Source organism: Plectropomus leopardus, chromosome 2 (genome assembly GCF_026936395.1).
Source record: "Plectropomus leopardus strain MGB_pleo_1.0 chromosome 2, ASM2693639v1, whole genome shotgun sequence".
Lineage (NCBI taxonomy): Eukaryota > Metazoa > Chordata > Actinopteri > Perciformes > Serranidae > Plectropomus > Plectropomus leopardus.
In genome coordinates this window covers 10494087-10607086 of record NC_142177.1, presented here as the reverse complement: position 1 = coordinate 10607086, position 113000 = coordinate 10494087, and the positions used below count along the sequence as shown (strand labels likewise).

At 38.9% G+C, this 113000-nt stretch overlaps 6 protein-coding genes across 13 annotated transcripts; 3 read left to right on the top strand and 3 right to left on the bottom strand.

Annotated features, from left to right (window-relative positions):
• Positions 1 to 18797: 18797 nt before the first annotated feature.
• Positions 18798 to 57763, bottom strand: gdf11 (growth differentiation factor 11). 5 transcript variants are annotated; one of them, XM_088084596.1, is made up of 6 exons: positions 56257 to 57763; positions 55526 to 55801; positions 53638 to 53787; positions 50728 to 51252; positions 30355 to 30728; positions 18798 to 22769 (listed from the first exon to the last, which is right to left on the bottom strand). In XM_088084596.1, the coding sequence occupies exons 4-6, from the start codon at positions 51140 to 51142 to the stop codon at positions 22389 to 22391; spliced, it is 1170 nt and encodes a 389-aa protein (XP_087940722.1). In that variant the 5' UTR covers positions 51143 to 51252; positions 53638 to 53787; positions 55526 to 55801; positions 56257 to 57763; the 3' UTR covers positions 18798 to 22388. The 5 variants fall into 5 exon arrangements, with proteins under 5 accessions (XP_087940722.1, XP_087940729.1, XP_042356315.1 ...); XM_088084603.1 differs by having other exon boundaries at positions 55526 to 55693; XM_042500381.2 differs by lacking the exon at positions 55526 to 55801.
• On the top strand, positions 55848 to 63735 carry LOC121953360 (uncharacterized). Its single transcript, XM_042500412.2, has 6 exons — positions 55848 to 55984; positions 56280 to 56354; positions 58472 to 58510; positions 58762 to 58923; positions 59091 to 59174; positions 60191 to 63735. The coding sequence occupies exons 1-6, from the start codon at positions 55886 to 55888 to the stop codon at positions 60701 to 60703; spliced, it is 972 nt and encodes a 323-aa protein (XP_042356346.1). The 5' UTR covers positions 55848 to 55885; the 3' UTR covers positions 60704 to 63735.
• A 3380-nt stretch (positions 63736 to 67115) lies between these two features.
• Positions 67116 to 77525, bottom strand: avil (advillin). Of its 2 annotated transcripts, none has more exons than XM_042500357.2 (20): positions 77398 to 77525; positions 77125 to 77219; positions 76822 to 76896; positions 76463 to 76659; positions 76275 to 76383; positions 76086 to 76196; positions 74021 to 74226; positions 73856 to 73934; positions 73515 to 73613; positions 73189 to 73342; positions 72977 to 73077; positions 71795 to 71932; positions 71376 to 71534; positions 71111 to 71290; positions 70512 to 70669; positions 69004 to 69148; positions 68655 to 68843; positions 68511 to 68579; positions 67931 to 68041; positions 67116 to 67521 (listed from the first exon to the last, which is right to left on the bottom strand). In XM_042500357.2, the coding sequence occupies exons 1-20, from the start codon at positions 77450 to 77452 to the stop codon at positions 67408 to 67410; spliced, it is 2544 nt and encodes an 847-aa protein (XP_042356291.1). In that variant the 5' UTR covers positions 77453 to 77525; the 3' UTR covers positions 67116 to 67407. The 2 variants fall into 2 exon arrangements, with proteins under 2 accessions (XP_042356291.1, XP_087940711.1); XM_088084585.1 differs by having other exon boundaries at positions 77125 to 77255; positions 77398 to 77447.
• Positions 77526 to 82737: 5212 nt separating this feature from the next.
• On the top strand, positions 82738 to 87797 carry olfml3b (olfactomedin-like 3b). The gene is made up of 3 exons (XM_088084590.1): positions 82738 to 82968; positions 84361 to 84646; positions 85621 to 87797. The coding sequence occupies exons 1-3, from the start codon at positions 82870 to 82872 to the stop codon at positions 86403 to 86405; spliced, it is 1170 nt and encodes a 389-aa protein (XP_087940716.1). The 5' UTR covers positions 82738 to 82869; the 3' UTR covers positions 86406 to 87797.
• A 1095-nt stretch (positions 87798 to 88892) lies between these two features.
• cdk2 (cyclin dependent kinase 2) lies at positions 88893 to 93355 on the bottom strand. Its single transcript, XM_042500344.2, has 7 exons — positions 92839 to 93355; positions 91112 to 91189; positions 90881 to 91001; positions 90597 to 90767; positions 90367 to 90468; positions 90034 to 90237; positions 88893 to 89869 (listed from the first exon to the last, which is right to left on the bottom strand). Exons 1-7 carry the CDS (start codon positions 92952 to 92954, stop codon positions 89765 to 89767), a joined length of 897 nt encoding a protein of 298 aa, XP_042356278.1. The 5' UTR covers positions 92955 to 93355; the 3' UTR covers positions 88893 to 89764.
• A 6675-nt stretch (positions 93356 to 100030) lies between these two features.
• Positions 100031 to 107783, top strand: pmela (premelanosome protein a). Of its 3 annotated transcripts, none has more exons than XM_088084578.1 (12): positions 100031 to 100181; positions 101237 to 101332; positions 101433 to 101579; positions 102010 to 102144; positions 103660 to 103821; positions 103933 to 104217; positions 104325 to 105296; positions 105380 to 105532; positions 105657 to 105759; positions 106054 to 106259; positions 106347 to 106437; positions 107169 to 107783. In XM_088084578.1, the coding sequence occupies exons 1-12, from the start codon at positions 100124 to 100126 to the stop codon at positions 107320 to 107322; spliced, it is 2562 nt and encodes an 853-aa protein (XP_087940704.1). In that variant the 5' UTR covers positions 100031 to 100123; the 3' UTR covers positions 107323 to 107783. The 3 variants fall into 3 exon arrangements, with proteins under 3 accessions (XP_087940704.1, XP_087940703.1, XP_087940700.1); XM_088084577.1 differs by having other exon boundaries at positions 105377 to 105532; XM_088084574.1 differs by having other exon boundaries at positions 105368 to 105532.
• The last annotated feature ends 5217 nt before the right edge of the window (positions 107784 to 113000 follow it).

Here is a 113000-nt window from a genome sequence, read left to right as displayed (position 1 = left end):
TCAAAGACAGTCCAACAGTATTTCTGAACTTGAACAACTCTACTAAATAAAAAAAAAATAAAATTGAATGCTAAAACTTAAATTTTGTGATGTCATCAAAAACAGTCTGGAAATGCTCCGTAAACAATGAATTTGGAAAGATATCCTTGATGAACTGAGAGGTTGTTTATACCAAGCAGCAACCACCAGAGCTGAAAAATGAACCCAATGTGGAAGTGCCACAACATGCAGTTGTTCGTCTGTCCACTTGAGGCTGGCTCCAGAAAAAGTCCTCCTCCATAGCTCCAGTCTCTCATCCCAATACAGTCATATCTGGATCCAATAAACCAAGATGGCGACTCAAGGCTTAAAAATGATGATGATGGGTGATGTCGCAGTAGCTACATCCATTATTTATTCACTCTATGATTTATAGCTTGGTTTTAACATGCTTTTCAGTGATCCAAACATAACTGGACAACCGGTACACATGACATTCACATGTGTCCTGTATCATGCGTCTCCAGCTTACCACCTGTGTTGAGATTTGATTTCGCCCTCTAAATAAGCTTGAAATAACTGCTGACAGGCGCCATGGTAGATATGACCAACTCTGTGTTTTTGGTTGTACTCACTTGATGATCCAGGGTTCTTCAGGTGCTGATTAATTTGTGGGATGTATGGAGAGCTTCTTGATGAGGCTAAACTAAACAAGAAAAAATCCTAAACAAACATCCCCCCTATAATAAACAGGCCTTTAGAAAAATAAAGTTCAAATCAATAGGAAGATGAACAAATTTATCAAACTATAAAACTAAGAATTACTAAACACACTGCAGTTAAAGACTCCTGAAGTCCTCTTTGTGTCCTCCCTGCTCGACTAATTTAGCACACCTGCCTTTAATGAGAGGATCTTAAAAAGCCAGGTCTGGTGATGCATTTAATTGATTAAAAGAAATCATACAAACTGTAGGTCCACAAAATCAGGCTCCCAATCACTGTCTATGAAGCAGCTTCAGAACTAATTGCTGACTTCACAAGTTTGAAAATTATGTCTCTGGTTTCTGGCTCTGAGAAAGAGTAGTGCTACTTCACAAATACTGAGTAAACCATGGAAATAACAATAATAATAAGGTGTTTTTCCCCTTCAAATACGATATTATTTCCCAAGACAGACTGTGTGCGTGTGTGTTGCTTTTTTCACATATATTTGCTGACTAGAACGGTCACATATGCCTCATAAATATAGAAGAGAACCTTATATTGGTGTGCATGATCTACCACAGAAAGTGTATTAGATGTGTGTGACCAGTAGGGGTCAGGTGAGATTTACTTGTGTTTTATATGTGGCAACCTCTGGCCTGCCTGCCTGGAACAAATGTCAATGATCCTCTGCAAAAGAAAATGTTTGCTTCGCTGTGAATTTCCTTCTCTTTCGTGAAAACATGCTTCTTGTTCAAGCCATGGAGGACCAGGCAGAAATTCATGAATATTTTCTCCACCTGTCCATTCATTCGCTATCCAAACTACAGCTTTTGAGCAGCTTTATAGCCAGTAACTCACTACATACTACATACACTTAAATGTGCAGCCTCTTTTTACTGACAGTTCTTACAGCACCTTACTTTAGTACCACATACAGTTTTTTTTTTTTTAACAGTGAAGCTGCAGTATTTGAAAAGTGGCCTCAATGATGTGTTATTTTGTTAATCTCTCATGACTGCTTGGATTTCCTTAAATTCATCATGACAAGTTTGTACCAAGGGAAAGACACATTATTATTACATTATTTTATTTTTAAGGGTCCATGTACTATTTCAAAAATACACTTCATCATTTGATTTTTTTGTACCAGAGTTAGTGAAGCCAATTATTATGGCAGGTCACATCACAACAGCAGAGCAGCACCAAACAAACAGAACAGGACACTAAGATTTATAACTATCACCTAGAGTCCATGTCAAATGTAATTTTCAGCAACATCTAATTGCTATTGACCCCATTAGAGCTAAAAACTAAGGAGTTTTTATGAAACAACCTAGATGTGAACTGTTCTGTCCTTGTATTTACTCACTTTCATCAGTAGGTTTCTTGATTTGAACTGGTTTGTTTAAATGTCCACTTTATTTCTGCCTTTTTGTGGAGGCCACTCTCAGACTGTCTCAGCAATGTAGTATTGTGTAAAGGAAGTGTTATTGTGGCCAGTTATCAGATAGCATACTGCTTTCTGCTGTGCACAGTCAATCATTTGCCTACCTAATATAGTCATTTTGCTTCTGCAGTCAGTGGCACCGCCAAGAGGTGGCCAGAGGGGGCCAGAGGGGGCCACCCTGATAAAACCACTGGCTCAACCCTCAGTAAAATAATGAAAAATAGTTGAGGGCCTCTGTGTGATAAAATGTGATTAATCCCACATTGGGGAAATTAACACGTTACAGCAGCTCAAGAGTCAGAGGCAAAACAAAAATGCAAGAAAAAGTGATTTGAGTGCTGAAAAGGATCAAATAATACAAAATACAAACTTCTACCAATGCAAATTTGTTTTGTTCTAAAAATACTTAATAAAAAAATTAAAAAGTTCACAATGTTACTTATGTTACTTAAGTAAAAGTACATAAGTACATAAAGCATCAAAGGTAAAAGTACTCAAAATGCAGAATGGCTCCTTTAGTTACTTATATTTTTTTTAAAGAATATTGTAGTAGTCTTTATTTCTAAGCACTATAGAATACATGAAAGAGCATTTTAATGTCGTAGTTTATCAATGTGGAGCCGATTTTGGACACTTTGTATACTGGTGGAACACTATAACACCATGTAGGACGTCATTTCAACATTTGATATTTTATTTTACATTTTATACTATGTGTCAGATAAATGGAGTGGATCAAAAAGCACAATATTTACCACTGAGATGTAATTTAGTTGAAGTATATAGTAGCATAAAATAGCGTAGAAGTCCCACGAACTGGTATTTAGGTACAGCACCTGAATAGATCAGTTACTTTCCACTAATGCAAATTTATGATTTATGATTTTGTCACAAAATTTGTGGTTTGACTGTCAACCAACTGCCAGGTAGCTAAAACCCAAAGAGGACAAAGTCTGCAAAAATATGTTTCATGCACAACAGACATACTGTAGCTTAAATATCTTGCTTGCTGAGGCAGCATATGATGTTAGTGATAATATGATATACCGAAAACGCAGCTAAGCACGTACTGCAGAAAACCACGGAAACCAAGATGAAGTGACCTGAAAATGCTACACTGCGCAAATACTGCACTGGTGTCACTGTGGATGGTATGCTTCAATCTCAAGCTCATAGAAGATTCACCCTGAAAGATAACAGACAGGACACAGAAGGCCTTGGTCATTGTTACAGAGGAGGAAACTGTCATTACAGCTGCCTCCTCAACACAGAATAGACCTCGGGAGAAATGAACTCCGTGGTCCAGCTTGCTGCTATTGTGCTGCGGCCCGGAGGAGTGAGGTTGGAGGACAGGCCACATCTTACAAGAGGCCGGAGAACGCTTCATTGTTCCGCCGGAGAGTTTCAGTTAAGAAAGCACGGCGAATGAATGACCTCCTTACAGGATCCCTGCTCCACTTTCTAGCATTATTCAAACACTCCTTTTGCATTGTAGTGCCAAGGTGATATGTGGATATACTCATCACGGCAGAAAATCCAGCATTGTTCGGTTTGACGTTGTTCTCCCTCACGCTCAGCTGTACCTTTTTCCTTTAAAAAGTTTTAATTATTTCTTCTGCATTCTTGCTGCTCTGTCAGTGGAACGCTACATTCCTCTCCTCGAATAAGTGCTGTCTCACTCCAATTGAGCAGAGTAAATGTGAGAGCCAGTGAATGGAGCAGCCTCAATGGGAGAAAATAAACAATTGCATTGGTCCATGAGTGCAGCGGGGGAGAGCGGATGAGAGGAAGGGAGAAAGGCCTCCCTAACGTGCTAAGATTCCCATGGATACTTAGTCCTTTTTCTGTTGAGAGGAGGATCTCGTAAAGTACTTCAACAGTGGATGATTTCTCTTTTCCTTTTACCCTGTTTTTATTTGAGGAGAGAAAGGGTGGTATGCGTCAGGGTGATTGTTAGACTAGGGGGGGTCACACGCACACACGTGCGCACTCGTATACACACACACACACACACACACCATACACACACACACACGTACAATTTGCTCCTCACTTGTCGAGTGCTACGTTTCAGAAAAGGAGTCCATTGTTTGAGTGTGAAAGGTTCTTGTTTTAGCTGTTTAACTAAATCAAAAGTTCCTTTGACACAAAAGATTGCACAGCCTCTGTGCTCCATGTGTCATTTTAAGTGACGAGGGGTTTTGGACTGTCTCCCCTTGTTAAATAACTTCACAATTTTAACCCACTTTCCTTATTTACATACAAACCACGTGAGGCAATAAATCTGAGTAACACCTGAAAGAATGAAGATGAATTGGTCACAGTCACAGTTTGAACATATAAAAAAATGCATTCCAAATGCATTACATTTTAATATTTTGCTTCCCCATTGCATCTCTGCTTGCAGTGCAATGCACAAAGAGCTAGTATAACATCTGCCAACTACACTAAATTACGTAGTGCCACAGCTAAAAAACAAACCATATGATTGGCATAAGCTTCACCATGTTGTTATAGTGCTGAAAAAAAGTTGAGGTCAGCTCAACTTTCATTTGTAGTGCATAATGCCTGCAGCAGCGATAAATGTAGGGCATCAGTTTGTAGCATCATCATCACCAGCTTCTGTTGAAAATGAAGTGTAGCCTGTTGCTGTGTAGCAAGTAGTGTGAACACAGAGTAGTTGGTTATTACTGGTCGCTCATGTCTTACTTCATGGTTCTTCCTAGGGTGTTGCTAAGTGGTTGCTATGACGGAATTGTGCGTGAATGCAAGACCTCAGCTTTTAGTGTGTATGTGTTGTTAACATTATTGAATTATTGAGTTTCAAAGCAGCTAAAAGCTTTCACTTAAGTCCTGAATGCTCCAGGGGCAGGTTTAGCTCATAACCAAATGTTGTTGGCTAAAGAGTATGATTTATAATTTCTCAGATTTTTACATTGCAAAAGCAGCATTTATGGTCAACTACAGTGATATCAAGTGAAATTTACAAAATTAAGGATTTCAAGCTCATGGTGAAAAAGTGTTTAATCTTTTGCAGACGTTTTTACATTTTGACTGCAAAATACATATCACACCATGATGGTGAAAATTATGGGTCCTGGTTATAGTGTGACATCATGACTGAGTCAGTTTACTGAAAAGGATTTTTTTGAAAAGTCATCCAGCAACTGTGTAACTTTATGTTTCACGGGATTTGGAGGATTTTTTCAATTTATTTGTCATTCTTCATATTTAAGGTACATATAATAAACAAGATGAACATTCCCATTTGTTTTGATATGATGTTTCTATATTGTCTTCTCCCACTAAATATTTTCTACTGAGGCTCCTTTACAAATTGGCCTTAAACATGTTGACAGGGCACCGCTTTTGTTCTTGTGCACAGACTGCTTTCTTTGTGTAAGCATTATAATTCTAATGCTAGATACCACATTTAGGTATGATTTTCAATGTTAAATGTCACATAATTGTATTCCAAGACAGGATGCTACTCTGCAACATTTTCTCATCTGTGAAAACCCTTTGAACACAGCAAGTTAATCACTGCAAAACTGCAAGCATGCTTGAAATGCACAATGTGTCGTTTGATCTGCTTGTTTTTAGGACATTAGCTTCTGAAGCTGTGGTTCAAAGGCGGTAAGAGGTTATGGGGATGGCAAAGAAACTAGTGGCACTCTGAGCAAGACAGGCAGCAGACATCAGTTCTTTTTTTTATGATGGAGTCGGAGAAACAATTAATTCTTTAGTTTTCCATATAATTTAAGATGGTTTTACCCTGTGTTTTCATTCCTATATTCCTGAGTTTCTGTTTTGAATCTGATGTATTATTTGCAAAATGACCTACAGAAGCTTTCAGTCAAAATGAGTCTCCCTGCTGCAGGTTATCTGTCAGAGCATTTAGTAAACACACGGCTTAACTACTCAGAGAGGAGTCATGTTTCATCTGCTGTCAAGAACTTAATGAGCAGCTTGGAGAGGAGACGGGAGAGGCCTGTTGGCCCTGTGGCTGGATCAGGTTTGCGCTGAGGGAGACTGTGATAGCTAAATCATTAAGTAGGAAAGTCATTATTGCTGAGGCACTGCTGGCAGCTGGTGGCAGGAGTGTGAAAAACCACAAAACAGAAGCTCATACATGGGAGAAGTTGTCCAGCATATATTAAAAATGTGGAAAATAAATGTAAATCTTTTTTTTTTCAAGCTGCAAATTTGTTATACAGCTTGCAGGACAATTTAGCAGTAACATTGCCCTTAGAGTTTTTTTTTTTTTTTTTTTTTAATTAAAAAAGTCAGTTTCCCCCAAAATCAAAAATAAATATTTTTTCTCTAGATGGAGTGCCATTTATTATTGTTGTTTGTTTGTTTGTTTGTGGATCCCCATTAGTTTCTGTTATAAACAGTAGCTACTCTTCCTGGGCTCTCTATTGTTGTCATTTACAATATTTCATGTACAAGATTACACAAATACACATAACATAGCATTCATATTCACAGTTTGACAAACACATTGCAGCACCAATACAACACACAACAATCAACACAGACTCAACGGCTGTCTAATACAGCAGCTCTAAAAAATATCTCTCTCCTCAATAGCTGATCAAAATAAAATACCTAGAAACCATCAGCTGAATCACAAGAAGAAAATTAGATTAATAGCTCGAAGTCGATTTCATATCTTCAAGACCATCAAAAAGTATATATCACATACAGTGTTCTACACTTTTCCTTTTGTGAATAAATACAATCTTAACTTTTTTTGTGAAACCATATTGTATTACTTTTAGAAATCAATAAACTTGGCAATGAATTCCATGCCACCATTGCTCCATAACACACTGTCCTCTGTATTAAGCCCCTACAAAAAAACCTACAAGAAAAACATTTGAAAAGCTGTTAAATGATGAATTTCTCAAATTGCAATTAATTGCTGGATTTCATTAGTTAATTGCAACTAATCAATCTTTTCAGTTCTATTACTTTGCATTTCAAAACAGTCTTGAAGATTATATTGAGAAGGTGAAGCAATTCTTACCAGATTGTCTTGATTAGGAATCAAATGACGGCATTTGCACTTTTCAGGAATTCCAGCTTAGTGTCTTTCTCTGATTCATATATATCCTGTATGAGTGAAACTATTGTTCACCGCGATGGTAGGGCATATGACTGGTTACAGCATGCCAACCCTTGGACGTCATTAAGATCCGAGTCTTCCACAGTGTTGACTAGCAGTGCTGTAGTTAACTTCTTAGTTTCATCCACAGGTCTGTGGAGACTGACACTCTCCAAATATTGGCAATACAGTTGTCTGCTGATAATCAGTGTGATTAGCTGCACCTGTGTGCTCAGCTCAAAGGTGGTAGCAATTACAAGAGTGTTTAGGGACCCAATATGCAGAAATCCAACAGGCAAAAATAACATTTATTCACATTTATACTGCATGAAAAAACAGCATGTTTTCGCCCAATAGTGCGTGGGACTTGCAGAAAGTGGGCATGTCTGTAAAGGGGAGACTCGTACCATAGAACCGACGACATGTTTGATGCCTCTGCATTCCTTAGTTCTTCTTTTTATTTTGTTTTGGGGTCCCTTGGGGACAGGGACGTGTTGCAGGCCTCTTAAAGGATGAAGCCTGACAATGATACTGATGTCATTACAGGTATTTGGGTATTTCACCCTAACGCATTTTGATAATAGAGTAATTTTAGCCTCTGTTTGTTTTTTTGTGCTTTTTGTGTGTGTGTGTGTGTGTGTGTGTGTTTTGGGGGGGGGGTTGATTCATTAGCGATTAGTGACAGGTACCATTAGACAATTAGACATATGCTCACATAAATCAAACATAACACTTAAGTTTTAACCATTAAAGTCTAAAACATTGTTAACTGAATTCTTATTGTGTGCTGTGTATCACTCAAAAAACACAACATTCAATAGTGTAATAAATGCTAGACTGGCTTAATTATCATCACAATTACCCACTTAAATCTGGACACAAATGAGGCACGAGAGACCTTTGCTTTGCTTCATCGACATTATGGGTGCTGGGTCGTAACATCTTACAGTTTTATTACTTTTCATTAACACTTTGCATGAACTCCAGTTTATGACCCTGAGCTTCATTAGAGACATGTTATACATTCAATAATAAACATGATCTTTATCTTCTATTTTATGTTGTGAACATACATTTTCTTAATGTTTTATGTTGCAGAGATGAAACAGTGTCTGAATATGTTAAACTGACAGTCAAGCGTGTAGGTTTTGTTTCAACATTGGGGGACACACACATGCGTTTGGGAGTCCTCTGCAAAAAAAAAGAAAAAAAAAGAATTAATTTCCTGAATTCTGGTGAATTGTTATGCAACATTTTATGCCTTCTCTGCACCATTTTAAATTAAGGGGAGTGTGTTCCCACATCCCCCCTGAAATCTACCTATGCTGACACTATGTTGCCATTCCTAGATGAGCATCAGTGTGCATGATGTATTTTGACACTATAGCAAAACACCAAGAAGATGGTTGATTAAGTAATAAATAGTGACATCCTCATTTTGCATGATAAAGACAATGAGATCATGGGCATTTAGAGATGCTGAAGACCAGACCAGTCAGTTGATGGGTATACTGGTCTTACTGGACTGCCTTTGTCTCCCAGGGGAAAGTTTTTGAGGCAGATGGCCACCTCAGTGGGCAGAGTTTAGTGTCAGCTGACAGTAAATGATCTTCTCAGCAAGGGGCCACCGTGTTACAGCTTGTCCTTGTAAAGTGAAGAACAAGGTTGTACGTAACTGTAGCAAAGGATGTGGACAACACCTTTGAATATTGATCTACAAAGTGTGCTGGGATTGGTTGTTGACATTGATCCTTCCTCATTTGAATCAGGAAGAGCATCTGCTGCCGCCAGGCCAAGTCGATTATAGGCAGGAGATGATCTCGTCTCGGGGTGATCCCGGGACGGTGGGAGTCTCAGCTGTGGTCACACTGACAGAGCTGATCTCCAGGGGATGAGGAGCGAGCAGGTTCAATCATCATCTCATGTGTGTTTTGAGGAGTGTGACCATGATTATAACTGTTTTACCTGTTACATGGTGTGTAGGGTATGATCAGGCTATGAGTAAGCAATCTGCCCGTCTCACAGTGCTTTGACTCAGCAGGGCAGGTCATACAGATTTCATTCTCAGGTTCGTTATTAGCTGTGAGGACCTGTTCACATTAGGAGTGTTTTGGGTCAGTAGGTCAGAGGAAAGGCTTACCAACACCTGGGGGACACAGAGTTCATCGCTCTGAGAGCCATTAAGAGCAGAAGGCTGGAGCCCTGACCAATGACAGGCAGGCGTATCACGTCTAGCTGCAATAAGAGGTCATCAGCGAGAACATGCCCGTGTGTGTGTGTGTGTGTGTGTGTGTGTAAGGTGTTTAGAGGTACGACTGTGTACAAATGTGATTGTTCAGGGAGTCAGAGGGAGAGGCACATCATGCAAAGCACAAACAAGGAAGTACTGTTGATTTTTATATATTTATATATTTGAAAAAAAAGAAGAAAGAAAAAAGGGCGGATTCAGAGTTGGGGTTGATGAATGTGTTGATGGTGGCATTTTGATAGGGGTAATTTTGACCTGACAGGGCCCAGGCTCTCTCATGAATCAAAATGTGTCAGCCAGGCGCTGGAGATGGAGGGCCGCTCATTGTGGCTCTGACACCCATGTGAGGGGCTGAGGCTGCTGGGGGTCAAGTGTGACACCTCATTAGGACGATGTTGATTTAGTGTGGCCGCAGCGCAACAGACCTCCTCCCATGGGGTATGGGGAGGCGTTTGAGTGAGGGGGTGGGGAGCACCGAGCACCGGACAGAGAGTGGGGGCCTACTGCTCTTCATCCGCGAGGCTGTCATCTGACAGCTTGCAAATCATGCACCTACGCCCAACACGCCACCCTACCCCCTCTTTAAATTTCACCTTAGTTTTTAAATATGCATTTCTTTAGACACAAAGGAGCCACGTGTAATTGTTTTATAGAAACATGTATCCAATTCTTGTTCCTCTTTCTTGTCTTTTTTTTGAAGGTGGGGGCTTTGGTTTGGTCAGTTTTCTCCCTCAGTGAACCCGACACCCCTGACAGAATAATTTCGACCTTTCACCTTTGATCTTTCAATTTGAAATTGTTTTCTGTAATGTCAAGATTACTTCTGACAAGCTGCAGTTGTGCTCTGCAGCTCAAGTGCAAACTGGTATTTGGTGATTTTAGGAATAAGACCTAAGGTTTGAATGTGTGTTTTTACAACACACCCTGAGGTATCTCCTACCTGTTATAAATGTGACACATATGAGGGCACTTTGCTCCTCTCTTTATGGTCATGCCAAAAAATTCATGCATTTTGGAAGAATATACGTGAATATTTGTCAGAAGTTTAAACTGCCACAATGAAGACAAATCCATTAACAGGCATTTTTTGTGCCACCTGATAAACGCAAATAACAGGCAGTTATTATGAATAGTTTTAGCAAGGGAAAAAAAACCCCAATGCTTTAAAAGCAGAAAGAGGAGTCTGTGTCTATCTTTGAAGTGTGGATTAGGGAACTGAGCAATGTGTAACAGTTAGAAGAGTTGAAAATTATTTAAAGAAACAAGTCAATATCATTTGTCAAAGCTTTGCATCCACTTTAACCTTTATGGACAATATTGGCCAGTGTTTTAAATATTCAACATGTATTCTCATTATGATCTGTGCTCTGTGAGCCTCTGTTATGTATTATCTGACGTGACATTATATCTGGTGTCCAGAATCTTAAGTTTCTGAACAGGAAGCCCTTTTAGCTCTTTTAACAGTTCTACGGGGAGTTAGTGTCCCCATCGGACTGGTGGTTGATAACTTTTTTTGCCCTGTGGTTTATCCCCTTTACTGTTCTATGTCCCCCTCAATATTTAGAACATCAGCATTTGTCCCTCTCAATAAACACATGAAAGTAGCAGAGGAATTTTGTTTGGTGAAATTAAAGACATTTACACCATAATTTGATGCAGAAAAGGTACAATTTGGTGCAGCATTAAAAAAAATCACCAGAATGTAGGAAATTCTGTATTTGAGGCTCAAAATGTTCTGTTGGAGGACCCCAAATGCTTTGTTTTATAAGCCCACAATATTTAGGTGATATTTTCAGAGATGTAATTTTTAATTTAGTTTTAGTTAGTTTTTTTCCGGTCTAATAACCTGTTAAAATGATAATAACTTATGTCAGTCTTCAAATAACAGTTTGATTTTTCTCTCTTCACAAGCTCTGTCAAGCTCTTTTTGGTTGTTGGTTGATACCTCAGAGAGCACAGACTCTTTTCTTAATAAAGGTTTTCAACATAGAACTCACACACAATTTCATGTATCCTGGTTATGTACCCTTGTAATGATTTAAGATGTTCAGAAACACAAACTTATTCCAATAGCCATCAGTGTTAACATTTCAGTGTACATTTGTAACAATTGGGCTAAGATAAATTTGTATTGAGATTTTATTGCTATTTTCTCTGACAGATTATTCCACAAATCATTTCTGTTTACACTTTTTTTTTGTTAATAATTGCAAAGTCCAAGGGATGGCAGGATTATGCAGTGTTTGAGACTAATTTAAACTTTGACCTTTAGTTGTGGTGCCTCCATCTGGCTAACTTATGATACTGCATTAAAACTACAAGTTCTGTACTGCAAATTACAAAGTTTTATCTTTGTTACTTATTTCACAGGACACTGAGAACATGTGTGGTAAAACAAACAAATATATCTTTGCAATTTTTACTTGTCATAATAGATGATTTATGGATATCTAGTATAAAATATCAGCATTTAAATAAAGCCATGAAAACTGTTACAAAACATTATTGATCATCTCCATTATTCTCTAAAGCTTTTAATTCAGGTAGCTTGACTCATCCATTAACATCAACGGATCCTCTCTCCCTTAATTTCTCCTCTGTTATTACATCTCATTTTAATTGCACCACAAAGCCACACACTGCTGGACTGTCACCGTGTCTCATTGGCTGGGAATTCACAGAGAAAATTAATGTCTGTCTTAATGTCTGCAACTGCTTGAATTTGATTAAAGTGACTCAGAGGCGTCCACCAAATGTCAGTTTGTCACTGTGCAGTGTCCCCATCTTCCTGCAGCACACAAAAGGCATTAAGTGACCCTTTTTTGCATGAACTCATCATGCATACTTAAATTTAAAATGATGGAAAGCACTGAGCTAAATGAGTGAAAATGCATGAATAATAAATGAATGTCAGTTCACAGATATAGTCAGTTATTCAATAGTGGAAGACCAATTTTGGGGTTGTTTTATTTACTTTGAATTCAGGCAAAAAATGTTAAAATTTAAAATAACATTGTCAATAAACCTGACCTTCTTTACTCCCTCTGTCTCTGAGACGTGCAGGCGCATGTGTGCGCGCACACAGACACACAAGCACACACACATGCACCAACACACACATGCAGGCACCCACAAACAAAGGTGCAGAGGGCCATCTGTCTTTTCTGATGGTACAGATCTGGGAAAACAATGAAGCCTTCGTGACATTTCACAGATTTCCCTCTAAAGACTTCACACTTCACACACACACACACGCACACACACACACGATATGTGCTGTTTTGGTCGCCACTGTTGTGTCGGATTCATTAAAATCTTATAAGTTGCAGAAATGATATTTGTCACCCAGTTATTATTAAATCTCTCTTGCCAAGAATGAATGATTTATGAATGCTGTTATAGCCGATGTCACAGTCCACTTTTGTTGCCTTTGAGATTTTACTCATTAGTCTGAATAATAACTGTCACTAATTCAAGCTGTTCTCGAATGGCTTTTTGAATAGAAAGAGAGGGAGAGAGTGCGAGTGAGAGAGAGGCAGCAAAAGAGAGGAGAGAGGCCTGAGAGATTAACTCCAGTGAGCTCACTCTGAGAGGCCCAGGAACGGCTGAATATTGTTCTAGTGGTGGGGAGATGGGGAGATGGAGGGGTTGGGGTGGTGTTGGGGGGGTGGGGGGTGGCCGAAAGGAAAAAAATCCCTATGCAGCCAGAGAAATGAACTTGATGATCTCAGGGGGGCGGGGGGAGGATCACCATCCCTTGCTCCTGACAATCAAAATTAGATTGGCCAGCACTGTGTCAACACTAGCCTCAGTTAAGGCATGACAGGGGAGGGAGGGAGGGCAACCCCCCCGTGGGTGTTTGAGAGTTTGCCATGTGAACTATGGAGACCCCACAGTGCCTTTCACTGACTGCTCAGGCCTCAAAGAAATCCACAACCCCTTTTTATTGGCCAGCACTGTAACCGACGGCATCTCTGCCCCGAGTTCTATATTTTGGCAACTCATTATTGTTGTTTTCTGCTGCCGCATTTCATCAAAACCCCAAAATCTGCGAGGCTTGTGAAACAGAACAAAATATGAACTTTATTTGGGAGCAATGGAGCATTACTTCTCCATCTTTCATTTCTTCTTTTTTGTCTTTTTATGGCTTTTCACTCTTTCTCACTTCAGCTTCATAGTGTGAATGTTTTGGGTCAACTGAAATTCAATTATTGCACAATTCTTAGGGCAATTTCAAAGTACTTAACATGTATTTTAAAGAAAAAAAATTACATACATCAATGCTACATGACAGAATAGAACTCTGAAATGTGTGAGGCCTTTTTGCAATGAATCTTACACATCAACCTAATTAGAAACAGTTAATATTGCAAAAAAAAAAAAAAAAAATATGGACACAATTTTGCAAAATAAAAAATAAATAAAAAGAAAACCACAAAGAGCAACTCATTCATATACATGTATGAAAGGCAAAAAGTACAACAAAGTGAGATTGTCATGTCTCGATTTCTCATATTAATCATAAAAACACACCAAAAATGGTTCCTACTTGTGTCATTTTCTTGCACATAGAATGCATACGTGTGTGAATGGGGGTGTTAAGGCTGACTTGATCAAGGGTTGTGTTTTTGGAGGTTTGATCAGTGACCTGGAATATTTCACTGTGTCCAGCCCTACCACATTAGAGAGGGAGTGCAGCTGTGTCCTCGTATAACCTTCCAGTTAAAAAAAAAAATGATATTATCCCAGTGATCTGATCTGAACTCAAAAAGAACAAACAGCTTTGTCAATACTTCATATTATAGAAAAATGAGCATTGTGTTGTTTTTGTTTTGTGTCTTTGCCTTTGTTTTCCTAATATCGCATCTAATATTCATAGCACTGCATGTTGTGTTGCTTTTTTTTTGATGTGTAGTTTTTTGACGTGTAGTCATACTACAGATGGAAGATGTTGTTCCAAAAACAAGACAGATTTAGGATTATTACCAGGACTGCAGGACAACAGTGTGGGACAAAAGGTTTTGTTTTTCGCTCTCCGGCTAATTCCTGTTGTTGCCAAAAGAGAGATGTCCGACTGACTTTCAAGTAATCACACACTGCTGTGAGGAGCATTCAAAATAAGTAGATGGAATGTGCAGATTGCTGTGTACCGGCAGAGGAGTGCTGGTGTTTCATGATTTCAGTCGTCATTAGGGTGTTATAGAGACAAAGTTCAATTTCTCACATTTTACACTCCTGCACAAATAATTTCCCTTTAAACCATCTGTGGTCTGATTTTATTATTTCAATTAGCATAAATATCCAACAACTACTTTACATACAAGTTTGAATAAGACCATTGTATGGCTTATTTGCATGTTTACATGATTATAGCTATATAATCATATAATAATCTATATCTATAATAATCTGTATCTATAATCATATTATATCTATCTATCTATCTATCTATCTATCTATCTATCTATCTATCTATCTATCTATATTTCCCCAGTACTATTGTCCATCCATCACAGACACATGTTCTGCTTCTGTTGAATCTTAAATTTTTCTTGCATTCATCAGTATAAAAAGACTGCACTGCATCAAATTTGTCACACACCAAAAGGATTTGCAGATGCTTAGGTGTAGATTTCGCAGGACACACAGCCCTCTAAATATTTAGAACATGTGCTTTTGCCGCACCCCTATGAAACTTTTATTTTGACAAAATTATATAAAACAATTTTATTAATTACATTAGCACCATTAATTGGTGCACAAACGGCACAAATTGGGGCCTAAAATAACTACAATTTAAGAAATTAAGTGTGTGATCCCCAAATGTTTTCCTGGAGGACCTCTTTGTTTCATATGCACTCTACAATGCTGAAACCAAATCTACGCCCTTGTATGGGTAAGTATAATTAAGACCTTTGTAGCTTCCTTTTGGGGCCTCACTGTCAGGAAATCCTCTAGGGTAGAAGTAGTCATCCTGTCCCCAGGTATGTCTTCAGATCTGTGGGACATGCCCCTGCAAGGCAGGCAGGAGTGTCAGCCAGGCCCACCAGACTGCACCTCACCAATATCTATGGCTTCAAACCAGATGGTGCGCCAGGAGCACAAAAGTGTGACAGCTGTCATTAACAGAGAAGCTGAATCACAGCGTTGGACTGGACCTAAACTGACCTAAAGACTGCAAGTTCCACAAAAGGTGACACAAATTAAAATGGATCAGCGTGGTCTCATAAATAATAAATAAATAAATTAATCCAATTTTAAAACATTTTGTATTTTGTATAATTTTTAACAGAAGAGACTTAACACAATTGTTTTTATACACTGGGCTGAAGTTGTGCCACTTTAATCAATAAGATAATAATAACCAAATTTGCAAATACATTTTTCATGTACCAAAAATAATTATTTCACTCAAAGTTTAGTCTTGCTTGATCTGCATAATAAAATTCAGTTGACGTTTCTTGCATTTATTATTTAAGAACAAAAAAAGTAGTGTACATACAGCCTAGTCTTGCCTGATCAATACAATGAAATTAAGTTGACTTCAATAGCATTTTTTTTTACATACCAAAGACTTAGTTTACACAAATACTAGATTTGCTTGACGTTCATAATAATATTAAGTTGATGTTACTTAACAAATTTAATCGTTACCTACAAAAAAATTAGCATATACTTTATACACAGTCTAGCCTTGCTTTTTCTACATAATACAATTAAACTAATGTTTCTCAAAAATATACTATTTACATACAAAAATAAGTAGTATGCACACAGTCTAGTCTTGCTTGATCTACAAAATAAAACTCAATCGATGCTACTTGCAAATTCATTTTTTTATGTTAGAAAAATAAAGTGCCTTAAAAGAACATCTTTTTTTAGGAGCTCATATTAGAGGAGGGAAGAAACTATGTGACTAAGTGAGAGCTAAGAGACTACATGAAACTTATTTATTTTTTAAATTAAAAAAGTTAAATCAGATGAGAGACTGAGTGCTCAACAACACTCAAAATGTTATGCTCATATTGTATTTGGGGCTACAAAATCTGATATCAGATCAACTTTGAGAAAGGGTGAAAAAAAATATTCTTCATTATTTGGAAGCACAACCAAGTGCAACACAATCCTAATGAGCAATAATAATGAAACACACACTTAAGTCCAATACTATTCCTCTGTGACATATCGAGACTCAAATCTTGTGTCTCCAGTTTATTTTATTGTCATGTGAGTTCCTTTCATGCCATAAGAGTGCGTGTGATCTTCCCTGCACAGTTCCCCTCTCTAAACACCAGCCAGTCAGCGAGCCAGACAAAAAGGTGTCACTGATGACTGTGTCCAGCAATTTAAGCTATTGAGAGCTGCCCCAATTCACCTTCTTTCTTAACTTTATGGCTATAATTGCCATAAAGCTCCTCCCAAATCCTCCCAGCCCCCACCAGCCTCTCTGAAGGGCTTTGAAACGTGTTCAATATTCCCATTGTACTGTACTTTTCTTTTTCCTTCCCAAGTGCTGCCATGGCATAGCTTAGTCTTTATTTAATGAAGCTGGGTCAGAGTTCATCATGTTAGTAGTCCTAAAGCTCTGGGTGCAGCATTCAGCCTCTGACACTTCATGTCCAACTTGTACAACTCCTCCTTATGAGCCAAAACAATAAAAACATCCATCAATGTCCTCCCTTGTCTATGTAGGGCGGGTATGACTGATGATGTGTACGGCACATTGATGCACTTGAGGGGCAGGGGACTGTGTGAATGTTTGTTTATGTCAAGTGAGGATTTGTCAAAAGGTTTATGTCATTGCTGGCATCAGTCTCCTCGAGCTTGTACTGGGTGGTCTTTGTCTGTTTGCATCCGTAAAGAGCTTCGTTCTCACTCTCATTTGTCTCCTATTGATTCTCTAAATTAGGTTGATGAGAGGCCCTCCTATCAGGTGGCATATTAATTGGGTCAGGCTGGATCTTATATGACATCCAAATAATAGCAACCCAAACCCCAAGACTAAACCTTTGTCCTCTGAGCGCTCTCTTTCACCAATTAGCCTCGCGGTGAATCTGCTTCCTGCCACCTCTGCTGCCTGTTACTGTTTTCCAAGAATCAGGATGCCACCAGTGGCTTAACGAAGTGTGCGTGTGCTTCTCAAGGTGTGAGAGCAACCTGAGGGCAGTTTATTTCATTCTCCATTTGATAAACTGATCGAAATGACTCAATCAGTTTGAATTTGACTAATTTCAAGACAACTAAATGAAATAAATTAAAACTTCTGCGGAGCTTGTTTCACCAAATGTCGAGAAATTAATACTTAGTAAATACTTACATTGTAACTATAGGCTAAGTGGCAGTTGACGCATCACTAAATTAAAATGTATTGTACCAAATAAACAAGTTCATCAAGTAAAAGTTATTACAAAATATTTACACCCAGTAGCTGATGTTAAGGCTGTTACACACTGAGGGTGTTTTTTTCATATGATTACAATTACGAAACTACAAACTAATAGGGCTGGAAAATGACTTCAGGGGAGGGACTCCACCCTGAAGCCTACTTGACATAGTGGGCAAACAGTGAAACTGCAACTTCTGGGTCCGTCACCTGATGCCATTGGGCCCAGATGGACTTTTCCCTATAAGAGTGCACCAGGAATGACATTTTTGTGTGGCCCAACACAGAGGCTAACTCACCCTGGTACCCGCTTAAAAAAGCCTATGGGATTTTTCCATTGGATTTTAAGTCATTGCAGAAAATAAGCCCTGTGAAGACAATCTTCACAAATGAACACCACTCACAGGATTTTTGAAGCCTGAATCAACAAGCTTCTGCTAGGAGATGAGGGAAGGTTTTAGGACTCTTTGCTGGGGCTCTCCATAGACTAATACTGGGAAAGAGACGTCAGTGGATAAATGCTTTTGAGAGTCACAGCCCCTGCAAAATCAATTGTTTCTCTATTGGGATTTGAGCTGTTTAGTCCAATAACATTACCAAAGTCTAGAAGAGCCGCATGATTTATCATTTTATCTTCATTCAAGTAAGCACAGGGCTAAACCTGAGCTTAGCCACTCAGCCGGGTAAAGTCTCAAGTGCACCTACTCTATCGGAACAACGATGCTGAAGCAGAGTGGAAGATCCAGGTAATTTTATACATGGAAGTTGAACATTTTTTGGTTTCATGTACCACTAAGTTGCTTGCATAGGAATTAATGGAGCCCTGCCTCCAACACTTAATCCAGCTCTCTTTATACATCCATGGTGGTGAGCATAGATGAAGAGTAGGTTTGTCAGAGCTTTTAGAAATAAACAACAAATCCCATAAGCTAAATAAATGATTTATTGTACAAAAGAAAAATGACAGTAAATAAACAACAAAAGGCAAAAATAACAATTGAACAGTTATTCATATGCACAACCATTAAACTACAAAGTTGGGGTGATTTTTTTTTTTTAAACTACACAAAGAACGGAGGAATGATGGGGGGAAAGTGAGAAAAACATGAGAAGCGGCGAACCTGTCCAAAACATCATCATCATCTGGGTAGGTATTTACATAGAGATTTCTTACTCTCATATATTTATATGAAAACACTCTCACACATACCAGTATACAAACACAAAAATTCAAAATGCAACTTCTCAACAAGCCATAGATGTGGGCACAGCTAATTATTTCTTTTGACCACACATTACCAGAGCCGCTACCATCATTTACTCTGTCAATAACTCAATCTGAACCTGAGAGCAAGGGGACCCTGTGGTTTTCATTCATCTACATTTTTTTTGGGGGGGGGGTTCTCATGGTTTAAATGTTTGCACAGATTAATCGTTGACAAATTAAAAAAGCAAGGTTTTTAGGCGGCTAAAGTGAGGTAGACAGACTTTGAAATGCATTGTAATTTATATTAATAAATAGATAATTGACCAGTTGAATTATTTCCAACCACTGCCCCGAAACCAGCTTTTTCCTCCCTTTGAAATGTTCTAGCATATTCCTGCGATCACAAAAGTTACAGCACACAACATGTCATCCTCTACTTTGGCTAACAATCCCTGGATACTCCTCCCATTCTAACATGGGTGCTTTCACTTAAAACACACACAAAGGCAAAAACATGTCTATGCAAGACAGTTGACACATTGTTTAAGTCAAAAGGACGAAGTCTCTCTAACATGGTAACAGATTAAAGTTGGTGGGCGGGCCATTTCCAGTTAAAGCATTCTATTTCCATTGATCCAGACACTTATTGTACACAGGACTTATCACCCAAAGAGGGCAAGGAGGCCTTTCAGGCTGCTGGTACAGTACGTCCAGGTTCCAGATTGGATAAAAGTGTGTGAGTGTATGGACAGGCCCCCGCTTCAGACAAAAGTCAGGAAAGCGTGATGGTATCAAAAAGAAGTGATAACCTCTCTAGTTCTTGGTTTATCACCAGAAGCTTGAATAGTTTTTTTTTTTTTAAAATCCTATACTGTACAAGCTCTCTTGTGCTTAGTAAAACACAAACAACACTTTACCTCCTCACGCCATGAACGTCCCATAGTGCAAAATTTATTGTTGGTAAGGTAGAGTGCCCCAAAAAAGGTTTTTGTACCTCTTTTTTTTAATATATACATATATCATTTATATATAATGTCAGAAGGCTCTTCCTTTATCCAACAGCATAGTGCTTTCGTTTACAACAAAAGGATATCTTTGCTTTGACATCCAGGAGACAAAGACAGACTTCAAGCATTACTAATCTACTCTGTGTTCAAGCACTAACAATATTTTATGATCATGACGGTAGAGCTGAGGTGGAGGTGTTTGGAGCTGACTCTCAGGCAAAAAGTTTTGATAATTTCAAAAAACAAAAAGTAGTCAAAAAAATAAAATTTGAAACTGAGTTTTGATCTTGAACTCTGAAAATCACAACAATATATTCAAAGAAAAAAAAAGTGTACAAACTTTTTTTCAGGTTAAATTTAATTTTGAATCAGTTCTGGAATTCCTTACTTTGATAGTTTTTTTTCACTTCAGATTTACACCTTATTTTTGAAAAGTTTCAAGTCTTTTTTTCTCTCCAGTTCAGGTCTTTCTTTTCTTTTTCTAGTTTCACATTACAGTTTTTTTGTTTCAAATTGTTGTGGGTTGTGGAATCATTTAACCTGAAAAAAAACCCAAAATACTTTTCCTACACTTATGTTTTAGTGTGAATGCACTGTTGTATTTGTCAATGCATTTTATTTTTCAGATTTAAGTTTTTGTTTTTTAATGATAAAACTTTTAGCCCAGATTTAGCTCCATAGAGGTGGATGGGGGCATTTCAAAAAGCAATCAAATATGTTCTCTGAACTAAAGTCAGTGGTTGAGTTACATTCTCTTGATTTGCACGTGTTAAGTGGTTTGTTGTGATTTATAAAAGCTATTATTTCTGAGTACAGTACTGCAGTTAAAGGTTTTTGCAATTTGTTCACTTTTTTAAAACTAATATTGAGAAAACGTGAATGAACTGGTTCGACATGATGAAGCTACTGCTGTCTAAATTTAAGTGTCTTTTTTTTTTTAAACACATGCGAACATAAGTGTGTAAACTTCTAGTCATAACACTGTAATCCTGTTTTGTGCTATTTTCAACTCACAGCAGGATGAACGTTTGAGAATAACTATCACCCTCTTGTGTTTTATTTCAGGGTGTGGATTTTGCGTTCTGTTTGCTCAGTCCCAGGCCTCTTCAAGTTATGAAACAGTGCATTTACTTCTTCGTCTTAAACGTTTAATGCAAAAGTTGAGGGTGTTAAAGTGTATTTTCCTTTTGTCACGTAGAAGAAAGAAAATGTGTCGGGTTCTTGTCATCCTGTGGGATCCTGCTCCACCTCCTCTCCCAGGCAGTGCCGAATGACTTCAGAGTGCATCTACATTACAGTACTTAGTTTAAGACTTTAGTGTGGAAGTGAAATCTAAATCTGTCGTATCTACTTTTCCAGAATGGCAGAAATAGCTATACTGGCTTTATTTATCCGCTTTGAAAGACAGAGATAAAATAGTACAACCTGTCCCCTTCCTTTTCTTTTTTTTTTTTGAGTTTTACAAGACTACAAATAAAAAAAGATCAAAGTAGCTGTGAAAGGTTTCGTAGATACTCGAGAATGTCACACTGGGGTGTGATACATTAATAGAGGGTATAGGTTTGGTTTTGGATCTCCTCAACACTTTACATCTCTAGAGCACATCTCTAAACATCTGTAAACAAGATTTGGGATTTATAATAAGAGTGTATCTTTGTTTATCTTAGTGTCTTTTTCTAACGGGAAACCCTCCTCACATTGGGTTTAGTTCTTTTTGTTAAAGTGATGGATTGCAAAAATAATTCTGATCATGCCCCCTTGCAAATATTTTTTGTGGATCAAATCTCAACAGTAAGTAGGCGTATCTTTGACATTAAGTATTCCCAAACTCACTTTAGGACTGAAATAGCTTTAAAAATATTGTAAATGCTTATGTCTCCTGTCATCTCAATCCACTAACCTGGACATTTTCACAAAGACGCAATTTAAAAACAAAACATAACATAAAACTTTAAAAACCCACAAAACTAACACATACTCTATAACATAGTTTTGTCTCATTTACCATTTTCTGAAGCTGCTCCACAAGGACAACCTCTTTTAAATCATTCATAATGTACTGTATTTCCATCACTCAGTCCTTTTTTTGATTCATGTTTCATTTATAACTTTTTTTTTTTTTTACAGTTAGAATCAATTTAATTACTGGAAAAATGGAAACCCAGTGGGATGATTTTGCGGCTGAGCAAACGTGAAATCTGGTGCCAAGGAGTGGGTTCTGGTGCCAGGAGAGAGCTCCGTAAGGGTTTTGGGTGGTTCGATGCGATGGTGGCTGTGCACAAGTGTGCGTCTCCTCTGTAGCCTAAGAGCAGCCACATCTATCAACCACCATCCCTGGGATTTTGCCATGAATGATCTGCTGCTTGTCATTGAAGTAGAGCATGTTAATGGGGGACATCTTGGTCGGGGTACAGCAGGGCCCTGCAGAGCCTCGAGGGTTGGCGTGCTGCACTAGGTGGGTGTGCGGGTATTTCTGCATGAACATGTACTCGCACTGGCCGGAGCAATAGTTGGCTTTGTATCGTTTTGGGGCAATGATCCAATCCCAGCCGAACGCCTCGAAATCCACAGTCAGGGGGTAGCGACAGCAGCGGGACTCAGTGGAGTGCTCGTCGCAGTCCAGGCCGAGGTTTCTCCGAGAGCGTTTGGTCGTCTCAAGAACCTTCACTTCCAGGAACGGCTGCTGGAATCAGGGGGAGGAGGGGCAGGACAGAGAGACAGAGGTGGTTATAAGAGAACAACAACACGTTTGACATATCAGTTCAGGAAAACACAATTATTTGACTAGAAGTTAATGGGGTTTTTTCACTCCGCCAAAATTAAAGGCATCTATAGTATGTAACATCATCGCTTAATGGCTCTTAGAGCTGCAGTAGGTACCTTTTATTTTGGGCCATATTTGCCGTAATTGTCACTATATCCAACAGTAGTACAGAACACGGATAAACTGTGCAAAAAATCATGTCCTTCCTCCTCTTCCTACTGCTTCTAATAGCATCCAATAAAAGATACCACAGCTCACTGAAAACAACCAATCAGAACCGAGGACTCTCTAACGCAGCTGTCAGTCATATGAAACTCCACTCATATACAGTCGAACTGTCAAACTAGGCAGCTCCGATCAAATACGAAATAAGATTCTGTTACTGCATTGCCTATTTCTTAGTTCAGATTTTCAGAAACATATTTTAGTGTACTGTTCAGCTGTGAAATGAGAAGGTTTGTGACCCGACTGAAATGTAACGAATAATCAGGCAAAAACCACGCAGGATCACCATCTTTCTCAATTTAACAGTGAAACAGTGCAGAAAAATAGATCTCTGAAAACATTTGAGTTAAGAAATAGACAATGCAGTAACAAATTCTTGATTAATATTTGATCCACGCTGCCTAGTTTGACAGTTGCACCACAGTTCACGAGCGGTGATTCACATGATTGACAACTGCTTTAGACACTCCTCAGCTCTGATTGCTTTTTTTGTTCACGTGCAGTAAAGCCAATAAAAGTGCTACAAGGTAACGGAGTAGAGGAGTATATGTTTTTTCACAGATTATCTGTCTCATGTTCTACTGTCAGAATATAGTGACACTTTCAGAAAATGTTAAAAAAAAAAGTTACCATCTACAGCTTTAAAGCTGCAATAGTTAACTTTTTTATAAAGAATAACTTTGTCTGAAACTGTCACTGTATCCTGGCAGTGGTACATGAAACAGATCATCTGGGAAGATAAAAATCTGGTTGCTGTGGCTCCTCCTAGTGCTCCTGATGGCATTTGCAAAAATCCACTACGCCTGAAGAAAAACAATCAATCAGGGCCAGGAGGAGACTCGTCCACGTCAGCATACACCTGTGGTGTGCTGAGTGGCGGAGTCTGTACATTATTTGACAGTTACAGTAGCTGGCAGATATGTTGATCTCGTTGCTTAATTTCAGTGGCAATACCAGCACATGTGTCAGCATGACCACATGACCTATACAAACACAAACAAGTCAAGGCAGTTTGATAACGCAGAGTGATAAAAGTCGTCCAGGCTTCATGAATCATATTCTGGACATTACTGTCCATGCAGGCAATTATTTGTCAAATTTTAGAGCTACCAATGACTTTTTCCCTGTAGGCTGACATTGTTTGTTTTGTCAACTAAAAATTATGTGGTTGGTGCTGCTGGTTGACAGATTACACTCCATTTAAACAGCCTTCCTGGCCCTCGCCGTGATGTCTTAAGTGGTGCACCGGCGCACTGAAATGGAGCAGGCCCAGTGACATTGCATTAGAGACTCCTCCTGGCTCTGATTGGTTGTTTTTGTTCGGGCGCAATGGATTCTTGCAAATGCCATTAAGAGCACTAGGAGGAGCCAGAGGAACATGATTTTATTTCAGATTAACTGTCTCATGTAGTGTGAAAATCAGCAAATATGACAAAAAGGTATTTTAATAAAAATTGCTGACTGAATATTAAATCTCTTATAGGGGCATGAGCTTTTTTGCTCTTGATGTTGAGAGTTAGATGTGGAGATACCCTCCTCATGTCTGTGTGTTGACAAAGGACCTTGAAGCCAGGAGGTTATGATCTTAGCTTAGCAAGCAGGAGGAAATAGCGAATTTCAAAAAACACAGCCACCAACACCTCTAATTTCACTAATAAACACGTTGTGTCTTGTTGTTTTAATCTGTGCACAAACTTTAGTCTATAATGACAAATTATGGTTTAAAGGTGAGTTACGTACTGTAACTACTTTTTGACGAGCAACAGTTTATCTGTCCACCCAGCCCTTCTGTGTCTCTGCTGGTTGCCTAGCAACCACATGGCAACGACAAGACTCTGGGAAGTTATGGCTCCCAGCAGCTGTTTGCCAAGAAATTGTTGAGTAACAAGAGTCCTTTTTACAGTTCTGTTTGTTTATGAATGAATGAAACAGATAAAATGTGTTAGTCAGTGAGCTTTAGAGGTGCTGGTAGGCAGATTTTTGAACATTGTTCTCCCTTATTTTCAGTCTTTATGCTATGCTAATCACATATTTAACACGACAGTTGTATCCATCTTAATCTCTTGCGTATTTCTTCAAGAATATCCACCTGTTCTTTTGCAGCTATTGCAATTCAAAATGTCCATTCTGAAAAGCCTGTTGATATGTAATATCTTTGTCAGGCTGATTAGGTCTTTTTTATACAACTGAGGAGGTCTGCACATGGAATTTAAAAAACACACAGAAACTCAACTGACAACTGCACAGCTAACATAATTTACACAAAAAGAACAAGTTACAAAATTCTGATATTTAACTTACACTTGTATAGCACTTTTCTAGCCATTTCTGACTTCTCAAAGCGCTTTCACACTGCAAGTCACACCCACTTATTTCCAAACGCATTCATACACTGGTGGCCAACATAGACGGTGCCACCTGCTAGACGGTGCCCCCCCCCCCCCACAGAGTTAGTGTCAGTGACATCAGGCAGTCACTAAGGAATAACTAATATACCCTATTCTATGGAAATACATGGTTAAAAAAGTGCAGCATCAGATCATTCAATTGCTGTTCAAATCAAATAGGAACAGCCTCTGATGAACAGGACGTTAAAAATGCTTTTGCTGTGAACCACAACAACAGGTGCTTTGTTCGGCTCAGACAGTCTCAAAAAATGCATGAACAGTGCGTGAAAATCAGTAACCAATATGCGTACAGGTAGGCTACACTAATTCCTTATGTGTTGTGTTGATAATGACAAGGCTGACTCATACCCATGCATTATAGCCTTGGCCATATTTGTTAATCTTTTTACGCAATCATATCATAACAACTAAGCAACTACATTGAAAAGTTCCTGGCCCTGACCATCCTGATAGTTTTTTTTTTTATCATACCAAGTCATTGACAGCATTCATCACATGACAAACCAGATGTTAATCAACTCTGGATTTTATAAAAAAAAAATTGCACTGGCCACGAAAGTAAAAGAAAACAAACCAACAAGCTTAACCTGTTGATTGCCACACACAGTTATGATTATATCCAGTCATCTCTACAGCTGAATGCTCTATAAAGCTCAAATCCGATCTGATAAGTAACAATGACAACAGACTAGAGATCTTTTCAAAACGGTTAATTTGGTTTGCAATAGCAGGAAAGCTGGGGTGTAATTAAAAGCAAACAAATGCATCACATGTATGTGAGCTGCTCCCAGGGTCCTAGTATTGTTATTTTACAATAACTGTTTCACTGCTGCAGCTGGCATCTGCAAAACAGGCTGCAATGTAACTACTTGGGGCATTTGGCACTCAATTTATGTCCATTAAAAGTTCTTCTGTTTGCCATGGAAAGGTTCAGATTGTTATTACAGGTGACGACATCATTGAAAGGATCCCTACAGAGAAATAAAACATTTTTCTTTACCATTTTCGTTAAATCTGGTCTGTTTGTTAGTGTATGTAACTAAGTTTCGCCAAAGGAAAAGCTGTTCTTATTGTAGGAATTACTTGTTCCTACTTGTTGTGGGAAGACAACAGTGTAAACATGAGTGAGAGTTGGAGAGAGGAGTGCTGGAGAGAATGTGCTATATTGGAGTAATGAAAGCACAGCTTTTGTTATCTAAAAAAAATTCAGTGTCATGGCTGAGTATATAGCTGATTTTGACTTTTCTCGCTTCTCCTTAAATGACACTTGGACAGACAACCAAACAGACCTGATCAGCCAGAGGTAGGGAAAAATGTTTCATTTCTTGAGATCAATTCCACAGTAATGTCAGACATTATAATAATAATCTGAGCCTGTCAGAGAAAAAAAAAAACAAGCACTTTTATTGGCTGTACATTTACAGAGCATTATTGCCCCAAGTGGTCATGTTTTGTTGCTGTCGGCGGCATCACTCTCTCTCAATATTGGGCCATTTTCAAAAATTGTTGTTCCCATGAGTCACTTAGACAAAAAACAAAGAGTCCAGGTTGAAAAAATACTTAAGTTTTCCATTATGATGTTTACCATATAAAGCTCCATTAGATCATGTTATTTTTCCCACTAAAAGGTGCGTACAGCTTCTCACCTTACATGAAGCTGGTTAAAAAAAGTGGTGCATTCCATTTAGCACAGCACTGCTAACAGTTGCTAATGGTTACCATTTTTTTCTCTCCATAGTTAAATGCTGACACTTGGGCAGCCTGAAAAGAGCCAAAAGTGAGAAGGAACAATATTTAAAGCTGCTTAAAATTAAAAAACCTACTTATTTGATACTTCACAAGAACATATGAATTAATTTGTATTTTTTAAATAAGGATAACAGTGTGCCATTTGAGAAGCAATTCAAAGAGTGTTGATAGAAACAATCCTTTTCTAATGTCGATGGCTGACTTTGTATACTTGGTTTGATCCATCACTCAGGAGGTCATCTGCAGGCTACCATAACCTTGACCTTTGGGGAAAGCAAGCAGATCAAATATTTTACTCCATCATGTTTGTTTTACAAAGCCTTCCTCTCCCCACAGTGATTCCAGCTGGACTCTAGCACAGTTTTTTGTGACGCATTCAAAAGAGGAAATAAGCTGAAAGGCCATTGGGGTGAGACCATGTCAGCTTGGCCTTTAGGGCTTTTGTTGCAGAAAAAAAAGATCGAGAGGATCAGCGAGAAACAGAGTTTGAATCTTTCTTTGCTTGTTGTGTTTTGTTTTATTTTGGTACACTTGCCTGTGTTTTGATCTTTTCCTTTTTTTTGTTCAAGAATAATATCGCACACTGCTGTGTGCTCAGAGGGCAGAGATTTATTGGCCAAGACACCAGAGCTGACCTCTGATATGTGTTGTGAAGATGTGACCCAAATGACCACTTGGTAAATATTTGGTGTTGCTTAACGGGGTCGAGTGGCCTACATAATTCAACGTAGATGCTGCATGTAACTGTCATTCGCAGTAACTCTGGGATTACTAACTAGATTAATGATTCACGGATGGTTTTGCTTTGAGTCTGAAGTTTGAACTCATTCGTGCGAACCCATCATTATATTAGACATAAACCCAGAGCATTTAAATAAAAACATGTCAAAAAAAATTGTGGCCCAGAGCATCCTTTCCACATGAGGCTAAAGAAATGCCCAAAGTATTTTGACGAACATCAGGTTGCGATCCATTCACATTTTGCGAAGAGTATAATCTTTTCCAATTTTCAGAATAATTGTATGAGCAGGAAGGCTTTTTCTTGCATGCATCTACAGTGAATGAAGAATCCAAAAAATCTTGATCCACTGATTCAATAAAGGTCCGCATTAAATAACAGCAAAACTATATCAAAACCCCCGTTTACAAATTCTCACCAGTAGCTCAGTATAATCCAAGTCATATTCATTCAGTCATGTACTTCCCAAATGGATAAAAACAACCCAAACCCAAAGAAAACATGGTAAAACCTTACAATTTAAAGTACTTCTCAAAAACATGCATCCACAGACGATGCACAATGAAATGCAACAGCAGAGTTTGAATGCGCGCACTTGCCCATTTGTGCAACTCGTATGCATTAGTGTTTGAAATAGTAAGGTTTTAGCACATGACTGGATACATGAGACTTTGATCACACTGCATGAGTTGTGTGAGAGTTTGTAAATTAATGTTTTGATATAATTTTGCTATTGTTAAATGCAACCCCTAGAGACTGAACGAGCAAGAATTTTCTCAGTTTTTGGATTCTTTGTTCACCGTGGAAGGGTGCTAGAAAAAAAACTTTCCCCCACAAATTTAACATAGCACTGGGTGAGTAACTAATATACAAAAAAATGACCATTTTGGGGGTGAAGTATTCCTTTAGGAATATGTGAATGGTGAAGACTGATCCAAACAAAGCAGCTGTGTTTTCTCTGGTCTGAGCTAAATATAGAGTGGTCATGACTGACGTTCAAATAGAGTTCACAGTGGTGACAGTATTTAGGGCTGAAAATACATGGTGCTTCAATAAACTCCACAATTTAAAAGGTTTAGTGTGCAATTCTGGAGTGAGATAGTTAATTGGTCAGTCTCATTCCAAGTTCAGCAAATACCAATGACCTTGGGAATGAGACTCAACAAGTAATTGTCCTTCACCAGGATTATATATTTCACCTTCAAGTCGTAACTGTTTTTTTCAAATACAAAATTTGGTAATATGGTTATGATTGAAATACAGAATTATCCACAATTTTCACACAAGACACAGCTTGTTCTGTGTGCCTAGATTTAAAAAGCCCTCAAAAATCTATTGCAACAATTACAACAAACTAAGTCTTTGACTTTTAAAAACATATTGTATATACACAGAAGTAATGGCAATGGAGGTTTTATGTCGAGCCTTTAATGGATCCCTGTAGTTTCATACTTATAGGCTTTAAATCCTAATGTGGAGATTAATTATCATTATCTTTAACTAACACAACAAATGCATGGTGTGTTTGAGCTGAACCTACGATATGAGTCAGAAGGAAGCTGTTCTTTTAACAGTGTGACTTTGTGATTTAGGCTGTTGAAAATAAATGCAGTTTTACAAAATCATTGTGCCATCTGCAGGTTGTTTGAAACCCTTTGTGCTTTTGCAGAAGTGCAGTTGCTTCAGCTGTAGCACAAAACATGGATTTTGTTCCAACCACGGTGCAAATTGAATAACTGCATCTACACATGGATGAGACGCTCAGTAAACATTGTGTCCCCCTCTGCTGAGCTGTGACCTCAGTGGTTCTAGGTGAACTAGCAGATGCACGCTTCCTTCTGCGCAGTGATACAGTTGATGTGTGTAGTTTGTTAGAAAGAAAATAGTTTGTACATAAAACTGCTCACAACAAGGTGGGTGGACAATCTTGTGTTACTGGGTCATGATTTCTGGAAAGAGACATTTCTATGAAGTTTTTTAAAAGTATTTTTGGTGCTTTGAGCACCACAGGCCGAGTGCCATCTAGTTCCTTTATATCAGAGAGAAAGCAGACATCTCTACGGCAGATATCGCTGACAAATATTGTAGGGCAACATTAAATCTGCTAACTAAATTTACAGGACAGATTTCTATATATCGGTATATGTTTTGCAACCTTGCAAGATACTGATTGCCACCAATTTTGTGTAAATATTTAACTTTTCTTTTTTAACTTTTTTAAGAGTTCACAGTCAAGATTATAGAAAAGATGTTGAGGGAGAGAAAGGGAGATGAGATGCAGGATGACATTAATGCCATCCTTCTTTTTTTATGAATGAATGAATATAAGTTATAAGAGAAGTGATTGCTCCCCTGCCCCTGGGACAGGTCTGAGGGTCCTTACCAGCCCCTCCTCCCCGGGTCGCAGCGAGGTAACTGCCAGGTCATTGCCGCTCTCGTCAAAGGCGTTGATGTCAATTCCCCAGTTGGTGTGGGGCTGTTTGAACCAGTTCTGCAGCACGTGCTTAAAGTCAATACTTTGCCAGTGGCCAACCCTGGAGTTGAGCTCTATCTTGAGGGAGCGGATGCGGATGTGGCGGCTGCCCTGCTCTGTGACGGGCTTCAGCCGGAGGATCTGCAGGTAGACGGTAGAGGTCTGCTGCAGCGGTCGCAGGTACACCCACAGCTGGGCCTTCAGCACCTTGGTGAACATCAATTTGGGGCTGAACTTGAAGAAGCAGCAACTTGGCTTCCCATTCACCTGCACCAGGGGCTCCGCTGTGGAAAAGAGGGAAGTTATTTAGTGAACTGTTTATGCAGTAGACTGTTAACATATATCACCAAGACCATCATCATTGAGATAGCACTGTACACTGTTCCCAGTATGCGTCTAACAAGGGACCTTTGTTGCATGTAATCCTCATCCCACTAACCCTTTATTTATGTCGTCTTCTTACTTTCCACTAGGGATGCACTGATCCTACTTGAGCCTGGGCTTTGGGACTGTTCATTTAATATGCTGTAAGGCTTTAGTGTGAAGAAGTGACTGGGATCATTCTTTTACGTGCAAGATAACATCACACTAGACTTGGCCATTGCATTCCCAACTTCAAAATCTAACAAATAAATGCATACATATCACTTAAGGGAATTGTTATTTATTGATAAAATAATAAAGTGTGCACCAGCAACTTGGTAAAAAAATCTAATTTAACAGGAATTATTATTCAAGTGGAAAACTTGTTAAAGCAGCAATAAATTGGTCAGAAATGAAACAAGAGTTAAAATTTCAGTATAAAACATGCAAATGCAATCAGATGTAAAAAACTGAAGTGAATAGATCGCCTCCTATGTCACAAATTCCCAATTCATCTATGTGAGTCAATATTGGCCCGATCTCCGAAAATGGTATCAGATCAGTGCACCCCTATTTTCGACTATTAAAGGCATAAAAGGCCCACTCAAAAAAATATTTCTAAATCCTGTCAACACAGCATGCATTTTGCTTTAATAGGTGGGTCAAAAAATAATTTTATTCTCACAAATCTTATTTAGATTTAGAGATTCTGTTGTGTGGAGAGATTCTGTGCATTTTGGGATTCTGCAGGTGGTGCTCTTTTCAATCTGTTCGCGTGTCATAGACACATCACTTCCTGTGCACCAGAGGGGGTTTTAATTAAGTCAAGTCAAATTCATGCAGTGCAAATCATGTTACCAATACTCTCACAAGACACTTTTTTATATAGAGCAGGTCAAGGCCATACTATAAGAGAAAAGCCCAATCCAATACGCAGTACTTGGAACAGCAAACGCGTAACTTTTCATCAAGTCGCTGAAGGTTCCTTAGTCGCAAAACATGGAATGAGACAGCTGCATCCATACTCAATCATTCACTATGGGTCTCTTCTCCTCATTCATGTGATGCTAATAACTACAATCATAATTGATCACACAACTGAAAGGGATCCTCTCTGATAGAAGCCAAGCATGACTTTTGAAGATGGAGGGGAATATACTCCCAAAGGAGCTCAAAAAGTCCACAGTTTCTCAAGTTCAAGTTCAACATCTTCATTCTTATCATGTGAGTAACAGTGACAGAGAAGTTAAAATCTCAGTTAAAATCTTAAGCCCCAGGCCAAATCCAATAATGCTCATTAAGGGTACACTTGCAGGATTTTCCAAAAAAGCAAAGTGTTAACTCAAATAAAAGCAATCCCTCTCAGTCATCACTTATGACCCACTAGAAGTGCGTGGTGTTGTATTAATCTGCAGAGACTCTGCCCTCTGCCTGTATTTTCTTATTTTCATCTTATCTTGCTGTGTTCAGGATGTTTCCTGGGCACAGCGAGCAGACCAGGTGGTAGTGACCAGGTGCCAGACCAGGCAGCATGCATTGAAGAGTAACCTATGAACATCGCTGACAGAGTGGCTTTCAGTTTTGGCTACAGATACTGTACACTAACTGACAATTCCTGCATAGTATACATTTAAATATCAAAAAAAGAAAGAAAAAAAAAGAAAATCGCACAAGTAAAAGCTGAATCTGACTCTGAGACATAAAAAAATGTATATGGCTCAATTATAAACACAAATTATGAGATAATAAAAATTTAGTTGATCTCTCAGAAATTTTATGAGCAACTCTCATTAGCTTATACTTTTTGCCACAGCTTTCATAAATTCACACAGCAAATAGAAATGTTTTATGATTGAAATGCAAACCTTTTACACAACACTAACAATTAGTTTGCATAAAACAAAGCAAAGTGGTCAAAGTAGGTACAGTTATTGTTAGCTGGAACATTTTAACACTCAACTCTTCTGTGTTTACTTTACTTTAATCCATTACCAAACATTTTAAGCTCACAACAATAGTTAATAACTGCTTTTTTACCTTATCAAGTTAGGAAAAGTCTTAGGCAATGCAGTAATGGAGCAGTGTGGTCTGAGTTTTGAGAAAGAAGCATCTCTCTCTCAATCCACATCCTTTTTGTCCTCATGCGGAAGCACAATCTGTATCCTGAGAAACAGCCCAGGATTTGAGCTGACAGATTCAGCGGGTAGATGTGGGTGATGTTTGCCACAGTAAAACTTATGAACAATACCCAAATTGTGATGACACAAAGCTTGTAGAAAACGATAAAGTAGACATTTAACCGGGAGGAGAAAACAGTGTTGTGGTTCCTTGGCGGGCAGATATCACAGCTACAGTGTTTTGGACTCAGCACCTTGACAAGAAAGATGTGCATGGGATCTTGAAGCCAGAGACTATTGTACCACAGAAGTGCACGTCACTGAGAAATGAAAATGTTTGTGTATCTCCAGCTCTGCAGTGCACTGCTGTTGTCAAAATTTTGTTATATTGGTTGGTGTCTAGATGCAATTCAAAAGTTTATTGTTCTGTTATGAAAATTAATTACGATTTTAGGAACCTGAAGGTTTAGTGTGTTTACTGAGATCTAATGGTGAGGTGGCAAAATGTTACCAACTGAAACTTCTCCAGCGTGCGAGTTGTATCGAAGAACATTGGTGGTCGTTGCCAACACTCAATGACCCTGTTTAGAGCAGAAATTGGATTTGTCCTTTCTGGGCTACTGTAGCAACAACACTCCATGAGAGAGGACCCACTCCATATGTCAATGTAAAGGGATCATTCTAAGATTATGAAAACACAATGCTCTTAATTTAAGGTAATAATACACTAATGAGAACATAGTTCTGAATGTTATACTCCATTTGACAATAGATGCCTCTAAACCCTACACATCGGACCTTTAACTTGAGTTTGAATACATGTCATTTACTGGTAAACAAAAAGTGAAACCATAACAGAGAACAGATAATCAGCATCTGGCAAAACATGTCAAAGAAGAATAGCTGATCTGAGCCCTGTTTTTGTTAGGTAAACTCACACTCTGTGCAACTGCTCTTTTTAGCCACATGTGCATGAAGGCTGTCCGTTATCACATGTGCACACGGTCCGGTTGTTTGGTACGTTCAGTCAAGTTGTGATTACATCAAGGTTGGAAAAACAGATACATTTGCATATTAAAACAAGGATCAGTAATGGTGGCCAGTGGCCAGATGGTAACCTCAGATTCCCCTGGGTCAATCGTAATGAAATGGTCTACCCCTACTTTACAACTAGCAAAATTAAAGCATCCCAAGTTTTTTTAAGTGGCAGCTCGCTCTTGTTGAAAATGTATTTGGGGTGTGGATTAAGGGTTATTTCAAAGAATACAAGGCATCTACTAAAATAGGCAGATTTATTCCTGTTGTGATCCTCAGCTCTGGTGTTTCTGTGATTTGCACCACATGTCAAATCTGCTCATGGTTCATTTACATAGACCTCCATCTGATATAATGACATCCATCCATTGCATTCATACATTCATTTCCATGTAAAGCGTTCATTTATGAAGGGAAATTTATTCTGCATCTATCTGGCATAATAATGTGCCAACTGAGTACAATAGAATATCTAATTTGCCCATTTTCCCTGAGCATATTTGACATATTACAACCCTAGATATTTTGCAAATAAACCATCGTCTTCTGTTGTTTATCTCGCAGAGCAGTGTTGTTCCTCCTTTTTGAAAAAGAGCAGATAAATAAAACAGTTCGGACCTGTCAATCATTGCTAAATCTGAGGTTGCTCAGGCAACCTGCAAATGCTTCCTGGGTCAAAAGGTTATTTGGCACCTCAGCCTAGTTAAGAAATGGGATCAGGGGTCAAAACCGTCAGCCTCTTTACATCTCAGGGGTGCTGGGGAGGGGCAGCCCTAATAGCCAGATTGAGTTTGAAGGTCAAGGTCAACCCCATGGCAATGGTAATATGTCTTTCTTCACAACACGCCTTTTTTTAAAACCAGAGAATCATCTAAAACCTCAGCGACACAACAAGCGCTGAATCAGCCACAGTTTGTTTTTGTTTTGATTAGGGAGGAGATTCTCCAGCCAATAGTGAATTGTTTATCAAACCACGATTGACCAGGAGAGAACACTGCACCAGGCTGTTTTGTTTTGTTTAGTTTTTTTTTTTTTTTTTACACTAAACAAGTCTTGTAATTGAATTACGGGCATGCATTGAGGGATATGAATTCACCGAGGTACAGATGGACTATCCATTAGAAGAGTCCAGGGCGAACATTGAATAAGGGCCAAACCAGGGACAGACGTGGTCCTTCAGCCTGTATTTTCCAGGGACAGTCATTAGCGAGTGTAAATTATACAGTGTCTCACGCTGGACAAACAATATGTCAATGTTCCTTTTGGTGGGTTGCTGGGGTCACAGCAATTAACGTGGGTGGTGTTGTGTTTGCTCATCAGCACAAAAGCGGGAATGAATGATTCTGCAGTTTGCTTGGGGTTTACTTGTGATTACTACTTTTTGTTGTCTTTAATCGCTGCAGATGGGGACTGACGCACACCGACTCTTCCTTTGCAAACAGTTTTTTATCGCTTTTTGTCGAGTTCTTTGGGGGAAAAAAAACAACAAAAAAACACCAAACACAGCAGAACCCAGCTCCTCGAGCTGAGGCCTTTTCTTGAGAAGGAGTAATCTGAGAAGCAGGGCCCATACACGGTGATCCAGTTAGGACCCCTGGTTATTAAACACACATGCACAACATATGAGCTATGTCATGTTAAACAATGACTGCATTGATAGGTGGAAATCAATTTGTGCCTTTATAGATCCTGTAAGTGCACGAGCAAGAGGCGAAGCACGGCGGACGAATGCCTGCAGCTTAATTACACCCCACGTCTTGGCAGAGCGTTCCACTTGTGCAGAGCGAGCAAAGCTAGCTTGTAAAGATCAGAAAAGCAGTGGGACATTAATTGCTCCGACCTGAGCTAACTTTGCTCCTGCTGCCATGACACGTTATTGCTAAAAGAGCTCATAATTCTACTGCAGGACTGTGTTTTATGGCTTAATTTCCTGAACAGTTTGCTCAGTTATACTTCAGTGTCTGATTTAATCCTGCAATGAGGATATGAACTCTGATTTTGCACTCAGCACCACCTACTGGAGCAACAAAACCTCTCCTCTCCTCAGCCAAACTGAAGATGCAAACTAGTCCCTGTACAGCAATAACACTTATTTAACCTCAAACGTAAAAGACAAGTGAAGTGAAGTATGGACAGAGGCTGTGTTTTTCCAAAGGAAACAGGCTTGTTTGCTTTCCCTCCTCGTGTTCCCGGCCTATTTCATTATTACAGCAGCTTATTTCCCTGTGGTATAATTGCAGCATATGCAGCGCATGAATTTTACTGCCAGCACGCAGCAAGCCTGCAGGTGAGCCTATCAAACATCTGGTGGACTCCCTGGGTACCTGTGTCCCACAGTTAGCCCACAGCCCTCCTATACGTGTATGTTAGGGGGAGACATATAGTATATAAGGGTTTATTCGCCATGCCATCTGTCCGTTTTAATATGACCGTAGCCTGTTTCAAAGTTAAATGCTTTCAATAATCAAATGCAGTGATGTTGAACCAGTTAAAGAGTTGAAAACAGATGGAGAGGGGACATTCAGGTGTGGTTATACAATAAATAGTTAACACATGTTACCAGTGTGGGGGCTTTAGTGTTATAACAATATGGTTAAAATGGGAAACTCTTGATTAGTAAAATGGATACTTCTCATCTATCTTTGATTTCTTCAAGATATGCAGAAAAAGAGTAATTGTAAAAGAGTTTACTTTTTTGTTTTGAGGAAGATTCTGATTTATGTGCTGCTGCTAACTTCAGCAGCTAAAAAAAACCCTTACTATACACTATGAAAAGAAAATATTTGTTTAAATGCAAAAAAAAAAAAGTAAGTTGAAGTTTACTGAATTTGAGAAAACAAGCTGAATAATTGCAAATTACCTCAACTTGTTTTCTCAAATTCAGTCAATTTAAACTTTTAAGGCAGCCTGGACACTTGACTTTTTTTTAAAGATAAAACAAATTGTTTTTTAATACAGTGTACTTACTGCAATTGCATAATTCCCACCTAACTAACATGACATGATCAAATACATTTGAACGGTTCATATGTTAGTTCAGGAGTTGAAAACCGAAAAGTTCATGCCATTCAATCAAATTATTAAATGCTCTTTACCAAATATCACGCAGCAAAGTGAAAATGAATTTGTTTCACAGTGAATAAAGTGGCATGATTTTATAAATGAACTATAATTTATCACAAAATGTTTCTGAATTTTAAAAAATGACCGCCACACTTGTATCTTGCAATAAAAAAACACATTTGTTAGAGTTTTCCTCCTTATTCAAACTCTTGAGAGGGGCACACGTGCCGTAACATGCACCGATCAGGTGAAAATCTGCGGCTAAAATTAGGTTTGCAGCGAAATGGTCATCTATTGTTAATGTCCAAATGGATAATGCAAAATGGTATAAACCCAGATAGGAGTTCCATTTGCATATATATCTATATTTTCTTTTCTTAATGGGAAATGCAAATGTGCCATTTTGTGGTGAGTGTGTGTTTGGGAGCCCTCGTGTTGAATAAATGTGACTCCAGGGTATCCCCGCGCACCTCGGCATATTAATCATCGTGACACGTTCACGACCCTTCTAATAAGACAGGGGCCACAGAGCACCCCCTCAAACATCCCATCCCACCCCAGCCCCACTCCCTCTTTGTCTCTCGGTCAGTCCCAAGGGACGGGAGAGGGTGGTGGGGGAGGCCAGGCTCGAGCTGAGGATGGAGAGGAGGGGGTGTGTGTGTGTGTGTGTGTGTGAAGTTAGACCCCCTCATTCAGAAGCCCTCCCCTGGGACAACGGCAGGCACAAGACTCCTATTAGGACTGAGCACAGTAGCCCCCTAGGAGCAACAAAAGACACCTCCTCATGCTCCCTGTTCTAGCTCAGTGAACACACACACACACACACACACACAAACACACACACACACACACGGAAACATGCAGCTACACATAAACGCATGACATACACAAGCTCCAAACTGACCGTCCTCTGCAAACACACTCCTTGTTTTTAGTGTTGGGGTAATGTGTGTTTGTATTATGAGGGGAACGTCTGCGGGACATCTCCAGCAGGACGGGGACGGAGGATGAAAAGAGGGAGCGTGCAGTGAACTGCAATAAGGTGGACAGCTGGACAGCAGGAAGCATGCTGGGGTCTCACCGCTTGTGTTTGTGTGCATCCACACATACATGCGAGACGTTAACACCAGAGGACAACGTCCTGCGCCGTTCTCAAAAGTTCAATACAAACTTTTTTTTTTTAGATATTTTATATAAAGCAGACATCTAAACATGGCAAGACAGATGGTTTTGATTGATTTACAGGCTCTGTTTTTTTAGTGCTGATGCTTGGACTTGCGACAGGCTTTTGTCAGATTGTGAATGAATACTAATACACATGAATTTTAGTGTTTTTGGAACTATATTTAAAGGAAACACCAATGCAAAATGACAATCTAAGACAACAGTTCAGAGTTTTAATATTTCAAGACTATCATGCACAGTTGCATTGTATTTCAGCCCCTGAGCATTATGGTCCGATGCATGTCACGCCTGTAAAAGTATGGAGAAAGTCTTTAAACTTGCATTACAAGGCCAAAACTAAAATAAGCATTTATTTTTGCTAAATGGAGGCTGAGCAGAGTTATGTTAAGTGCTGCCCATTAGAAGAGGCAGTTTCCACTTTGTTATTGTGAAGCTCCAAAGTAGAATATCCTTACAGTGTTATTTAAATCATGGTTGTTGCTATTATTAATTATTATTATATTATTATATTATTATTTTCACTTTACTTTGGCTCCCTTTGTCACATCATGCACATTTATAATGTCTTCAGTTTCCCAGAATACACCCGGGTAGCATCAGTATGTGTTTCAAACTACAAAATTAGGAAATTCAATTAGTAATCTGAATCTTTACCAAGTTGACAGGCATCATTCCCACAGCCAAACTAAAATTTAGCTGCTGGATTTTGTTTTTAGTCCTGGACTATCTGAAGTGTGCTGCAACTTAATGGTGTGTTAGTTTACGCGAGTGTGTGTGCCATTCAATTTGGCAGTGACCCTCTTGGGAGAGTATCGTTTCAGAAATGGCCGAAGCCCCGAGGCGAGGGCTTCAGCAGGGATGGAGCTCAGAGGTGACTGATAAAAAACGGAAGGGAGAGAATAAACACTTCAGAGGCGGTTAAAGTTTTAGTCAGTACTATTTAGATGATAGACACTTAAAAACTCATAATGATGGAGCAAAAAATAATCTCTTGATTTGTAGGCTGACAATATGTCACTGAATGTGATGATAATATGTTTGTATTTCTTTCACTGCTGAGTAATTTCACTAGTTAATGTGATTCATCTGTAGACCCAATTCAAAATATCTGAGGAAAATATTTACATCTATTATTAACTTGCTTTGCACTGCTGGTCATCAAGCTGCTGTACTGTAATCGAATGTTTCCAAGGAAATCTGTAAAACTGAAAGACTGCTGCATGACAGAAACCTGGTTGGACTACAACAGCCATGATTTTACCATAACTTTAGGGTCTTGTACTATTTACCATTGCTCCATGTAGCAAGCACAGATAACCCTTCACACCAACTAAGCAGAAACATTTGCACAACAACAGATTACAAGTTTTCTCTGTAACAGAAAGCAGTTCAGCTCAGCTCAGTTAATATCTCATGACAGCTAATGTTGTTATAAGTGACTGACTACAACACATATTGTATGAACATACATTTCAGCTGTAGTTACAAAGACTCAGGTTTGACCTCTGAGATCATGTTTCTCTTTAGCGAGACGCAATCAATGATATTTTTTCACATGATTCACGCCACTTATCTTTATGCACAGTTTCTTCATAGAGAGATGAACATTACACATGGGGTGAATATGGCAGTACCTAAGAACTGTAAAGGCACTTTCAGACACCACTGCACTCTGAAACCCATTATTTCAGATAGCTTGCACTGCACCACAACAGCTTTTCCCTGCGTGTTGCAGCAATGCAACATACTGCTCAGTGAGCTCGCACATTAAGTTCGACATGGGAAAACAATTTGGAATTTTGGGCACTGCGCGATGTGACCGATAGCCTTGTGGTCAATAGAAAAGAGGAAGCATGCAGGGCACTGAAGGCCAAAATGGAGGAAAAACTAATAATGTGTGTGCCTGAATTCACTGAACTGTAAAACCTCAAGAGACCTCAGAAAGAAAGCCTGAAGTATCAGGTGGGCTTGCACAGGTAGAACTGACATTGTTGCTGCTCTTTCACCTCTTTCTGGCAGGACTAGTGTTAGCTCATGCTTCTTAGCGCGGGACATGTTTGTCCTCACCCTGTAGCATGTGCAGCTCAAATCATTTCGTGTCTGCAAGGGACTTACCTTAATTGTTAATGTTACTTTTTCTAAAGAAAAACAGACATTGACACTAATGCAGATCCATGAAACCAGAAGAGGAACCAGGTCAAATTCTCCACAGACCACATGCCAAAAACCAATCCAATAATTTATATTACATTACATCTATGTTGGAAATCACTTAGCAACGGCATGGATCTGCATTAGACACATCCTCTGCACTGATATTCTCATCCACATGATATTCTAGAGAAGGGCCACTTTTTTGTCGTTTCATGACGATTTGCTATACTCCAAAGAAAATCATCTTATACAAGTTTACTTCTTAAAAAATATGTTAAATGTTTAATATTGTGTATCTTATGTCTGTGATTATTTGTCTGTTTTAAATCTTATTGCAGAGGACCAGTAGGTTGTCCCTGTAAGTGCACTGACAAGAATAAAATTCCTTATTGGCTTCCCATTTGTGAACACAGTCTATTGTGTTTGCTGAAATTCACAATCAGTCTGGAGTTACTATTGCTGAGAAATGATGGTGAGGATTTTGCCCCCATGCCACCCATGTTCTTGACATTGACTTTATGATACTATAAAATATCTAAATTACTAATAACATCTTTCCTCATTTTGCAGATGACACCCACATTTATTTCTTTCACTAATTGATAATGCTAATTCCAATGACAGACCAAATTGCAAACGCAAGTTAGTCTGGAAGCTCTCAGTGCATTTACGATTTCAAATGGTATGATCAACTGCCATAGACCAAATGCATCTGGACGTAACTGGATAAGTCTACAACCAAACAGAGCAACAAAACGTGATATAGCGCTAAGCAACAAACAAATGTGAAGAGACTACAGCGAGCAGCAATGGGTGGTTATGATGTAGCATCAATATTTCTGTAAACAAGTGCTGCCATTTTCACCATCAGAATAAAAAAAAAACAGTACTTCAACGGAAAGTTCAATGCCATAAAAACTGTTGATACTACGTTTCTGCAATCCACGAATAAGTTAAACTTGTACCTTCTTACTTAGCTGACAGATAGAACCTAGGGCTGTCAGTGTTAACGCATTAATCGTGATGTGATTAACATCTGTAATTAACGTATTCATTTTTTAAGGTCGTGTTAATCGCTGGCTGACATTCTTATCTTTAAGAGGCTGTACTGGGCTGAGTTTAAAGCTACAGTGATGATACTGGTATAATATGAAAAAATGGTATGGCCATTTCACAGGGGTCTTTTGACCTCTGACCTCAAGATATCGGAACGAAAATAAATTCTATGGATAACCATAAGTCTTCCCTTTACAGACATGCCCACTTTATGCTAGTCCCATGCAGTTTTTTGCCGTCATGTGATTCTGAATCAAGACATCTGGTAAGAAATTCTTTACCTTGTCAATACGGACTTAATAACTGTTTTGTAATGCAAAATAATAGAACTGAAAATATATGATTAAAAACTACTGAAATTCTGCAATTAATTTAAGAAATTAATTATTCGACAGCCCTAACTGAAACATTACAATGCTTCAACACTGCGGTTAACGTGTGGTGAAGTTTAGTCAGTGTGACTGTAACATTACTACTGCAGCCTTAAACTCAAGCTAATGTTAGCTCTCAGTCCATAGAAACTTTCACCTGCATCATAAAGTGATTTACCTCACTACAGTGAAAATTCACACATATTCTGTGGCTCAGATCCCAGGGCAAAAGCCTTGGTAAACTTGCTACACAACAGCTTCTCTCTCATTATGTGACAGCTCGATCTGTCCCTTCAAAAAGGGGTGTAGCACTGGCAATGATGCGTCGCCAGTCTGGTCTATAGCTCGGAGCTGAAGTCCTTTTATTCTACATCTTTATTATGATGTGGCAGGGGGATAAACTGGACATCAGTGTCCATGGATTTATTGTTGCTGCAACTAACTGCACAGCAACTCTCTGGCATAGCATTATTAATTTAAAACCATTTGTTTAAAGTTTAGAGACATGTTTATACTTACTCTGATTACTCTGATTACACTGTTACACAGTTTTCCCTGAAAAAGGGGCTTGGTAATGGGAGCCTAGTCTGGATGATGTAACGCTGGTCTGATGAATTCTTGCCGTAATGTCCCCAGGGTGAGGGTGCACGAAGCAAAAAAAGGACCAACCATGTATTTCCCTTAAAAAGCAAAGGCTTCGCAAGATGCCAGACATAATCCCAAACACGCCCCATACGAGATAAAAGATTATGATTGGTCCAACCCAGGCCAGGTTGGCTGGTGATCTTTTTAAATGTTTGGGGGGCCAAAGTAAAGCAAATAAAACCTGAGCTTACAGCTTCATGGTTCCCAGGCTATATTATGCTTCCTTGGACTCAGTAACCAGTGCATTTAACAAATCAAACATCAAATCATACAAATAGAGACAAAACTTATTATCATCATCCTGTCTTTTACAAAAGTAAACATCATAAGCCAAGCTGTATTATGTTCCACGGGACAGGAACAGTTCTCTACTAAAAGCAAATTAAAACTAGTTTGCTCACCATCTTAAAACCATTATCCAAACCAGACTTTCATTCGTCATTCATCTGTTTGTCTGTTCTCATTTCTCAAATTCAATGGATGTTGTCAATGTCTTTTTCTCTGTTGTGTGTGAACTGTGTTTAATGTACACAAACTAACATCTAATCCAGCAAAAGAAATGATAAACGTATGTATGTTACTATTACTATGGCATGACGGATTTGAATTTATGTATTTATTGTTGCTAATTCTAAAACGTTATCCTTAATTCTCTTTCCTTACATGAACACACACACAGTACCCTCCCCAGCACGGATTACTTTCATCACTAGTGCCATCTTTCTCCCTGGAAGTCTCTTTGTTTGAGCACACTCAGGTAATGAAAAACGAAACATCCCTAAAGCCACCCAAATCTGTCAGAGTCTCAGCCAAGAGGTTTCTCTTAAGACAACATGAGTGTGGCCAACCCTCGCTCGGGGAAGCATTTTCCGCCACACCGTTTCCTCGAGATTTTCTAAGCAACGTGAGAATATCGCTCCCTTTATGAGCTATCCATCGGTGTTGTGCATAACATAAATCAAACTTGGTTCTTGTCCCTGAAGAACTTCGCCTGTGCATTTTCCATAATGAACTTCCTGGGGTGATATGGGTACGGCAGGCAGAAACACAACCACAGGTGATAAATACAGTGAGAAGCTGCTCTCCTTTGCCACAGAAAAGAGGCTAATTAAATTTTCATGTAGATAATCGTGAGGTAGTCCACTGTTAATTGTGCTTCTCTCCAACACAGTGGCTCCCTCATGGGATCAAGCATTGTGCCCATGCAGCACTTCCTTTGCTTAAACGCCTCTTAGATTTAATGGACTCTTCCATAAACTGATCCTCAGCAGCTCCTCGCACACGACCACACAGAGCCTGAACGCATCCATCAACAATAATCCCCTCAATGATCTCCATTTTATCTTTTCACTCCCCTCCTCCTCCTCCTCCTCCTCCTCACTCATGTCCCTTAATTACTGGTGTGAAGTAATTATTTCCTTTATTAGTGAAACGTAACATCTGTTTCAGGTCTTTTTAATTGTACCTATAAAACCCTTGCATGATTTCTGTCCCTTTAGGATAGGACTGGGCTGCTTGTTGCTCCCTGTGGACTCCCCAGCCCCACCACCCCCCACCCCCTTTCATACAGCATGAGCCGCGGTGCACCTAACTCGATCCCACTCTTTTGAAATCCTTGAAAGAAGCAACAAGGAGCTCACCAGTGCTCAAGCAGAAATCGTTTATTTATTTAATTTTTTTTAAAGAAGAAAACATAAAATATTCTTGCACAGCCATGCCTCCAAACTCACGTCTTACATCCATTCTCCCAACTTCTCAGTGTTGTATTTTTGGTCAAGCGTGCATTAAATACCAAAGCAACATATTCCCAAATGCCAAGAGGAACGGCCGGCTGCAGGGATTGGTACACGGGAGCGTGGGAATAGGGGAAGGAGGGTGGAAGGAGTGAGATTCCTGAGGTCCTGGGGAAATTTTGTCCCTGTATTAATAGACTTTGGTCCCTTTGAAATTTTATTAGCCATAAAGTTGACAGTATGTTGTGCAATTTCTACAGACCTTTCTTTCTTACGTTTTTTTTACTTCTTTTTAAACAAACCGGTCATGCCCCCCGGTGTCCAAACAATTCAACACCAAAGTTTATCTTTCCCCTCGACTGATGCTAGCAACTACACAGGCAGAACAGGTGTCATCGTCAAACTGAGACCTCCATGGAATAAATAAATCTATAAAAACCTCACATAGTCATCAACTTCCAGCAAACACTGGCCACTGAGCTGAAGACAGTCCGACTTCTGCTGTCCTTTTAGCGCTCTCCCTCTTAATTTTTATGGTTCCTGCACCTTCAGGAAATGACCCTTTTATAGGGTCAACACTATAAAAGACTTGTTTTTTTGTGGGAGTGGTAAGTGGATGAATGTGTGTGTGTCAGCATGTGTGTGTGTGTGGTGGGGGATAAGTGTTCAAGTTACTACCGGTTCGTCTTTGCTGCCAAAGAAAGAGACCCGATGAGGTTAATAGTCTCCTCTTCCAATATATCACATAGCTGTGAACTCTGTGACCCTTTTTGTCAATAGGAGAACTTTTCTCTGGAGTGTGTGTGTGACTGTGTGAGTATGTGTGAGTGTGTGTGTATGTGCGCGAGAGCATCCTCAAGTGTCTACACAAGTGTGCACATGTGGAAACTTGTACTTTTGTACCTTTACATGTGTGTAGATGTTCATTTTTCAACACAAGAGTTGTGTAAGCCTGTGCTTGAACTGAATGTGCCTCATCTTAATAGGATTACATAATGACACCAGTATGGCCCTTCCTAATGTTAGCCTTCATGTGATCACGATGAACAAGATAAAATACGCACATAAACTAGTGAAACAAAGTAAAAGTTTCAAAAATAGCAGAGTGGTCATTAGAAATGTTTTAAATGTGATCTTCTTTATGTCTAAACCTCAGTTTCCTCTCCTTTAAAAGCTATGGTCGCAGATAGTCACTGATTTCCTGTTTTGGACTCACTGTGATAATAAAATGTAAACATAAAAAAAATAAAAGCTCAGAGGGAGGGTAAGCGACTGCTGCTCTCTGCAGGGTTCTGTCTCACTGGAAATTCTTAAAATAACTCAAAACCTCTCAAAATGTCACAGCGCAGAACATTACTCAAATGCAGAGATGGAAAAGATAGAAAAAGCTTTTCGCTGACCACTTCAATAAAAGTCATGCTCACTGTATTCCTAGTCCAAAGATGTGCCACTTCTCTTTAAAGAAATACTTCACCTCCTACATTACTATTTGTATATCAACTACTCACCCCATGTTATGATGAATTCATGGAAAAACTTAGTTTTTCTCACATGCATCCACAGTGAACGAAGAATCCTAAAAGGAAGAAAATTCTTGATGAACTGAAGTCATAGCGTCCATGTTCAACAGCAGCTAAACTGTATCAAAACGTCAGTTTACAAACACTCACACAACTTGTGTAGTCTAGTTAAAGTCTCATTTATCCAATCAGCACTTCCCAAACAGACAGCCCTTTCCGACAGGGAACTGAACTGTAAGTGAAACTTAATTCTGCTCTCTTCAAAGCCAGATACTACTGACAAAAACAGTCATTTTACTGCTTTACTCCTGCTGAACGCCAGAGCTGCTCCTCTACCACTACGTTGATCTGGAGTTTGACTGTGTTTTTGTGTGACTTTGTTGAATCTAAACTAAAACCTTTAAAGCACCACAGTCACACAATAACACAAACTAACTGATGGAGGCAGAGGCAAACCAGCAGCCTCTGTGTTCAGTGAGGTAAAATTACTGTTTTTGTCAGTGGAGTCTGGCTTTGAAGAGAGCACAGAGTTTCACGTTTGGTCCCCGTCTGAAAGGGCTGTCTGCTGGAAGCACTGAACACACGACTGTTTAAATGTGACTTACATTAGACTGCACAAGTTGTGTGGTATTTCATACACAGATGTTTTGATATAGTTGTCCGTTATGACTTCAAATCATCTAGAATTTTCTCAGTTTTTGGATTCTTCTTTCATCTTGAGGGCATGTGAGAAAAAAAAAATTCTTGGAGAATTCATCTTCAACAGGGTGAATAATTGATACAAAAATCGTCATTTGAAGGGGTTAAGTATTCCTTTAATCATTTGATGGGTGTGCTCTGGCAGAATAACTTGGCTTTTAGTATTTAATATTGTTGAAGTATTTAATGGAACAGTTGAAAAGTGTTTGGTTTAATTAGCATCAAAACATACATACAGAGACAAAGAGAGAAAGACAGCAGGAGGACGTCACTGATGGAAGGGGAAGGTCTGGTCTCAATGTCTTAGACAGGTGACAAATGGGAGACTAGTGGGGTCAAATCCTCACCCTACCTCAGGCAAAACAGACTGAGCTCCCAAATACACACATTGCATGCATGCTTGCGCACAATTACACACATAAATCAACATACGCCTTAATGCGAATAGATGTGTTAATAAAAATCAACACTCGTTCATGGTGCTGCGCGAGAAAATTACCCTGTTAAACTGCTCCGAACAGACTCATTTTTTATGCATGAACAGCAAGCGGAGCGGTTACCTACACAACACATACGGAGCGAGATGTTTTAGTGCCGCACTATGATATAAATAGCTGTACTTTTCCATGAAATTTCATAGTAATTAGAGACCAGGAAGCATGGACCCTCTCAACCCCCACTGCGGCACCCACGTACCTTGAGTGAATACTAAGAAGCAACTCTGGCACAGGTCCAGTTCAGTATGTACTGTGTGAACCCACATGGCCCATCAAAGGCAGTGTGCACGACCGTGAAAGGGTGATTGGGTTCGAGGTGCGCAGGGAATAGTGTTTGAAGTCCTCCTTCTATCAGAGAGACAGAAAAGGCACTTTTAATCCTGTGGGATCACTAAGGCGCCACAGGCAAAAAGAGATGCACTCATTCTCTCAACTCTTCCATGAGTACCGGAGAAAAAGAAGAGGAAGGAGAGAGGGGGCTAACGGGGAGGAAGGTGGGTGGGGTGGGGGGTGAGGGGGTGGAGAGAAGGAGCAGATGATAAAAACGGCAGCTGACATACAGCGATGAGGAGAACAGAACAGAACAGAACAGGAAGTGCTGTAACATGACAGATACAGAAGTAATGTCAGTCATTAGCTCCTCTGGCGGGCATGCGGGCCGTTAGTAATATGCAATTAGCCAGCGTCATGCATAATAGCCCTTTTTTTCTGGCTTGAGAAGGTATCAAATCACTTTGCTTGGTCTGCGAGCATGATCGTACCGAGGATGGGAAGCAAAAATGCTGATTTTACTTGTAATGCAGAGTTTTCTGTATTTACAAGTTGAGAGAGAATAATCCAATATAACGATTGATGGGCACATCAAAGAGATAACAGCAAGTTATTATGGAAGATCTTTAGTGTCAGCATGCATCACATACATCATTTATGTGTGTTTGTGAGCAAGTAATAAAAACAGAAACAGATAGATAGATAGATAGATAGATAGATAGATAGATAGATAGAAGGATAGATAGATAGATAGATAGAAGTTTGAAGTGCTAACACACTGATTCTTCTGTAAATGTCCTAAAAATAGTTGCCTCATAGAGCAAACAGTTGAAAAATTACAAATCAAATGCTTCAAGATGCCTCCTCAGTTCACCTGGCAGACGTCAGCTGTGCTCTGCTCTGCTCTGCCTTAGGATGAACTGAACTGCATCGCTCACATCAGTCTGGAGCAAAAACCGACTCTCAGAGGAAACTATTCAAAAATCCATTTGGAACAATCTTCTCCCATCACTACAATCAAAATATACATTATCGTTATTCAAAAACGCACTTCAATCGATTCATTTGTAAAGCATTGCACTTTATAAATACAAACCTTTGGTCATTCGTATTTTTTTTTTTTTTTGATCAATTTTGCATTGTGCTTAGTCTTGACATTATGATCAGTTATGCAATCTTTGTTTTTATCTTTTGTTTTTGTGAGTGATTAAAGTTATTTAACAGGGAAAGTATCTCCATAAGCCATTTTTGGTTTTTGACCTCTTGTGCACAAAAGTTTAAACTTTTTAATTTACTTTTCTGTCTTTTCTATACATTTGTGCAAATCAAACTACACTAAACTAAAAAAAAAGTTAAAAGCTTAGATAAAGAGTGATGGTATAGAATGCTGCAGGAATAACATTTTTTGTTGGCCAATGCTTCAGTTAGATTCACCCTGGTTCCTTCGTCAAAAAGCCAATGGTATTTTTCCATTGGATTTTGGATTTATATTTACAGGTTTTGTCCTGCAAGATAATCTTCACTAATGAACACCGCATGCAGGATTTTTAAGGCGTAAATGCAGTAGTCAGAGGTAAAACGCTAATGTTATTCTATAAACGTATTTTACCAGGGTCACATGACTTTGAACGTCACCACCACAACGAGACTGTAAAGTCATGAGCGCTGTGAAGATGTTCTGTGGTCTCATTTAGTCACTTGTTAGTAACCGCCTTTTTTAAGGCAACTTAAAGCTTCAAAGTTCATCAGTGAGGTATTTGCTGGTGTATTTTATGTTGTAGAACAAAATGTGTGAGTCTCTTAAACTTGTCTCTTAACTGTATTTCAGGCTTCTAACCAAAAATCCATTTAAAAACCCCATCGACTTTGAGACGAGGGAACTGGGAGTGCTGAAATGCTAACTCATTTCCAGGATTTTAGGGCTCATTCCTGCAGCACTCTAGGGGACAGGTCAAGTTAAAATTTAGATTACATTTCAACATGTCATGTGATGGTCAATTTGCTGTAATCACAGAGACAGTGGGACTGTCAGGACAGTGCAAAAGGAAAAGTGCATTTCATTACAAGATATTAAAACATAGGCCTATATCTAGCAATGTTTATACAAAAAGTAACTAATGAGAAAAAAGAGACTCTTAAAATCCCAAATAGATGGATAGATGGATAGATAGATAGATAGATAGATAGATAGATAGATAGATAGATAGGTGTAGGTTTGCTTTGAGCATTTGGGGACACATATTTTTTTTAATTTTGTAAAAGTCTTATTGTTTTTATTGGGTGCACCAATGCTCATGTTCTAAATATTTAGGGGGACATGTCCCCAGTGTTTCACGCCAAAATCTACACCTATGCATAGATAGATAGATAGATGGATAGATAGGTAGACAGATATTATAATGAGGAATTAATAATGTCAAACAACACGAGGCCAAAGTCTCCCGCACACAGGCGTATCTTTGTTCACTCGTGGGGTGAAAAAAACCTGATTATTTGGAGTGTGTTTTATCCGCCTTGTGTGGAATATATTACGTGTGTAAATGTTGTTGAACCCCGCGATTCGCCAGGGAAAGGTCACACACTCCCCTCGACCCCGAGTGATTCTCTGTCTTTGTGTACTCGTGGTGAAAAAAAAAACGAGCTGCGCCCATAAACTTCGCATTTAAAAGGCAAGTGCGGCCGAGGGGGGCCGCTGCATGAGGGGAACAATAGCAGCTTTTTGGACACACTTTTTCTCACTGCGATGAACAGCAGGGAAACCGGTAGAGCCTCCTATAAAAGACCGATAGAGCACAGCTGCCAGGGTTCAACAGTAATTTTATAAAATGTCTCCAAGGGGCCTGCCTGCGGTTTATCTGTGGATTTATGGGAAACTATAAGAGGGCGAGCAAATTGTTAGAGGGGCAATAATCAGAGGGCCTCACGGCGCGATCATAACTCCAGAATTTAGGGGGCTTTATGCAAAAGGGAGGCATAAAGGATAAAGTGATGCAAGTGCCAGCTGAATGCTGCATTATCATTAATAATGCACTTGACATTCACACGGGTCTGTCATGCGTTACTGGCACAAAAACATCATCTGAAAGAGGGAAAGTTTGACAGCAGGTGGACTGAGGAGCTAAAATATTATAGGCTACTGCTGCTCCAATAGGACTTATCCCTCCATTATCATCATCATCATCATCATCATCATCATCATCATCATCATCACCACCACCACCACCACCACCACCACCACCATGAAAACAAAAGTCCATTGGGCCATATTGGAGCTGTCTGTTTCAGAGTGACGAGGCTCTTTATGCTCCTGATTATTGATTTATCAGCTTCACGCGTAATCCCTATTTTGACAGCCGTGGCCAGCAGCTGACCGCAGACCATTTGTCTAATATTATCATTCCGCTTCAGACACACACAGTGGACCCCCAATCTGAAAAAGTAGGTTAGGTCACTCACTTGAATGAGCTCCACTGTCCACGCAGCAGGCCCTGAGTCTTGAGCCTGTAACTGCTCCGCAATTACGCGCATGACGCATTTGGAGACAATATTGTTGGGGTTGTAAACTATTTACTCACGCTCAGAGGCCATGGTGATCACGGACTCCGTGGTGGCGTGGTACTCATCCTCCTCCATAAACTCATCCTGGGACGACGCGTCTCCCTGGAAGTCGTGGTGGTCCAGGAGCTGCTGGAGCGGAGGCGCTTTGGGCAGCAGCTGATTGACCACCTCCCGGCTGATGTTGGGCGCCTGCTTCAGACGCAGCTTGCTCAGAATCTGGGACTTGATGGTCTCCAGTCTCAGCACTTTGCTTTGCTCCCTCCAAACGCAGGCGGAGCACTCGTGGGAACCGGCGTCCTCGTCCAGAAGGGACAGCCCGGCATCCGTGGGCGTCTCGCTGGCAGAAGGCAGCAGCAAATTGGGCTCATCGCTCCCCGACTGTCCCAGGGAGACGAGCACCATCAAGCACAGCAAGAAGTTGTACCTCGGCATGTCGACGCGTGGACACCAGGCAACTTTTTTTTCTTTCTTTTTCTTGTCTTTTCACTCGCTTTATCCCGTTATATCCCCTCTCTCGGATGCGCGTCGCTCCTTGCTTTATCCTACAAAAAGCAGGGAATCACTGACATGCATCTAATCCAACAAGCGAAGTTGCTTTTTTTTTGCAAGAGATTTTGCAATAAATTAAAAAAAAGTACGTCCTGTGTGTCTCGGTTCAGGCTGCCTTTGATTGAAAGTGAGCAAATTATCTATCTGATGCATGCATAGCCCGCTCACGTGTACTATAATGGTTGTTTTGGGGTTCTTCTGTACAATTTAGTCCATGGAGGTGTGTGAATGTTCAGAGGTGTCACTGAAAAATGTGCAAGTGCGGTCAAAAAGGGGCTCTTTATATATCTCAGCTGCCCGGTGTCGTAATCCGTCTCCATTGGCTAAGATTGCAACAAAAGGCTTTTAGGTCTGTCACCAAGTCAAGAGGGACAGAGCGAAGGGAGGGTGCACGCACTGTTATGAGAGTATAAATGTTTTTACAGTGCACACACAATGTCTCGCATTAGAGATATTGCCCAATTAGGTTATTATGATGATGACATAAACTATGGCTCATTGCGCCTGTTGTTACAGCCTAAATGGTTTATTATGGTGTAAAAATGACCAAAAACAGCTTCATGGATTCCTCCCGAATTCTCTTCATCATCTCCAAAATTACACACAAATGAGTGCGTTTTAGTAAGAAACACACTGATGAGGAGTCTTTGTGTTAGATGGTTAGATGCAGATTATTTAGAAGTTGCACGAGCTCGCCCGATGCAGAGCTCTCCAAACTGAGCGTCAAAGTATCTGTGTATACCAGTAAAGTAATAACTGGCCTTTCCATTTCAAAATCAATTGCTTTAATATGCACAATTATGATTTTTAAAAGATTAATGAAAGCTTTATGTTTAACAGCCTTTATTAATAGACTGGTTGAAGTTATGCAGTAGCAGGTCTGCACAGATTTTATGATGTATGAGCCTACTTGAAATTTAATTTTCACCATTCAGCGTATTGGTACAAGCTTTATAGAAATGTCACTTTTTTTCCCTTGTTTCCTTATGGATCACTGTGGATTGTAGAATTACAAGTCCTATGTATGAGACATTTGATCTATAAACCGGCAATATATCAAAATACCATCTGATCAAAATATAGACAACTACAAACCATTGAGAGATGCTGCAATCATGACTGCACACGTGCTTAATAAAAGTTGTGATATTTCTGCAACTGATTTCTTTATGTACAAATTGTACCTCCCAGAGCAACGAGTCTCTCGGTGAACTATCACTGACCCACTAGTGTCATCTGCTGGAGGAGAACACAGCTGCAGCCTGTTTCAGGCAGGCTACTACTATCTGTGTGTGCTGCCTCTTTCATAGTCGGACTGTGGTACTTACATTGTGAAGCAGGGTCCTGTAGTTCATTTAGTTTGGCATTTAGCAGTATTAAGTCATTATTGTTCAAATACTGTTAATAAATCATCAAAACATAATTATATTGGTTTAGTGAGGAATAGGAATAGGATAAGACTTTCATTATTGTAGGGGAGCATATATAAAGTAATTTGTCCCAATTTAACCAGCGAGAAAATTAAAGTGATTTATATATTAATACATCAGTAATAACAATTCAATAATACAACATACATTATTGTGAAACTGGCCAATCAGCATAATGAGTACTTTTGCTTCTGGCAGTTAAAGTATTTTGATGCAAGTGCTTGTACTTTTACTTGCGTACAATTTTGAAAGCAGGAATTTCACTTGCAACAGATTAATTGTACATTGTGGTATCGAATTTTTCATCTAACTATTAACAAGAAAGTTAATGCCAAAATGGTAAATTGACTATACTTGTATCCTTCCTAGTCTTTTGACCACTCAAAGCATTTTCTTTGTTTTTTTTACACTATATGCCACATTCACCCATTCACACACTGGTGTGCTGAGGCTACCGTACATGGTGCCACCTGCTAATCCCACACATACACACACTGATGGCACAGCAAAGGGAGCAATTTGGGGTTCGGTATCATGGACTGGGGGAGCTGGGGATCGAACCGGCAACCTTGCAATTTGTGGACGACCCACTCTACCTCTGAGCCACAGCTCCCCACAAATGCTGAACCATTGCTTTATGCTACACATTAATCAGACAAAAAAAAATGACACTTGCAAGAAGGCTGCAGGCAGAAAATCCTGGGGTTGGTAAGACAGACTAACTTTGGGCTTTTTTCCCCGAGGTGTCATTCAGTGCATTCTCATCCCAGAGCACCTGATCCACACCATAAAAATAGGCATGCTCATCTATTCAAGTTCTGACTTTAGATGACAAAGAAATGGCACTAATTTGTCTTGATTTGCATTATACATGCTTAGCATCAAATATGGTATGTTTCTTACATAAAATGTTATGTTCTGTATGAATATGGGACCAAAAATACTCACCAAAGTCTCATCAGCATGAAAACTCTTGAGTCTGTGGCACCAAGACCTTCTTTCCAGAAAGGAAGCCTCATTTTTGAGGCTTCAATCCAACCCACTGATGCTGAGCTTTTGTCCATGATGATTATCAAGAAACTCAGTGTGCTGAGGATGCTGAGGAACAAGGAGAGAGCTATAAAGCAGTTCATACACTCCTTATATGATTAAACTCAATCAAACTGACAGCCTTTAAGTCGATGTCTACATTGTGAGCCACCTCATTCAATGTCTTTTTTTTCCACTGAAGTCATATTGACACATCACAGTAAAGAACAGCCGATGCAACCCATAAATCAGTTATAGTGATAATCTATTAATAAGGAAAGAAAAAAAAGTGCAATTTGCTAGATTGATAAAAGATACAGACATTTTGAGTCAGTCTGAGGGGTGACTTGTATTATTTGATTTGATTTCATAAACACCTTTAACTTTATATAATTTTTGTTTTAATAAAAAAAAAGAACTTGGCAGTGATAACGTACCTTGTGGACCGATCACATAATGTTTCACAAGGTACAATGTAGTTTTGCATTGAAAATGTTGTCAGTGGAATCAGGCCAACCCACCTGCACCCCAGAAAGCTTTCCACCTTATCCCCCCTTGTGGACGGCCCTGAGTGAAATATCATATATCACTGCTTAATAAATTCATGTTTAGAAGTAAGATAAAATGACAGTATCACATAGTATGTGTTTTTTTGTATCTGCTTGTTTCATCTCTTTTTCAAAATGGTGCTAAAATTGAATGAAATACAAACCCCAGAGGTCTCATTTTACTGTATATTGTCACCTTTACATCACATAAATAAACATTACTGTGGGATATAGAAATTTCCTCCAAACTCGCCCTAATTGTGCACCTTAATGACATATGGCCAGTGACATAAGCTATCAAAAGTCATTAAGGTGCAGTGCATAGATATGAGTGCAGCTATAAAATTTAACACTCTTTTCTGTGGTACTGCACTGTAAAAATAAACACTTTTTTTAACTTTAAAAACTTAAGTGTCCAGGCTGCCTTAAAATTTAGAGATCGACTGGTATTTGTTTTTCAGGGCTGATACCGATTATAAGTCATAATGAGACTGGTAACCAATATTTGAAACCAATATGCATTTAAAATAAAAATGAAAATATTTCTGTCTATATTTAGAATTTGGAATATAACAAACTCCGACATAAAAAGTTTGTTTAAACGCCTTTAGCAAATGTTTAATCAAAACTGAAAAGTTCAACATCACATACAGCAAGTTCCCAGCAACTTTTTTTTTTTTTTTTTTTTAAATAAAGTCAAGTTAATATTTAAATAAAAAATGAATAAACAAAAATAGCTCCCTGAGGTCTTACAAAGTAAAACAGTGTAAAATTTTGTAACTTTCTTTGCACTTTTTAATTAATTCATTTCACTATTTCATTATTAAAATAAAATGCGGACACAGACAATCAGCAAAATGAAAAATATCAGCCCCAATAATTAGCCAGGCCAATAATCTGTTGACCCCGTTAAAATTTTGAGTTGACTGAATTTGAAATGACAAGTTGAGGTAATTTTGTAATGACTGAACTTGTCTTCCCAAATTCAGTCAACTTTTTTTTTTTTTTTTTTTTTTTACAAATTAAAGCAGCTTGGACACCCACTTTTTAAAGTAAAAATAAAATTGTTTATTTTTACAGTGCAACTGCAGCAAAACAATTACCCTCGGGGTGAATGAAGTTCGTATCTTTTCTGACGTGTTTTCACCTCAGCCTTCGATATAATCTGGGTTACCATCTTTCCCTACACTTCTGTCATCTAGGCCTAGCTACTTCACCCTCTCACAAAACACAGAAACCGCAAAAAACATTAAGCTCACCTTTAAGTACTTTGTGTCATTGATGAGTTTGGGGACCTGACACTCGCCATGGTGCTTATCAGAACCAAACAGTTCACTTTTGAACTTCCAACAGTTGCAAAAAGTGCTCCTCTCTCCTGTGAGGGGCCATGAGTGCATACATCCATGCTCGGGGCTGATCTTTGACTCCTGTGTAGGCGGAGTGAGGGCGGTGTTAGACGGTTTGGCCCCCGTGGCTCTCCGTAGATCACGGCCTGGGCGTCGGCAGTTCACTCACAGCTGCTCCTGCGTAGGAAACTCAGCACCAAACACCTCTTCACCTCACACAGAGCTCGGAGGTGTCTCTTACATAAACAAAAACTTAATATAAATCCTAAAAAAATGCACTCAGTCACGCTGGACAGCAGTGGTTCACCAAAGAAGCGGACGTTATCTCGGGGGCTGAGTGAGGATGAGTCTCTGCGCAGCATTATAAAGGAGGTGAGCTCAGAAATCACGCCGTCATTACCGACTGTTTGTTTACAGCTAAGCTTGCCCTGCCTCTTGTAGTACTTGGTCGTTTTCAACATTTAACGTTAGTAATGCAGTCGGTGTGAATTCCGGCTGTTTTGTTAACCGTTTAACACCGACTAACGGCTCACGTGAACCGTGAGACTCGTTTTCTTCAGGCCGGTAGCTTCAGTTCACTTCCTCATCGTAAGCTAACGTTAGCTTGTTTGTTTCTAACTGTGATGCGAGGCTGTTTTTCTTACCTGATGTTTTGTCTCTGTCACAGACCGAGAGTTCATCCAGGCGTCTGACACGAAGCGACAGCCGAGGAGGCACCCTGAAGAGGACAAGTGACAGTCAGGTAGGAGCCAGACAGCACGAACAGGAGCCAGGGGGGGACAGAGTAATCAAGACACCTGTATCGATCTCTAGCTAATCAAATATTTCTACGGTCCCGCATGTCTCCTCTTTATCTGCGTCATTATCATTGCGATGTGATGATAATGCATAAGCAGTAGTCGTACTAACATATTTACTAAGGTAACACTGACGTACTGTGCATGAGTTTTGACGCATTTGTGTTTGAGTATTTCTATTTTGAAATAGTACTTTTAACGCCACTATATAAAACTGACAGCTACAGTTAGATTGAGGTGTTACATAAAGACACATAGCATAAGCTTATATAACACACTTTAATGTAACACGTTTAACCCGTTATTGCCAATCTGTATAGCTTGCGATTCCTTTAAAAACAAGCAGTCTAGCTGTTACAGGTTCACTTAAAGTGGTTTCATATCAAATAGTTTGAATATTGCTTGAGGCAAAGAAGACTAAATGTACAGTATGTCACAAAAAACAAAGCTTGTAGAGCTTCAAAAGTGAAATACTTAGATATTCTTGTGTCTGTATTGATAATCCAATAATGTCATATGTCATAATATATTGGTTACATGGAACCTTTTTTCTGCTGAATGATTAATTTTACTTTTGATACTTGCAATACATTTTTGGTGACAGTACTTCTGCATTTTTACATAAGTATAATTAAAAGGAAGTTCTTAGTAGTGTGGAACCATTTTAAATTGTTGTATTGGTACTTTCTGAATACATCTTCCTGCACTTAAAGACACATAAACTCGAGCTTGGTTCATATATATAGTTTCATATCTGTTTGGTGTCTCATGTCACAAAAGCTGTTTATTTACACAAAATCAAAACTTACATTCAGTCAACTTGTTGGGACAAAGTGTTTCTGTGAGGATGCTGGATCAGAAGCATGACAATAGGTTGCCTGTCCTTGTGTATGTTTTATAATTTAATGCTAAATTTTGTTTGCTATTATTTTCTGTTTCATAAATTTACCATTACTTACATGAAAATGTCAGATCTTTGTGTTGCACCAAATTCTATAATATTTCATGACAGGATTAGAAATGTCAGCTATGTTGCCACAGCAAATGTTTTTTATCGTACTTAATCGCACGCTGTGTTTTGAAAGCGGCTATCAAACATAGTGCAGAACAGTATTCAGATAAGGTCACAAGTTTTGAAGGTTTAATTTTGGAGTATCAAAGTCTGTGACTTTCAGTTGAAGTGTTGGTCTTCAGACACAATGTAGTTTTTGATACCACAGTTATTAAAAGTTTGACTCTATCTTTATACCATGGAGGCACTTTTTTCAGTAACAGCTGTTATCATAACTAAGTATGTTATAAGGTGTGATTAAAAACATTTGCAGGTGTAGTATAGTTGGGATTTGTGATAGGGTCACAGAATGTGGTGCAACACCACTTATAAAGGTTTACAGTGAAAAATAAAAGGTTTTTAAACTTGTCATAGTTTGAAAAGTGTGTATGTTACATATAACATCAATGATAACTATGTTAATGTAAAGTGTTCCAATAAGTCAGGACAGTGTGACGGTGAGCCAACATGCACAATACCAGGACTCTGAGAGTGAAGCAGTTAAATCATGTGAAGCCATCGTGTTTTTCTTCCTGTGACATGTCAAAATGTCTTCAGTGAAAAGAAAAGACATCAAACCACCAGCTATTGTCAACGATGTCATCGGTAGTAGAAAAGGGGTATCTTAGTAATAGAAACAAACTACTAACATTAATTGAAGCTGGAAAAAACTTTTCAGTTTTTTACTTTTTTTGGACATGTTTTGACACATTTAGAATGTAAATAAAATGTTGTATCACAATATCAGCAGTCATTTTCCTGCAATGGCTCCAACACATCCATTACCATAATCCTGCAACACACAGGACTTTATTTACATAACTTAAACTGTGAATTAACTTAATGGTAATCTTGAATGCTATAATTTGCTTGTAATGTATTGTGCAAGTCATGTTATAGTTACATAGCTGTTTAAGACATGCTTGTCTTTGTTTAACTCAATTTAAAAGACTCTAGTATTATTTACAAATGAACTTTTTTTTTATTTCAAAATTGTTTTTCTCCTTTCAGCCTTCAGACCAGGACCTTCTCATGGGACTTCCAGAAATGGTGAGTTTTTCTTACTGTTTTTCTAATTATGATGATTATTACTATGTAAAGTCTTGTTCACTGTTCTGTCAGATCTGATAGATCGTGTGAGTGTGATGCATATTCCCATACATATGGAGGAATTGTCGTGCTTCCAGATAAGTCCTCCCACTGATGCCTCTGAGAGCTTACTGAACACTCTGCCTCCCACAGACCGGCATGCGTTCCTCTAAAGTTGCCCACACTGATTTGTAATTGTGTTTGTGGTGTAGCTGGAGCTGCAGGCCAGCTATGACGAGGTGGTGCAGGAGCTGCGTGGGCTGGAGGTCGAGCGAGAGGCTCTGTTGTTCCAGGTGGACGTCCTGCAGGACACACTGGAGGGTGTAGAGGAGCTGCTGGCTGAGGCCCAGAGGGAAGCTGGACAGGCTAGTTTGGTACGTCGAGGCCTCACCAACACCAAAAACACCACTTACATTTACTTAAACGCTTTACGCAGTAACATATTCACATCTTGTAGTCTTAATCCTCTCTAATGAGATGTTTTTGGTCCATGTTGTAATGAAGTGTGACACTAACAAGCTGTTTTTCTCTGCATTTTTAGGAACTGGAACGAGAGAGGGAGGCCAAGAGTAAACTGGAGAGCATGGTCTGCTCTCTGATGCAAGAGGTGGAGAGATTAAGAGAGGTAATGTGACAATTAACATTACGTAACAGTGGAGAGAGAAACGTTTTTTGAATCATTATATAAAGATGTAAAATCCTATGGAACCTGTTATGTAACAGTTCGCCAGGAGCAGGATCACTTATTGTTCAGTGTGAATAATGGAGATTGTGCATGTTTTGTTTACCTGGATATCAAAGTTAATCTGAACGCTTCTCTGCCACCTCATACTTATTTGTATCTATTTTACTGGTTGTGGCAGGATGACATGTACTCTTACGTTACACTCGATGGTAAAGGGAAGCAAGTTTATAAGCACTTCACTACCTATACAGTATCAAATGAATATTTAATGTAAAAACACACAAGTTATAGTATTGAAAAAGTACCATGTAGCTTTATTTATATGGTTTCAATGTCTTTTCACTGAAAGACATTTAGTCTTTTCCTTGAAATTTCCAGAAGGAATCCCAACAAATATGATAAAATAACAATGAATATTATAAATTCAGTGTTTGTTATTTCACAATACGTTTTCAGTGGCTGTTAAATTTCACAATCCTGTTTTAGGTTGCTCATAGAATTAAATCTTTCGTGGCTTTTCTTTGCTTCCATCTTGCGATGGGATCACTCCCGCCGCGATACAGTGATCCCCATGAAGTAGGGACTAGTGGCTCCTACTCGACTTCCTACCAGTCTGCTTTTGCCCCCCTTGCTCAGACCCATTCTCAAACTTGGCCTCATTTTGGTCTCAACTACACACCTGTTAAGTTTCAAGGCTGCATTTTGCACTGTTGTGGCACTATCACATCAACAAAATCTGTCCACAGACAGATGAAAGATACTTAAAACAGCTCATGTGGTAGTTGCTGCTACATCTGCTGTCAGCAGGACCAAGTTTAGCAATGATGACACACACAGACTCACAATGTGAGAACAATATCAGCTGTCGTGATGTTATCGCGGCTGGTAATAACAACATAGCAAATGCACTTATGTTTTGTTTGAACTTGAACGGACAATTGAATTTCTCTTCACAGGAGAGGAATAATACACCATCTGCTCCAGCTAACACTCATGGAGGTGCAGACGAGGGAACAAAACAAGGACACCGATTGAAAAATGATGCAATTGATTTGATGACAGAGTCCTCGCTGTGTGACCCTCGCAGCAGTGAAAGCAGAGGCAGAGCAGAGGAAGTGGGACTGAGTGAAGGGGCAGATGATGACGGGAACGCCCTGTCCAAGCTGAGGAAGATGGTCAATAGGCCCCTGAGCCACATGCCCACTCTTGCTGTGGACAACCCATTCTCTGAGGACGGGATCCTGCAGAGGCCTTACGAAAACGATATCCAGGACGGACGAGACGACTCAGACAGCATAAGTGCCTACGAGGACGCATCTGCTGAGACTCCAGAGCAGGACAGGGTGTTTCCAGGTGAAGGGGACACTATAGAGCTTCCTGAAGATTCAGAGAAAAGTCCAAACAACGGTCTGGTCAATGATGCGGAGACCCAGGACCCCAAGAACCCCGACGGTTGTGTTGTGTCTTAATCTCTTTTATCTTCTACTGGACAAAAGGTGAACGATTATTGATAATTTGGTGTAATTCAATAGCTATTTGATTTGCAGTTTACACACATCTGATATTTATGTTGTTAGAAAATTCAAAGTCCAACAATCACATTTAAAGTTGTAATTAGAGCTCCAGTAAGTAGTCGATTGAAAGAAAATTGGTTTGCAGCTATTTTGACAATTAATCGTTTTGGTGATTTCTAAAAAAAAACATGCCAAACAGCTGCTGGCTTTAGCTTCTCAGATGTGAGGATTGGCTGCTCTTCTTTGTCATAATTATATAGTTAGAGAAATATTATTGGGATTTGGACCACTGGTGGGAATTTGAAGACCCCACTTTAGGGAAATTATAATGCAAATTTATTTACTATTTTTGACATTTTATAACTTAACAATTAATCTGTAGCTTAATTGATAATGACAGTAATGGTTAGTCGCAGCCTGAGTTGTAATACACTGAAGTAGGATTTTAAGTTTCAGTTTTAAATTCACAGCAAGGGAACTCAGTCAGCATCCAGGTGGTTTACTAGCTGAAATTCCACTAATGACTACTTAATATTATTTGCCAATACTTTCTTTTTAATATCCGTCTGAACGTCTTTTTATGAAATTTGTGGACAGACATGGAAAATAGTCCATGCTGCTTTGACTGTTTACCTCTTTAATCTTTTAATAAGGTTTGTTTGTGTAGTAACAGCTGCCAGGACACACATCAGGATTTACCTGTCGGCAAAATATGGTGAGCTCTGTAAGTGTCCGGACAGGGACTGTTGATGTTTTGTTTTTGGGAGAGGCAGTCTGAACATTTCAGACACAGAGCTGTGAAATGCATATATAGCTATTCTTTGTGGCAGCTCTCAGCTGCTGTAGAGCTCACTGTACAGAAGGTTTAGGAGATTTTTGACATTGGTTTTTGGAAGGTCAGCTACAGGTAATCAAAGGCAGTTGTTTGAAAGCTTATGGGATACAGATTTTTTTAAGTAAGGGAAAATGCCATCAATTTGCTGCCTTGCTGATCTTTACAAGAATTATTTTTATATCTTTCATATTTGTCCCCTTTTCCTGTTTTTTTTATGTTGAATTTAGGGAAATTAATTTGGCTGCATTTGCACTTTGAAAGTTCTTGTATCGTGGAAAAAAAATTGTTCTCTTACATTGGAAACAACATTCCCTTTAAGGGACAGTTCACGTCGAAATCAAAAATACATATTTTCCTCTTACCTGTAGTGCCATTCATCAGTCTAGATAGTTTTGATATGAGTGACTGAGTGTTGGCGATATCAGCCATAGAGATGTCTGCCTTATCTCCAATATTTTAGAACAAGATGACACTCAGCTCATGGTGTTCAAAGCACCAAAAAATACATTTTAAAAACTCAACAGTCATCCACAGACCTTTTTGCGAGCGTTTTCTCTCTACCGACCTACACCGACACAGGCATTACCACACAAAAGGAAGCAAACATTTTCCGTCTATGAAGAGGTGCACAATTCCTTCTGCGTAGTGATACAGTTTGTGGGTGTAGCTCAGTAGAAAGAAAATAGTTCCTACATGATACTGTTCACAACGCCAAAATAATCTAGACTGATAAACAGCACTATAGGTAAGAGATAAAATATGTATTTTGATTTTGGGGTAAACTGTCTCTTCAGAACCAAACACGTCAGTGTGAGGTGATCAGCTGACCCGCTGCAGGCTGCATTCTCTCTGCCTCTCTGGTAAAACTGTACGTTTGCACAATTATAGTGAAACTTGCTGAAATTAGTCTTTTTGGAATGTCTCCGATTGCTGTAAACACTTTGTATTTAATCACATTTTCTATGGTTGTTTTCTACTATGTTACATTTCTTTTATGCTTGAGGCAAGAATAGACCATCTCACCTCATTTGTGATCGTTTGCATGAGCATCTAAGAATGTATTTCCAAATTGCACATGAATTGATCTTTGTCATATATTAGTACTTTTGCACGCAGTACACATATTAAATAATACTTTGATCTAAGGTAATTACTGCGACAATTGGTGTTTTAAAGGGATTTTATTTAATTTTTTTTCATATAATGTATCATTCTGTCATTTCCTGGGTCTTAAATCGGCAACTAACTAATGTGACACTAACATTTTTCAAATGAAAATCACAGTTTTGATATCTGATTCTGTTAAACAAAAATCAAAAGTGGAACAATATGAATACATTAATGGAAATGTAAAAATAGGTAGAATGTTTGCAGTTGCTGCATAAAGCTACTTATCATTGTAGGTGTAAGGCAGTGTGTTAATGTTTGTATTGACTCATTTGCCTTTCATACTTTTATCACACAGTCCTATTTCAAATAATGCTGGTTCACATGCTGATACTTGATTACCTATTGTGTTGGCTGCCATGAAGCTCAAATGGCTCTGATTATTATTATTTTTTTCCATAAAATGAGCCGGCAGGAGGCTACTGTTACTCTAGCGCTGTTACTGTAGTACTGGTAGAACTATTACTGTAGTACTGTCACTGTAGTGCCACTGTGGTCAGTTCTTAAGCAATCATTTGCAACCAATGCTGGTCAGATGTTTCTCCACAAATATCCACAATCACTGTTTGTCATCAACATTTCAGTTTATTTTCCTGTCAGGTCAAATGATTTGGTTTGCTGTAATAAACCAATACAGTTACATTACTCTGACTTTAAATGTTTAACTGATCAAAGATCATGTTTCAACTTTGAAACCTTCATTTCGTAACATGATTGGCGCTGTTTAGCATTTTGGGCACACAGCAGTGACTGTTTGTCAGTATATCAAGTAGTCAAATGGTTTTCGTGTTTCATTTTCCACAGCAATGCAAAAAATATGTTCTTACTGTAATTTGTTTAATGGGGTAGGTACTTTTCACTTGTCCTGAGCTTTGTATTACATGTTCAGATGTAACAGTAAATTACATAGATTTATACTTGTAAGGGAAAATACATTCCAGACATATCAAAATAAAAAGAATAAATGAAAAAATGCTGATGCTGATTGGTCCGCTGTTGTGACTTGTATTAAAAATATCCATTATAAGCATCATAAGAAGCTTAGTATGAATGCCATAACATCTGTTTTTTAAACTTAGAAGCAGAGATTTAGATACTTGTGAAGCTAAAAAAAAATCAAACCTATTTTGGCGGTGCTTAAAAAGAAACTCATGTAACTAAAGGGATGGAAACGGATGGTAATCTCTTTCTGTGAAACCCAAAATACTATAACAGAAAAACAGAGAAATCCACTACTAATAGTACTGCACTCTGTGCTCCTGCCAGTTTGTGAAGCAGGAACTTTAGCTGTCAATGTTTTTTTTAATAAAAACATGTTGTAACAGCATTTGCCCAACAGATGGCACAATAGCTATACCTACATTTGATTTTGTGTTCAGGAGTGAACTCAGTTAATAAAAAGTTGTGTTTTTTGATACATTAAACACATTTTACATTGCAACCCCAACTTTAGCTGTTCGTAATGATCTGGTTATTGCAGCTATTTTAAATGTGTGTTCTTTATATGATAATAATAATAATTACTATTATAATAAATGTTCATTTATCATATGAAGCCTTTTCATCAGGACTGAAATTCTCCACAGGAAATTCAGTTCAGGTCAGCTTTATAGCCCAATATTTCAAATCACAATTTGCCTTAAGGGTCTGGGCAGCACATGAAACAATCTGCCCTTAGACCCTTGTAGCAGATAAAACTCCCCCCAAGATCCTTTAACAGGAAAACAAAATAGAAGAAACCTCAAGAGGAGCAACAGAAGAGGGATCCCTCTCCCAAGATAAACATGCAATAGATGTGTACAGAAAGGACCAGTATACTACATACTAAGACTTTGCAAAGTGATCGTATATGCGCTGACTCTGTCACTGGGAGGTGGAGGAGATGGTGGATGGTGTCACCCAGGTGTAGCAGCTGCCAAGCTGCAGACCACTATTCGAGACCAACAAACAAGTTGCTTTTTAAAAGGTTATCTCTGCATTTCCAGCTGGAATTGTGTCACCAAAACTGGTTGAGACATCAACTGTTCTCCAGCTGTGATTGTAACACTAAAACAGTGATTTTAAGCCCAAACACAATCTTTTCTAAACCACATCCAAGTGTTTTCTATGCCTAAATAAGTATATACAAATGCAATGTATCCGTGTTTTGCAAAAATTTCAAGTCAGATGGGTTAAAAGAGAATAGACTACACAAACACACAAGAGGCAGAACTGAGGCACATCATTCACACAGATCGGAGAATGAAAAAGCACAGAGAGAGACAAAAGGATATCCAGAACCAAACATCTGGAATGAGGCACCAAGCGCCTGGAGAGATGAAGAGGTCCCAGGAGGACCGATGGTCCAGTACAAAGAAACCTGAGTTCAAAGAAAGAAAGAGAGGGGGAGTAGGAAAGACAGAAACAGAGTGGCACAAAGCAGTGCTTGTGGGAAAGAAACAAAGTGTTATTTAGAAGCACTGGCTTCAAGTTAATAATATTCTTGTTGGCAGGACTGTTTGGCTTTAATTACACATCAAGATTGAGACCAACCCACCAGTCAGATAATGAAAGTTAAGGCACAAGAGTACTTTTGAGTTTGGATTAAAAGACCTAAACAGTATCAAACAGACAGGAGCTCTGTGTTCTGGCAGCAGAGACCACTGACTATATTTATATACTATAATGTTTAAGGAGGTCAAACAGGAAGGAAGCGGGGCACCTTTTGATATAGCTGTAGACCATTAAAAGCACCCGAAAGAGTGATCTGACATGGATAGGGAGCAGGTAAAGGAAAGCTAAAAACAGCTGTAATTGTTATAGTTTTGCAGACAGACATGGAAACAACAGATAAGTTGCAACAAGAAGTCATTTATTGACCTAGTCTATGAGTTTTTTTGGGCTTTGGGAGGGGGAACAAGAAGTCCAGAGTCTTCAGAGCAGGGGTTTCTGTGTTGCAGGTTTCCTTGTGAGGCAACAGATTTCCAGGACTGTGTTCAGATGAGTAGGTATGGGGCTGAGAGTTGATTGCAGGAGAAGGCGAATCAAGGTTGGTGGTTCTGGTGTTTCTGCTTTTTTTTTGCAGGTTTCCGGGAAGACAGAGGATCAGGGAGACAAGAGCAAACAGGTGAGGCTGGAGGTGAGCTGGTGACAAGATTCCAGGGATCTGCACACACAGAATATCAGTTAGAATTAAACCAGCACAACAGGGGCATAAGAACAAAAGGAGAGCCTGTCAGTGTGCCACAGGTGGGTAGTAGACAAAGTGGCAGGGAGTGGAGGAATGAGCTGCTCCTTTTATCCTGCAGCAGTGTAGGTGGCTTTATTGCATGATCAGCAGCAGGTGAGTGATGAACTGCAGGTGTGTGAATAATCAGTGTGCCAATCTCCATAACTCCGCCCAGCTCCAGACAAACACACACACACACACACACACACACACACATACACGTACACAAGGGAGGAACAGACAATGGACAGACACCCCCACATGAGGGAGAGGGAAACTGAAGAAAAAACAAGTGGAAAAAAACACTGAGCCTCAACAGCAACTGGTCAAACCTTATAGTTTTATATTTTATATATTTATAAAACTTCTACTACAATCTGTAACAGGCCTGACAACAAAACAATAATACAGTCTGGATGATACAAAAGCATGAATTAGGATCTCTGCACCCAAGATAAAAAAAACAAACAAAGTGATTTTAGCTCTGTTTTATACAAGAAATAATAATAATCTCGATGATATCTTTAATGTGGGGGTTAAAACAAAAGGTTAAATCAAACATAACACCAAGATTATTGGCTGTTGAACTTTGGGATATAACAGTTGTCTAGAGTTTCTGTTACTTGATAAAATTGGTGCCTATGTTGAGCAGGACCAGTGGTCAGCATCTCAGATTTGCAGGCCTCCAGCAGGCCTCCAGTAAGCCTCCAGTTTTGCAGTTTGGGAATGATCACGTGCCTTTAAAGGCACATACAGCTGAGTATCATCAGTGTAACAGAGGAAATTAATCCCATGAGTGCGTGTAATTTGGCCTACAGAGAGAAGAGCAGAGGGCCAAGAACAGAGCCTTGTGGCACTCCATATTTTACATCAGAAAACATTGATCTGAAAATATCCATCTGTATCTATATTAAGAGAAGATCATTTTTGACTTAAGTAAACCCAGTTTCAGTGGAGTGGCAGGCTGTGAAAGCAGGAATACTACTGTTTGTTATATGGTCTGAAAGTTTTAGACCCCACTCTTTTCAGTACTTTTAAAAGGAATGGGAAGTTAAAGACCATGATCATTTTTTCTAAATGAATTAATAAATGTGATGTGTTATTATGGTTAAAATGTATTTTAGTATAAACCATGCCACAAAAACAGACGATAGAGTTTAAGCAGTATAGCTTATATTTATTCATACTGACAGTTTAAATAATATCACAATTAAACTGAGTTGATTCTACAACATCTGCACAGGTTTAAAAAATCATCAAGTATTCAAGAGTTGTACAGTGATTTGTAACAAATCTTTTAATTACAATGAAATTGGCATGAGAATACACATTTTTTAATTTACTCAAAAATCAGATTGAGCTAAAGAGAAAAGTCAGTTATGTTAGGGGAGATAACACAAAGTCCTTTAAAATGAATAGCTTATGTCAAATACAGAAAAAAAACCATGATCAAAACAAGCCCTTTTCTTTCTTCAGGTTCAGTTGTTTCCACCCTGGCATGCTGGCAAAGTCATCTTTGGAGATCCCAAATACATCATAAAAGTCAGAGTCAGACAGGTGTTTCTGAAAAGAAGTTCCCAAATTGTCGTTAGCACACACAAATTCCATTGGCTTATACTACTATATAGTGGTAGCCACACCTGTGTTGCCCTGATGAAGGTCTACAATGGTCAAAAAGTGTACGCTATTTTGATAAATTATTTAATTAATTAATTAATAATTTAAACCTTTAAACCTTGACATATTTTTTCGTATATTTTGAAGTACCTAGACTGCCTTATTTATCCATACAATAAATCATTACCAAGTTCATAGTTTCCACTCTGATGAATGTGCACAAACACGGTGGCTGAACTTTAACTTTATCACACCACGTTAAGCACCGGCTTCCCTCCCATACACACACACACACACACACACACACACACACACACACACACACACACACACACAGACATGAACACACGCCTACCTCTTTCTGGGTTGGGTCAACACCTTCAGGCAGCTCGCTGGCGAGCTTGTTGACCAAGTCATCAGGTGGAAAAGACTGAAAGCTTTTCTCACTTTGAACACAGTTCTGCTCCTAGAAAGTCACATTAAGGTTTTGGTTGAGATGAATAATTGTTGAGTCTTTATTAATTAATCACTTCCTGTTAAGGCATTGAATGGGCCAATAAAACATATTTCTGGTAAGCGAATGGTAATGAGATACAATACTTTGTTATCAAAAGTTTCTGGCTCCTATCCCTGACTTTTTTTGATAACTCATACATATTCAATGTTGGCAATACAAAAATAAACATGTTAATTGGGTTTCTTTCCAATTCTGCTATGTAATTGTAATGTACTTAGTAACCCTCTAAAGTAAATGTCTTTAAATGTCCTGTATATCTGTGTGGAATCTAATAATATAACAACCAATTTACCTGACGCACTAACATGTAAAGTTTAATGTAACATGCATAAAGACCATTTGTAACATTTTGGTAAGAATTGCATCAGACAAATATCTGTTGCCAAAAAAAATTAAAAATAAATAATACTTTACTTACAACTGTAACATTAACAGGTGATGCATCATCACCTAACTCCCTCTTCAATTCCTCGTAGCTCTTTCCACCCTAAAAGAAAGAAATGTTTTTTTTGTTTACTCATTAGTGTACATGTTGATGCAGTGTCAGTTCAAAAACACTCACACTCCATTGGGAGGGGTCCCAGGCTGTGAACCACCCAGTGAAGGTGGGCGGCTCAAATCCCTGCTTGATCAAGATGATGGGGGTGTCTGGATCTCTGGCACCTGGGTGGGTGCGCAGATACTCTTTGCTGGTGATCACCGCTTCTTTACGCTCCACCTCATTGGCTTCTTTACCAATCCAGAGAAACACCTGAGACCATGAAAAGGCACATTTAACAATTCCCAAAGTAACATGGCACTAGAAAGGCTACTCAAAAATTCAATGTTTGTTGGGGATGTGATCACATCCAGCTTTGAATTTGACACTAAAAAGTTCACTTTTCTTCATTATGAACATTGGCGCCTCACACCTGGTCCCATGTGTCCAGCAGCATGACATCATCCTCACTAAGGTCGTCCTGCGTGAACTGAGTAACCTCAGTCACAATGAAACGGCCTGTCTTATTGGAGCATTCAAACAGGCGCGGCTGATGGTCTGAAACTGTCTGCTGTAATCTGTAATCAACAACATGTGACATGAAAAACAGTGGAAAACAAGTGTTTCACCTTCACTGCATCACTCATAAATCATGAAAACCAGACAAATTTGCAATGTTTTATTTGCTCTGGCAAATGTGTCAGCTCCCTCTCCCGTTCAGACCATTAAGACAAATTTCAAGACGACCTAGCTGCCATTTTTTTCCCAACTATGGAGAAGGCATGGCCTGCACCACTCTCTCTCTGATTGGCTAGTAATCAGTATCTTTGATGGTTGGACTCATAGACTGTATATAAAGATGGACAACATGACAGTTCCGCCTAAGTGAAGCTTTGCAATCTTGATCATCCCCTGGTGTCTGTCTTCATTATAGGTCATAAAGCCCGCCCCTTCATGTCAGGGAATGGGACATAGGCCAAACTAGAAACTCAAAGTACAAGCCAAATAAATTCTTCCCAAAGACAGTTTCTGTCACTGAAGGTAGTTCTCATCACCCTTATGTTTGTTCAATTGATCGTCTTTATGATAAGTTTGGTTTTAATAAATTATCAAATTGTACAAAAAGGGAATTTTCTGCCATGGTTGACAGCTGTGACAGCGAGTCCTTGCGCTCGTGTTCATTGGAGCTGTGGACAGGTGTTTGGGCAGGTACTCTTCCACCGCTGAGATCGCTACTGCACAGTCTCTAGTTCCCAATGACATCACCAGTGCAAGATGGCAGCAGCCGAGGCAAGTAGCAATTTTAACTTTTTTTTCAGAATAAGTCAGATTCAGAATTCTTAGATACTTCATATCAGAAAAACAGGGAAAAGTTTTCTTAGTAGAAGACATTATGGGTCTGTATTTCAGATGATGACTGACAACTTGCAGAGCCTTTGTGCTCTATGCAAAATACATAATTATGTTATAAGTTTATGTATAAATTATGTAATAAGTTTTTTGTCCAGCGGACCCTTATGTTGTGGGACAATATAGCAAGTATAAACCTAGCTTAGTAACGAGGAGTGCTGTTGAGGCATTCTGAAACAATAAAGATGGCTGCAGCTTGTTTGGGACTTTCTGTTGAAGCACAATTTTAAAACTTGGATGGCAAAAGCAGCAACAGTCATTCAGACATATTGATGATACACAATCAGGACTTATTTCTGCACACTGTAGTCTGTTTATGTTTGTCCATTGCTTAGTACTACCTCGTGTTTCATTGCTCTGATTAGTTGTAGATCTATACAGTTGTCTCCAGATTTTTTTTAACCCCCCTTGGAAATCGAAAATAAAACAAGAGTATCCAGACGAACTCACATTTGTGATTTTGTGTGGTGATGTCAGGCTACTCATGAAACCCATTTGCAAACATAAGTATTGTATTTGTACTATTGTCACCTCTTGTCACTAGCGTAGGGAGCTTTCCCTCCAAGCAGCTCCCAGAATTCAATGGGCTCCTGACCCTCGGCCACAAGCTCCTCAGAGCCTTGCTGTGACTCATGGCCAATCACAGAGCTCACCTCCTTTGCCATGGCTCTCTCGTCTCCACTTGATCCCTGGTAATGAAAAGTCACTTTAGTATACCAAATCAAATTGACCTTGATAAAGTTCACTATGTGGCCAAAATTATGTGGACAAAACATTAAACTCAATATATGATGGAGAACATCTAATTTAAAATCCTTGTTATAAACATGCGCCAAAAGGAGTCTCGATTGTTCTGGGAAGAGTTCCCAACAAAGGTGTGAACCTGGCCGCAGAGATTTTCATTTTGTTGTGCCAAAGGTCACTGAATCCATTTTACTGGAACTACTGGTAGTCCAAAATATAAAAATAGTCCCAGACAAAAAATGTTCATGCTTCACACATGAACATCCATTCAAAAATACAGAAAATGCAAGTACCACAAAAAAGTATTGTATTGTTTTATTATGTCACCCTGCTGCTGTTGTTCAGTGATTTATCAATTTCTCTGATTTTAACACCACCATTCTCACCTTTCCACACCACAGATAGATTCCTGATTGGCACTTTAGCAGGAACACATCATTGGAGTTCAGAGAGGTGGCCAGCGCAGAAACCTCAATGGCTTTTGTGTTGGATGGATCAGAACCGCTGACTTGAAACAACCTTATTGGTGGCTCTGGGTCAGAGGACCCTTTTCTAGATGTGCCCCCCTAACAGAAAAAAAGATAAATATTGTATTATAACACTGTATACACCAGAATATTTCCAAATAAATGATTGGAAATGAAGTCATACCTCAAAGATGACCATTTTCCCCTTGAACATTGCCATGAAGTGTCTTGGTTCTTTGCCCATTGTTACTCTCACTTGAACTGGCTCACCACCGTACTTCTGATCCAGGTCCACAGCCTGAAATGCTGAGGCTGCCACTTCATCCTGTGTTGCATGACGCCCCTGAAACAATAAATCAATCAATCATATTTTCTGTATATAACAACTTTCAAGCAAATACAATGCAATTCAAAGTGCTTACAGTTTTACTGACAACAAAAACAAGAACAACGTAGGAAATAAGAGAAAATAGAACTTAAAAAACAGAATAAGTATAAAGCATAAAATAATAACCACTTTAACAATAAATGGTAATGTAGTTTTATCTCAATTGTGAATTATTATTATTATATAAGACACTGGGTAATAAATTAAATCCTCACCTGCCATATATAGAGCAAGTAACACTTCTTGTTGTTAACCAGGTAAGTGTAGAGGATCAGGTAGCAGTCTCCTCCATAGAAGTATCCATACCATTGAGGGTCCACAGGGACAAGCTCCAGATTCTCAATCCTCCACACCTGGCCACAACACAAAGGTATGTCAACACTGAATCACAAACAGCAGGCAACAGCATCTGTTGTGGCCTGAAGTGCTGAAATTCACGAATAATCTAGGTCCCCCTTGAGGAAAAAAGGCATCTTGAGTGATTACAAAACAATGTTGTCATAAATCAAATTACCACAAATCAATTGCCATACAAACACCCAGAGGCTTTTGGGGCCCCCGAAGGTCCTGGCCTCAGGACTGCTCACTTTACTGGGTTGGTAATGCAGCTCTGTTTGTCAGCTTCTGTTGTTCCTATGCTTAGCTGTGTCACATATGAGTTCAGGTGAGGAAACAAATGCAGGACAAAAAAGGGCAGACAGGTGCAAGCTTTAATGCAGATGAAAATGTTCAAAAACAAGCAGGTAGCCAAAACACAAAGTAAAGTAAAACACAGATAAAAAAAATTAAACAGAATTAACAAGGAACACATGATGATGACGAGGAGGAACTCAGGGGTGGAAAAAACAGTAGCAAACACAGTGGAGAAAACAGGGAGATGAACTGACGAGGAAAAAAGGGAAACACACAGATACATATATATATTTATATATATACACACACACACACACACACACACACACACACACACACACACATATACATACATATATACACACAAAGACAGGATGAAAAACCAGACATGACACATGAGGAGTGATACTCCAAAACAAAACAGGAAACAGAACATAAGTAACAAGAAAACAGAACAGAAAACCCCAAAACAAAGTCCACAATATAACACAAAACTAGGATCATGACAAACTGCACTTTGAGCTGAATGTTAATGGTTGCACCAGTATGTCAACACATTTACAGCTAGCATGTTTACAGACAATGTGTTGGGTGGTCAACATGCCCTTGCAACTAATTTATATTGCCACATATGTGTCCAAGGCAGAACTTAAAGCCATTGTAACTAGGCTACCTCACTGATTCAGTTATTAATCAATTACACAGTCATCCAGTAGATTGTAGACTGATCTTCATGAACGTTCAGATGAAACTGTCACACATACCTCCACTTGACCTGAGCCATTGTCCACCATTCGCTCCTGTGCAGCGACCTCTGGCATCACATGCATCAGAGAGGCGTCAAACTTTTCCTGTGTGACATGAGCTGAAGCAAAATATGGTCACAAAACAAAACCAAGTATATATATATTTTTTTTTAATTCAGAAGAAATAGTCTTTGCGGTTTGAGTACTTGTGATTTTAGGAGCACACGTACCCACTTTCCCTCTTGTATGCACTTTGCCCAGACCTTGAGTCTGGTACTTTACAGTCCACCTCTGGAACAGCTGCTTGAAGAGAGCTGACTCGGCCCCGTCATTCACCGTCTCCACATTGGTTGTGATCGGGTAGTTTTTTACTTTGATGAACTCCTGTAACAGCCAATCAGACAAAACTGTGTTAACTACATTCTGGGTAGAATTTATTGTAGGTCGGCTGTATTTGACTGCATTCATTTTTGCTAGGTGTTCTGAAAGACTCTGCATGCAAGACCAGTCAAACACAAGCTAAGGACACGTGAAGGTCTGATGTTGAGTCACTCACCAAAGCTCTGGTCATAGCGGCCTGTCTCTCAGCTTTGTTTGCTTTCTTCCCCTTCCATACAAAGATCTTCGTTCCTCCCTGATCCAGGAAGTAGCAGTCCTAAACATATAATTACAAAAATATATGTAATTAAGTCATTTCTTACATCAGTACATATACGATTTCTTCAAGTAGTTTGAATTTAAACTGCAGTGTTAAGAGAGTAAGCCTTGAGCTGTACAGGGAAATGTCATACTAGATGGACGGCTATATTTTATACTGGCACTGACCCCCATCTTGACGTGGCCATAAAATTATATAATGTATGCATCCTTTATTTGGTCAATATTGCACCGACTCACATCATGATTCAGGAGATCTTGAACCAATGGTCTGGAAGCAACTTCTGTGACCTTCATCTGACCGTCAGCGTCTGACACACTGAAATAAAGGTATAATTAAGAAGAAACAAATACTTTAACTGGACATTAAATACATGAAAATGTTACGGTCAGGGAGCAGCTCACTGGTAAAGTGTGAGTTTTGCCTTCTGTTCCTGGTCAGCAGTTTCATCTGGAGGTCCATCTGTCAGCTCAGAGCTTCGTTCTCCAAGAAACTCCTTCAGGATCTCCATGTTCTGCGGAGAGTTACTCTCTGCGCCGCCCTCGACCACTCGGATCTCTACCCGACCTCCTCTCTCTCTATCTCGGATGTCTTTGGCCAACAACATGCCCTGAGCAGGAGAACACCCACACACAACATAAAAAAATGTATTTCATTGCTGTTCAGTGTAGCCTAATAAATTTGTCACTTGCTAATTTTGACTGAAGATATTATAAAGTCAGTCAAGTCAATTTAATTTATAAGATAAGATAAGATAAGATAATCCTTTATTAGTCCCACAGTGGGGAAATTTCCAACATTGCAGCAGCAAAGGGATAGCAAAGTAGCAAGATAACTGTGCAAAATAAACTATATTAATAAATAAGTACAAAAACAAGCAGGATGAAGATGAAGGAAATAAGCACAGAGGACGACATAAACAAACAATATATACAGTATTTACGACGCCAAGAAACTCAACAGTTAAATAAAGAATGTTCACAGTTGCATGGGTGAAAGTGAAATTGCACTTGTGGTATTAAGCTGTACGCCCATTATAGAGCCCATTACCACAAAGCATGGTTTGTCTCAGAGGGCTTTACAGTGGACGACATCCCTCTGCCCTTAAACCCTCATCATCATCTGGGTTTACCTTGGTTTGAACTACAGACCTTAAATGTATATTTCTAATTTGGTTACAAGATTTCTTTATATGCTCATCTGCTCCAGGCATGCTACTGCAAGTGTTGTCAGAGCCTACACTGCTATATTTTTACATGCTAACATCAGGGAAACAAGTCATTTCGTTAATTTCCCTAGAATCATGTTCTTCTGGTATATGTCGGGTTGTGTAATGAAGCTTTCATTCATGGTTTTAATGAGAGCTATATACAGTTGTTCAATGGCTGTACATACACTGCTACATGTAGCTACATGCTAAAGTAAAGGAAACAAGGAATCTTGGTTGCTGAAATTGTTAATTTTTCCCAGATCTCTGATTATATTACTGATGTTTGGTTGTGAGGATTTTCAAGGTAAAAGGTACTCCATAAAACAAGATGCTGACGACCTGGAAGCGCTGACCAAGACTAGGGGCTTTAACGAGACAGGTGCTAAAATGGAGCATTTAAGACAAGGGGTGAATACAGGTGCTCCAGTATAGACAGTATCGGGGAAAATAAAGTGGGGTTTTTTCTGTTTTTTTTTGGGGGGCTTACATTAAAGCATGTTAACATGTCCTAATATAAACCTTAAATACAAATTTAAACCTATAATAGTCCCCCTTTAAAGTTAGCATATCTCAGCCTCGGTTGTTATTTTAAATACTACAAGTTCTACTGTTTGCTGGTTTGTTGGAAATCTCATTTTTATGATAGGACATGCAACTTGAACATGTAACCTAACTTATGGGGAAATATAAGACCTATCTGAACTAACTTAAATATGAAGTAGACAAATTAACACCTAGAATGGAAATATAAGGGAACTGAAAGTTTCAGTCCCCACTGCATTGCTGTTACATAGTCTTGAAGTGTGTGCAGTGGGATAAGGACTCATTCAGAGCCTCAGGCCTTTTTTCAGGAAGAAGGAAATGAGCTTCGACTGCACACTCCCACAGCTTTCCACAGAGGTGTAATGATGATATTTAGATCTGGTGAGGTCAGCACGGAAAGCAGTCAACTTACTGTCAGACTTGTTTCAGGGTCTGCACCTCAAGCACTGATTTTCACATGATCAGGAAACCTCTTTATGCAAGAAAATTTAAATAGTGAACTACATAAAGCTATTGTTATATTATCATTGTGACTGGAAAATATATTTGCAAATTAATTCACTGGTAAGCAGATGTTCTGCCATCCTATTGCATAGAGAAATAAGTTAGGAATAAAAAACAGGGGGTAAATGCAGATGGTTTTTTCCAGTTTTCAACTATGTCTCTGTGCTCCCATTTGAATTCTGCACTCAACGATCTACACACAAAAGTCTTACTTTGAGCTTTTCCTGTTTGTTACACTTCGGTCCGTTCCACTGAACAATAGTCTTGCCAATGTCCAACAAAAACACATCTCCAAGGTTGAAGCTCTGCCAGCTCATCTCCACCTGAAACAAATTAGGGCACTCTCACCATGACATCTTTTGTGCCATAATGTTACATAACCACTGTGAAGCGTGGCCTACCTCCTTTGCAATCACTCTTTTCTTCCCTTTGACATGAAGCAGTCTCTTAACGTCATAGGTGTTGGTTTCAGTGTGCCTCATTCCTGATGCAACTCCACCTTTCTTATAGCTAAAGGACAGGATGGATTGATGATATTTATGGTTTCTTTCACTGTCTGTGAAATGAAGGTCATAATATTTGCACTCACATTACTCCTTGTTTGAAGTAGCCCTTGAAGGCATCAGACTCGTGGTTCTGAACTTCACGGTGCTGCACCGGAGTGCAACCCAAAAACTCATCGAGCTGTATGGTGTAAACAGCAGCTGCACCCTGTTCGTCCTGAGTGGACTGAGAGCCGATCCAGTAGTGGATATCATAAGACAGAGAGCTGCTCACCTTCTGAGTCTGTGGAATGAAGAAACTAAGGGTGTATGTTATCTGATTTATCAAAAGAAGAAAAAGCATTTTGTCATGGCTTCATTATACGGAGTCTTTAAACACAACAGTACCAAACAAACAAGCAGCCATGGCACCCAAAACCACAGTTAATCACTATCCCAGACTTACAGAAAGCAGTACGTAGCAGTCACCCTCATAAAAGTTTCCATGAGATTTCTCAGGGATTTGGACAAGCTCCATTTTCTGTTGCACAGAGACAACCAAAAAAATCCACATTTCAGATCCAACAAGAAGTATTCTTCAACGTCAGTTTTTTTTCCACATTATAACAGCAGTTTTAGTCATTTACTCCAGGAGTAGAAGACTTTTTTCCCTTTTGAAAGCGAACTGTTGACTTTGGAAAACTTCAGTCCACAGTCACTATTGCATCAACCGTAAAAATAATTTTTTTAATAAAATGTAAAAAATTACCTCAATTCTCCAGATTATAATCCCAGGGCTGTGAGTTACAGCTCTGAATGTGTACTCCATATTGCTCAGATGCAGTTTCTGTGGCACTTCTTTTTCTGAGAGAAAATAATAAGGAAATCACCTATACAGACCTACAACAACACAAATGTTGACATAATTTTAAAAGGTTTTCATTTTATCTCTTCATTAAGGGCACAAAATACGATTTATAGTAAAACTGCAGCGAGCGTACATGGTCAGATTTTCTAATTTATGTTATCCACCAGAACATACCTGCTTGAAGACTTCTCTGTAAGCTTGTGTGATGTTCAAACAGCTGATCTTCCATCTGATGACAAAAGGCCCTCAATCCTCTCCCCTTGCTGACTCTAAATCATTTGCCTGTGTTTGCATGTTTCTGGACCTCTCACGGTGTTCTGCCCAATCACTGAGGAAGACACAAAATCCTGTAGGCAAATGTGCTGGGGAAAAAAAAGGATTGACTCATATGCAAATGCACAAATACACACAGTAACACTAATCAGCACCATCTTGTCCATTCATTTTACTGCCCACTCTGCCGCATATAGAACCACCACATTAGCACCATATATGGACATATTCACAGCTATGAGTTGAAATAATAACTATGCATGAATAACTTAGTGTTAAAGAGCTTCATAAGAATGGTATAGTATCTCTACCACAACAATTATTATAGTTACTGCTGAGCATACAGATGGCAATGATGTGTTTATATTATTATTAGTAGTAGCAGTATTAATACTGGTTATAGCAGTAGTAAAAGTATTATTTTAGTAATATATACCCACTCCATTTCACTGTACATGCCAAACTAGAACTCACACTTTACTCTGGCACATTTCAGTGAGAAGAGACAAAATAAAGGTTATAACCTTCTGGACACACACTCTGGAGTTTTTCCTGAGTGAAATTCTGATAAATACAAAATATTTACTAAATTGAGCTGTACAAATTTCAGTTTTAAAGGTACAATATACAACATTCTGAGCATTAGTATTGCAGCAAATTACTGTTTGCAATGTAAAGATATAATAGAATAATTGCGTCCTGTGTGTTGTAATCCGAGCTTCTCTGTTTCTTTGTTTTAGTAGTCTGGCCGTCCACACCTGCATATTAGTGTGTGTGAGTCCTTGTGTGTGTATCCTACTTGTGAGCTAATTGCCTCTCACCTGGCCTATGCTGACATTTTCACTCTTAATACTGCGGTACATGCAAACAGTGTCAAAAACAGTCACTGCCTAATGCCTTTCATACCACCACTAAGGGTGTTTTGACGGCTAGGGCCACTGATCAAACATCGATATTTGATGAGGTGTGTTTGAGACTGGGCTGATATTGCATCTATAAGGAGAACTTTACACATCAAAGTCTGTTTACAGATTTTTGTGAGAACGTTTTCCTTTTTTAAACTGTCCATCTTGAGCCTGACAATATTGCAGGGTAATACTCTTTGGCTAGACGCCAGCATTGAAGCTGCCGTTTGGGGAGCTCCATCTTTCTCCACACAAACATCAAATACAATAGTTGGGGTGGATGATACCACAACATTTGGTTCTGATCTGATACAGAGCAATACCAGGGACAGAATGGCTAATGTGCTCTCGTGTAAGGAGAACCATGTGTCATGCTTTATGAGGAGAATGCATTGACTGCAAATACATCTCCATTACGACTGAGTGATTTGCCAAAAATTAGGAATTTCTTGTTACTGTCAGTTACTTAATTAATCCCATGCAAGTAAAAACATAAGACAATTCTTTGAAATAATGAAAAACAAATGTTTGTTCTGTTGTCATTTCACACACAGTCACTACCCAGAAACATTTTCATACTCAGCTCATAAACACAAACACAAACACAAACACAAACACAAACACAAACACAAACACGCACATACTGGTTTGTTACACAATGACCTTTAACCATGGCATTTAATAATCATCATTTCCTATTTTTACTTCTATCTATCCAGGTTGTTTTAGTGACTTGTGTGCCTGTATACACACTTTTTACAAATAAAATAAACAACTAATGGATAATAAAAAGACACATTCAAATAGCACATCCTTAGACAAACAGACCTTAAACAATGACTGTACACAGTGAGATAAGGGAGAGTCACAAACATACCACACATTACCATGAATTAAAATTACCATATTATACACTATGACCAATACAATAGACCTTTAGTTGTAGCAGCATTAAACAGTTTTATCCTTCCTCTGTATGACACTGAGATGGCCTGAGAGCCAGTTTACAAATGAGGAACAGCCCTGAACAAGAAAGTACTGTTGCGAGGATGGAAACAAAATCTTCAGATTTTCAAAAGCTGTCATTCATATTAATGCTTTGTTTTAAATGATGTCAGGCACAAACAAAGAAAGGACCCACAAAGCAGGCACAGGCAGAGTCGCAGTTCAGGGTGTTTAATTCAAACAAGGTCGGTACACAGTAATCAGTCCACAGGCAAAGGTATCAAAAACGGTAGGCAAAAGAGTAGTCAAAAAACACACGAGAACCAATATAAAGAAACAAAGAACACAAGGAAGAACACTGGAATGCTCACACGGATGGTAAAGACAATCTGGCACAGAGGAGTGGGAAAAAAGAGACTCAATACACTGGGGCAATTAAGACAATGACACACAGGTGAAACACATTAGGGCAGGGAAGGCAATCACACAGGAGGGAAACTTGACAGGCTGGGGATTTGAAATGAGAGGAGATGTGAGACACCAGAATAAAACAGGAAGTGCAAGAACTGACAGAAATGATGACAGTCAGAAATTTTCAAATTGAACAGTTTAGCAGTAACTTTTGATGTAAGGAAAATTCCATAGAATGATTTCTCAGGTAAAATGTATGAATCTGCTGATTTTTATTTTAATAGGTTAGTACTGAATGCACAAGAAAAAGGTTTGTCAATACACAACGCTTTAGGCTGCCCTCCTAACTGAGAGGTCCTCGGCCTGAAAAACATGAAAGACCCTTGCTCAATTGCACAAAGATGGGTTAAATAAAGCTGTCCAAAGTATGACCAAGAGTCCAAAATATCTTAAAATATGATCTTTGAATATATTGTCACATATGAGTGAAATCTTGTGACCCTGTGTTTTCTTCATCTCTTGTTTAATTGATCAAACTGCTGTTTCTGCTTAGCTCCACGGAGGGCCGGAGTCTATGTAAGAGGGACACACCCAGGACATCTGGAGGCCTATCTTTGAAAAACATCAGTGTTTTATAAACGTGATATTAAAGCTTTAGAACTCGTGTTCTAACATTTTAAAATGGACTTGTATATTCCTTTTTCTTGAGGAATGTGACTTGGACCCATGAGAGTTTAGGAGCAGCACAGAGAAGATGCCATATGTCACAGTTCCTAAATGAACTTAAATAAACTTCATGTCATTATCAAATTTACAGTGATTATGCTTTTTTTTAAAATAAATCGTCGTTGTTACTCTTTTATGCTAATTTGTGAAAAGCAAAAAAAGATTTAAATCATTCATTCATTCTTTCATTTATTACACCAGTTTGCAATATAACTAAGATAAAAGTCACCATGCTGTCAGTGGTGATGTGCCAATAGACTGTGGAGAAAGACAACTGCAGTGGTGCTGAAAATGTGAAAATGCAAAACTATTGCATTGTAGTTTGTACAGAATGAAAATAATACTGTTTTGATTTGCAAAATCAATTTACCACTTTAGATGCACATGACACAATTAACATAAAACCAGACAAGAGAGAGCATGAATGGAAGACTGACTGCACTAGTTACAGCAAACTTTTAGAAATACATTTACTCTATGTTTGTTCTCCACAAACTTGTCTCTATGGGATGTCATGTCATGTAACTCAAAACAGCCAAAACTAAATGAATCATAATACTTGAAAGGACAGGAAAAGTATAATGCCAGTAATTACAGTATAAACACAGTTTGGCCTGGAGTGAGTTTCAGATCTAACCAGAAAAACATGAGTAAAGCAAACCGTGTTGAAAAAAAAAAAAAACCTGTGCAAGGTAGTTTTATACTTACACTATTCACTATTTCCCCAGTAATTCACCACTCGCCAAACTAACTACTGTTTTCATGCTACAAATATTAGTCATTACAAAAAAACATCTGTATTAAACTGTTCCTGTGTATGGGGACAGCTGGAAAACACAGCAGGCTCTGCTGGAAAACAACCAAAAAAAATACTGCAGTGATGAATATGAAACTATTTTGATTATTAATAGATTTTTTCCCAGTCCACTCTGCCCAAAACAGTTTAAGTTAACATGACTGCTCAAACCCTACTTGAGTTAAAAGGTCATCTTCAGTTTGTAGGTTTAGTTTTAACAATCTAAGGGGCATATATGAAACACGGGAATTGGGAGTCCTCAACCCCCCAAAATTTTGAGCATCAATAATTTAATTTCCTGCATTCTGATATTTTTTTTCTGTACCAATTTATTCCATTTTTGCATCAATTCATGTGTAATGTCTCTCTCTTTTTTTGTTTTTTACAAAATAAAAGTCCTCTGCTACTTTCATGCTTTCATTGTGAAACTGGGGTCATTACAACATCTCCATAAAAGCTGGCCCAAGTGTTAACTCATCCTCTTCCTTCCTCCAGTATACATCCACCCTGCATTGTTGGTTTTGATTTGGTTTGGCTGGTTTGGTTTGTTCATTTTCATATGTCTTAGTTAAATAAATTCTAATTGTTTTTACTAAATCTCTTGTGTGGACTCCCTCCCAGTCACATCCATCGAGCCAGTTTGTGACAGGGGGCATGTCCCCAGCCCCCAAAAGCTATGTTGGGAGCACTGTATAAAAAAGAAAAAACAAGACGAAATTTGTTCATACCATATTCTTTTATTGTTTGTTATTTATTGTTATTGTTTATTAGCCTGTTTGTGATAAATAGGCTACAAGATCATTTTAATATTGTAGATATGTGACTTCTCTGACTTTGGACTCATGAGACTTGTATTTCATTCCAACCAAATTCATTTCTCTATTTAAGATTAACTAATCTGATCTAATCTAAACCTCTGGATTGGTCTGCATCAATGTTTAGATAACTTTTAGTATTAAAAAAAAGAAAGATATCTGTTGGGTTTCAGCTCAGGACAGCAACAAAATAGCTCATAATGTCACATAAAATGCCTTATTATTGTGTTTTTTGAGACTTTAAAACATGATTTCATTTCAAAGTCTTCCTCACACTGGAGTACAGTGCAGCATTGACTCCCACTCACATTACACTTCCTCCTCCTACATAACGTGTGGTCCTCCTGTGTTACATTAATGTCGTGTTCTGAGTAAAATAACTACTTACCTTCTCAAAGCCATACATGCATTTAAACATTACACTATATATATATATATATATATATATATATATATATTTGTTTGTCAGTCATGCAAAGGAAATAAATATAAAAACCGATGTCTCACGTGGAGACTGTGTGCCTCCATCTTCACCAGATGTTTTTGGCTCCTCCCAGACAGCTTAGTAAAACATTCCAGCCCACCTCTGGGAATCTGTTGGCTCCTACACACACACACACACACACACACACACACACACACACACACACACACACACACACACACATACACACAAACACACACACACACACACACACACACACACAGACACACACACACACACTCAACTGAAGTCAAAATTTTACAGGAGCTACAGAGACTGAGCTGACACAAAATGAGAGGACTTGTTGTCTTGGTTACTTTGGCCTGCTTTGCCAGCGCTCAGCACCAAGCACTGATTGACTACTTGGAGCGGAGGCTGCTTGCTATTGAGGTAAGACTCTCTTTACCGTCCTGTCGAGCCCTGCGCTCCAGAGTCCCTCTTAGTCCCTCTGAAAGGAAACTTTCAGGGACATGGCAAAGGCAATGGAATGCAGATGTAGGGAAAATCCTGAGGAAAATGCTGGAAAATACAGCTTTCTGAAATGTACAGGGAGCATGAGCTTCAGAGACTGAGACAAAAATGTAGTTAAAAAGTTATTTATGATCTCCAAAATGACCATACATGACCAAACAACAAATATATTGTTGTGCTATGAGTTGTGCTATGCTGTGCTATGTTGAAAATCTTTTAGAGATTTTCTTGCCTGTGTGGAGACTGATTTTGTGACGGATAGAAATATATCTCTGGGTGTTTCAAATATACCTCAAGGATTCAGAAATAGATCTACATGCGGATCTTTTGTCATGTAATTATTCTATTTTAAAATTGTGGTTTTGTTTGTACGGAAAGGTTAAAAATAAAAGATGTTCATCATCCATTTCCAGTTTCTGTTTTTCTCTGTAGTGTCAGGTTTTACTAATCACCCGCTGAGAAAATCTCTTTCATCCTCCATTGTGAGGTCAAAGGGCAGAGGCTGCTGCAGAGCGAACTGCCAGGATTGTTGCTAAAAGACATTTGAGCAGGGTGGAAACTGGCCATGTGTGGGCTGAACCTGGTTGTTTGAAGGATGAGTTTCCTACTTATTATGTCCTTCAGTCGCAGTCTATTTACTGAGCCTGAAAAGAACATCAAATTATGGCCTTCTCAGCTCTTTCTAAAAGTGTATTTACAGCAGAGGTAGGACTAGGTCATTGTTTTGTAAGTCACAGGAAAGTCTCAAGTTTTTGCGCTCTAATCCAAAGTCAAGTCCAAATGCAAGACTGACAAGTCCCCAGTCCTAAACTTGGACACTGAATACCATTTTGTCGTCCCTGTCATGACCACTCTTGTATTTTTTGTCTCTACCATAAACCGCTGAGTACTGCACGTTTTGATATTGACCCTCTATACATCAATGTAATGCTGAGCATTGGGATGCGATCCCCGTCTGTTTCTGAAAACAGCCAGCGCACCAACAGCCAGCTACGCTACTGTATGTAATACACTTTAGCCTACATAAGTATCTAATGTTCAAAAATTATCCCTTTAAAGTCCAAGTCAAGTTGCAGATCGGTTTTGGTTTTTTTTTAAATTTTGTTAAGTTGATTCTAAAGTCATCAAATTTGTGACAAGTCTCACTCGAGTCAATGTCATGTGACACAAGTCCACACCTTTGATTTACAGTTCCTGTAAAACAAACATCACATATTGCTCACATTACTAAAGTACAAACAGATAAGATGAAAACAAGTCTGACCACTTCAGCTTTTGTAAAAACTCAGAACTCACCTTACTTTTCAACAGGACCGGATCTCTCTGTGGCATGAACAGACCGCCCGATACGCCTCCGAGCTGAGGGAGCTGAAGCAACAAATGGTTTCCCAGCTGGAGAACTTGGATAAAGAGAAAGAGATACTGAGGATGAGTCTGGACGGTGTGGGGACGAGAGTGGACCGGGTCGAGCGTGAGCTGGACTACCTGGAGACTCAGAACGGAGCTCAGCCGTGTGTGGACGTGGACGACAAGCTGATAGAGCAGCAACTGACGCTGGTGCAGGAGAAGCAGAAGGCCAAGTATTCCAAACTATCAGGTGAGATATGAAATGTTTAAACTGCACATGGACGGTAAGATGACTTGAGTATCAGAATGAATACTGTTTTTATTGAGGATGAAACTAACAAGTCTTATTGTACTAAGTGCTTGAGACTTCAGCAAGCATACCCAAGAACTCCAGTCCTGAAACACTGCCAAAGGGGGCTGCTAGCCCAGTAGTACTCCCAAGACTTTTTTTGTCCAGTGACAGTTCCCAAAAGTCCTGCTCCAGTCATTAGAAAAAGTTACACAGTTACAGGCACCAGCAGTCCCAGAGCTTCACCAGTTCCACTTGCAGCCACAACATCGAGCAGCCTCTCTCTCTCAACCAGACAAGCATGGAGGTGAAATGCTGGATTTAACATGGCCATGTCGGGAGCCTTTATTAGATGAAGCTTTAGACAAACTCTTAGCCCCCGACTCCACCCAAGTGAGTGAGAACCAGCCACCTGCCTCCATTATGCCTGGATATGAAGACAGATCTTGGGAGGAGGACGATGTAATTCACCCCGATATCAGCCGAGATTGGTTACAAAAATGACAACCTCATCTGGATTCGCCCTCAAAGACTTTATTTTACCCTGTACTAGACACTTCTACATGCTGAGCTGGCTACTTCCTGTTTAGCACTCTGCTAACTTGACTTTTGGACCACATGTGTCATCACGTGTCAAATGTAATTGCACTGTTTGATCACTACAAAAAATGGCTTCAAAGCCTGGCGCACCTCCTGGTGGCCTGCCGCAGAAGCTAAGCTAACTGTCTCCTACATGTCAGTGAACAGGAAGTGGCATTGATCCTCGAGACTAACTCTTGACATGGATGCAAATAAATGTTTTTTTTTCTAAAATGTCGAGCTTTTTCTTTAAAGACAGCCCTGATATATTTAAATAACGATTAAAATGTCAACGATGTTAGTATTTCGACTAGGTCTCACCTACGATTTAAAGCCTACCGCTTTCTCGTTTTCAGACTGCAGCGACATGATCTCCAGCATCAAAGCCATGAAGATCTTGAAGCGAGTCGGAGGGCCAAAGGGCACGTGGAGCAAAGACACCAGCAGGGGCTCTGGGAAGATCTACATTTTTAACGGGACAGATGAAGACACCATTCATGAGTTTACCTCTGTGCAAGACTTTGCCCGCTCACTGGGCCTGTCTCTGTCCAAGGATATAAAACTGCCATCTGCGTGGAGGGGAACAGGACACCTTGTCTTCAACAATCACGTGTATTACATAAATCAGGTTGAGGAGATAAAGGTGGTTAAATATGACATACAGAACAACTCTGTGAAAGACAGTGCAGTGTTCCCGGCGCAGGACCATGTCCCAGTGTACGGCTTGACCCCAGAGACAGTGATGGACCTAGCTGTAGACGAGGAGGGCCTGTGGGCCATTTATGCCACGCGGCAGAACGAAAAGTACATCTCTCTGGCAAAAATGGACGCTAACTCGCTTGACATTGAACAAATGTGGGACACAAACTGTCCGAGAGAGAACGCAGAGGCGGCTTTTGTCATCTGTGGCACTTTGTATGTCGTGTACAACACCAAGCAGCCCGGTCGCTCACGTGTCCAGTGTGTGTTTGACGTCAATGGTATGGTGACCAATGAAGATGCATCACTGGTTTACTTTCCAAAGCGTTACGGAGCCCACTCCAGTCTGAAGTACAACCCGCAGGAGCAGCTGCTCTACGCTTGGGATGATGGCTACCAGATCCTGTACAAGCTTCTCATGAAAAAGAAACTAGAAATTTAAAATCAAATCATATGTCACACCATTCTTCAACCCCCCCCCCCCAAACACATCCAAACCTCCTTTAAGAATCATACCAGTGTTTTTCCAAATTAGTTATTCAAGTAAAGTTTTTCAGAAAATGATTTTAAAAGTCTTTTTAAATCGCATTGGTGGGAATGGGCTTCCATACTTTACAAAAAAAAAGGACGAGACAGGATGTGAGGGAAGGAAAAATAAAATAAACACTCCAACATGGCAGGCGAAATCATTATCATTGATGTGTGTCATTTTACTGCACTTAACCTTTGATGATTTGTGTTAAATCAGCCAGCCAGCTATCTCTTTTTTGTTAATGCTGCAAATATTGGACAGATCATACTTTACCCAACCACTCACTATGACCTCACTGTCAAAATCAGAACATCTTTTTCTTCATAACACATTATTTTGCTGTCTGAGTACATTTTGATAACATAAATCTTGGTAGTATTGATGAATTCAACCTTTGTTTTTTAACCCTCCAGTCAAGTGTAGCATCCATAATAATTCAGTCTAAACACGGGCAATAGTGTTGTAGAACTAGTCAGTGTATTACATTTATCATTTTACATTAATGGCAATGCTTAGTTAAGAAGACGACATTTAAAAATACATTTATTTAGTTATGCCTCAAACTTTAATCAGCTGCTTTATTAATTTGTGGGTCTTTAAGTATTTCTTGTAAAGGTTGAAAAAAAATGTCAATAACTGCCATCATACAATGTTGTCAATGTAATGGGCGACCTCAGAACTGTAATAATTATAACTGGGATATGAAAAGTGCAAGAAACAGCTAGCTGGCTAACACTGTTATTTCTCTGTTTATGCATTATATGAACTTTACCCACAAGTGGAGCACATATGTATTTTGTTGCGTTAAACATTTTACTAAATGAAATCACCCGAAATAAACAAAGACAACACTCTCATACAATGCAATTGTTTATTAATTTATATCTGATTATAAAATATATCTTACTATTTGCTTATTATGTTTGTTTTCCCATTACTGTCCATTTCTATTCTTGCCTCTAAATATTGTTCATTATGAAAATAAATGGCAAACTGCACCTGTTGTAATACACAGGAAGTGTTTTGTTTTTTTATTCTATGTAAATGATGTGCTGATATAAACATATCAAAGCCACTGCCTGTAAGATTTAAACATTTTTAGACTTTGGCACCCCCCGATGGAGGCAACAAAAAAGACACTGTGGCAGACAGCAATGTATTATTTTCTCTGTGATTTTAATTTTCTGTGCTAACATTATACTCTGTTCATCTTCTCTTGATTTCAACCTTGTTACTTGTAAACCGCATTGACTGACATGACGTCCAAATACGGAGTGACTAATAAAACTTATTTAGTTGAAAGTCTGGTGGTTGATTGGTTGTATTTCATTGGAGCACAGTGAAGCTTTTATTCAGGGTAATTCATCTGTATGATAAATATACTTAAAACTCTCAGCATGAAGTTGTTATTTTCCACTTATAAAACACAAATTTTATGAATTAATTTTTTTTTTTACCATATTTTATCTCATACCACCACTCCATTGTCTAATTTTAATACATACTTGAACAATATTTGTCTTGAAAAGAATTGAGTATTTGTCCTGACAAAAATTAATGAAGTGTAACAGCAATCTGACATAACAAGGCGAGACAGCATTTGACGCTGGCATTTCATTCTCACAAACTATTTGGCGTTAATTGTTTCACTTGGCTCCAGAAGCGAATACTTTTTCTTTTCCTTTTTTTTTAAGATTAATTTTTGGGCTTTAAACCTTTAATGGGTAGCACAGCTCAAGCGTGAAAGGAGAAGAGAGGGGGGGGACGACATGCAGCAAAGGGCCAAGGCCGAAATCGAACCCATGGCTGCTGCAGCGAGGACATAAGTCTCTGCACATGGGCCGCCCACTCCACCAACTGAGAGCCCCAAGAAAATACTTTCTGACTTATACTCAAACTATGACGGACTATGTCTATCATTCAAATGAACAACCTGAGGTGCAACCCTTAAAGGGCAAGTTCACCCCCTAAATAATCACTTGTACATCAGTTACTCCACCTATGTTACTGTGAATTTGTAAAGAAATTTTCTCACATTTCTTCAACACTAAACGTGGAATCCAAAAAAAAAAGAGAAAGGTTTTGATGAACTTAAGTCATAGGGGTCCATGTTTAACAAATGAAAAACTATATTACAACATCCGTTTACAAACTCTGACACAACGCGTGCAGTAAAATCAAATTCTCATTTATCCGGCTGTATGCTCAGTATTACCCAAACAGGCAGGCCTTTTTGATGGGGAACTGAAGTAAAAGTAAATTGATAAGCAATATCTTTAAAGCTGGACTACAATGACAAAAACAGTAATTTTAGCTATTGTGTGCCTTTGTTGTGTTAAGGTGTTAGTTCAGATTCTCCAAAGTCAAAACAATCCTCGCACAGAAAAACAATAACAATTGTATAAACAAGTTTTATTTTTTCAAACTGTAAATTATATCCATAAAAACGGTTCATTACGTTTGAATAAAATCTAGAGTAAGAAAGATGCGACAGCACATTAAATTCTGTAAAATCTGAATTACAACAGGGAACATTTCTATATCACAACTGTATGTACAAAGCTGAGAACTTCAGTTTTTTTGGTCAGCAAACCTCAACAACCACCAAACATTTTTGAGTGTTGAACAAGCAAAGGTGCCATTATGAAATCTCTCCAAGATATTTTAGTCCCAAATTTAGAATTTAACCGCAAGAAAATCAACTTAATAGAACACGACTGTACCCTCGTTTTATTTTAGCACCAACTGTTGAACGTCAGCTGACGATGTTTGTTGTGTCACTCACATCTTTCATTTCAGCTGCTGCTCAGTTTTACAAAGTATGACATTTATTATTTGCACTATCCCACAAACGTATTCAAACATTTTTAATTCTAACACCTTGACTATTTGAATTTGGACATCCTAAAGCCAAAATATTGTTTCAATGGTGGGTAACTGGGAGGAGTTTACTTGACCTGCATCCCAGTCAGGATCATCCCAATCACAAATAACATTAACACCAAAAATGGCAGCTGCACACAGATATGCAAATGAATGATACTGAAAATCACAATCAAACCTTCATAACTATTTTAACAAGCAAAACTCATGGGATGTCTATTGTTCTAGAAAGTTGGTTTTAGGTATTAACAAATATCCATTAAAGGATCCAACATATCCTGTAGTGTCCACTTTTTCTGTCCATTCCAGTGGTGGATATGAGGAGAAGTGAGGACGTCCTTATTGCTGAAAGACTGTTGGCATTAAAATGGACTGATGCTTTGCTTTCAGAGTCTCAGATGAGGAATTGGCATGGTGACGTCACGGAAGAATCGGTGTACAAGGGCGTTTTTGGCGGATAACCTTTTGTTTGGATCATAATTCAGCATTTCCTGCAAGGACAGAAAATGAGAAATAGTCAAACATTGTGTCTATAAAGCAGGGCCGCAAAAAAACAAACAAAAGAAATTATTTTCTGCCATTTATTTTTACGACCAACTTCCTCTGCAGAGGTAATTAATGCTAAATGAATCTGTGAATGAATAAATGTTCTCACTCCAAGCAGTTCTCTTCCATCCTCATCAAGAATTGGCACCACTTTGGATAACTCCTGACGGGCCCACTTGGGGAAAGATGGTTTGTAGTCGGGCATCGATGTGACTCCGGGCCAGACGGTCTCATCAGGTGTGCCCAAAGTGCGGAAGATTCTGAATAACTGGTCGATCTCTGAGTCGCCGGGGAATAAGGCCCTCTTGGTGAGCTGTGCAACAGTGGAGAGCGAGGGGAGTCCATTGGTTGGATGTTATGTTCGATTCGCCGTGCATCATGTGCAGGCTGCATTTACTCACAGTAAAGCGCATTGTTAATCATAAAACTGAGTGTTAACTACCATTTCAGCAAAGATGCAGCCCAGACTCCAAATGTCGACAGCTGTGGAGTAGTATTTACAGCCCAGGAGGATTTCTGGTGCTCTGTACCAAAGTGTTACCACCTGAAAAATATCATGAGAGCAAGTTTAAGTGTAGGAAAACATAATTTCTCAAGAAGAAATTAACCAACATAAATAGCCACAAAAATGTGCTTAAAGAGAAGAGAAATCCCATCTGTGCATGATGATACCTCATGCGTGTAAGTGCGGACGGGCACCCCGAAAGCTCTCGCCAGGCCAAAGTCAGCGAGTTTGATCTCCCCCTGGGCGTTGATGAGGAGGTTCTGGGGCTTCAGGTCTCGATGGAGAACCCTGTGAGAGTGGCAGAAGGCCAGGCCTTGCAGCAGCTGGAAAAGATAACTCTACAAAACACACACAAAAATAAGTAAGTCAACTCTTAAATCCAGGGTCCAATTACGTCTGATTTCTTTGAGAGATCCAGACAGATCTATTTTGCAGATTAACTGATGTTTACCTTAACCAGGGGCAGTGGGAGGCCAGCGACTGTGAAAGAGTCCATGAACTTTTTTAGATCCTGATGAAGGAACTCAAAAACAAGGTAGAGCTTGTTCTCGGTGTGGATGACATCCCGCAACCTGAAACATGTTAACAGGCAGGCTGGCTTAAAAACTAACAGAATCAAGTGACACAAGCAGGCAATCTTACAAACAGGATTTAGATAAAAGCTGTAATATGAGGCACTTACTTGACAATATTTGGATGACTGAGTTCTTTGAGAAGTGAAATCTCTCGGATGGCGGTGCTCGGTACCCCCTCTGTTTCCCTGAATGAAACACAAGGGAAATAAACTGGTTATGCAAATTCATTCACTGTGGGTATGTTATAGAAATGTTTTCATCTCAACTTGGTTAATGATTATAATGATATTTGGCTTGTTTCAATATGGTTTTCAATCTATTTTTCCTTCTATCTTTTGTGCATATTTAGAGAAAACATTTAAAACATTCACAATGAAAGCAACTTTTGAGAGACAAAATCACTTTCACATCATTTTGGGAGATGACCAGAACTGTACAATCAGCAGCCACTGTTATACTGGCATTGCTCGAAGTTCTGTAAATATACCGCACCATCACTGCCAACTAATGTGTCAGTGAGGATGAAAGATATTTCAAATAAATAAATTCATGAATGACTATAATAAGAATAACAGTAATAATAATAATATTCAACAATCATATTGTGATTATTTTGACAGACATTGATTTGTAGACCAGGCATCTCAATGCTTCTTTTATCAGGAGTACATTTTGACACATTTTACCTTCATCAAAAAGTTGCAGTCCTACATAATCAGCAAGCTAAAGATAAGCACAGCAGTTCCTTGGTACAGCATATCAGCAAATGGAGATTACAAAAATAAACAAGTTTTAAGTAGGCCTGTATGAAGTATTCTTTTTTTTAATAGCAAAATGCACTAAAGCAACAATCTGACCCACACTTAAATATGCATAATGTCTATCTAGTTAATCACACAATAATACGTTAGTGTGTATAAATATTAGGTTACGCACTAAGCAAAAAGTCATAAAGCGATTATTTTGGAAGATTAGTGGTAATGGTATTTATTGCATTTTATTTTCATTGAAAAAAAATGGTAATGATGTGATTTTTGCCAGATCTATACCAATAAGGTAAGTTTCCTTATTTCTGGAATAGGACTTGTAGAACGGGGCTTCTCTGTAGCACCAGAATGCTTCACTTAAAATGGTATGCTGTGATACATTTAACCTATATTTAAAAAAATTTAAAAAATTAAATAAAAATGATTATTTGTGCATTATTTGTGCAGCCTTAAAAATCTGACCAGATCTAGACAGTGAAAAAGTAATATTTCTTCCTTAAAAAAAAAGTATATATATATATATATATATATATATATATATATATATATATATATATATATATATATATATATATACACACATATATTTATGCAGAGATAGAGAGGGAAAGAGAGACTCCTAAAAGACCTAAAAGATGAATATCCCCTCAGATTTATCTTGGGTGTAGATTGAGTGCCACCGCAAAAACACCAACCGTGGCTTAATTTTAATTTTATTTACATTTTAATATGTATTATTATCATGTCATGTTTTTCGAAGTTTAATGACTGCAGTAAAATGTGTCAAATTCCAAATGTAAGTGCTTTCATGTGCAGAAACTTAAATGATCAGCGTCAAAATGCAATTAAGAGTTTACACTCACTGTAATATTTTAAGTTTAATGGTCAACCACTCCCTGCCAACCAGCTAACTGTCTGCTAAAATCGTCTGTCTGTCTCACGCTGATGACAGATGTGTAACACGCCGCATCAGTATCAGAGTACATGCAGCAGTTAGCTCCGGCAGCGTTAGCTTGGCCTCCCGCGGTGTCCAGATGATAACCAGCAACACTCAAAAGTGAACTTACGTGTCAAGCCGGATTTTCTTCAGAGCAACAGTTTCTCCGGTGACTTTGTTCTTGGCTTTGTAAACCACTCCATATGTGCCTTCTCCTATCTTTTCCACCTTCTGAAACGTATCCATTTTACTAATCAACACAACAGGACGTTTGTTGGTTGTTTAGCTAGTTAGCAGGACGCCTCTCTTTGTGTGAGAGCTAACTGCTCGGCGGCTACAGAGACAGGCGGTAACGGGCGGCGCGGAGACCGACATATAACTAACTGCTCCTCCGGGTTCAAACGGTCCGGATACACCACAGCCTGAGGGAAGCGGTCCAGCCGAAGAATAGCTATGTCAAACCAGAGCGAAACAGCTTCGCGCTGGTGTATCAGGTCATTTGTTGGCCTCGATAATGATAATATCAGTTGATATGTGGATTAGCGTGGCGGCCGCTCTTCTCTGCGAAAACACTGAACCAACACAGCAGCGTTTCCCGCGTTACACCGGGAGCGCTCGTTTTTGTGTTCAACACGCACCGACTGTTGTAACAGAGTGGGATTTCAGAGATTTGGGGATTGACTCCTCAAAAGCGTCTTCCTTTGGAATCGTCGCGAAGGACACTTGGACATAAGTAAATTAAGCTGTTTTTTTGGTTTCTGCCAGTTCTTTGCTTTAATTACAGTTGGTGCAACTAGAGAGGCTGGGGTGTGTCATATCGGGATAGAAACATACTTTCAACAAACGAACCTCGTAGGCCACATGGTGACACCATGATGACGTTTTTACGTAATCAACGTCTGAGACGGAAGTGGTAGTAACGGAAAAAAAGACCAAGCGCAAACTTTTTATGCCATACTGCAAGTAAGAAATTCACATTATAAGGGACAGACAAATAGAGTCATTTTTAGGCGAGGAGGTAGTGTCCCCTGTGCATCCATAGTGGTTTGATGTCACGGGAAGTCACCATATAATAGGCTACAGCTTTTGGGTAAGGGACTGGACTTTATTTAAGCCTACCAGATTTGTGGGATGGCTGGAGTCTGACTGGTTTTCATATATCACGACCTTCGTCAGAGCTACAACTATTTCCTTGAGCCTCCCCTAAGCCAAATAAAAAAAAAAAACAAAAACATAATTCCCTGCCAGTGTCCCTCTCTCTTTTGCCCCCCCCCAAAAAAATGCCTTTTTCAGGTTGACACAAGTACAACACAAGTAAAATAGGCTACAGTAAAATAGCAACATAGTATACAAATGACTTAAAGGGGATTGCTGGACTTCATACATTATTTGGTGACACATTTGGACACCTTTTATTGTCAAATTGTCTTCCAAAAAAGTATATAGACAGCGAATTGTTTATTTTTGTATACTTTTTACACAGAAATAATGTTGCCTGGTATGTTGGTTAACGCCAAATAATGTATTAAATGGCCCATGGTTTCAGTGTATTGAACAGGACAGAGTGAAGGAGAAAACAGTTGCTCCCTCTGGTGGCAGTGAGTGAAGCTGTGCTTATACTCAGGTTCAGGGGAATGCTCTCTGATTTACTATCTCTATCATGCTCCTCTGTATAAGAATAAAAAAAACCTCTAAATTATTCCTAAACAAAGCATTCACAGCCTTTTTTTACAGCTGATATTTTTAATGATGTTTGCTTAAAAGCACTGAAGGAAATGATAACATTCACGATGTCTCTCTGTTCCACCAGTTGTTACATGTTGCAGCAGCTGTTTGGCAATTTAAAATGATCCCTGTCAAAAAAAAAACGGTCTTTTCAACTTTAGTCTCACTTTATATATTTCCCTTGATCATGCGTGCCCCCCTTGAAATAGCTACAGGGCCGGATGAAGCTGAATAATAAAATGAATAATGGCCATTTAGAAACTCTAATTTTCTTGTGAATGCTTGCTCACTGTCACATTATCATGGTTTAGTAGCATAATAGCTTTCATTATTGTTATTGGTAACACCAGTATAAAGCTATATCCTGGCCAAAAGTTTTGATAAGTTGGAAAAAAAATGTAATTGAAAAATGAAAATAACTTAAAGTTTATTTTTGATCTTGAACTAAACACAACGGTGTATTTAAACTACAAATAAATGTAGTATGTATGTTTTTGGTTTTTTTTTAAACATAAATATGATTCCACGTCCTTCTAAGTTGATGCCATACATCCCACACCGGATCGAGGCCAAAACTCTAAAAGTAAAAAAAAAGACTATCTGAGAGTTAAAAAAAATGCTCACAGTGAAAAAGGGGACCTGAATCAAAAAAAGATTGAAAAAAGATTAAAAAAATAAAGTCTAATTTTAAAACCCCTAAATCTGCTGCTGAAAACAAATCGGGCTTCAAATATAAAAACAATATTAAAATACAAAATAAAAATAAATAAAACAAGTACAGTACTGAATCAAATTTATAATAAACCTTAAAAAAACTTTAACACTTATTTTTTGTTTGAATACATTGGTGTATTTTTCAAAGTATAAGATCAAAACTTAACTATAAGCTTCAGTTTTAAGTCTTTCCAATTATTATTATTATTATTTGATTATAAAAAGAAAAATTGGCCTAGATTTAGATCCATACAGGCGCGCATTATGACAAGTCAAAATGTGTGCTATAATGAAAAAGACCCAAAGTAATGTGAAATATAGCGCAGCAGTGGTCATGAGGCATTGGATGTCATCTGTTATTGCATGAAGAACAACCTTTGTTAGGAGCGCTCATTATAGCACTGCACATGATCAGAGCCCAGAGGCCTGACATATATCCACCCAGCAGATATGTGAGGTACAACCTATTTCTCATTTATTGGAGACTATAATATGTGAGTTAAAGGCATAAAATCCTGCTTTAGCTAGACGACCATACATATGTAGGTTTCTTTGTACATTTTGTCTAATTTTGTGTCATTTATTGATTCTGAAAATGACACCAATCACTATTCTTTCTGCCTGCTAGCACATGTCTGCAAGTGTTGGCTCTTCACAGATTTATAATTATCTGTTCGGACATTTCTAATCGGGCAGCAGATACCCTGTCAGAGGATTTATAACACCAGAAATATATCCTGACATCCAGTCATACCTGACTGAAAGTTTTGCTTTGTGCTTGCAGAAGTGCCCACTCTTTTGTCACGTTTTTGAGTGCTGGTGTTCGCAGCGATGAGGAAGTCAAATGACCATCAAAGAGATGGAATTAGGATCAAACACGAGGGCAGTTTGTTTAAGCCTTGTGAATGCTCTGAATGATTGCTAGTCTTTCTGTATTCATGAACTAATTTGCCCCTCTGGTCTGATCTTGTACTGGCATTTCACCAACCAGATGGCCTTACTGATCTGGCTTTTGGTCATGAATAAAACCAAATCCTCATTTTCTGTGAGTTAGCTTTTGAAAACAGAGAGCTTGTCAGTGTGTGTGACTGCAGGTGGCAGACGTGCCCAGCGTTTGCATCATTTCAAAGGTGTCCAAACTTATTACTTGTAACCCAGATGTTAAATTCTGTGACCTTCCATTTTTTTGACACTTTTAGTTAGCCCCACAATCTAATTATTGTGATTCATTTCTTATTTTATATGGAAAATCTTTTCTTTCTTGCTGTTAAGAAAAGTACAAAAAATTGCAATTTATGCAACCAGTCTGAGCAACACATTGTTAAAAACATCAAGAAATATTTCCTGGAAAACAAGTAAAATTCCTAGATTTTCACTTGTTTCCAATAACTTCTCCAGTCTGAACACAACTTCTCTTTTAATTCTAGAAATTCCTAGAACCTCAATGTTATTAAGATGCTGTACAATGGAGACTAATGAGCACAGAAGCTAACGGTCGACAGTTTGTGGTATGTTGGGTCAGGTGCTCTGTGGGAAGGATTTATTTCCTCCTGAACTCTGCTATTAGCACATGAGGGGTCACATGCAGTGCAGCCTGAGCAGACTCAGACATGAGACTCTGGGAAAACCTCCAATCACCATGATGATCACAGAGCTGATCATATAATATTATATTTGCTGTTTAATTAAATTACATCATTAAAGTTAGCCATAGATGCAGGAATAAAACAAGTTAAAAAATATGAAGAAAGAGATGAGTGATTGATAAAAGCTATTTTTCACACCTTTTATAACTTAATATTTTGCCCTCCAAGAAAAACTATAGTATTTTTCCTCAGAATCATTTTTATAATGGACTTTAAAAAAAAAAGAAAAAAAAAGGATATTAATTTATGGATTAATGGCTCATTCCAGACTTTTTTGGGTATCAGTTGCTTTCATTTTAAAAACATGTATGTATAAACCTGACTGTAGAAATCTATTGGTTTGTGGACTCACATTTCGAAGGCTTGAGTTTGGCATTCTGGCCTACACCATTTTGATTTTTTTTCTGGAGCCAGAAGCGACCACATGTCAGAGAGTTTGGTGCTATGGAAAAGATTGGTGGATCTGACTAAGAAGCTGAGGACCCTGTCAGTGAACAGCCTGTCACTCAAAGCAACCATCCCTAATTTCGTGTAAATTTACCCCTAAATAAAATGTCAGTGGGTGAAAAAAAAAAAAAAAAGAATCCCTTGTATAGTTGTCACGAATGTTGAAATGAGCTTTAGAGACCAAAACCTTTTTTTGTGCCATGCTGTAAGCATATTTATTTCTACAGTAAAGTTGGGTATGTTAACATCAGGGTCTATGGGTCTGTTTTGGAGCCAGCCTCAAGTGGCCATTAGAGGAACTGCAGTTTTTGGACTAAACCATGACACCACAACAAACTGTGTTTGGCTGTGGTGCAACACAATGGCATTCTTCTCATTTAGCCATTTGTTAACTTCCACCTTTTTAAGACACATAAAGCTTCAAAGTTCACACTGGAGTATTTACTGAAGTATTTCATGTCGTAGAACAAAATGTGAAAGTCTCGACAGCTTGTGTTAACCACAGGCCCTATTTAAGGCTTCTAACCAAAAACCCAATGACGACCCAAGACCATCAAACAGAGTGCTAAAATGCTAACTCATTTCCGGGTTTCATTCCTGGGGCACTCTATTGATGGATGGATACTGTTTTTACATTATGAATTTAAATGATACATTTCCACTTTCCAGCTTTATAGACCATAAACCAGGCAATCTGACTAACATGAATAATTAATCATGATGTATCTTGTTTCAGGATTTATCGATGCCATTTGCCTTGTGTCTGTTGAAAATGCTATATGTGAGATGCTTTATTAAGCTAATCGGGACTCATAATTGAGGTATAAAAGTAAAATAACAGTTATGGGAATTGATACAACACATTTCTATTCAGATATGTGACGGTTTATGAGTGGAAATTGATTTTTAGTTTTTTAAATCACTTCCAGAATCAATCAGCTCGTTCTTCTAAATGCATTATTGTCCTCGTCTGAATGAAACTTTGGATTATGTCTCATAAACTGAGCCGGGTGTGTCTGCGTTGCTGCAGGCACACACTCTTAGAGCTGCGGCAGCCTGAGGTGGACAGCAGGATACGATGGAATGGCTGAGGAAATAAAAGGATGCTATTGATTTGCCACCCACACACTCCTCTTGTGACGCCTGTGCACACATAGCTCTAAGGTCATACGTCAAAAACAGGCATGACTGGAGCTTTGCTCACAGCTCTCACCACTCTTTTCAACCTGAAGCAGGCATCACGTACAACATTTTCATTTACACTGTGCAGAAAGCACCCATTGATTTTCCAGTAATGCACTCAGAAAATATTGTCCCGCTTGAGGGATGTCTGATACCTTGTGTTCATTTGAATTATTAACATGCAGTATATCCATCCTTTTTGCATTTAATAACTGTACAAGTTCATTTCTTCAGAGTTTCCTTTTGGAGATAGTGAAGTTATGACATGTAAGGTCAGAATCAGAAAAAGTACCAGAGTATTAAGTATTGGTTACCATAAAATGGAAATTCTCCAGTAAAGTACAAGTACCTCAAAAATATAGGGCTTGAGTTCTTTGACTGGTTACTGAATGGGCCCAGCGGGCACAGACCCAGGGGCTTGTGTTAGCCCCCCCCTTGACCCTCAGCTGCAAAATGTCACTCAGATGAACATAAATCAGTGAGAAAGAGACTCAAAATGAGATGCAAAGGATCTACAAAGAGACACAAAATGACCACAAAGATAGACTAAATTACCAAAAAAGATACAAATATACCTCAAGAGACAAAAATCAAAACAAAAAAAACCCCATAAACATTTAACACAAAATGACAACAAAAACATGCAAAGGAACTACAAAGTGACATAAAACAAAAAAAAAGCAAAACAAGACACAAAATTACCTCAAAGAAGCATAAAACAACTTCAGAGTGATGCAAACTAGCCACAAAGAGACATGAAATGACTAAAAGATTCACAAAATGACCAAACATGACATGGATATAGCCCTAAGAAACACAAAATAACTTAAAAGACTCACAAATAACAACAAATACATGCGAAGGAACTGCAAAGCGACCCAAAACGACCCCCATAGTTACAATATACCTATAAGTAACACAAAATGACTTAAAAGAGACACAGAATGACTGCAAAGAAATGCAAAGACACTACTAAAAGAAACAAAACAACTACAAAGAGAAACAAAATGGCCAAAAAGGACAGAAACATATCCCCAAGACACACAAAATGACCTCAAAGAGACACAAACAAAGAACCAAAAACAAACACAAGGACACCCAAAATGAACATAAAGAGACACATAAATAAAACTACAAAAAGATGGGGACAACTACATAGAGATGCAAAACAACAACACCAACAACAACCAAAAGAGGCAAAGCCAGTACAAAGTCTCTGTGTCTTGCTGTAGAAAAGGTGGAGGGGCCTTTTGCATACCTGTGCCGCGCTCATGATCTCATAATCTACCCATGCTTGAGGTAATGTAATCAGTTACATTCCAACACTTTACGAATAAAAACACTCCGTATTCACAGAGTAAAACCTTTGCATGCTCATTTGAGACTAGACAGTTATATAAAAAAAAGATCATAATGTTAAAAAATATAAGTAAACACAACAGTTCTTATAAAACACAATGTTTTGTTATGGTTGTTAACCAAACAGTTTCCATATCTGTTCTGTAACAAAGGGGGCGGTGCTAGTTCGAAACTCCCAATGATGTCAGAGGTGAGAAGAAACTTTATGGTAATTCAGGTCGGCGGCCCTCTTAAAGAGAGTGAGAGGACTTTTCTGAAGTCTCTCTGGGAGTTGCGTTGGGGTTCAGGACTGCTGGGTGAGGATCGGGGCTCAGAGAGAGGACACACACGAACGAATACAGGATGAGGACTCTGGCACTGCTGCTGCTGGGTTTGGCTTTTACATGTGTCACTGCCACAAGTGAGTTTTTTTTTACATCAGAAAACAACCTGTTGAGATTTTGTTGAACATTTTTTCTCAGTGCAAAAATATTAAATATTTTTATCTCATTTGACACTTTTGCAAAATATCTAAAGCAAGAGAAACTGTATAGTGTTAAAGAGGAATTACCTTTGCTATTGGTACAATTGTTTTGTTTTGTTTAAGCGAATCAAAATTTGAAAGTTGAGTCTAAATTAGATGTTAATATAGAGTTTTTGCTTTGACAGCTTAGCAACAGCGAAATTGATATTAAGTAATGCTCTGCTTTCCCATCAATTACACACACGTCTGTAATGCTTTGTTTGGATTACAAATTGATTAATCTGTCATTTCATGCTTATTTCATGCTAACACACTCGGCACTTTGTTTAAGAGAGGGAAGATGAACAAACTTTTACACAGCAATTTGCATGCATGACATAATGCAATAATTCAGAATAATGTCATGTAATTCATATTCTTGTATTTAAATATTTGAAAATCGTTCATCATGTTATTGTGAAGATATTTCATGCAACATTTCACACACACACACACACACACACACACACACACACACACACACACACACACACACACACACACACACACACACATCACAAGCTAAGAAAAGAAAACCCAGGGAGCCAGTTGTCTGGGATCCCTCATTCCTCCCACTGGGATTACTGATGCTGCTGCTCAGCTGATAGTCACATGAAAGGGATTGAGGGGGATTGCAGGTCGTGTGACTCCCACTGCCAAGAACCCCGACACTCCTCACCCCTCCTCAACACCCAAAACATGGAGCCGCCCTCATTTGCATAAGCACCTATATCATGTTCAAATTCTGCTTGATTATCATAAATAACATGCTGTGCATTTTTTAAAAGACACACACATATAAAGACAGTATATCATATTAACTACAAAGAGGAAAACTGAACTATATTTTTACATCTCGTTGATTGTGTTTGATGTTGAGAATACTTTGGAAAATAAGACAAGGTTGCACGATGGAGCTTCTTTTCCTAAATAGTTTATGATATTTCTTTCAGAGCCCAGAAGTCAGTTCACGCGTTACCGCTCATGGAACTCACGGATGTATCCCGTGTGGAAAGATGGAGACCCAAGATTCAGGAACTGCTGGTTTGGTGAGGCCTTATTCCTCTATTTCTGTAAACAGAAATATGAAGAAATTATGTCTGCCAGTTTCTCCAGAGATGTTTAATTGTGTGTAATCTTTTTTCCCAGGTGGTGAAGTAACTTTTGATCTAAAAAGTGATGCACCAACTCTGACTGGAGCAAAAGCAACCTTCAATATTAATCTTAATTTCCCACCTAATCAGACAACACTCACTGATGGGCAGGTGGTCTGGGCGCAAAACTGCACCATCAACGGTAAGAAAACCTTTCCAGTAAGGCAACTGGCTTTGGCTGAGGGCAGGTCCTATAGGTTTCTATGCAACCTGTGGTGATGCTATTTTCGTTCATACTCATCAAACACATCAAACAGTCACAAGAAGCTATGAACGGAGAACTGATCATTTTATCACAAATGTTGACGCTTTTTTCTTTTATTCATTTAATTGTTTTTTTTCCATATCAAGTTACTGTTTATCTGGATTTTTTTAATTAAATAGCCTTATTATGAAAATGACTAATTATTCTGTTTATTACCAGTTAAACCACAAATTTATTTTAATCAATAAAGCAATGGGATTTTTAAGACAATTTATTCTGTTTTTATTTCAGCTCTGTTGCCTTAGTTTCACTTATCACATGTCTGTTTTTGCTATTGATGTATAATCTGTGTCTGTCCTCTTTTCAGGACAACAGTACCAGGCGGGTCAGGCTGTGTATCCTGACCAGGACACCCAGTCGACTGGAGTTTTCCCTGACGGGACACTGTTCAACAGGAGCCAGAACAGGAAACCCCGCTACGTGTTTGTGTGGAAGACATGGGGTAAAGATGTTTTAATTTTATAATATTTAGTCATTTAAAATTCTATGGTATTTCTTAGCTGTAGTTAATGCTGCAGTAGGACACCAAAATCGTCTAAATGTAGCAATGACAACATGACTGACATTAACATGTACAAAGAACAGATCATAAAGAGGCTGTTACGGCATTATTGTGTAGTGGATATGTTCAAACTTTCCATTTCAACAATGCTGTGGTAAACCTGAGGTTACATTTAGGCACAAAAAACAGTTTGTGTGGGAATTATCATATTTTATCTTTAAATGACCTGTTTGGTGGCACAGTCCCCTCTCAAATAAAGCAATGTCTCAGTTTAAAACAATTGCTTTTCGCTCCACTACCCAAGCAGAAGAAGCAGTGATATTTGAGTAAAAAAACAACCACTTTCTGTGCCTAAAACGCAGCTGGAAAAACAGTGATCGGTTGCAACAAAACACCCACATTTTGTGCCTTAAAAGCAGCTGGAATCGAAGCAATGGGTCGAAACAAAACACCCATGTTTGGTAATTAAAACGCCACTGAGGGTTGCAACAACACATGCATCTTCATTACCCAAAAAGCTGCTGGAAAGACAGAGATGGGTTGCAAAACATAACTGCTTTTGTTGTTTGTTGCTCTTGAATAGTGGTCTGCAGCATGGCAGGCATCTTGCTGTGGTGTCACACCATCCAGCATCCCGTTCACCCACAGATGACAAAGTTAGCTCATATACTAAGTCACTTTAGAAACGATAGGCTCAGATACGCGTGCAAATGTAAAGTATTCATGGTATGCAGGAATGTACAATGTCGACCTTTTCTTCAGGCGCTGGTCTGAAGAATACAAGGGAAGTTTCTCCTCCAGGCATTGAAGTTAAAGTGTAACAGTTACCCCAGGTTGTTTAACAAAAAAAGCCTTTTCATTAACAACTTTTTTATGCTAATCCCCAGCATTTTATTTTTGTCATAAAAAAAAAAACATCACATTTTTATATCTGTAAAGGAAATCCATGTTGGATGTAAATTCTACTCTTCACTCAAGGAAATGATTTTTTAAAACTTATTTGATATGGATTAAATAAGTGGCACTCATTAAAAAGTTTTATTTACTTTTTGCCTCTTTGCCTTTTACTTACTTGCCTGTTTTGGTAGTCTAACACTATTCATTCATTCAATAACAGAGCGCCAGCTAATAAGAAGCTAACGCGTCTTTTTTTTTTTTTTTAAATTAAACACATCCTCTTTAGTCTTTTTTATTTCAACCAAAAACGTGTTCTTCAGCAGGATTCAGAAATTAAAACGTTTGTCTCTTCATTCTGTTGTTGTTTGTCCTCTGCTGCAAACCAAAGAAAAGTCCTTTAAAAAAAATTTTCTTGATAAATTTTTTTTTTTAATTCAGCAGTATTACGGTAGCATCTCATGTACTATATGATATGATGAAAGTGTCTCCAAAATGTGTGAATTTCCTTTTTTTCCCCGTGAGACCTCTTTAAATAATCACAATGTTGCTCTTTTCAAGGGCGTTACTGGCAGGTGGCAGACGGACCATCCTCCTCTCTCAGTATCGGTACAGACAACATCCCCCTGGGCTCCTACAACATGGAGGTTGTCATCTATCATTGCCGTGGCCAAGACAAGTTCATCCCTCTCGGCTATGCCTCCACAGTCTTCACCATCACAGGTGGCCCGTCAGATCATTTTTAACCAATATTAAGGAATGTTATTCTACAACATTGTTATTTCTTTAACAAGCCTCATCACAACAGCCCTACATTTCTTACTGCATCATCAGACCAGGTTCCCTTCACCATATCGCTCGCCCAAGTCAATGATGTGAACCAGAATGACCAGAACTTCATCCAGAACCGAGCCATTGCTTTCAGTGTCAAGCTCCATGATCCCAGCCAGTATCTCAACAACGCTGACATCAGCTTCAGCTGGGACTTTGGTGACAGCACTGGTACTCTGATCTCCAGAGACCTCACTGTCACACACACATACCTCACAGCTGGGACCTTCAAACCTCAGGTGGTCCTGATGGCAAGCATCCCCAACGGCTGCGGAAATCCTACTGCTGGTGAGATTTTAAACTAACTGTTTCCTTTTTATCCTACAAAACATACATACTCTCCTGTAAGAAGTTTGGGATAAGTTTGGCTCAGTTATGTTAAACTTTTCTTTCAGTTGTTCCTATTGATGGCTCTGCTGCTCCAGCAGTGGTTGTGATGGCCTCAACCCCTGCTGCTGTTCCAGCAGCACCAGCTGAGGGAGGAGATGCAATTGCTCTGGATGTTCCTGCAGAAGGTGGAGAAGTAGTCATTGAGACAGATGCAGATGCTGCTGCTGCTGATACAGCTGTTGCAGACGCAGATACAGCTGCTGCAGATGTGGCTGCTGATGCCGATACAGCTGCTGCAGATGTTGCTGCTGATGCCGATACAGCTGCAGATGTTGCTGCTGATGCTGATACAGCTGCTGCAGATGCTGCTGATGCTGGTACAGCTGCTGAAGATGCTGCTGCTGCTGCCACGGATACAGCTGCTGAAGATGCTGCTGCTGCCGCTGATACAGCTGCTGAAGATGCTGCTGCTGCTGCTGCTGATACAGCTGCTGAAGATGCTGCTGCTGCTGATACAGCTGCTGCAGATGCTGCTGCTGAAGATGCTGCTGCTGCTGATACAGCTGCTGCTGATACAGCTGCTGCTGATACAGCTGCTGAAGATGCTGCTGCTGCTGATACAGCTGCTGCTGATACAGCTGCTGCTGATACAGCTGCTGCTGATACAGCTGCTGAAGATGCTGCTGCTGCAGATGCAGCTGCCGATGCAACTGCTGCCGATGAAACTGCATTGGTTACAGATGCAACTGAAGAAAATGCGCCTGTGATTGACGCTGCTGCCTCAATTGCACCTGTTGCAGAAGGAGAAGCTGCAGTTGAGGATGCTGGCGCTGTCACTGTTGCTCCTGCAGCAGAAGTACCTGTAGCAGAAGAAGCTGATGTGGCTGCTGATGCTGAAGCAGAAGCCCCTGCTGATAATGTTGCAGTCCCTGCTGCCACTGAGGCCACAGCTGTAGAAGAGGCAGCGCCAGCCGATAATACCGAGGCTGAAGCACAGGCAACTGAAAATGAAGTTGCAGCGACTGCAGCTGCTGCCGGTGAGTGTTTGCAAAGTAAAAAAGATTATTTTTGTAAAAGTATGAGCACAATTTTTTTCTTATTTTCCCAGAGCAACCAGCAGGGGAAGAAGAGGCAGTTGCAGCTGAAGGTGAAGTTCAAGCAGAGGATCCAGCACAGGTTGCCCTTGTTGTGGCTAAAAGACAAGCACCAGAGCTGACAGCTGACTGCATGGTCTACCGTTATGGCTCCCTCGCCACCTCTGTAGATGTTGTCCGTGAGTGAATACAGTTTTTGGAACTTTTTTTGTAATTTTGTAACTATGGCAGTTTTAACCTCAACAGTATAAACAGTATGATTTAATAACGTTTCCCTCTAATCTCGCCCTTTCAACTCTGCAGAGGGTATTGAAAGTGTAGAGATTGTAGAGGTATCCAATGTTGTGGCAATGGTGACTGAGTTGGATCAGAATGCTGTGGACCTCACCATTACCTGCCAGGGAAGGTGAGCAGTAACATTCATCCACTCAATACAGAGAGCACCCAGACAGGGTCAAGAGGTTCACTTACAGCGCTGAACTTACTTTTCAGCAACATTAAAAATGTATTGATTTTGACTAATGGTCCATGTGAGTATTCAATAATGATGTTCTTGTTGGCCTACAAAGACACTGTGGCATGTAATGTCTTATTATGTTATATATTTAGCACAAAAAACACGCTGATAAAACAAAACATATACATTTATTATTGTTCTCCTTGTAACTCTGCCTCTACATCTTTGCTATTCTTCCTTCAGTCTGCCAAATGAGGTCTGCACAGTCATTTCGGATGCTGACTGTATCACACCGGTGGAAACAGTCTGTAATGCAGCTACACCCTCTCCAGACTGTCAAATGATCCTTCGTCAGTTCTTTAATGACTCCGGAGTATTTTGCATCAATGTCTCCTTGACCAATGATGTCAGTCTTGCTGTGGCAAGTGCTAGAGTCAGTGTAACAGTAGGTGGGTGGAATAAAAATTAATTTGTAACCTCTAAATTACTCAGTTTGTAGATAATTCTCTCATTTGTATGATATGCTTTGATTTCAGCTTCTGGTGGCTCCCCAGCTGGAACTGCAGCTACAGTCCTGGGCGTTATGGTTCTCGCCTGTGTTGTCTGTTGCATTGGTTTGATGTACAGGTGAGTACCTAATTTAAAATTTAAAAAAGGTCTCTATACTCTTATCCTCAGTATCAAAAGTTCCATGTTTTGCCCCCAATTTAATGTGGAAAGTTCACTTGTCATAGCAGGAAAAACACAGGTGATAACATTAATGATGGCTTAGCTTAATGTAGGTGTGTGAGAAGCCATGTCAAAAAACCAGCATGCAAATTATCAAAAATGATCAGAAAAATTGAATCATCAATATGATATAATTCACATATTTGTAAGAGTAAGGGATCCAAGGATTGATCCCTGTGGAATGCCCAAACAGACAGCTTTCTGATGAGTATTTGTACAACAGTGATTTGAACTACCATCAGCATGCTAACATGCTTACAGTGACAATGTTAACATGCTGTTGCTTAACAGGCAAATTTTCTTAGTGTAGCTTGTTAGCATGCTAAAAATTACTAATGGGAACTGAACAAAAAGTAATATACTGTATTCCATTTGCAGATATTTCGTCATAAACAATAGTATTTGATAAAATTGAATTTTGTCCTAATGATTTTTTTTATTATTATTTTATAGTACTTAATCTTTGTTTACCATTTTATCATTTTATTTCTTTTTGACATAAAATTTGGCCTTTATTTCATGCCAAACAAATTCTTAAGTGTCACTGGGCAAAACCACATGTTAGGGGCCTAATTTGGTCATTAGTGAACTCTCCTCACCTGTCTCTCATGTTCCGTGTTTCCACACAGGCGGTTCAAGCAGTACCAGCCATTAAGAGAGGACCATGCTGACAGTCATGGAGGCAGCTCGGTGGTAACATCAATACCTTTGTTGTTGTGGAACTTGTTGAGCCGACAGTCACCAGGAGAGAGTCGTCCACTGCTTCAGGGGAGGATTGTATGAATATCATCATTAGCTAATGCACTCAACATCTTCAATATTTGTCAAAATATTGAGGTCATAAACATAATACTCTAACTTTTGTGATATTGCAACTGCCGGTCATGTATAAAACCAGAACAAATTAAGTGAACCAAGTTAAGTGAACCAGCCCCGTGTACAAAAATGTGTAGAAATAGAAAAGAGTCAAGTGTGGAATGAAGAGGTATAATGAGAATGTTAAAACATTTGTAGAGGAAAGTGATATTTATTTTGACTGAAGTATTTTATAATAATTGGCACCAATAGTTTTTAGCAGCCATAACTTACTCTTCTATCTGTGGCCTACTTATACTAAACCAATTGGAAAATTAATGTTAACACCTTTCAGTCCAGTTTCTTTACAATGTAATTAAAATCACTTACATCGCAGAGCATTATTATGTTTGCTACCCTTAAATGGATAAAGTCGAACTTTATCACCATCATGTGTCAATTTCCCTTTTATTTGCATGTCCTGAAAAGTTTAGGAGCACACTGCAGTTTCCCTCAGCCCTGCAGAGACTTTGTTTTTTAACTTATTGTTTTGGTTTTACTCTTACCTCTTCCATTTGTGTTTTCAGAACAAACTCAACAAAAAAGCTTTGATAAACCAGTTGATATAAAGAGACAGATAACTCCCACAGGAGTTGATGGAGAACAACACAGTCAAAAGGAAAATAAACACTGGACTTGCATTCTGAAATGCTAATGCTACAAATGGATGTAAATGTTGCTCCCTATCTGTTGGATATATAGGCAACTGTATGTAAAGCATTTGTTTTATTAACTTTGAAAGGTGATATATTAGTGCGCTGCCCACAAGTTGCCAAAAACAACAACAAATGCATAGGGTTACAATGCAAGATTTTTGGAAAAAAACTAAATCTAGTAATTCCTCTCAATCACTCGAAGTGTGTGGCGGTGTAATTATCTGCAGAGACTCTGCCCTCTGCCATACTTTCTTAAAATGCCTCCACACTGGTGATAGCAGCGGCCGGAGGAATTATGTTTTAGGGTTGTAAGAACTGATTAGAATTTGGTAATCAAAGGTCAAAGGTCACTGTGACCCCAAAAAAACACGTCTTCTGCCATAATTCAAGAATTGATACTCTATTCATGACAACATTTCACACTAATATCTAAACATTTTATATTCCATAGTTCAACTTCACTTTGACTTCATAATGTTCTGCAAAAACACTTTTCTGGCCATAATTCAACGTCATATCCCAGGAACATTTGGTCAGATACTGAATTGGTGACACTGAACTTGGGCACCCACCTCGAAACTGAATATATCAGCCTTCTGTACCGCCGGAAGGAATACGTGTGTGATGCATCAGTCTTACGGATGATGTGCCGAGGCATACAACAGTGAGGCAGTAATTCAGTTTTCTTCTTATTTCACATTTTTATGATCTGGACATTCCCAGGCACAGTGCATGTGACCAGATTCCAGACTGTAAGCAGCACGCATCCAAGAGAAAGCTACAGAGATCACAGACTGATCACAAAACAAATGTAAATATAGCGGATTCACTCCAACACCGAGCAGAGTGAATCTGGGGTTGCCTTTTACTTTTGCCCGCAATTCTGTTTACAAACAGTGATCAACAACTCCTGCATAAGGCCTTAAAGACCATTACTTCATTACTGCTAAACCATAAACACCCTCCAGTGCTAATTTACTAGAATGACCTCGTTAAAATAAAAAAAAAAAGCATCAATCAGTAACAATAGTAAAATGGGCTTTTAAAGATATCACATTTATGTTGGATTAGATAACAGGGAAAATAACATTTAGGCAAAACACCAACAAAACAAAAAAATTCTGCCCTATGCATAATATAACATAGGCCTGTAATATTCTAAACCTACAAAAGATGCCTTGTTTAGACTGCAGCAAACCACTTTATAAATCATGCACATGCATGTCATGACATTTCATGTGGTCTCAGCAGGCACTTAGATGGAGCAGTGATGCGCTCAGGAAGTGGTATGATTACAGGAACACTGCAGCTGAGTGTGCAAAAAAAAATCCTACCATCATGTCCCACTCTCTGCTCAATTAAAATGATTCATTAAGATGTTGCAGGGTACCTTCATGTATTGAGCTGACAAAGAGCTACTGGTCATATAACATGCACATCATATGACACACTGCAGTGCCGGGGAGAGGCTGACGTCAATGCAGCAAAACCTTTATTGGAAGAAAGCTATATGGCCCAGTCCGCACAGGGGAAACAAAGATGTGGAGTGAAAGGGAAGTAAAGAAAAGATGGTTGGTGATAGCGCGGTTTATATTTACAGATTAAAGTAAAGGAGGGAAGAGCAAGAAGGCTGTTGCATTACTTCTCGATGTATGTTTTTGCTCAAGTTAAAATTCAGTCCTTTGTATTATTACACTAGAGTGGGAAACATCTAAGTCTGTAGGCAGTGAAATATGAGTCAAAACAAAAGTATACCTTTCTGGACCAACTATTTGGGATAACATTAGGAGACTTGTATTGAATTGGCTTCACTATACTGCTCTATAATGTCCTTTCTTTCTCTCTTTCTTTACTTACATACATAAATATTCCAAATGAATATCCTTCCAACACGCTTGTGTAACACTGCAGTGCTCCATTACTGTAATTACACAAACATGGCCATTAATCAACCTCCACCGTGAACATGTTTCTTGGCCACATGTACACAGCGTTGTTCAGCCATCACCGGTGTGGACTGCAGTCAAGATAAAACCCCACAGTTCTGCTGGAAAGCAATCATTTTTCATGTGATGATCTCTATCTGGGACCTGACAGCCCTCCCGGATCTCACCAGGCCTGCAGCTTTTAATAGATCACAACATCCTCTCCACTTGTCCCAGTCCAACTGCCTGAACTGTGACCAAGCTTAAGGAATTGGCTTTTCTTCGCTAAATAACCAGACTTTAACCAGTTTTTAGTCCTCTTTGGAACCTGGAGATCAGTCAGTGAGTTGACGCCACCCAGACAGCTACACAGCTCTGATTAATTAATACGATTCTTTATTACTCACCACTCCCTTGCATCTGATCTTGAAAGGGATGCAGTTTCCTTCATCTGTCCTCTACACTGCAGAAAGCTACCACAGTCACGGGTGTAAGCAATAACTTTCACTGCAGCACAGAATCTGTACATACAGTATTAACCACTTCTTATCTGTGATTTTCTTCTGTGTTTTACATTGATTATAACATTTGTCTCATATATCAAGTTATTCTTTTATGCGGCTTAAACCCTGACTAAATTCAAAACATACTGATTTTACTATCTTAAGTGGTGTCAGTCAGATTTGATTTGAAGCAAAAATAAAAAAAAGAAAATAAGATAAAAATGAAAAAAAAAATCGTATTATATCTTATTATAACTTGCACTCCAAGACACCCCATACGATAAGTTTTTGTATTCTTTAATAAGAGCATTCATAACTATACCATAACCATAATTTAATTGCAGTGACAACCATCTTTCTTTAACCTTAAACATACAATACTTGACATGTAGATATAGTAAAAAGCAAATTTGACTTTTGACATAAAGACAGTGTCATTGAACATATCCAGAGTGTTTTGCAAAATTGTTCAATATCAATGTTTATGCCTATCAATACAGTTGAGATACTATCTGCTGTGGGATGTAACAAGACGCATTTACTTATGTACTATATGTACCAAAATTGAGGTACTGTACTTGAGTATTACTATTTTATGCACCTTTATATACCACTATCTCAGAAAGAAATTCTCAGAGGGTATTTTTTACTGCACTCCATTTATTTGAAAACTTTAGTTACTTTTCAGATTACATTTTCTCATCCTCTTGTTGTCCAGTGACAACCATGTATCTCCATGCAAACCATGTAAAAAGCCCTTTTGAAATTGTGGATCTCATTGGACAGCAACGCTACAAACACAAAATGATCTCAGATTATGATGTACTGCTGTTGATTAAACTACCAAGCAGCATATAAAGGAGTTAAACTGAGCAACCTTAAACATCTACAGCAGTATTAAGGCAGCAGTAACATTAATCCAACCAACATGTAATCGTAAAACACTGACAGGAAACATTTCGTTGCACAATGTACTATGTACAATGTACTTACTTTTCATACCTTAAGTACATTTTTTGCTAATAATACTTACTACTTTTACGTGGTACTTAATACTTAATTAATACTTTTACTCAAGTGAGCTTTCACCACTGGATGCTACAAATATCAGCCACTAAAATTGGTTTATTTTTTAAATAAATAAAAACTGCAAATTAGTGCTGCATGATATGAGGAAAATATGCAATATGTGATAAAGTTGTTGAATTCGTGATAATGATATTATTTGCAATAAATAAACAGATATTAAAGTGTACTCTGTTTCCTGCTTCTTTCTGTATATTATTGAAATACAAAATAATTGCTTGTTTAGTGAACAAATTAAAATGGATTATTTGCAATATGTTACCCTTTAATCAAACAAACTGAACACTGAACTCAATACAAACACTGAACTCAATACAAAAGGTGTCCAAAAAATCATGTTACATTTTACAGTTTTCTAATGATATTCTCTTTTAAATTTAGTGCAATATCACAGTCTCTCACAATGTTGTGTAAACGGACATCACAATGATGATATAGTGTGCAGCCCCACTTTAAATTTTACTGTAAGATCAGTTTTTCTTTGCAGCAGTGCTCTGTTGTCACTGCTGACTGCTGTTGAGAAAACGTTAGATTTCCTATCAGAGACCACACTCAAAACATCATCTATGAAGGTGAAGCCGAACCATCCTCAAATTAAATCATAACACAATATGTTTATTCCCTTTTGTCCCATATGATATAGGGATCTAAATGCCTCTTAAGGTTTGAAACATGACACACATACTGTGAGCTCAATATGTGGAACAGATATCCTGGCCTGACACTGTCGAGGAGGCATGATTGAATTTATGGCTCCTTGGGGAATTCTCCAAGAACCAGAAGGGTCAATCACTAATGGTAACATCTGGCTGATGGTTAGAATTACTCATGCAGTTCAGTTCAAAATCACTGAACTGTTTGATTTGCATGTGTGTGTGTGTGTTTGTGTGTGTGCAACATACATGCACTATATTAAAGTGTAGAAATGCAGACATGAGCTTGACACTGATAAGAAAACTGGAAAGTTTGGAGCAGGATCTGGGGAAAGAATAGAAAGATGTGTTCTGAGCAGAGAGCGTGAGACAGAGTGTGAGACGGAGGGGGGAGGGAGAGAGTAACTGACCATAAAGCAGGTTGATTAGATTACAGAGCTAAGACTAACATGGGCCATTTATTACACAGAAAGCCAGAGCTCTGCAGGAGCAGCCGTGCAGACCCAGAGGGAGGAAAATCAAGTGCAAAAGAGTGTGTTCGTGAATGGCAGACTGTTGAAGGGATAACTGTACTTTTCATACTATGTGCTCCAGATGCCCCATCAGAAAAGGAAACCCAAAGTTAAATTTGATCAGAAAAGTGCTGAGTACAGGTCAATGTAAAGGCTGCTGGTTGATGTGTAACTATATGCGTTTGACAGAGAAACAAATATGCATGACACAATATGGTATTTTTGGTTGTGCACTGTATTCAATACAAGAGAGTTTGTGATGGCCAGAATT

Bases quoted from the DNA above. Each gene is read 5' to 3' on its own strand.
- pmela (XM_088084574.1), top strand. From the start codon at position 100,124: ATGAGGACTCTGGCACTGCTGCTGCTGGGTTTGGCTTTTACATGTGTC. The intron at 101,580-102,009 runs GTAAGAAAACCT...TCCTCTTTTCAG, and splicing joins GCAAAACTGCACCATCAACG to GACAACAGTACCAGGCGGGT. The intron at 105,533-105,656 runs GTGAGTGAATAC...TCAACTCTGCAG, and splicing joins CACCTCTGTAGATGTTGTCC to AGGGTATTGAAAGTGTAGAG.
- avil (XM_042500357.2), bottom strand. From the start codon at position 77,452: ATGGAAGATCAGCTGTTTGAACATCACACAAGCTTACAGAGAAGTCTT. The intron at 73,614-73,855 runs GTGAGTCGGTGC...TTATATGTTTAG, and splicing joins AAGATCTCCTGAATCATGAT to GACTGCTACTTCCTGGATCA. The intron at 71,535-71,794 runs GTGAGGATTTAA...TTATTGTTTCAG, and splicing joins ACTTGCTCTATATATGGCAG to GGGCGTCATGCAACACAGGA.
- LOC121953360 (XM_042500412.2), top strand. From the start codon at position 55,886: ATGCACTCAGTCACGCTGGACAGCAGTGGTTCACCAAAGAAGCGGACG. The intron at 55,985-56,279 runs GTGAGCTCAGAA...TCTCTGTCACAG, and splicing joins TGCGCAGCATTATAAAGGAG to ACCGAGAGTTCATCCAGGCG. The intron at 56,355-58,471 runs GTAGGAGCCAGA...TTCTCCTTTCAG, and splicing joins AGAGGACAAGTGACAGTCAG to CCTTCAGACCAGGACCTTCT.
- cdk2 (XM_042500344.2), bottom strand. From the start codon at position 92,954: ATGGATACGTTTCAGAAGGTGGAAAAGATAGGAGAAGGCACATATGGA. The intron at 90,768-90,880 runs GTAAACATCAGT...TGTGTTTTGTAG, and splicing joins TCCCACTGCCCCTGGTTAAG to AGTTATCTTTTCCAGCTGCT. The intron at 90,469-90,596 runs GTATCATCATGC...GATATTTTTCAG, and splicing joins TCCGCACTTACACGCATGAG to GTGGTAACACTTTGGTACAG.
- gdf11 (XM_088084596.1), bottom strand. From the start codon at position 51,142: ATGCCGAGGTACAACTTCTTGCTGTGCTTGATGGTGCTCGTCTCCCTG. The intron at 30,729-50,727 runs GTGAGTAAATAG...TCTTTTCCACAG, and splicing joins GATCACCATGGCCTCTGAGC to CGGAGCCCCTGGTGCAGGTG. The intron at 22,770-30,354 runs GTAAGGACCCTC...CCCTGATTCCAG, and splicing joins GACCCGGGGAGGAGGGGCTG to CAGCCGTTCCTGGAAGTGAA.
- olfml3b (XM_088084590.1), top strand. From the start codon at position 82,870: ATGAGAGGACTTGTTGTCTTGGTTACTTTGGCCTGCTTTGCCAGCGCT. The intron at 82,969-84,360 runs GTAAGACTCTCT...ACTTTTCAACAG, and splicing joins GGAGGCTGCTTGCTATTGAG to GACCGGATCTCTCTGTGGCA. The intron at 84,647-85,620 runs GTGAGATATGAA...TCTCGTTTTCAG, and splicing joins CAAGTATTCCAAACTATCAG to ACTGCAGCGACATGATCTCC.